The 115,037-nt window shown below is 32.0% G+C and overlaps 5 protein-coding genes and 1 non-coding gene across 9 annotated transcripts; 3 read left to right on the forward strand and 3 right to left on the reverse strand.

Moving 5' to 3' along the window:
- Positions 1-10,830: 10,830 nt before the first annotated feature.
- Positions 10,831-15,265, forward strand: LOC124848974 (cold-responsive protein kinase 1-like). The gene is made up of 7 exons (XM_047326805.2): positions 10,831-10,971; positions 11,799-11,953; positions 12,075-12,190; positions 12,306-12,516; positions 12,669-12,909; positions 13,648-13,798; positions 14,668-15,265. Exons 2-7 carry the CDS (start codon positions 11,881-11,883, stop codon positions 15,043-15,045), a joined length of 1,170 nt encoding a protein of 389 aa, XP_047182761.1. The 5' UTR covers positions 10,831-10,971; positions 11,799-11,880; the 3' UTR covers positions 15,046-15,265.
- Positions 15,266-17,646: 2,381 nt separating this feature from the next.
- LOC124848971 (cell division control protein 2 homolog) lies at positions 17,647-20,468 on the forward strand. The gene is made up of 8 exons (XM_047326800.2): positions 17,647-17,740; positions 17,870-18,245; positions 18,664-18,834; positions 19,585-19,748; positions 19,814-19,904; positions 19,992-20,045; positions 20,157-20,237; positions 20,323-20,468. The coding sequence occupies exons 1-8, from the start codon at positions 17,667-17,669 to the stop codon at positions 20,374-20,376; spliced, it is 1,065 nt and encodes a 354-aa protein (XP_047182756.2). The 5' UTR covers positions 17,647-17,666; the 3' UTR covers positions 20,377-20,468.
- A 444-nt stretch (positions 20,469-20,912) lies between these two features.
- Positions 20,913-32,511, reverse strand: AGO6 (Argonaute family protein). 3 transcript variants are annotated; one of them, XM_047326803.2, is made up of 23 exons: positions 32,350-32,511; positions 31,551-31,798; positions 31,271-31,476; positions 30,980-31,192; positions 30,719-30,855; positions 30,537-30,634; positions 30,362-30,459; positions 30,071-30,239; positions 29,832-29,948; positions 29,656-29,763; positions 29,192-29,254; positions 28,968-29,081; positions 28,705-28,870; positions 28,510-28,622; positions 28,273-28,404; positions 27,803-27,933; positions 25,278-25,343; positions 22,112-22,175; positions 21,706-21,817; positions 21,558-21,631; positions 21,370-21,464; positions 21,262-21,293; positions 20,913-21,181 (listed from the first exon to the last, which is right to left on the reverse strand). In XM_047326803.2, exons 2-23 carry the CDS (start codon positions 31,773-31,775, stop codon positions 21,036-21,038), a joined length of 2,679 nt encoding a protein of 892 aa, XP_047182759.2. In that variant the 5' UTR covers positions 31,776-31,798; positions 32,350-32,511; the 3' UTR covers positions 20,913-21,035. The 3 variants fall into 3 exon arrangements, with proteins under 3 accessions (XP_047182759.2, XP_047182760.2, XP_087966379.1); XM_047326804.2 differs by lacking the exon at positions 32,350-32,511 and having other exon boundaries at positions 30,980-31,186; positions 31,551-31,835; XM_088110253.1 differs by lacking the exon at positions 32,350-32,511 and having other exon boundaries at positions 31,551-31,835.
- A 12,975-nt stretch (positions 32,512-45,486) lies between these two features.
- On the reverse strand, positions 45,487-60,368 carry LOC124839228 (putative LRR receptor-like serine/threonine-protein kinase At1g56130). The gene is made up of 24 exons (XM_047314979.2): positions 59,969-60,368; positions 57,903-58,086; positions 57,741-57,812; positions 57,228-57,299; positions 57,063-57,134; positions 56,354-56,425; positions 55,543-55,614; positions 55,396-55,467; positions 54,954-55,025; positions 54,804-54,875; positions 54,650-54,721; positions 54,203-54,274; positions 54,051-54,116; positions 52,868-52,933; positions 51,813-51,860; positions 51,465-51,529; positions 50,661-51,040; positions 49,619-49,817; positions 49,323-49,481; positions 48,815-48,933; positions 47,812-48,022; positions 47,478-47,706; positions 46,981-47,131; positions 45,487-46,162 (listed from the first exon to the last, which is right to left on the reverse strand). Exons 1-24 carry the CDS (start codon positions 60,087-60,089, stop codon positions 45,782-45,784), a joined length of 3,099 nt encoding a protein of 1,032 aa, XP_047170935.1. The 5' UTR covers positions 60,090-60,368; the 3' UTR covers positions 45,487-45,781.
- A 10,810-nt stretch (positions 60,369-71,178) lies between these two features.
- TRNAS-AGA (transfer RNA serine (anticodon AGA)) lies at positions 71,179-71,260 on the reverse strand. The gene has a single exon. It is a non-coding gene; the product is annotated as a tRNA-Ser (tRNA).
- Positions 71,261-97,152: 25,892 nt separating this feature from the next.
- On the forward strand, positions 97,153-99,563 carry LOC124839229 (NAC transcription factor 56-like). Of its 2 annotated transcripts, XR_015785098.1 has the most exons (4): positions 97,153-97,554; positions 97,912-98,213; positions 98,558-99,105; positions 99,240-99,563. XR_015785098.1 is itself a non-coding variant. In XM_047314980.2 (3 exons), exons 1-3 carry the CDS (start codon positions 97,365-97,367, stop codon positions 99,035-99,037), a joined length of 972 nt encoding a protein of 323 aa, XP_047170936.1. In that variant the 5' UTR covers positions 97,153-97,364; the 3' UTR covers positions 99,038-99,563. The 2 variants fall into 2 exon arrangements, 1 of the variants encoding a protein (XP_047170936.1); XM_047314980.2 differs by having other exon boundaries at positions 98,558-99,563.
- The last annotated feature ends 15,474 nt before the right edge of the window (positions 99,564-115,037 follow it).

The raw sequence follows: 115,037 nt of genomic DNA on the forward strand, positions 1-115,037 counted from the left end.
AAAATAAAATATGTCCACTATTAACTAAATTTACATAAAAATCCACTAATATTTCTACGCAAAAATCATTCTTACGTGGAACTAACTAAGCAAGCAAGTTATATACTTAAAGCAATGAATATTATGTGTTACATCATCAAGATGACATAATATTTGAGAAAGGTCAATGATTGCGCTTCTGATGGCTTCCACAATATATATTGCAAATTCTTCATTCACAGCTCATTCAACTTAAACTATTATGAGAATTAAAAAAAAAGCTTAATAGGGTTTTGTTGTTGAAGGTTTATTTAATATTTTTTTATTTTTTCTTCAATTTAGTCTTTATTTTATTTATAAACAGTTAATGAGATTCATTATGTTAAATTGGTGTTTACACCAATTAAAAGATTATCATGTGTTAATAATTTTAGAATTCTTCAACTTTTCACTTTTTTTTTTCTTCTATTTACAGTACCTCCACGATCGTCTTTTATGAAGTAGAAATGGAGAGAAGAAAATATTAGAAATGCCCAAATTTACTAACACGTGATAATCTCCCATTAGTATCAGCACCAATTTAACAAAAAAAATCACATTAAATTTTAAATAAAATAAAAATTAAATTAAGAAAAAAAATTGAAAATCACATTAAACCAAGTCATAAGAAAAAAAAACTATTAAACCTTAAAAAAGTCTATTTGCATAATCATTCACTATTTCTTATTCAAGCCATCAATTATTTTAGGTATGCTTTTAATTACAATATTTTATGGACAAAATTAAAGTTACCTTATTTTATTATAATGTTAAAATGTATTTTGTTATAATTGATTCCTGATTATTACTTTATGTAATCAGTCGATCGCGTTGTTCGATCAGGGTAGTTAATCAAGAATGGTCGGCCATATTGATTTGTTCATATTCGACCAAAAGATGATTGACTAAAGTTTGATCATCATAGAGTAGTTAGCCAATTGATAGTCATTCAAAGGTGATCGACCCAAAATGGTCAGTCAAGAGTAGTTAACCTAGAATGTTCGACTAAGAATGATTGACTTAGAATGATTGACCAAAGTTGGTCGACCCATAATAGTTGACTATAGTGATCAATCCAAAATAGTTGGCTAATAGTGATCAACCCAAAATGATTGGCTTAATATATCAACCCAAAATGGATGGCTAATAGTGATTGATACACATACATTACAATTTTTATCTTGATTTTCATTCAAGAATGTCCACAACATATTTGTTTACGTATAACAACGACAAACATTAATATCTAAACAAAAAATCTTAAATTTTAATTAAAAATAAAATATATTTAATAATATATAAAAATAATGTCATGATAATCTCTACATAACACTATTCAATTGATAATCTAAACTAACGAGAAGTAATAAAAAAACAGAATTAGTGTACTAATGACCGCACACTCAGGTTTATGTGAGAAATTCGACGGCCATCTAACGGGTAAAGACAAAAGTATAGAGCATGAAAAGTAATATATATATATATATATATATATATATATATATATATATATATATATATATATATATATATATATATATATATATATATATATATATAATACATTTTTTTTGTGTGGGGCTATGTACACACCTAATTTAATATTCTTCGTTTTGATTTGAATATCTTTTAATTATGAATCATTTTTATATTCTACACTTTTCTAACATTGTTCACGCAATTTGATTAAAATTAAATTATTAAAATATATTTTTATATTATAAATTTTATTCTTCTTTATTTAACGCAACATATCTCCATTACTTCTTATATTTTTCTTTTTTTGGGGGACAACTATATTACTTACACGGATGTTTTGAATTGTTTGAATGATTTATTAGACGGATATTTCTATTTTCTAAATTTTGAATTGTTTTAAAATTTTCTTACACCGATATTTTTCTCCATCATTTATTAATTCTCATTTTTTTAAACAGGACAACTAAATTATATTGGTAACTTAAAAGTTGTATTATTTCACAATCAATGAGAACTGATCAAAACTCGGTTTTTTTTAAATTCATTTAAAATATTTTAAGATATTTTAAGAACATATTTATTCACGGACATGAAAAGCTTATTTTATTTATCATTATTATTAATTTTCTTATAAAACACATAATTTAGTGTTTATATGTCTATATACTAATTTATTATTTATAGAGATAAAATTTAATAATTTATATTAATTACAAAAAGATATATCTTATTTTATGTAACATCTTACAAAATTATCTTCCCAATAAAGGATTTGTATACAACATAATATTTCAAAGTGTAACTTAAACATGCACAAAAATATAAATATAACTTTTTACAAAAATATATATATTATCATAACATAAACAAGACAACCAAAGAATAAGTTATGGAAATAATTTTTTAACATAAGTAATTATATATAAAAGGGAAATGATACTTTAACAACAACATTTGACAACATTTTGACACGGGTCACGTGTTAAAATGAGATTGGTGCACATGGAAAACAATTTCAGAAATTAGAATGACGTGGAAATTGATATTTGGGAGCATGGGTTTCAAGTTTTGGGGGTTAGTTTTCAGTAATCAGGTTTTGAATCTGAGACTTTGTTAGAGAGAGAACATAAGCTTGGGAGAGAGCGCGAACCCGAGAGAGAGTCTGTCTTCCTCCGACCCAGCCACCCATCTAGGCGTTTTGAGTATGGAATCGTCCCACCCGCTTCCTTCCTCGTAGCGTAGGGGTGCGTTGCTCGTCGGAGTGTCGCCTCTAGAACTATTTGCGAACCCTAAAGAGATTTTTTCTACCTCCGACCCAGCCACCCATCGACGCGTTTTGAGTCTCGAATCCTCCCACCCGCTTCCTTGAGTGTAGCGTAGCGGTGCGTTGCTCGCCAGAGTGTCGCCTCTGGAACTATTCACGAACCCTAGACAGAGTCCGTCTACCTACCACCCATCGACGCGTCTTTCCACCTGGTTGATTACTTGGAGCATCGCGGTGTGTTGTCCGTCGGAGTTCCACCGTTGCCACTATTGTCCGATCCGTTGACCGGCGGCGTTAAAGGCGTTGATTGCAACGTTCTGCTAAAAGGACGCCTTGTGGCCATTCTGGTGTCGTTTGAGCTATCGGTGTTGGTTGTTGGGGTTTGGAGTTTGGCGGAGTGTCGCCGTTAGTTTGAAGCGTGGCAATCCTTTCAGCGTTGGTGTGTTTTATTTGTTTAGTATTTTGAGGCTCGATTTTGGGTTACGTTTTTTAATGCGTGTTATTGATATATTATTTATCGTTGTTTGGTCTTGGTGTAGTGTGATGGAGGAATTTGGTGAACAGAGTAAAGGTCCTCATACGAGGAAGAAGGTATGTAGGGTTGTATTTGATTTCCATATATTTATTGTTTGAATGTATTAAAGTAGTAAGCATGGCTTTGTATGCAGTTAGTGTTTAGACACTTCTGCAAGACCAAGTTCATAGGTGATTTGAACGAACGGTTGACTTCTGAACAAAAAGGGTTACATTAAGAAGATTGTTTTTTGTTGGTTGTTATACTTGCCAGATTGTACTAAGATAGGTAGGAATTTGTTATCTAGGTTATGTGGTCGATGGGTATATAATATTGGTTGGTTTTATTTTGGTGACAAAGTTATTGAGTTTACTGAATTTGATGTATGTTTGTCCTTAGGATTGCCTATTGTTGGTGAAGTGATAGATTTAAATAAAGTTGGGCATTGTAGTGTTTGTAGGGAGTACTTCCCTGATGGGAAAGTAGATGTGAGCATGGTATATGACTTTTTGTTAGAGGAACATGAAAATTTTCCAACAGAACATTTTTGCAGCTCGTATATATTGGTAGGGATATCAGAGTTCTTGCTTCCCAATCGAAGTGGAGTAATATTTTCAATTCTTTTTTTACCTTGTTTGGGAGTTAGGGTGTGTAGGTAAGTACAATTGGGACAATTTAGTCTTTCAGTACTTTGTTGAAAGTGTGTCTAGTGCTTCAACAACAATGAAGAATCAAACAAGCAAAAGCCATTTTCATGTTCAAGGATGTGCTTACCCGTTGCAGGTAGAAGTTTGTTATGTAATTGTTAATGAAAGACAATGATTTGTTATTGTTTTTCATCATTTTTAATGTCATTGCTGTTGGATTAAAAATTTGTAGGTATGGTTTTGTCACCATTTTGTGACATCAAAGTTAACGTACAGTACCCGGATAACAAAATTCCCAAGGTTGTTGAACTAGATTGATATCAATATTAGGGAAAAGTTTATCAAAACTGCTTTGGCAAAGGGATCAGTGAGTAGTTGTTGATTAGAGAAATGTGTTGGTGCAAAGTAATTTACGTTTTGTGTTTGATGAAATCAAATTTGTTAATGACATTGCAGGTTGTTATTGATGTTGATGTGTCAAAAGAGGAGCTTTGTTATGGTATGGTGAAAGACATTGTTGAGAAATATGGTGTTTCATTTAACAAGAAAAATAGAGGAGATAAGGAGAAATTAATTTCTGCTGTAGAAGATCAAACACGGGTTATTGTGGACATGCAAACTAGTATTGATGATATAAGAAAGTTGGTTGAAGCAAAAAATGAAGATAAGGGAAAAGATTTTGTGGAAGAACCGTTGTGGGGAAGTGAAGATCGTTGTCAAAGTACACCAGTTCAACATTAGCAGCAAACCCAGTGTTCGAAGGTCGTTTTCAAATGAAACAAAGCACAATGTACAATCCTATGAAAGCGCAATCCCGAATACAGATTAAGAGTGTGGTAAAAAGAACTCCTTATACTGCAGATGGTAGAAGAAAATAATGAGTGTTCAATAAGTTGTATTACAATAGGAAATGTAATTATTAGTTAATATTATGATGTTTGGTATCCTGTTGAAAAACTTGATTGATTTTGAAAACATTGAAAAAATATGACCAAGGTCATAATTTTCCTTCAGGTGTATGTTATTGTTGATGATAGAGCAAGGTAGTTTAAATGAAGTTTGTATGGACATGATACATAGTTATTTGAAATGAAGTTTGTATGTTGAGGATGTTGAATTTGAAGGATGTTTTGTTGATGTTGGACCATGGTTGTTGAAATGAATAAATTGTGGAATTAGTACTTAATTTCGTGATAAAGCATGGTTGTTGAAATTGAATGTCTTCTGACATATTACTCAATATTACAATTTGATTACCTTGATGTAGAACTGAGGTTACTGTGTTGAGCATAAGTACTAACGTAAGTCCCCACTTAATTCAACTATGATCCCATTCGTGTGTTTTATAGGTACATGTTTTTTATTTTTTTTAACACAATGTTGGGACTTAGGGTGTCTTTTTCATCATAATTTAGCATCGTTCTTTAAATTGAATATTTGTGGACATGATGTTGAATATTAGAAGTTCATAACCTTTATGAAAAAGGCAGTGTACCGTGGTGTGCATAAGTTATAAGGTAAGTGTCCACTTATATGAACTTTGATCCCAGACTTGTTTGAAACGTACATTTGTTTTCTTCACAAAACTTAAACAAGTTGTGTGTTTTTTGATCATGAATTACCATCGTTGTTCAAATTTAAGGTTTATGGAGATGTTAGTCATTATTAGAAGTTCAAAACGTAGACGTACAAGTCAGTCTACCGTGGTGTGCATAAGTGATAACATAAGTCCCCACTTATTTGAACTATGATTTCAGTGCTGTTTTTTAAAGCTACATTTGCGTTTTTTCTTGATTATTTGGTGACTTTGGGTGTATGTTTCCATGACGAGAATGCATCTGTGTCTTAATTAAATGTTTTGGAACATGAAACTCAAATTTGAGGTTGGAAGTTATATTTGGAATTCAACGAACCCTGGTGTGCAAAAGTTCTAACGTAAGTACTCACTTATAAAACTAAGGTCCCACTTCTGTATACAACATTTATTTGATATCTTTTAAGAAAAATTTGTGACGTACGGAACATTTAATTTATGTCTATCATTTTTATTATATGTTTAATTTGTAAAAAAGACAATTTTTTTTATTTCAATTGATAGAACCTTACAATGATATTAGTATTAAACCTTTTATTTATTATAAAATTTTAATATGTGTTACATATTAATTATTGTTTATTAATCTTTATTGTAATGGTTTTAATAATTTTTTTGTAAAACATACCAAATGAAGTTAAGTTAAAAATAAGTAAAGTCAAGTAGAACAATGGTATGAAGACCTACGTCATTCACACAAAAAAGTAATAATTAGATTTTCATTCAAACATAAATATTGAAGGACATGAACATAAATTGGTGATGTAGTTTGTGGTTTAGACTATGATTGGATGTATAACATTACAAGGACATCCATTAATGTAAACTTCAATTATAATATCATTTCGATGATTGTCAACCTCGAACATCAGGACGTCCCTCTCCTTCAAGCCATATTTGATGGAAAATTCCTTCCATTCTTTTTCGAACTTGGTTGAATTTCGAGTCTTTGAAACTAGAACTTTGCACATTATGCCATCCTTATGTCCAAGGATCAGAACCTCCCTAAATCCTTTGCTCCTGATAAAATTCCCAAATCTAGTTTGCAAGTCCTGTGCAATAACAATTATGAAGTAAATGACATTGTCAATTTTATCATATTTGGATTTAAAAGAATTTGTATTCACCATGTACCAAATGACTTCTCTGTGATTGTGATTTAGTCAACTTGACCGCAAACAATGACATATCAGGATATGTCGTAGAATCATAAATGAATGATTCCCTATTAATCTGGGAGCAAGCACCCAAATATATGGTGATATGGAAATTGCTATTACCCATATATTCAAAGGTTATGTGGGCATCATTCAGCCTTTGAGGGTATATGTTTTTCATTTCACACCAACCATTAGTTATTCTAGGATTCATGGTATCCATGTTATATGTGACGACATGTGTGTGACCAGCATTGTCCACCAACGACCAAGTGGGTCCTAATTCATTTTCAAATGCCACAGCGAAGTTCATATCAACATACCCAAAGTCCTGAAGAAGTTGTAATGTAGTATAAGGTACCATGAAAGTAAATTAATTAACAACAACATGCTTACCAAACCAGTTAAGTGGATGGATCCAAACTTTCACAAGATTATTGATGTTCCTACGCTTGTTGATGAAGCCATTACTTCAAAATGCAAAACCCAAATGTTTGGCTATTTTCATTCACTAGAAGCCTGCATAAAAACATATATAGAACGGAGAGTTGTGATGAAAAGTGCCAAAGGTGCATCGTGAAATGTGTCCATTCAATAGGTGTGAGAAAGTTATGAGAGTGTTGAATGACATTGGAAGAAGGTAGGTCAACTAAGACCACCACACATATTTTTGAGTGCCTAATTTGATTCTCATAATTTTCTCCAATGTGGAACCAATTTTTACTTTATTTATTAACAAATTTGTGGCCAAGAAACCTTTTTTATTACAAATCATGGTGCAGGAAAGAAATTGGTACCAAGGAAAAAATAAGTGGGTACATCAAGCTAAGGTATTGCACAAGAAGGTCAACTAAGACCACCACACACATTTTTGAGTGCCTAATTTGATTCTCATAATTTTTTCCACTTAGAACTGATGTGGAACCAATTTATACTTTATTTATTAACAAATTTGTGACCAAGGAACCTTTTTTATTAAAAATCATGGTGCAGGAAAGAAATTGGTACCAAGGGCAAAATAAGTGGGTACTTCAGGTTAAGGTATTGCACAAGAATGTCAACTATGACCATGACACACATTTTGGAGTGCCTAATTTGTTTCTCATAATTTTTTCCACTTACAAATGATGTGGAACCAATTTTTACTTTATTTATTAACAAATTTGTGGCCGAGGAACTTTTTTATTAAAAATCATGGTGCAGGAAAGAAACTGGTACCAAGGACAAAATAAGTGCGTACTTCAGGTTAAGGTATTGCACAGGAAGGTCAACTATGACCAAGTTTAGAATAATTTAATTCCCTTAATTTAATGTAAAATTTAATTCCCTTAATTCTTGATTGGTTACTATGTTTAATAATTTCACAAATTTAGAAGTTGATGTTAAGAATAATTTAAATATATATACTTTTTAACATTTTAAAATATTTTTTAAAAACAAAATAATAACAAAGTTTTAAATTATAAAATAAATAATATCTCAAATGTAATAATTAATCCGAAATTATCTCAATCGATTTGAAATGGGAATATAGACCAAAATTTACTTTTAAATACATGACTTTTATTTGAATAAAATTATAAGCAAGCATCTCAAATATTCATAAAGTCAAAAAACATTAATAATTGAACAATTAACACAATTATACTTTTAAAGAATACAACTATTCATTTCTTACATAAACAACTATAAGATTTTTTATTTAAACCATGAACGTTGAACGAGGCTCTCAAGATCGGCAGCGGCAAAGAAACCAAAATTTTAAATCAAGATAAACCAAAAGAAATTAAACATATTTTTAGTGATGAACATGTCAACGAATTTCATTTATCGTTTTTAATATTTGTGTTTTTTTAATTATTGATAGTTTCGAAAGTACCATTGATGTCATTTTATTATACAGTTCAAAATGTTATTTAAAATACTACCTGGATAAAAAAAGTAAAATAAAATTATAAAAAAATTAAAAATAATTTTTTTATTACATTTAAATCTTTAAGCCTATTGTTTACATTCTCTTCCTTCAAGTTGTTGATATTTTAATTATAAAAAAAAGGTTGTTGATATTCAATATTGACGACCTGGCTTATGAAGCTTACGACGATTATTTCACCTAACTAAAATCTATGGCACAAGCAAGTTGGAAAATAATTAAACATTTGTTGAAAAAATATTCACGCACTTCAAAAAAAATATTAAATCTGTATTACTGTACTTAGAGAATTGTTAATAATTAAATTATACACACTGATGGTGACTTTGTGAAAAAGTACAAATAGAAAAGTTCAAAACGAAGTAAAATAAACATTTGGTCAATGCTAATACGTAAATAGTGGGTTTATTATAACAATTGTAACAATTTTTATTCATAAATTTTGTATAATAAAATAAGGTTATAGGATTAATATCAAAGTTTTAATTTTGTTTTAATTTCCGTGAATATATTTGATCTTTATAATGATCGATATTTATTAAAAAAAATTAGTTTTAATGTGTAATTAACCTATCTTTACCATTTACTTTATAAATTATATAATAATAATAATAATAAGATCAATAGTGTGTTCAATTGTATAATTAGTACAGTTCAAATAAGATTAATAAAATTAAAATCTTTGTACATGACTTATTAATTACGAAAAAAACAAGTCTGGTAACTAATTATGCATTATCATATTAAATATGATTAAACAATAATTAGACCAGGTCGTGAGTAAAGTAAAAGGCGTATTCAAATACTTATAAATATGATATATAAATAAGACATTTAATATTTTTAAATCCATTTTATTTATTGAGTTATGTTTTAATCCAATATTTAAACAAGTAGTCCACTAGATTAATTAAAGATAAGAAAAAATCATGAAAAAAAAGACAAAAACAAAAAGACAAGTGTGACAGAAACGTGTATTAGTGTATATTTAATCTTACAGTAATAAGAATTACTTCCAAAATATTCTTTTTCAAAGTAAAATAGCAAATGTCTTTAGACTTTTTCTTTCTTAATTATTATAAATGACGATGGATAATTTCTTAAAAGAGATTTGTATGCGATTAAATTAATGTATTATTCTTGCCTAATAATGTATTAATTAATATTTGCAATTAGAGAAAATATTATAGTTTTAATAATTTTAATTCACGCGCTGCTATAATTCTGTTTTATATGTAATAAGAACTCATACTATTTTTTAAGAGTAGTTGCTTAAAATATTCAGCAAGTTGTCGTAGCATTAAAGTTGTTGAAAAGAAGAAAAATAATCATTTCACACTCATCTTTATTTTAAACAATGACTTCACAGCTGTTTTGATAATAAAATATTATATTAAAATAATAATCATAACAATAATAAATATAAATAATGTTTTAAAAATAAAATAATAGTATAAATAGTCGTAATGCATATATAATATATCAACATTATCAACCTATATCAACTCACTGCATGCGTGTACTTTAAATGATAATTTCTAGCTTTGGTATTCACCACTTTATTATTGATAATGTAAATAATAATTAGTAATTTCTAGCTTTTTTAATATTATTAAAATTTACCCTTTTGCATTTGAATATAACGTTTTTGAGCAAAAATATATTTGACCAATTTTGCATGAAATCATTATCAAGCAATTCACTAATTCAAATTACAATTGCACTGTCAACTTGATCAATTAATAGTAAAAGACGGATAAATCTCTTGATTATTTTTTCTAATGAAATTTTTTTTACTTATTGTTTAAGTTTGAAGTTTTTTATTATAGTTTTTTTAGATTTTAGAATTTTGATAAATATTTAAATAAAAGTTAATATATTATATTTTTTTAATAAACCGTCGACATTTCTAAGCATTTATAAGTCAAAATTTCAAACTTGACCGTTGTTGAGACTAGACTGTACACTAAGTATATATGAACACATATTTTGTAATAAAAACATGTAAAACTTTTAACTAATAATTATTAGAAGACTCTAATTATGATTTGACTTTTTTTTTAGAATTATGAAAAATTAGTTTGCTAATTTATCTTCATATAGTCTAAGTCAAGTCAATGCATAGAGAGAACAGATTCACACTGCTGACGCGTCCTCCTCACACCACGTGGTAAGTTTGATAAATAAATGGCACACAGAATAGAAACCCACAACACGACATCATCGTCGTAATTTCGGACACTGTTCTCCTTGTTGACCAAACCCACCCTACTCATCATATTTCTTACCCTTTCTTCTCATCAATCAGAAAAGGCTTCTCTTTTTTGTTTCAATTTTTTCTTTTCTGTTTTCATCATTTTCTAAGGTTCGTTACAGCACTTTTAGTTTCTGGATAATCTTTTGGTTTATTTTTCTTTTACTTGTCTCTAAAATTTATGATTCGGCTCCTTATTTGTCTCTCTTGTAGTTTATTCTAGTTCCTGAGATAACCCAGTTCACATTTTTATTCTCAATGCTCTTTGAGCTGTGAAAAGCAGCTCGAAATGAAGGATTAAGAAGATATTAACACCTACACACACAAAATTGTAGTTTAAAGCAAGAGAACTGTATGAAAAATAGGGTGTAGGTGAAAAAAATGGTTTTTCATTTGAGATTATGCTTTTTCCAGAAACAGGGCATGTGGAAATTATGAATTCAGTGGTTGAGATACTGGTAAATAGTTCGTTTTAGTATAGATGTGAAGAAGGGTGTTAGGAATGGACTTTTTCGGTTAATTTTGGAGAAATAATCATCTTTTCAGAAACCCTCTTGGAAGGCAGCAAAAAGGAATGATTTTGGGAACTAATGATGCAAAATTTGTTTGTTTTAGTTGTATGGCTCTGGGAACTAAAGATGCATCTTTTCAAATTTGACTACTTGAACTGCAATATGATGCTGATATTTGTGCATTGAGTTTAGTTTAATAGAACTGATATCTTTGGAATATTGAAAAAAATGTTGGAGCCTTGACCATGATTCTAGTTATTATTTTTTTGTATGTTTCATCTGATGTAGTAATTGACATACTATGAATGTAGTTTGTTTTCTTTCATGTTTTAAGACCTGAATTTTTAGCATTATGGTTATCATTTTCTGTACATCGTACTTCCACTTTATGATTCTAAGACAGACATTTTTATGTGCTTCTTCCAGGTAACCTTGGAACTGGTTTAATTCAAAGATACTTATTCCATTTGACATTATAGGCCGTGTTCGAATATTCCATCCTCCAGTCATGACTTGCTTCCCATTCTCATTTGGTAGGAAAGTGCCCCCTGTGGCAAGACACAATCCAGATATTGATGAAGGTAATTTAACAATGTTAGATTAATCTTCAAGAATATTGTTGTAGAATTAAGATACCTATGATAAAATGCATGAAAAATCTGTTTGCAGTGCTTGATTTTGACTGAATATGTTTGAAAACAGAACTCTCTGGCGTTCAAAATGTAAGAATCTTTACCTACAAAGAACTAAGAGTTGCATCTGACAATTTCAGTCAGGCCAATAAAATTGGGCAGGGTGGCTTTGGTTTTGTTTATAAGGTAATTAAGTAATTTTAGAATGTTGTTTGCATCATCATATCCATTTGATTGATCACTATTTTTCTGCTCCTTTCCTTATCAGTGAAAACTTAATAATATTGTGGTGGATGATCAGGGATTACTAAAAGATGGGAATCTAGCTGCTATAAAAGTTCTTTCAGCAGAATCAACTCAAGGGGTGAAAGAATTTATGACAGAGATTAATGTGATTTCAGAAATAGAGCATGAAAATTTGGTTAAGCTATATGGATGTTGTGTGGAAGGGAACAATCGAATACTAGTCTACAATTATCTTGAGAACAATAGCCTTGCACAAACCCTTTTAGGTAAATGCTTTGTAATTTTGTCGTAAAGTTTTCTGAGAAAATCTGAGAACAGGACTTCGTATTGTATCATTTAGAATATCACGGAGTTGTTATGGTAATTTAATTTCCTTACCAAATTCTTTCTGAATAACTTATTTTCTGTTCACTTGCAGGTTCAGGTCACAGTAGTAACATCTTTTTTGATTGGAAAACACGATCTAGGATTTGCATTGGGATTGCACGTGGGCTCTCCTATCTGCATGAAGAAATAAGACCACATATTGTTCATAGGGATATAAAAGCAAGCAATATTCTCCTTGACAAAAATCTTATACCTAAGATTTCAGATTTTGGTCTTGCAAAGCTTATTCCATCATACATGACTCATGTCAGCACACGTGTGGCCGGAACAATGTAAGCATTCTAATAAACATCCTTTGCATGAATTGGAAACTTTTATTTTCCTTTTCCATCCCAAAAAGTTAGACTTTATCTCTTCAATATCCTTAGACTAATATTCTTCATGTTTTATATGGCACACAACATGATTATAATGTGGTTATTGGTCAGACTTATATACCATAATGCTGAAAATTTTGAGAATAGTAGAATGCAATTGGCTTTATTGATTCTATTCAATATTTTATATAAACTGATTTTGCTGTAAATTTGTGACTTTGAAATTTATATTCACTTTACTTCAAATTATCTGTTATTATTTTTCTTTAGTAATCCAGACAAGGGATTCCTTTGGTTGACCCTTTGCTCTGCAAGATTTGTAGTCCATTAAATTCAGCACACCACAAAATTCTTGCTTATTGTAAATTCATCATCAACCGGAACACAACAGAGATCATTGAAATTCTTGATAGAGATCAGGAATTCTATTATTCAAATATACATAACCTGGTTAATAAAACTGTTGTAGTAATTCTCTTCCTCCTGTGTTGGAAATCCTACTTTAACTAGAGATATGGTGAAACTATTATACTTTAAAGTTCACTTTCTAAGATGTTGGACCTAGAGATTACTTCATAACCTTTCAATTCTCACATGATATAGAGAAAAGCTTCCCTTGTTCTCTTAGTTTTTGATTCCCTTTACTTACCAATTATTTATGTCAGGAACTTAATGCTGTATCTTTTGTTTCAGAGGTTATTTGGCACCAGAGTATGCATTAAGGGGGCACCTCACACGTAAAGCAGATATTTACAGCTTTGGTGTACTCCTTGTGGAGATAGTGAGTGGAAGATGTCACACTAATACACGGTTACCGATAGGAGAGCAGTTTATTTTAGAAACGGTATGTCATTTTATTTTCCTAGTTGTATTGCTGTACTTTTACTGTTTACAAATACATAGTCAGAGGGAAAAAATAAATTGGTTTATTGTACTCATCTCCCTATTAATAAGCAAAATTCTTCGGGTACAATAAATTGAGTTACTTTCACTGCCAAGTATGTGATAACATAACCTTTGCAGAAGATGGTGACTTTAAACATCAAAATGATTCCAAGCCTCTTCTGAGTTATGTTTCTTTTCGTTTGACAAATGGTTTGTTTGGATTTTCACAAGCAAAATTAGCTTATGAAAATAAAAATTTAGAGAAGCTAGATGGAAAAGCTTCTACAAATTATCTTAATGGGGAAGCTAAGTTTAACTTTGCTTATGGAGAAACTCGTCCAAACAGGTCCAAGTTTTAGTCTCCACTAATTTTATTTTTGTTATATTCGCTCTCTTCTTTCTACTCTTGTTTTCCATCCAAGTTCCATTCAATTGTGATTGATTATGAAAGCTCTAGTTTGATCCTTCAGCATGAAAGACATTGAAATTTTGGAGTCATGCTTTAAATTAAAAACCATGAGTTGTGAGAGTTTACTTCTAGCCTCAAATTACATTTGTTAAACCTATCAAACAATTCTTATGCTAGTATCAGAAGACTGTATCATATCTGAAAGAATCTTTGTTGTTTGAAATCTGAAACATAACACATTTTTTTCAGCCTGACACACTTGACCACTTCATTTTACATTACAGTACACTCATATTCTGACATTAAGATTTTTTTCTACCAAGCTTCTTCTCTTGTTGTCTCTATGTTTTTCTTCATATATGTTGCTTTTTTATCCATTTTTACACAATGTGAGACTCTAACTTATACTTAATCGTCAGACATGGGAGCTTTATCAGCGAAGGGAATTGGTAGCGCTTGTAGATGCATCCCTAGACGGGCATTTTGATGCAGAGGAGGCCTGTAAATTTCTGAAAATTGGACTTCTTTGCACTCAGGACACATCGAAACTCCGGCCACCAATGTCTTCTGTGGTCAAGATGCTCACTGGAGAAATGGACATAGATGAAAGCAAGATAACAAAGCCAGGCCTGATTTCAGATTTTATGGATCTTAAAATCAGAGGAGATAAAAAAGATGGTGATATTGAAACCAAGGGTTCATCTTCTGCTTCAGATAGCCAGGGTAACACCATGGCATTTACTGCAAGTACAAGTACAACCACAACCTTCACTCTTAAATATGATCAAAGCTTGTAACCATTATTTGTCATTGGTTGACACTGTGAATCCAAATTATTTGATTTCATTTTTCTTAGATCTCCCTTTCGCTTGTAAATTTGCTACAGGTCCATAAATTTGTGTGTTAATATTTTATTCTATTGAAGGCTAGGAAGTTTTGGCCAATGTACACTATCTTGTAAATATGGACCATGGTTATAATCAAACGATGAATCTGAAGATCTTTGTTCTTTAGCAATCATGCAGGTGTGTGTGTGTATACACATATATGTATATATATACACATATATGTATGTTTGTAGGGTTCTGAACTGAACTGCATAATACACACTAGCTGGTATTTGTTACCATCATTCTTATATTGAGTATATAATTTGGATTTTCTATGAAAACAAGGTTATGTTTTTGAAAGGTATTTAAATCTGAAAAACAAATAGATACTTTCAAAATTGGATTAGTTATCTAATTAGTATTTACCATTGTAGAATCATTAGGATTTTTGTCTATATTTAAAAATTATATATCTTGCATTTACATGTTATTTTAATTTGTACAGTAATGAAATCCCAGGTAAACTTTAAAAATGGTGAGTTTGAATAGAGTTTAATTTTTTTTTACAATTTAGTGCTAGACGTTGTTTGTAAGGATTAGACGATCTGTAGACAATATTGAACACTTATAAAGCATTTAGAAATAACAAGGAAGAAGACTTATTTTTATACTAGTTTTGTCCAACTAAGTTATGTCCAGTTGTTTTTTAAACACTCTTAAAGGATTTTATTTATCTTTGAAAAGATGAAACAAGTTTAATCACTCTTAGTTTATAACGAGTTTAATCATTCTTGGTATAAAATTCTTTAAGTGACTATAACCTTTAACTCCTCCTGAGTTAAATAACCAAGTATTTTAAATTAATTCTGATTATACAAAAATAACAAAGTGTTTTTATAAAAACAAGTGCAGATAAATTCTTTCTTAGAGAAGATACTTGAGCAGTACAAAGTTTATGTTAAAAATTTGTTACAAAGATTTTTCTTTTTCAACGAGCTAGACGATGCAAATGCAAGAGAGTTTTGACAACGTAGTAGTATGTTTAATAATTGTTATTCGTGATTCTTGTTGTCTTCTCTTTATGCAGTATTCTTTATATAGGCAGATTCAAAAAAAAAAATCTATTACTCATAAGCATTAGCTTTGATGTAGGTGTATAACCTTTTATATAATGTCAATGTCAGATGCTATATTGCTTTTGTAAAGACAATTGTGTTCCTTGTACCGATTGGGTAGACAAAAATGCAATAAGGAAACATCATCAAAATGTTTAATTATCTCTTAGTATTCTTTTAAACCAACGCAAAACTTTTGAATAAAGTATTGTCCTTATATGATCTGCACAAATAAAGAGAAATAACACAAAAGACAAATAAGTATTATTCTTACAATTGAATTTAAACATTAGATGTTCATTACATCGTTTAGCAAGATGCATGTTCTATAGCGTTTATGTTAGTCTTTCTATCAAATAGTTTAAAGTAACATATATAGTTTAGTGCATTATTTTAACGATCTTTTTTATATATACCATTTTGTTAGATACTTTTGTTAAACTTTAAAATGAAGATTCTTAAACCATTTTGTCTTGATTTTATTCTTTACTGATTAAATCTTGGTAAACTAAAAAACAATTGATAATAAAAAAATGTTTTTTTATGTAAATATTAAAAGGCAATATTCAGTGAGACAAAAAAAATTGAATAATTTAAACTAAAGAACTTTTCATTTTGAACTTTATAATTTTCTTTACTGAAGTGGGTGAAAAGGTTTAGGTATATATCCTTTTTCTATACAAATTTTACTTTTTTAATTTTGTTGATAAAATAGTTTCTCTAAACTTCTTTTTTTCAAAAGGTATCAAAATGATAGTTTTTTTCTCGAAGGAACATTGACTTGTTTTCAATATTTATTGTTGAGAGACTTTATTTGTTTTTTCAATCTAAAAGAAGCTTCTTCTTTTTTTAATAAAAGTACTACGGACAAATAAAGAGAGATTAAGTAAAAATTCACTAAATAAAGAACAATGTCTCTAACTTTGTGGGTGAAAATTAAAAAATACTTTACTTCATGGTTTGATCCTAAAAATACTTTGTTTCAATATAATCTTGATATTAATTTTCCTGTCCCAATAAAATTGTAATTCTTTTTACAAAAGTTCATCTCATAAAAAACTATTTATTTTAGTTTTTTTTTTCATTCAAGAATAACTTGATTTCTCTATTAAAGATTAAAACATGAAAATAATAAAGACGACCATAACGACCTATTTAACCGCTCAACTGAATATTTGTTTCACCTCAATACATAATCAACTGTAAAATTCAAATACTGATTAGATTATCACATTACATGATTTGCATTAAACAAATAAAGCATCAATTAGCTAACTAACTAGAAAGTTAAATACATGTCGGTTATGTAACAGTTAGCTAAAGGCAACGAGGTAACGATAAATTCCACGTGGCAGGCCTCTATTGGTTAGCGAAAAGTTCGTTATTCTTTTGCGCGGGGAATCGTAACTCAAAGAAGGATATAAAAATGGAGTGGGTTGAGTGATGAAGAGTACTTTGTTTGTTACAGTTCCTATGGCTCTCTCTATCAGACCCTCTGTGAGAGTGCAGCCTGAACAAAGAGATTGGATCAGCTGCTTCGATTCTCTGTAATTATATTATCACTCATCATCACTTCAAGAACGATGATTTTTGGATTCAATAGCCTAATCGATTATTATCGTTTTATCTGTGCTTTTTTCTCTGAGTGATCAATGGTTATGTCTGTGGTGGAGTAGGTTGGCGAGGTTGGTGTCGTGCGGCATCTGCTCACCGGACAAACACGACACCAGTGACGAGGAGATACCAAACTTGGAGGTAATCGAGGTGGTGGCGGACGGTGGCTACGGGCGAGTCTACCGGTGCCTCGATCCTGCCTCCGGCAACGTCTTCGCCGTGAAACAGATCGCAATAATCGGCGCGTTCCAGGGTGTACCGTCTGCGATCATCCGCGAAGTGTCGCTCCTCAAAGAACTCCACCATAAGAACATTGTGAAGTTGCTTAAAGTCTATGTGAAGGGAGAAAGACATGTCAATCTTGTCTTCGAGCATGTCCAGGGCGACCTTCATGACTATATTAGGCACAAGCGTTATCGCAATTACGCGATTATAAAGGTACAAGGAAGATGAGAGTGCGTTTTTTTTCTGGTGTTTTATGAAATTGATTTTTAATTTGTTCAGAAATGGATTAGGCATTGTTGCATTTGGGTTCCCAAGAATCTTTTGAATTTAAAGAAATTTGCATTAAATGTCAATTCTTAAAGCAAAGCTAGATTTAAATTGATTTTAGTTAAAGAAAGTGGTTTATGTTTGGATATTTCAATGAAAGTCATTTTGTTATATAGTATTTAGGGTAAACTTTTCATCATGACTTTAAATTAAATTGTGGTTTTGAGGTAAAATCAATTTTACTCAGTAGTATCCTGACATTTATCACTGTTAATTAAGAAGGATAAATAATTTTAAGATTGAGGTAGATGAATCTGAAATTCTAAAAATCTTGTAGCTGTGATTAAATTTCTTTTGCTTGCAGAGTTTCATGCAGCAGATACTCGCTGCTCTGGAATTCTGCCATTCGCGTAAGGTTCTGCATAGAGATTTGAAACCCGGCAATGTGCTGGTTGATGAACCCAATTTGCAGATCAAACTTGCCGATTTTGGTTTGGCTAGAGAGTTTAGAGATGACATATCATATACTGACCAGGTATAATTGACTTGAAAGAAACATAATTATTTGTTGTTTCATAACTATTTCTACTGTTTTAGTATTCACATTCATTAAGTTTCACACTAACATTTTGCTGCATTGCTTTCTTCTTAGACACAACTGAATCCTGCACATTGTTTCCTTTTGTGATATTTTGTTCCGACCAAATTTGGATATTATACGAAAACGACAAAACATTCATATCAGGTGCAAATTTAGAACTTATAAACGGGTGATTCTCTCTGGCATATTTGGGTTAATTATATATTATTTTTTCAAGTTTTTAAATTTTGAGGAGTATTATTTTCTTAAGTTTATCCCGTGATTATGAATATCTTAAATCTTGCAGTATTTCTTTATTCCTCTGAATTGTAAATTTTGCTGGCTTTATCATTTTATTTGCATATGTACATAGAGATAGACTATATGTAAATATTTCTGGTAAGAAATCATGGTCCCTCTTTCGTATGTAAAATAAGAAATATCTACTTCTTTCATTTATTTTTAATCATGAGATTTTAAAACGTGTTTGATTTATATGTAATCTTAAGAATTAAAGATAATATTTATTAGTCTTTTATTAACAATATTTTACTTTTATGTAATTTTCCTTAATATTTATTGTAATGCAGAAATGAAAAATAAAATAAAAAACCTTAAAACTATTTTATTTAATTTTTTTTTTTACATAAAATTCTTGAAAGACATTTTAGAATCAAGATAACTGAATACTAATACAGTATTCAGTTAGGAACTGCCTGGTACAGGGCACCTGAAATGTTGTGCGACAACTGTCAATATTCATCTCCAATTGATTTGTGGGCTGCTGGCTGTGTATTTGCTGAGATGCTAATTGGAGGACCTCTATTCATAACTAATAAGAACCGGGATGAGTTGCAGGCAATTTTCAGGTATCCATTTCACTTTTTCCTTCCATTCTTGTTTCTAAAACAAAAAATTAAGATTTTCTGTGAAGACTGTTAGGTACTCCTACAGAGGATACATGGCCAGGAATCACTCAATTAATGCCTAGCCTTCATAATAAGTACCCGAAATATAATCCAGTGGTACTAAATTCTCATTTCTCGATTCTCTTTTTTCGTACAATCTTTCAAAGTTACAACGCATTTATGTGACTCTCTACTGCTATGCAGGGCATGGACAAACTCTTTCCTCAACTGGATGAAAGTGGCCAGAATCTTCTTGCAGTAAGTTTTGTTTTGGTTGTCTTTAAAGAAGCCATTTGGAGATGCTTGTTATTTTAGGAATTCAAGTGTGTGGAGCGTAGGTTACTTCCAAAATTCTGTTGGTTTTTGCAGAGATTGCTTTGCTTGAACCCAATTGAAAGGATTTCTGCATCAGCCGCTCTAAACCATGATTACTTCAAGGATGTTGATTTGGTATATTTTCTGCTTCTTTTTTTCACCGCTCTGATAGTTTTAAATTCTTATTTGAATTGATTAAGGTTGTTATATTTTTATCCAGATTTGGGAAGGAAATCCAAGGGAGCTGTCGTCGAGTTGCATTCCTTTTCGATGACTAGTTTTTTGATGGATTTACGTTCTTCCGTTTATTTCACGTTACTTCCATTTGAATGAAATAAGAGATACAAACATACTTTCTTCTTTTCATTGTATCAATTCTTTTCATCCTTCCCTACATACGAAAATAAAATATAAAAGAATTAATCTCTTAAATTGTAGTTTAAATGCCTATGAAGAACATGGATATTTTAATGACATGTTAGAATCTTTAAATGTTAGTTTTTTTAAAAAAAATTACTTTTTACCATCTTTTCTATTTATATTAATTCTTAAATTATTCAAAAATATTAATTTCATAATAATAAATCTTATTATGGAATGTTTCGAAATAAACAATCTTAGATAGTTAGCATTTAATTCTAGTTTACACGTTTCACTGAGAAGTAGAGAGATGAAAGGTGTAAAAGAAATTTGTCATCGTTTAAGTTGGGACCAAATTAACTAAACATTATTTTTCTCCAAATGATATTAATTCATAAAAATAAATTAATTTTTTTCACTAGTTAACTTATGCATAAATTAAAATCAAACTTTAAAGAAAAAGGAAGCAGAAATAACTATTTCATTGCTAGCATTAAATGAATCCATTTCCCCATGAAAAAAAATTTGGGATTCATGTGTAGAGGTATAGTAAATGTACATTGACACTACATATCAACAGAAGAACATGGAACTCCTGATATTTTTATGCAATCTTGGAAGCTCTGCAGTAGAACTTAAGCCCGTTTCTGATAAATCATTAACATCCAAAAATCGTCCAATCTGAGCTGCCGCATGGTGAGCATAGCATATGGGTGCCACTGAAGAATAAAAAATGAGGATAAATTATTATTAACAAATTATTCACTTTGCTGAAGAAAAACACTATTTGATGAATTACCAACTGAGGTTGCAGTCGTGCTTCTTTGGTTCCTGAAATAAGTATACAAACAAACGAACTAAGTAGGATAATAAGAGTTAACATACAAAGAAAAGGTAGAATGCATACACATAGGACAGCGAATGGATCAAATTTTGTAAGCCATCTGCTGAGAAACCAATCTCATCAAGTAGCACATGATAATGTACAGGCCTAGATGTTCCCTGTTTATATGGTCAGGAAACAAAAAACAAATCGCAATCAAAACCAAATGCTACTAAAATGCTTGTAAAATAAGTATACCTAAAGTTACTTACCATCATCCCCGCATGAGCACACATGTAAAAATCATAATTTCTTGGATGCGTGATTGCTGTGTCCACAACAGTCCCTAAAGAGGAAAATTTATATTACAATGATTTCTGTGAGTTACCTGTATGCAAGTAAATAAAACAAGTAGCACACCTGGAGGAACATTTTCCGGACTATTAGCCTGAAACAGCTTAGTATGATGATTTTTCTGTGCCACTATCACGGTGAACTTGGGAACATCATCCTCACCGAGACGTTGATAGGCCTGAAATTACAAGACTTTCTAGTGATCCTAGAACTAGGAAAACATCAACAAAGGTACATCGTTTGATTGTTTGCATGTTTTAAGTAGCTTTTCTTTATTTATTTTTTTTTCCAGAATTCACTGAAGTCGTGAACAAAAAAACGAGAGGTGCTGTAGAAAATATTAACTTTTCCCCATTTTCTTTAAAGAGAAAAATGTGTAATCTAAGCACGCACTCAGAACAATGTCTACGTAAGATTCTTCCAGCAATCAAACAGATTATCAAACTGAACATGGAAAGAGTTAAGCTGTAACCTTTATTATCTGGTCAAGCTCGACAGTCAAAACTTGTTGAAATTGTGATTCACTTACTCCATCCCTGCACATGAAAACACAGTTCAGATTTTTAACAAGTGATAAAGGAAATTGAGACCACTCGTCAAATACTGATAGAATTGTACTAATTTTATTACATATAATTTGTTCAATATTAGTTTCCTAAAATTAGACACTAAATAAATTTGTCGTTGATTTCAGACAGCTGACTGATTTGCGTTGTAAATAATAAAATATCTTGGGAAATAGTTTAAGATTCAAATTGATGTTGTACGGTATTTCCTTATTCCTTAGATTTCCTTTATTTCCTGTTTTAGGGACGATCAATAATTTGACAGAAATTAATAAAATCATTGTACCCTTTCAACTTGGTATCAGAGTTCCTAATCCTAGGGAACTCAGTTTTTCTTATCTGCTACCAGACAAAAATAGTTGAAGCAATCTTGTCATCAAGGTTGAAATCAAAAAATTGATTACTAACAATAGACATGTCTTGCCGTGTAGCTTCCTCCAGTGACTTATCCTGGTACTAAACTAAAACCTATGGCTGACTCATGCCAACTTTCATCAGTATGCGACTAGCTAAAAATTATGTAGAATGATACCCAACTATTGAACCCTGCAAACCTCTTGGCAACTCCAGTTCAACATTATTATTTCCCAATTCCCTTCCGAAAAGAAACGTGGAAAACTGGATGGATCCTATAAGATACTGCACCTACCAGCTGTAATACTAAATATGGCCCAGAATAAGGAGTTAATAATTTAGGCTAAAGCTTGGAAGGAAATACCAATACCCTGATTGTATATAGGTTTGTTTCTGTTAGAAAAATAAACCATCCTATCCTGAGAGCAAGAAATTTAATACAAAACAAGGTTTCCTTTATATGAGGGTACCATGGAATCCTAAACCAAGTTGAACCCGTGTTAGAGTTTGAAGATGCATAAAGTCCATGCCCCAGCACATGCATAAGTTGTGGAGAAAAGAAGAATCTTCAAATTCTACATGGTATGAACTTGATAAAAATCACATTGGTACAAGCCTTAGGAAAGGAGTAGTTTCCCTCTGTATCTTAATTGTTTTATACTACTTGAGATTAAACAAAAAATATATTTCTAGAGAGCTTAGTTGATCCCTCTCACAATCTTCTAATTATAATAAAGAACTGATACAAGAATACATGGAAGATTAAGGGACTGTCCTAGACACCTAGGTGCAGAACTAGGTACTACTATAGATACAACTCATAAAAGCTAGCACACTACACCCTAAGTAGGCTTAATCATGATACATAGATGTAATTATTCTAACAATACTCAATGAAGAGACTCAGAAATCAGTCATCCTACTGAGTCTAAGTTGTCTAGTTTACATTGGGAGCTGTGTTAGTTAGAAAAACTTACTTGTCATTCCTTTCCTGATAGAGTCAATAAAAGAGTGGCCTCCCCATTCGACTTAATTCATGGGTCCTTCTCGTATTGTGTGTTATTATAGTTTTAAGCACTTTGTAACATTCATTGATGATTTTCTACAATCTACATGATTATATTCAATGAAAAACATGTCTAACATGTTTTCCAATTTTGAAAGATTTTACACTTGAGGAAGAACAAACAATTTTTTAGTAAATCACCTTAATGCATGCAAGATCTTGTACTAAAACAATTTTAGGAACATATGGCATCTAAGGAAATTCTCCATCAAAAATTTTGGTCCTTCTTTCTCTATAATCATGTACCCACATATTTTTGGGAGTATGTTGTTTTAGAACTTATTATCTTTTCAACAGGATGCCCTCAATTGTTGTCTATCCTTTTTCATCCTATTCCCTGCAAATATTTGGGTCAACTTTGTCCACAACTAAGCTCTTAGAATCAGGTGCGTATTCCTAGGTCACAATTGATCACAAAAAGATTATCGTTGTAATTCTCTCCTTTTTTTATGAGACCATCCCTTACTTTGAGTCCTCCACTACACATTCCACTTCCCAAATAAGTACACATTCTCTTATTCCCCTTCCCTCTGTCTCAAGCTAACTCTTTGATACACCAAGACGTTCCACAAGTAGGACCACAGGCAGAGCAACTTCTTTAGACACATCAGCATCAACCACGAACTACACTAATCACTGATTCAAGCAATGAAGATACAGTAGATCCTTGCTAGATTCTTCCATGGTTTTAGACTATTTATCAATTCAAACATACCCCTCGCTCGACCTTCAGTGGTCCATTGCTCCATAAAAGGTATTTGGCCTAGTCCTAACCCGTCTCGTCATTATGTTACAATAGGTTATCATTGTCATTCTCTATGTACTATACCTACCTTTCTTCTTTGACCATTTCCCAACACTTTAGGTGATACATTATCCCATCCCAAGTGGAGACAAGCAATGATTGATGAAATGAGTAGTCTTCAAAACAATTGTACCTAGGAACTGGTCTCATTTCCTCCAAAGTCCACATGAACAATTTTTTATGTGACCTTGACATAAACAACATGCAAGTACCAAAGAATATGGACATAAAAATTTAAAACAAAACAATAGCCACTACAAATAATCCACCCACAAGGTCTACTCCCATAACATCTGGTAGCTCCACCTTCTTGATCCACATGTTCTCTTGGCAACGCTAACACTATGCCTAAACTCATTGTCCAAATAAAACTCAACATGAAATTGAGACAAGATTGAACTACACGGCAAATATGAAACATATAAAATCCTTTTGATCACACAAGCTAACAAGCATACATAAAACCCCAAAAGAACATGTAAACATCATCGTCAAGGCATGGTGAATGTTGCAATCTCTACACTGCATTTATACACAAGGAATAACTTTAGAGAAAAGATGGAAAAAAAATCAAATGACATATCTGAACAATGCAATCCCATACAAATGGTAGGGATACATAACCAAATAGTAGAATGACAAGATACTAAAATGAGAATAATTATCCAAAAATATCTCATAACCAACCCAACAATGCTAATGGACTCAATTGATTAATGATTTTTATATGCTATAATATTTAACATTGGTATATTCTAATTTCTAATGACATTTGACCTAAAAACAAGTTATCCAAAAGAATATCTGACTGGATTATAGATCAAATACAACGGTGATAAAATGACACCTGAAGACAATAAATTGAGTTGGCTTGCGGCTGTTACTTGAATCATAGAAATCTAGCAGCAATTCCCTGTAAGAAAATATTTTAATCATTACAACAGTTTGATGTGCGAGCCATGATAAATATAACAATGTGACCACACTACACCTTGTACAAAAAATCATAAAGCATAAACAGCATATATAAGTTATAATTGTTACATTAGGACAATTTCTTCTTCCACCTCTTATCTTCCAGAAAGCATCATCCCAAAAGTTCTTATTTCTAAATTTTGGTTACGCATTCTGCAAAAGTTCTTATTTCTAAATTTTGGTTACGCATTCTGGAATCTTTATTCTGAAATATACTTTATTTCAAAATGATTCTAGAATGTGTAATCTTACGTTTTTCTAATAAATTCCAAATTGTGTTTTCAGAAAATGTAAGAATTTTAAAATATCATTTTTGTTATTCCACGTTAGTAGGTGTCGGAAGAAATTATGGAGGTGCTAGAAGCATATGTCAATATAGCATTGATACATAGATGACCGCGCTTTTTCTCACACAATTAATTCCTCTAACATCCCCAAGAATCATTTCACTATGTTAACAAACTTCAACCAGCTCAATAGCAGCTCTACCCTCTAAGTCATTTTCTAGATTCTAGAATATATCCTCAAATACATGACTATTGTTGAACAATCGAATAAGTATGATTGTTCCTCCACAGGCCTGCTTAAAAAATATAAGGCCCACTTGTTGAAGTTTCCTTCACTAGATCACTATTAAGAAAATTAACTATTTTATCTTGTGTTTGTTACAACTTTAAAAAAATAAAAAAGCTAAAAGAATAGGAAATTTTATTATAAATCCCAATTGTTTAGCCTTTTCCACTCAAAAATTGTTAGTGTAATCCACATTACTACAATAGTCTCTAAAGTAGGTGATCTTCATGTTTGTAATTGTATCGGTTTGTTACAAGTGTTTTATTAACTTTTATGTCATGTCATATCTATAAACATGTATTTCATTGAATATCTAATTAAAAATATTTCTTTCTATTTGATGTCTCTTTGAATATTAGAAAGTAATACGACTTCAGATTGAAACTGTAAAATATATTTCTAGAGAGCTTAGTTAATCCCTCTCACTATGTTCTATTTATAATAAAGAACTGATACAAAAGTACATGGAAGATTAAGAGACTGCCCTAGACACCTAGGTGCAAAACTATGTATTACTATAGATAAACTCATAAAGACTAGTACACTACACCTTAAGTAGACTTAATGATTATACATAGATGTAATTATTCTAACAATACGATATCAACAACTTTAAAGCTCCTTTTATGGCTTTCGATACTAAGTAACACAGTTTAATATCAAGAAAACAGAAATATCGTCTCAAAGCCAGATTCGTCCATAGCTCGGTACAATATGTATAGAGTTGATTTATCCTTCACACAAGTTTTTTCAATGCCGCAAGTTGCGCAACTAGTTGTGCTTCGTCCTCTATGGGTTCTTCATATCCACTCTCCACTATATTCCATATGTCTTGGGATCCTAAAAAAGCTCTCATTTGCACACTCCAGTTATCATAATTGGATTTCTTTGACAACTTGGGCAAGGACATACTGTTTGCAAGGTTAGCCATCTCTCACTTTCTTTTATTTTCGGACACTCAAGTTCTCACAACTTTGATACCAATTTGTTGGTATCTATAAATATTTTCTTATTTAAAATTGATACAAACACAATACTCTTCACTCCTTTTCTCACAACACTCTCAAAAGCTCACAAAAAAAAAACACTCACGATGTGTTGTTCTCTGGACACAGCACAGATCCTTGCTTTCTTTGTTGAGGTTATCTCTTCCTCTTTCACCTTCGTGGCTTTATAGGAGAACAAAGCACCCATCACACTCATGCAATCAGTATTACCATGCAACAAAGTCTTTGCAAGGTACAAAACATGTCCAATCGTGTGGGACCAATGATAAAAGCTAGAGGGACCCATTTAAAATTTATTCCACATAAACTACCTGTTAGAAGTAGACTTTAAGCCTAACTCAACCCCACAAAACTGGCTTGTAAGGTGAGGTTTGCACCCACTTATATATTATAAATTGACCTTATCTCTAGTCGATGTGGGACTTCCAACACACACCCCTCACGGAGAGGTATATACATCTCGCGCATGAGACTAGACATTAATGGGTGGTCCGATAGTGGGTGGAACAAAGTGCCCAACAAACAACAAATATCGCTAAAATAGGCTTCATCCATGGCTCTGATACCATGTTAGAAGTAGACTTTAAGTCTAACTCAACCCCACAAAACCGGCTTGTAAGGTAAGGTTTGCACCCACTTATATATTATAAATTGACCTTATCTCTAGTCGATGTGGGACTTCCAACACTGTCCCATGACCATTTTCTTTTACAAAATTAATACTTAAGATCCTATCAGGTTACTTCAAAATGAGATGGAGTTCAAGGTATTTTGTAGATTTTCATTATAAAATTCAAAAATACAATTTTACTCTAACCTGATAATACCATCGTCACCCCCATTTTCTAATGGCTTGTATAGAGCATCAATCATCTCTACCTTAGATGCCTGCAATCTCACAGACGCTCTATACCTTGAAATCAATGGCCAACATCGAGATCCAACAACCTACAATTCAACAATATGCACCAGATTAATATGCTGCAGAGATAACAAAAGTGCAAATAGAAAGGTACAAGAAGCTTTTTCAAACACTTGAGATTAAAACAGAAAATATATTTCTAGAGGACTTAGTTGATCCCATTCACAAATTTATAATAATTAACTGATACAAGAGTAGATAGAAGATTAAGGGACTGCCCTAGACACTTAGGTGCAAAACTAGATACTACTCATAAAAGCTAGCTCACTACACATCCTATGTAGGTCTAATGATGATACATAGATGTAATTATTCTAACAAAAACAACGAAGATACGGGAAAACAGAAAACCAAACTAGACTTACAGCTGCAACTGATGGAATATCTAATTGACCTCTGTGAGAGACATCCATCCCCAAAATGATTGTTGGGGTATCTTTAATTAAGGGAAGATGGCTAGAATGCTCCATTGCCAACAGAGAATTTATTCCTCCAAGCTGTATTGAAGTCATAAAAAATTAGTTAAACTGTACATGAAGTTACGGAGTTAAAATAAGTTGAGTTGTTTTTGTACTGATATCAGTCACAAAGTACTCAGTTACCTTAGAATTAATTTTGAGAAGTATGTTATTAAGGTATTGATCAGTGATCTTGACAGGGGAAATGCACTGTGTGGCAACACCGATTTCACTCAGACACTTCTTTTTCCAAGGCCCTAAAGTTGATAAATGATCATAACATGAAAACAAAATATTTTATGTAAAGGAAACCCAAGAAACATTTGCCTAAAGATGTACCATATATATCACAATTTTTCCTCTCTGGTAAGACACAAAGAATCAACTTTGGTTCTCTATTTAGTTTTGATTTTAGCAGGTCAAACATTCTTTCAACCCTTGCAACAGGGTTAGATCTTCTCAACTGTGGTTCCTCCTCTACCAAAGAATGTGGCCGTTCAATGTTCTGCACAAATATTTAAGTACATTTGAAATTACTAATCAAACTAAAAACAGGAGAACAAATAAATATAGCATAGATATTAGAATGCCCAGAGACATACAATGCCCTTGCTCATTCCACATCTGATCAGCTCCCTTGATAAGTAACTAGTATCACATCTTGCAGAAAAGTTGACAACAGCCCAATAATCAATATGCGATGGTTGTAGAAGTGTCTATGAAAAGGAAATATTGCATCATCTTTTCTGAATTAGTCCATATTTTAGACAACTCTAAAAGAAGGAAGCCTTTAACACTTTCAGAATGTGAAAGAATAACAGAATACCTTTTTTTTTAAATTCCACCTTCCATTACATGGGATGCAAACATCATTTTGGCCAACCTTCAACTGTGTCTCAAATAGAATCGTATCAATGTGTGTATTTAGTTCTCAAACAATTGAAGGAAATGACAGAAAATGGAGAAACAAATGAAAGAAAATAGGATTTCTTTATTGATTGAGTGTATCTGTACAAAGAACCCTGAATATTCAAGATATCCAGGTCTGTTCCAAGTCCAATTATATTTCACCAAAAGGCTAGATACCCCCTCTCAACCCCTCTTATTTATTTAAAGGCAACATGCCTTATTTCTTAAACTAACTGACTACCTCACTAGCAGACACCAAATTAACTACAAATGGATATCTATAAGAAAACCACTTGTTTTATGCCAATTTCCCTTTCATCTCTCTACTCAACTTATATATCATGTGCACAAAAAAATGTGAAATATTGAATAACTATGTACCTGTGGTGCCTCAAGAACACGACCTTCAACAAGAGCCAATTGTTTATCAACAGAAATGCCACATGCAGCAAGAACAGGATCATCATCACAGCAATAGTTTCCTACAGCCTATATATTTTAATGAGCTTACATATTAATCATAAAATGGAACAACGTATCAATAAATATAAGTTTACATTTTTCAGAATTTTGATTCTATCTTGAGGCTTTTGGCGTGACTTCTCAACTAAAGATGCTCTTTGCATTGGTAAGAGTGCCTTTGTATACCGTTGGAGGGACACAAGTGAACATAGCTACTCCACCAAAAGTAAAGAAAAAGAGAAGAAAACATCAGTTAGATATAATTGGTCCAAAGGGATAGGCTGTTGAAGAAAAAATAAAAACAAGGTTTAGCCTCTATAAAAAATCAACCAACCTCCAAAGGAAGATAGTTGGGCCGATTTGGTTTTCCAACATCAAGACATGGAAAATAATAAGATGAGGGCAGATCAATGCCACAATGTTTTACAAAATATTCATATACAGTAATCTCCACCGTCTGTCCTTCATTACTGCCGTTGTCATTTTTAACCTTCATACTAAAACTGCAAAAGATATCAGACTCAAGCTTTGTTGTGGTCAAGAGAACCCTAAGATTTTGTTTCCCTTTCTTTCTTATTTCATGTAAATATACTAGAAACTTGACTTTCTAAAGGCAAGAACTTACAGTTGCTGATTGCATGGTTTCTCACTCAAGCCAGAAATTTTAAATTCCAGGTTTCGATGAGTTGCTTGTACCCTTAAATTTTTAAGAACCTTTTTGGCCTACAAATTATCAAGAATTAAAAGAATATCAGGTAACTACTAATTTTTATTCGTGAACCATATGGACAATTTGTCACCTTTTCCCAGTCAATAAAACGGGGTTCCTTCACTTGCTGATTTGATAACAGAAAATCAATTACAGGACCAGGTTTTATGATCACAGTTGTTGACACGTCTAGAAAAACATAAAGTGTTAAGATCGAAAATAATACATTTTTATGAAGATAAGATTCCAAGAAAAGTATGAAAACAGTTCTACCCATATTTAGAGTCAATCCTCGCGGTGTGGAACGAAAACTCGAATGATAACCTGAGACTGCTGTTACACCAGCCCCAACATCAGTGAAATTTCTTGGGTCATCATGAAAAAAGGATTGCCTTACCAAAAGACACCCACTTCACATTCAAAAAAAATGGTTCAACTAAGTTAGACCAAACAGGTTATGATTAAATTTAAATTCCAGTCCAGAAAACATAAAGATATTTCTTTGAATTTTATCTTTAGAAGATGTATAGGTACCAATCAGCTGCACGCTGCCTCAGTACAGTATCAAGCACCCTCAACGCATCTTCAGAATTGGCATCTGAGTCAACCCATTTCGGAACAAAGGCAATGGACTGCATGGGTATTTTGGCTGCAAAACTTATCTCCACCATGAATGTCTTTAGCTGAAAAGAATGTTTTGACCTTTTACTTTCCTCACAAAGGCTTCCATCAGCACCAGCACTACGGCTAGAGTTAGAACAGTATAAGCTTAAAGGGAACAAAAACACAGCACAAATAAATAAAATAGTCATACAAAAGGCATACCGTTTTCTAAATGATTCCTCCAAAAGCACCTTGAACTCATACTTATTTAGCGGCAGAGGACCTGCTGTGTACAAAGTTTTCCCTCCATCATAGGCAAACCTTTTGCCACCAAGTTCAGAAGAGTATATTTGGTAAAGCCTGTTAACCACTTTTCTCCCAATGACCTTGCTTTCAACTGCTCTCTTATCTTCTAAAGTAATAGCAACCTGAAAATGCTTCAATAAGCTAAAGTCTAAGATAAGATACAACAAAATTGCTGAGGCAGAAATACAGAACATACACTATACTGGAAAAACAGTGTGTCCGGAGCATTAACAGAAACTTCAAAGAGATTCACAAGTAAAGATATATGTTTTCCTGCGGTCCCAACCCCATTCCTACTCATAATAGAATACTTTGTAGGAGTTAATTGTTCAGTTTCCATATTATGTTGCACATCAGGAGATGGTTGAGGTGATGCTGGAGGTTCAGCAGCCTCTTCAGTTCCAGGAACTTCCTCTGTCATTCTTTCCTTGGCTACAAATGACACTGAAGAAAACGAATAGACCATGTTAAAATTTGAAGTACCCATATACTCTGTTACAATTTAAGAATTTACAGAGATTCTACCCTGAAGTGTTCCAGCTGTACAATTATCCGAAATATGCTTTCTACTTTTCTGACTGATAGTAAGTCAAATGCTATATAAGACAAACACCACATGATAGATTAAGGGAACCCATTGTTGAAAACCAATTCAAACACACCTTTATTTGGTTTCTTACTATACAGATGAAGTATCTCACTAAAATATGGGTAAGTAATTAAAGAGAAGAACCTCAAATTTAGTATTGACTGATGGGCATACTCTTTATAGATTTTCATTCAAAAATCCAAATTAGGGCATCATAATCCATGTCAATATGAACAGTAAACGAGAAACAAACCATTCATAGTGAATAACCCATTACTGAACTTGAAAAAAAAAATATTAAGAATGTGTCCCAAAACGCACCATAGAAGAACAACAACATAATGCATTTTGCAAAACTAAACCGTGATATACACAAACAAAGATAATGCATGCATTACAAACTTACAAGTTCAAACAGGTGCGATCAACCCAAATGCAGCGAAGACGAACGGTTCGCAGTGGTAGGATAGGGTTTTGGAGGAAAGAGAGAATTTGAAAATTGCACCAAGGAGTGTTGGTTTAGTTTAAAGGTGGAAGTGAGAGAGGAGGGAAACCATGGAGACACTTTCTACTCTCCATTTTCAGCTATTTAATCTCCCAAATTTACCTTTGTTTTATTTTAAGTTTTAAATTTTTAATCCTACCTAATAAAATTTAGAGGAATTTAATACTAAAAATTTAATCAGATCATAAATCTATTTATTTTTACAATAGGTTTGTATTAGATTCGACAGTGTTTCATTCAAAAAGAATATTTAATTTTTTCTCATTACATTAGACGTTTTTAATTTAATTTTTTATTTTATTTTTATTTAGTTCATACCTTAAAATAAACTAATGTATTTTCTTTGTCAAATTAATAATAAGAGTATTACAACATAGGACATGAATAACTAAAATATAAATGAGTAAAATAGAATTAAAAAAATGATCTTAAATAAATAAATAAAAACTAATAAACCTTATATTACAATTCACTATTTTTATTGTATTAAATTTGGCTTTCTTTTTTCTCACGTCTCGGAGCTACTTAGCCAAATAAACATGGGTTTATTTACTATTTATATTGTAATTAAGCATTTAGATAGGGTCAATTTGATGTGTTAATTACGGATGTGAAGTCTTGTGTAGATGTGTAATTGATAAAATTGTTATATCAAACACGACTTTAATGCTAATTCATTAGCACTAATCAAAGTCATGCATTTTTTATGGGATTTTTTCCAAAAAAATTGATAACTTCAATGTTTTTTTATTTGAACAAACCTCCTTAGTTGTCTTGCTTTTTATATTCGCAATATAATAACATGACTTTAGTGTTATTTATGTATCATGCTTTTTAAATAATTTTTAGCATGCATATCCTATGATTTGGAAATTTTTTGGAAATGTAAGAGTATGTTGTGAATGAATTAGAATGATGACTTCACATAATGGGGGTGTCATTGTTAATTCACATTTCAAATCACCTTTTTAACTCACGATATTGTCCGAATTTTAAAGAATTCAGATTCCAGGTTTATCCAAACTTTGATTAGTATTAATTAATTATAGTTGAAGTTGTGATTGACACTAACGATTTCATCATTTATACGTTTATAAGTTGTCTATACCAAACATCACTTTTTTAAAACGCCTTATTTGTAATTTTTAAAAAAGTAAACTTATATTAATAATTAACAAAATAAATTGACCCTTATACATAAAAAAAAGGTTAAATATGTTTTTAGTCCCTAAACTATTGGGCGTTTCTGGTTTTTGTCACTCTTTCAAAATAAGGTATAATTTGGTCTTCATTCTTTTCGAAACTCTAGTTTTAGTCCTCGAAACTTTGGTTTTAGTCCTCGAAAACTACCACATTTTTAACGGTGTTAGTTTTCGAGAACTAAAACCAGAAACGGTCAATAATTTAGGGACTAAAAACATATTTAATCCTAAAAAAAAATCCAACTTTTTGTTTCTCATTCCTGTATTTTAAAAAAATAGACATTGTATTTCTTTCTAAGATTTTAAAGGTTGAATTGCATATTTGATTTGTTATACTATTTTTTTAGGTTCATTTTAGTTTCTTATATTTCTTTTAGTTTAATTTTGTTTTTAACGTTTTAAATTTGAATTAGTTTTACTTTACGTACACTAGGGTTAATGTTGTTCATTTGTTTCTAATAATGAATGAAAATGCCGCAAAACAACATAATTAACACAGAAATAACATAGTGTACCCAGAACTATGTATTCTTTATTTTAAAATAGGTAAGAAGAAGCTATTTTGCCTATAAAATTTAATGGGAGTAGACAAAAAATAAACCTTTATTCACAGATTTTAATAAATGTATTAAGAAAAATTGTGTATGATTAATAATTGAAAACAAATAATATATAGTATTTTATTTTTTTATATTTATGCACAATATAATAGTTTATGTAAGTTTATAATAATTAATGTCTTTACAATTTTATTTTTAATTTTTAGTTATGTGTTACTTAATTTTACCAATTTTTATAAATTGTACAATTGGACGTAATTAAGTTATTTCTCATTATATTATTTAGTGAAGAGATTGAAGGGATTCAGAATGAGCTTAATGAACTTAAGTTTGCTAATTAGACATATTTTCTTGCATTCATTAGTATTATATTTCACTTTGTTGTTTGTTTGTTTACTAAACTTATTTTTGTTATCTCTACAAAGCACTGTTTCATGTGATTGTTTTGGTGAACTTCTTTATTTATCTATGTGTCCAATTTGATAAAACTAAAAAAGGGAGAAAAATATTATATTTGTGTTTGCACATTGCTATATATTGTTGTATCACACCATTATTATATCAAATTGTAAACGGTCATATGACATCCGACTAGATGAGATTGCTAGAAGAATCTGATCCGCCAAGCAATCCACCAGTTACAAGTTAAAGATAAGCAGTCCATCAATCGAGAAGGAGAGGAAGTCAAGCGGACATGCCTTAGCATCAGTTATCCTTAAATATCATGTCAAATTGAGATTACGGGTAAGCGTCGTTTAGTAGGTTTTGGGTCATGATTGAGTCATGATTAAAGTTTTACTAATTTCAAGTTCATCTCTAAACCTATAAAGAGATGTCAAAGGTAAGAAGGTATGTGAATTTCTTTATTGTGAATTTAAGACTTTCCTCTGACTCCGATTGAACCAATTACATCCAAACGATTTAGAGCGTAAACAAGGAAAGATTTGGGACTAAGATAGGTAGCTTTACCTAAGCTTATTTGGAGTAAAAGTGTGAATGTGTGTTTTATAGAGATTTTCGACCCTCTACCTAAAACACTAACCAATATTATATTACACAATTGTCTTCCTTGCATTACATGGTTGTCCTGGTTAAATAATGGAATTTGTCGGAGATATGGAGTATTCGATAAATTCAATTATTCTATTGAACAAATTGAAGATTGCATATGTTCATCAAGACTTACATGTGTGTTTAGGATGTGTTATGGTGATTATAATCAATTGAGTTTTTTTTTAAGAAACTGTAAAAAAATTTAATTTAGTAGAATAATAAATAAAGTTTAATTTTTAGAATTAGTAAAATGATTAAATTACATATATAATTGTTTTAATTAGAGTATTTGAATAATACATGAGAAGTATTGAGTTTAACTCCTATTAGTAACATGTTATTGAATTTGAATTTATTCTTTGGGCTAAAAGAAAAGTGGTAAAATGGAATAAGGCTTGAAATATTGATTAAGGTTTATTTTAGTGCAAAATGAGATAGTTTATATATTTTTAGATAATGTCGTTTGAGAGTTGGGAGGATAAAAGGAAAAGGGAAAAATATTGAGTTTTTTTTAGTTAAACGCAACACTGGTTAATAGAATAATGAAGTAATTGCATGTTATTGATTAATTATTTTGAAGTTTTTCTTTTTCTTTGTTTAAGGTTGGAATATATATATATATATATATATATATATATGTTATGTAGTAAGATATTCATTAAAATATCTTAAACGGTTAAGATATTTATCAAGCCACTAACCACATTTTTAGGTAAGGTGGTTATTTTTATTTTGCTTATAAATATAGTGACAGGACAAAAGTCCAGGTACGTTCTCTTTATGCTCTAGAGACTCTAGAATAATATTTCAGAGCCGTACCATAATTACTCTCTGGAGAGCTGAGGCTCCATAATTCACATCTGACTTGAGCGTCGGAGTATCTTTGCAGGTACCTCCCCTTTCTTTGGCAAGTATGAAGAGCAACAATTGGAGAAGAGCAAGCGTCCCAGACAGCGTCCAAGACAGCCAGGAGCAATAAAGACACACCGGACAAATGTACACCGAAACATTTTGGCACCCACCGTGGGGCCGAGTGTCATCTCACAAAAACCGCAAGAGGAGCACTCGGCCTCGATGAATCACTTTTTCGGAAAGAGCTACTTCCTCAAATCGCTGCATTGCCACCAAGAGTCTCCTCCGCGAGCCATTAACGCCACCGCGAACACCTCTGCGAAGTCGCGCCGGTGAGCACCTTAATTCAGAGGTATCATCAAATCGGGAAATGTAAAAAATCTACTGGGAGCGAAAAACACTTGTATCTTTTTGTCCCATCGAAGTGCAACGGTGAATCCATTTCCATGAAATCGTGAACGCACATCGAATCTCTCTTGCCGTTATGTTTGACGACATCGTTCCTTGCTTATCCACTCAATAACACCCTTCCATTTCTTGTATCGTCCCTATTGGACGAGAGATCTTCCATGAGCGCATCCAATAAATGGAGAGCAATGCCACCGCACCACCACCAGCAGCCTCTCTGCACTCGCACGCGCCAGATCAAAACCACAATCCCTAATTTCCCAATTTCCACAAACCCCAATTCCCAAAATCGGAGAAGAACAGGAACCCCAAATCGTGCAGCCATGAAACCCTCAGACGCGAGTTCTCCATCGCGCATCTTCGCAACACATGACTATCGTCAATTTTCCTACACGCGCAATAAAAACCAACCCTAATTCGTAAGGAGACAGGAACCGAAATCTGGTGGATGAACAAACACTCTGTGATCAGAGCATGATTAACGGATAGATGATATTCTCTTCCGTCTGGTGAAATCCCTAGCTGCAGAGGATCATTTCTCAACAGGCGCAGGGAAAAGTGGAACCCTAAATCCCCAAATTGAACTCAGTTCCAGCCACATCAGCAGACTCGCCGTTTGCGCGGAAGATTCCCACACGAAAGATCGCCAAACTGATCGCAGAACCATTCTCCACGTCTTCCGCAACACTCGCGCCATCCACGCGTGATTCGGTTCTGCCTCCACGTCATTCAACCCGAATTCTATTCCCCAAAATTCAACCGTTCGGCAATTCGACGCCACAGCGTTCGGTTATCCGACCAAACTGACGCTCAGTTACGGAATCACCATAACATTCGGCCACTATTCTCTCTAATGGCCGTTCTGCCTAGAGCGTTCGGTTCACGGACATTCGACCCTATTGATGGTCTGCCATTCGGTGCAATTAACGTTTGACCTTAGTGACGATCGGCCATTCCACTTAACTTGCTCGACCATTGATCCCGACGTTCGCCCTTTGGTTTCGAACGTTCAAACCGTCCCCAACGTTCGTCCACTCGGTCCCCAATGACGTTCGTCCACTCCGTCCTCAACGTTTGGGTATCCATGGCCTCAACCATTCGACCATTCGTTTCAACAACGTTTGTCCAATGATCAGCCATCCGGAGTCAACGACGTTCGTCCTAAAACGTCCCGCACACAGCCTCGCGAACGTTCGGCCTCGACGTTCGAAATCGCACGCTCGACAATCAGTGTGTACGAGCGTCCAAACAGCCAACGTTCGGCCTCGACTTTCGTGCTCGAACGCTCGACAATCAGTGTGTACGAGCGTCCAAACAGCCAACGTTCGGCCTCGACGTTCAGGGAGTCGAACGCTCGACAATCCCTGTGGACGAGCGTTCAAGTAATCAGCCGTTCGTCCTCGCCCTTTGGATTCGAACGCTCGACACTCAATGTGGACGAGAGTTCAAACGGTAGATCGTTCGTCCTCGCCTTCGGATTCGAACGCTCGACAATCATTGTGTACGAGCGTCGTTGCTGTCGGACGTTCGGCCTCCAAGGTGTTCGACCTTTTGTTCAAACGCTCAACAGTCCACGGCTACGAACACTCCGCGACGCAAGTGACGTTCTTTCTGTCGGCCTCAACGTTCGGTAATCCATGGCCTCAACCATTCGGCCACCAGTCTCAACAAGGCCATCTTTGGCCTCGACCTTTCGGCCACCCGTCTCCATTACGTTCGGCAACTCGGTCTGAACCGTTCTTCCACTCGAGTCCACAAGCGTTCGCCCATTCGACTAAACCTAATGTTCGCACACGCGCGCTTATACTCGTGATCGACCTCTTGACGTTCAACACTTAACCGTTCGACACCTCGGTCTCAGTGGCGTTCGGCAGCGTCCAGCGTTCAGTCTCCTTGATCTCAAACGTTCCAGCATACGGTCGTCCATGACCGATCGCCATATTGTCGACCACTAATGATAGACGGCCTACGATCATCAAACCGATCGTCCACTTTATCGACAACTGTTCGACCACCCGTCGCATCGACATTCGGCAACTCGGTCTCAACCGTTCGTCCATTCGGTCCCCTACGTTCAACCATCTGTGACCTCAACAATTCGCCCACCAGTCTCAATAGCGTTCCCCCAATAATTCTCTCTCGTGGACGTTCAGCCTAGAACGTTCAGCATTTCGCTCATCATTGACGTTCAGTTCCTAGCGCTCGGCCTCGCGTGCCACTTGGCCAAAGCGACAACTTATATGTCGAGCGTTCAACAAGTTCTGATGTTCAGCCTCGCGTTCGGCCTCACATGTCACTCGGCCTCTACCACCCGAACGCTCGACAGTCAGTGTGAACGAGCGTCCGAACAGCCAGCCGTTCGGCATCCCTTCGGTTTCAACCGCTCAGCCTCGCATTCGTCCTCTACTACTCGAACATACCTCCAAACGAACGCTCTATCATTCGAGCGCCACGGTCATTCGACCCAACCGATGTCAATGACGTTCGTCCTGAAACGTCCTGCATTCACCATCGCGTACGTTCTTCCTATCGTCTTCGAGGACGCTCGACAATCCACGGCAACGAACGCTCCAACATTCGGCTACTTCACGCCAATGACGTTCGTTCTCTTGGCATCAACGTACGGTCATTAAATCTCTCGGATGCTCGTCACTTCGCTCATCATTGACGATTCGGTCTCTACCTCAGGAAGCGTTCGGTCATTCGGACTCACTGGCGTCCAGCATTCGGCCTAATGGACGTTCGGCCACCAGGTTTGCAACTTGACCAAACGGTCTCCCCTATATGCTTAATATTATTTCTTACAGTGCAGATAAGCATATCTTGTACGTAAAAGCGGACACCTGGGAGCCGTTCTTCCTGAAGCACTCCTAGACCCGGTAGATGTTCGCCCTAGAACACCCAAGTGCATTGAATAAAGGGATACACTCCCGCTGGTAGATGTTCGCCCTAGAACACCCAAGTGCATTGAATAAAGGGATACACTCCCGCTGGTAGATGTTCGCCCTAGAACACCCAGGTGCATTGAACAAAGGGACACACTCCCACTGGTAGATGTTCGCCCTAGAACACCCAGACCATCAAACCTAGGGGACCATCCTCTAGCCTAGCTTATGTTCGCCCAAGAACATCAAATTTTTAAAGATTCTGTCGTTCGACATCTAAAGCATTCGTCATTCGGCCTCAACGCTCGACAATCAAATGTCAACGAGCGTCCACTCAGTCAGTCGTTCGGCCTTAACGCTCGACAATCAAATGTCAACGAGCGTCCACTCAGTCAGTCGTTCGGCCTTAACGCTCGACAATCAAATGTCAACGAGCGTCCACTCAGTCAGTCGTTCGGCCTTAACGCTCGACAATCAAATGTCAACGAGCGTCCACTCAGTCAGTCGTTCGGCCTGAACGCTCGACAATCAAATGTCAACGAGCGTCCACTCAGTCAGTCGTTCGGCCTCAACGCTCGACAATCAAATGTCAACGAGCGTCCACCCAGTCAGTCGTTCGGCCTTAACGCTCGACAATCAAATGTCAATGAGCGTCCACTCAGTCAGTCGTTCGGCCTCAACGCTCGACAATCAAATGTCAACGAGCGTCCACTCACCGCTCGACGATCCATTTCCACGAGCGTTCAAGAACCGCTCGTCAATCCACATCAACGAGCGCTCGTCAATCCATGTTTTCGAGCGTTCATGAAGTTGGCCGTTCGGCCTCAAATTTGTTCGACCTTTTGTTTTTTACACGCTCGACAACCCAGGTGCACGAGCGTTCGACTTCCCTTTGGTTTCAACCTCGGTCACACGTATCCTCACGTTCGGCCTCACTTGTTCCAGCTTTTTTGCCGTTCGTTTTCGCTTCTTTTTGGACCATCAAACTCCACTGCTCGTTCATCCTTGATTTAAAACATTCAATTCACACATGAGCGACAACCAGAAACACGCTCCCCAACACAGCGAATACAGCCTCCCTCAAACTCATAAGTCCTATAGTTACCACGTCCGTAAAACGGAACCATTAACTCGGACTTGGGGGGCATGTTATGTAGTAAGATATTCATTAAAATATCTTAAACGGTTAAGATATTTATCAAGCCACTAACCACATTTTTAGGTAAGGTGGTTATTTTTATTTTGCTTATAAATATAGTGACAGGACAAAAGTCCAGGTACGTTCTCTTTATGCTCTAGAGACTCTAGAATAATATTTCAGAGCAGTACCATAATTACTCTCTGGAGAGCTGAGGCTCCATAATTCACATCTGACTTGAGCGTCGGAGTATCTTTGCAGGTACCTCCCCTTCCTTTGGCAAGTATGAAGAGCAACAATTGGAGAAGAGCAAGCGTCCCAGACAGCGTCCCAGACAGCGTCCCAGACAGCCAGGAGCAATAAAGACACACCAGACAAATGTACACCGAAACAATATATATATATATATATATATATATATATATATATATATATATATATATATATATATATATATATATATATATATATATATATATATATATATATATATATACATTGTCAGCAGATATGTTTATGTGTAGTAATTACAAAGCTAATTTCGCGTGAAAGATTTCGGTAATTGCATATACTTTCTCGTAAGGACAGCTTTAGTTTGAAATTACGGTGTTAATTTTTTTTAACATGTTTTTAGTATTTTGATGTGAAATTAAATTCGTTTTAAATATAAATTTTAGTTTTAAACTTTAAAAATAATTAATATAATTATTTTAACTCGTTAAATATTTTTTATATGTCAAAATATGTATTTTTAGTTAATATTAAAACAATAACGTGTCAAATGTAAAAAAATTTAGTGTTTGTCATATAAAAAAATTAATGTAATTAAGTTATAAAAATTATATCAATTTATTTTTAAACTTTGGAGATTTTAAAATTTAAGAATTAAAAATATATTTAATTTTTATTTTTTAGTTATAATAATAAAAATAATAATAATAGTAAGAATAATAAAAATAATAATAACAATAAAAATATTAATAATAATAATAATAATAACTCATCTAATTACTAAAAGGTTATATCTTTAAATAATAATCAATATTAAAAGACAAAAAGTAATTGTTTTAAAAGTTATTCAATTTGGTACTTGTACTTTATATATAATGTTAAAAGTTGCACATGTCAATTTGTGTTTTATTTTTTGGATTTTTTTACATGTCACTTCAAAATTATGTTACGTAACATTGTTAGTCTGATGAGCAGTTCCACACACTGAGTATTAATTTAGTTTTTATATTTATTTTTTTCATAATTATTGATTTGGTCCTCTAATTTATTAAGTTGGTTCATTTTAGTTTTATTATTAATTTCTGACTCAATTTAATCCTTCTATTTTTTAAAGTGTTTAATTTAGTCCCTTTTATTATGTTTGAGTAACACATTGATGATTCGTCACGATGAAACGTAAACATGACTACAATTGGTTGATATGAATTTATAGTGAAATTTTTTTATTTACATTTAACATGAATAGGTATAGAGATTAGAAACCAAAAAAATACTAAGTTTTTCACTTTGATCCAAAGTTAGGCATATTTCACCATCTCAACCTACCATAAACTCGGCAACAACAGACATGGACTAACTTGACAAGAGACAAGCTCGATAGGAGACAAATTAGTAAGAGACAATCCTAGACACTTGTTTTTCTACTTAGAGACCCTCTTGAATAAAATGTTTTTTGAAGACTTTGAAACTATAAGGTTCAGAAGAGCGCTGCAACATGGTGTTGAACTCGGTAGAATAGTACGAGAGGAGTTTCAGTGCTTCAACATGCTTTAGAGGTTGACATAGGAGGTGCTAAGCAAGGGAACAAGGCACTTAAAGGGTTCAAGAGGTTCTATAATAGAAAAATGAGTATGATTGTTGTGATGTTGGGGTTAGAACCATGCCTAGTCTGTCAAAATAATAATAAAAAAAATTCTTTTCTTCTCGAGCTTGTTTCCATGCCTACCTCTTAGCCATTTAGCCTTATCGAGCTTGTACCTTGTTGAGTTTGTATCCTATCGAGTTTGTCTTAACGTTTCTCCTATTGAGCTTGTCTCCTTTCGAGCTTGCTGAACTTGTATGTTGTCTAATTTGTCTTCATATTTCTCCTACCAAGCTTGTCTCGTGTCGAGCTTGTTGAGCTTGCTTATGTCGAGCTTGTCTTCATATTTCTCCTACCAAATTTGGGTTATGTTGAACTTGTTTTTTGCCAAGCTTATTTATGGTTAAGCTTGTCTCTTGCTGAGTTAGTCAATGTCTATTACTATCGAGTTTGTGATAGGTTGGGATGATGGAATATGTATATTTTTAGGTCAAAGCGAAAAACCAAACATCTTTTGGTTTTCAATCTTTAAATCTCTTTTTCATTCATGTTAAACATAAATAAAAATTTTGTCCACATTAGCAAATTATAGTCACATTTACGTTCCATAATAAACTAAATTGAACATTATTAAATACTAAAAATTAAAGTTATATATATATATATATATATATATATATATATATATATATATATATTTAAAGTGAGTAAATAAAAAAATATTTTATTTGTGAAATAAAAGTGATATATTTATTGAAATTGAAGTAAAGCAATGATAAATTTTTGGGACTAAAATTAAAATATTTATAGGGGCTGAAAGAAAAATAACATATAAACAAGAATAAGAAAACAATACATTTACGAAGGAGTGAAAAAAAAAAATGCATAGCAAAACATATTTAAGTGTTATACTAAAAATTTGATTGATAATTCTTGGACTTAAACATATTCAGGATGAGTTCAATAATTCGTTTGAAAATTGCTAAATTAATTATCTTTAACATAGATATAATTTATTATTTTTATCTTTAATAGTGATAATGCATATTATTAATAAACATTTACAATATTCAACTAAATATAAATTCTACTTCAAAATTTTTTAATTATTAATCTTTATTAATGTTTTTTTTAATTGTTAGATATAAAAGTATAAAAAAAAGTTCGATGAACATATTAGCTAGTGAAGCTCATACAAAATTACCTAAAATTATTGAAAATATTTAAAAATGTTACATCCTTCTGCATCGCGAAAAGTTATAACAATATTTGTAGTAATGAATTTTTTACTACAATCAATAATTCAAATAGAATGACTTAAAACAGTTTAAATATTTATTACTTTTTTTTTAAATTTTTTTAAAACTTTTAAAAGAGAAAATCATGATATAACTGTTAGCATTATTTTAAATATAAAATAAATATTATAACATTTTCGGTTCCTATTTTTAAGAAACATAAAGTGGTCCCATTATTTTTATCCTTTTAACTGGAGCAATTATTAATTTTTAAACGTAAAGCATTTTGAAACCTATGATGGCCAGACTTTATATAAGGGAATAGGTTATTCTCAGTTTTGATCACTAATTCTACTCTTCTATTCAGAAAAACACACCATCAAGTTTGAGTGAGTTAAGGTTTAGAAAATAAAGCTGTCTGTGTTTAGATTTACAAAATTGCAATGGCAGGAGGTACGCACATTATTATTTCATTTTTCTTCCGCTGTTTTTAATCTGAATGTGTTACTGTGATGTTAATATAACATGTTTAGGTCAATTTCATACTCTGCTATTTTATCAATAACTTCAATCTTTAAAACGATGTCATTAGTCAAACTTAAACTCAGAACAGAAATAAAAATAAATAGGATTAGCATGTTTCACTGTTCAGAATTTGGTATGCAAGATGGAGAATGATTAGAATTGACGAAGTAGATCAAAGTTGATGTTACATGATTATCTAAAGTAACATTGTTGAGACTCTTTCAAATCAACGATATCATTCTTCATTTTATTTTATTTCAATTATTATAATTTAACTATATTTTTCAATCTTATTTTATTATGCATTTCTATGTGTAATATGATCTATCACCACCGAATTCTTACACCAATTTCATATTTTTTTTTAAGTTTATCAAATATTTTCAATTCCTCAATGTATACTTTTATAATTATTGCAATTTAGATTACAATTTATTTTATGAAAATCCACGATTAACATTTTATTTAACATTAATTACATATATTAAAACATTTTATTTGAGTAATCACTCATTTTTATTCAATGGAAATTTTAACAAATCACATTTTAAAATTATTTTAATCCATATTTTTTTATTTCATTATATTAATTTCCCTTATAAACAATTTCATTTAAATTATTTTCATCAATCAAACATATTCTTTTAACAAATTACTCACATTTTAATTTAAATTAACTTAAAAATAAATTACATTTAATTTAAAATAATTTCATCAACTAAAATTAATTTTTTTATTTACTCACCATTTCTTTCAACTTAATATATGTCAATCACATTTTAATTTAAATTAATTTCATCAATTAGTTTTTTTTAAATAATAAGTCACATTTTATTTTAACATAATTTAAACTAATTAGGTTTTATTTAAATTAATTTTAAATACATAGATAAAATTATAATTTTATAGTTTTATTAATTAAAACATTTTGTTAATCTATCACACTTATCAAATCACTCATAAGTTTCCTCTTCATTTCTCTTCACTTTCAACTATCTTTAATCCAAACATCTCAACTTTTCACCTTTTTTTTCTTGTCGAATCCATTTCATTTTCTCAAAAACATCCTCATTTTGGTTACACGTGATAAAGTTAATAATAATAATAATAAGATTGATAAAAGAATTAAGCAGAGAGATAAAAACAACAAAAAAAGTTAAAAAGGAAAAAGCAAACAAATAAAATAAAATTAAAAGTACCTTTGATTAAGGAAACTATAAATTTAATAAAGTACCTGATGTTTATTTTCTGGTTTCAACTTTTCGTGCTTGATCTCCTAGAATTTGGTGTTACAATTTGAAGACTTACGGAATTTGGTTTCCAAAATCATGAAAATTTTATCACATTCTAAATTCCAAAAAATCTATCAATTACAACAAATAATTTATTCCATAATTTAATTACTGTTCTAAAAAAATTACAATAACGAAGAAAGCAGTGTGTATAAAAAAAATACCCTATAAACATTCCTGGTTGAGGCCTACTGTCTCACATTCTTGCACATTCTAGGGTAACTCAGAGGGCTATTTACATTACAAAATTAAGTAAAAAATAGAACAAATGGCTAAAGCAAATGCAAAACAAAGAAGAAGAAAACAATTTTTGGATCACAGTAAAATGATCATTGTTCTACACATGATCTGAACAGTACACCAATTCTTACCTACCCTCATTAAGAGCATCCTTAAGGATCGGTTTAGAAACACTTACGGGTGAATAGTCTGCACCACCCACCATGCTGGTACTTCCCGACGACTGGTAACTTGTATTGAATCCTTTGACCGCGTTTTCAGTCATGAAGCTGCTAACATCATCAAATTTCCAGTCACTAAGGTATCCAGGCTTTGAAGTAACAGTGTTCACTTCAATATCTCCTGAAAGCATTGCCACCACTCGTGACATCGATGGCCTTAATGATGGTGATGTCTGAGTGCACAGAAGTGCTATTCCCACAATACGTTTTACTTCTTCCTCATTGAATTCTGAAAGTCTAGGGTCCACCAGATCCATTATGAGGTTGCTTTCATGAAGCTGCCAAGCCTAAGAAACAGAAAACCAATGACAGTAAGGTAAAATTATAGGCATGTTTTTGAATGTTCAATGCACAAATTGTTTGTCAAAGAGGAGGGGAACATAATAAATCCATTTCACTAGCATTAACATGAGTTAACTGGTATTAGCATACAACCATTTCCAACTAATCTTCAGATGAAAGTTACTTCATCTTATGGCAGTGGGATATTTGCCTTGATGATTAAAAAGCAAAGGCAATTGTTAATGTTCCCATTATAAGGTGGGAATCCAAGTGTGAGTCTAAGTCCCACGTTAAATAGAAATGAGAAAATAGAACACTATATAAAGATGAAAGACCCATTAACCTATTGCCATAACGGTTTTGGATAGAGAGTATTATTAATCCCTTATATGGTTGGACTCAAATGTCATTGGTGTTTTTATCTTCCTGGTTAATCTTCTCTTCGATGGACTCAACAAAATCATCCCACAAATTGAAAACATGTAGTTTATCACATGACATATTTTTAGTAAAAAGAAAAGGAAACTAAGCACTTGAAGAATTCGTAATCATGTGAGAAGAGACTCATTTATTGTGCTATTAAGTGAAATATCAATATTATTTAAAAGTTGCCCTGTAAACCAAATGGTACTTTCCTTGGTTATTAGTTAATGAGATTAGATCTGAACTCGGTGCGATCCCAATATCGAGATGAAAAGGTATTAACCTTTGGATTATAATTCTTCACCAATAATATAGGTATAATTAAGATAAAAGCCACAGATTTAACATCAACCAATATTAGGAAGATAACATTCATAGGAAATAGAGGCAGCGTGCATACCCATTCAAGAAGATAGACCTTGTCTCCTTCCAAACTTGAATCAGCATTTGGTCTCCCACTTACTAACTCAAGAGCAACAACACCAAATGAAAATATATCTGCTTTCTCTGTAAGGTGTCCACGCATGGCATACTCCGGTGCAAGATATCCACTTTATCACAAGAATTAAAAATATCAACAGTTTAGAATTATTTAAAACAAAATGAACTCCAACCATAAATAGTTAATTATCTTTTCATGGATCCAATGAAAGATGATTAAGGATTTATTTGGACGAACTTCTCCATAAGGGCTTTTAAAAAAATACGAAAGAAAAATGAAATTGACTTCTCCATATATTCATCTTGGCTTATGCATAATCTAAAAGTAAAAGTTCATAGAAACTGAGATTTTTATCAAATTATCTTGTAATTTTAACTTATGAACAAGTCAATTTCCATTTTCTTTTTCTTCCAAGAGAAGTTTGTACCGATATGTCTGAAGTACCGATGACTCACATTGTTCCAGCCACACGGGTGCTTATGTGGGTCTTTTTATCATCGTACAATTTGGCCAATCCAAAATCAGATATTTTGGGTACAAGCTCGTAGTCAAGCAAAATATTACTAGCCTTCACATCACGGTGTACAATACGGAGACGAGACTCTTCGTGTAAATATGCTAAACCTCTGGCAATACCCGTGCAAATATCATAGCGTGTGGACCAATTGAGGGTTAAAGAATTTCCTGCCCAAACAGACCACATTTGTCCTTAGTCATTCGTACACATGAAAATGAGAAAACAAATAATTTACGTGCAGATAGACAAAACTTATTTATTCTTTTTCATACCAAATAATCCTTGATCAAGACTCTTGTTCTCTAGGTACTCGTACACAAGAAGTTTCTTATTTCCCTCAATGCAACATCCATATAGTTTAACCAGATTACGATGTTGTACAGCCGATATAGTAGCAATCTCAGTTATGAACTGGCTCTTTCCTTGATGAGAGGCTACTGACAGTTGTTTCACAGCAATAACTCTTCCATCATTAAGTGTCCCCTACGAGAACAAAAAAGAAAAATGATATTCTCTCGAAGAAAGCATTAAGAACCTGTTTGGTACAACTTGTTTTTTAAGAAAATTCGCTTTTAGATTTTCATGCATTTGGTTCATCTTTTAAAAGTAATCAGAAACTTTAAAGAATCTAAATCATTACATTGGAAGCTATTTTTGAATAAGTTTCCATGGAACCATCTACTACTTTTGGAGAAAGAAGAGTGATTTTATGAATACAAATACACATAAATTAGCTTCTGTTTTTATAAAATATCTAAAAGTAATCACCAAAATATTTTACACTAGAATCACTTTATTTTTACTTTGTAACAAAATATCTTTTACTTCTAATATTTTCCAAAAAAAATGAATATTAGGATACAAATTTACTTTCATATTAAACGTATAACTATAAGTAGAGGCTGAGTTATACTGTGCCTAGGGAACCACAACAAAATCTCCATTTATCTTTTGAGGACTAAAACGTAATTATCAATTAAATAGTTATATTAAACAAGCCAAAGGCATATCCAAAGATATCAAGAACCACAAGCACTACAGTCATATAAAGTCTTACGATAACTCGGAAGCAGGTAAGATCTATGGAGGCATAAAGGCCTATTTGTTTAATTAAACCAATTCAGGGTAAATAAAATAATCAAAGGAGAGTTTAAGCTCCTCTAGAATGATTGCGGGCTTAACATTGACTAGCCAAGAAAATTATTAGAACCAGTATTCACAATGATAACTTTTCAAGTAGAATATAACCTTCATCTTAAAGGGACAGAATATTACCTTATAAACAGGTCCAAAACCTCCCTCTCCAAGCTTATTTTCGACATTAAAGTCATTTGTAGCATTCTTCAACTCAGAATAACTGAAAGTGTATGGCTTTGTATCAATTCCTAAAAGCTCTGCAAAATCATACATGAATAGGGTTCAAAGTTAGGCAACCAGAGAGTTATTTTAATGAAAGTTGGGATGATGCCAACTTTTCTTGCTTTACAAGTTTAGAGACACCCCCTTTATCTAAATTGGATCTGATTGGACAAAATTCTCTATACAAAATTTTTAAAGAGAAAAATAAGAACAAAAAGAAAATAAGTTTCTAGATTAAGTTAAAATATAAAAATTTAGAGAAGCTATACAAAAAGAGTTTCAAAAAATTAACTTGTGCATACATTAATTTTAATATGTGAAGAAACTTATTTTATTTTTTTTCTTCTTAATTTTCTCTCGTAGAAGTTGTTACAGCTTAAATATCATGAGAGCATTACTAAACAAAAATCTGCAGAGTATTTACCTTCATCTTCATGCTGACGTTTTCTTCTCCGAATGATACAGAAAATCACAAAAACTGATAGGAAGCTTACAACTCCAATTCCAACAACAATTCCAACAATAAGGCCGGTTCTATTATTTGAATTGCTTGGAGGTTCGTTACTGACAGTAGGTATAAAATCTGTACAATACAGGCACACCCTATTAAAACAAAATTTTTCTTTTGAATATTTTTCTGACAAGAGATTATACATTATTGTTAAAGGTTAGTAGTTAAACAATTGCATTGCCTACTTTTTTTTTCTTTTGTAGTTTTACCTGGGATAGCATGGATGGCTTGAATCAAGGGCCCATAAGTACCTTGAGCTGGTATGCAACAAGTCCCCTTTCCAGCCCAAAAGAGATGGATGTCAATATAGTTTTCAGTCACTTCAAACCTAAATTGCCTTTGGACAGCTCTGAATGAGATGCCCCCAGCTTCCTTTTTTATGTCGAAATCTTTCAAAACAAGATTCCCCTAGAATATTCGAATGGAAAAATAAAAACGAGAGTATAATAAAATACAAGAAAATAGAGGGTCAAACAATAATTTTCTTTCTGTACCAAACCAACGACACAACATGGATTCAAAATATTTAACATAAAACATAACCTGGTTCTACAAATTTGATTTGGACAATAGACGAAATATGCTCAGTGGAGATGAAATACTATTTAATTGGACAATTAAGGAAAAAAGAAGAAAACTTTCCTTTCCTACCAATTCTCATTCGACCAATGTAAGCTAAGAATAATGCACACGTGACCTTAAATCATTATCAACAACGGCCAAATCCTCATATTTTAACAATACTTAGTAGAAATTTCAAGGTGATGGCATCTTTAAATACTTAATGAACAATTTTCTCTTCACCAGAACAGAACACCGAGATGAATATAAGAAGTTACAGAGACGCCGTACTTCTATAAACACTTGGTCTTATGTGAGATGTTGGATTGTAACATGTGTACAAATACTCTAATATTCGCCGTACTTCTATAAACACTTGGTCTTATGTGAGATGTTGGATTGTAACATGTGTACAAATACTCTAATATTATAAAAATAGTTGAAAGATGCTTTTAGTATTTGCAAATTGAAAAATATTTAGTTGTAGTTACTCATATAAATCATCCCCCTTTTGATACATCGTTATGGAAATGTGGTACTGTTGTACTAATTTCCATAAATGAGAAAATAAAAGCACATGATAATTTAACAAACTAGGTAGATGTACAAGTTCTTAAGGTTGATACTTATTGTCATTGTTGTTGCACTATCATCTATGATTTCCAAGCATTTTGATAAGTACAAAAGTACCTGGATATATATATCAAAGACTCGTCTCCCAAGACTTTCCCATCTTCCAGCAGAATCCAGAATAGCTGTTTCTGCAAATTGAAGGGTGATGTTGTAAAAGCCATTTTCCAGCCCCAAGCCATAATATCTTAATGATGAAGGAGAGACCCGTGCTGTTTGGAAGAGCTCCGTATTCATAGTGTTAGTGAATTGATTAGACACAAATTTTGTGTATTCTGGATTACTATTGCCCGTAAACAATCCAACATTACTAACAGCCCATCTACTTGTATCAGTAACAAAGTATGTAGCAGAACCAAGTGTCTCATTCTCCCTTTCATATGTGATTCCTTCTGTGGACGTAATTTGGGGTCCGCCACACTTGATAGCAAAGTCAGAATCTGCCAGAATCATAGATAACTGATCAATGAGTGGCAAGGAGTATTACATAACAAGATTAACTTCATAGAGCCTCCTATTTCTCAGTAAAGTGTGATTTAGGTTCGATAAGATATGGTCAAAATGGTTTTGGACCTTAGTTCCTACATTTTAAAAACAATAGTTTTGGATCCAATATTTATGAAATATGATGATTTTTTCGTCTTTAGTCCCATAATTCATTTTAGTTTGACCAAGGACAAGATTCATCATATGTTAGAAAATGAAAGGATTACACCACAATTTTTAAATGGTACGTACTAAATCCAATTTTAACTAAATATTGAGTTACCTAACCTATTTTATCCTATTTGTTTTCCATGTAATGAAAAAGGAAGGCATAGAAATCCTTCAGTCACAGTAAAATTATGTTAAAGTCAAACTTACATCTTCCAACACCTCGATTGCAAGGAAAGTTTTTCTGGAGACAGTTGAGCCCAAATGGCAAGCCACTGCAAAGGAAAAGTTACCAAATAAAAAGATTGGTCCACAAATGAATGGCAAACAAAATACAGTACACTTTGTATGGAAACGAAAATGTTTCAAATGGATTGAAAGATTGTCAAAATAATAAATAATGGATGCACTAGCATATGAATCTAGATAGACTAAACTCTGAGGAACAAAAACCAAGCAGGATCGTAATTCATATTATAGCCAAAAATAGGTGATACGGGGTATGGTTTAAAAGAACTTTTAAAACAATCATCATTAAAGAAATTGTGTAATAATCACCTGGAATCTGAACCATCATCTATCGACAAGTTGTTAGCAACTAAATTCCTGCATCTCAAACCCAAAAAGTATTGCAATGAGTTTCAGAATATATAATCCCTCTCTCTCACACACATATATAAGGGAAGGGTTACTCCATGTCATCACCTTTTATTTTCTTGAAATCTAATAGTTTATAATTAGTTACTCATTAACACCAATGATGATGAAGATTAACTCTCATAGTGTTACTCTTAAAGAACAAACAAGTGTACGCACACATGTAATTCAATTATAATGTTAAAATTTGAACTAAAATTTAGTTCAACATTTAAAGGTGAGAGGAGACATGAAATTTTTTACTATTTTAGTATAATAAATAATAGGAAGATAGCTGTTACCATAATCATGATATAAATGAGTAAAAAAAATTGTTATTAACTTGAATTGTATTTATATTTATTTTCACCTCTTTCAAATGCAGATCACTTTAGAAAACATTTAGTCACTAAAGTAAATTTTAAATTAGCATTTGCTTACTCTTGCTATCCATTTAATCATTTTAATGTTCGAGATTGCGTTTTTGACTAGTAGTATAGTCAAACAAAATCATAGGAAATATGATGTATAAAAGGATTGGAATGTTGGATATGTATAGCATTCCATAATACTACAGTATGATTCACTTCTCACAATATTGGATTCGTATAACATACAAAAATGTAACAATATTGTAGGAATTGTAAAAGAAGTGGAACATAAGAAGTGGATCATAGTGTAGAAAGAGAACGATTTGTTGAAAAAGCCCTCTATCTTTGGATTCGTGTATATATGTTATACAATAAACAAAAATGAATTCAAGAATGAAATGCCTGTTTTCTAAAAGTACTTAACTACTTATCTAAGCTTCCTCTGTTTATTACTCATTACAATCCTCTTAATAGCCTGGTAGACCTGTTACGTCATCCAATCCAAAACTAGTCCATCTCTATTTGTCTAACTTAGACCCATTTTATTGGGCCCTTACTAACAAATTGATATGTAAAAGGAGACAAAAAAATAATCACAGTACTTACAGTTGTAAATTTGCTTCGTTTACCCAAGAGGGGAGGCTTCCTGATAGATCATTGTATGACAAGTCTCTGCAAGCATGTTAAGTCAAACCAAATCAAGGAAAATACTTGGGGAATGATGGTTTGAAAAGAGTGCAGACAAAATAAGCTAAGTCTAATATTCATATTTGTTGACAAACTATGTGTGTTGCAAGTTCATTATTGAACCTGTACAAATTCATGTTACACAAATACATACATACAAGTGTGGATAGAAGTGTCAGATAAGACACCCGTAGGAAAACTTACATATGAATAAGTATGATAAGATAAAGTAAAACACTAACAAACATTTATGTAAGTTGTAAATCATCGAAATAAAACATCATATAAACAAATAAAGCCGCTGCAAGCAATTCCACTAGTGAGAAAAGTTGAGAAAGTCAAATAAACATCAATTTGTTGCCTTTTCTTTTTCAGCATTAGTATTTAGTCATTATAGACTTGATATATGACTACGATTTAGCTAGTACATATTATTACCAACATATATCATCAAACAGTTTCAAAAATAAATAAAATTACATGATGTGTACTTATAGTTTCCTATGGTGTCCTAGGAATACAGATACATATACCTAATAACAACACATACACATATAACATCAATTTTAAAGCATCCAAGTTGTATTAAAACAATTACGACATGTGGACACATACTTAATCAAAATAAATACAAACAGAAAATTGACAAGTAACAACATGGAAAAGCACACACTCTTTCCTCTCAGTAAGATAATACATTTTTTGTTCATTTTAATCTTTAAACTAGCAGGACAAAGTTCCAATTAATCTCTTTTGTATTCAGATGGTGCAATTTTTCAAAATTTAAAATAGCAATTAAGTGTAAGGCTGGGCAGAACACTAGGACTTTCATCGAACTATGGGTCATATGCAGACAATGTCAGGTGATTTAGAAATCACCAACTAAACTTCTTGAATTCATCAAATTATCCTCGATTTCAAGTAAACAAAAAAGCCTTATTGATCAACAACTGGAGTTTGGCGAGTTTAAGGAATCGTGTTTGTGAGGTTCGAAGCATATGCACCCGATAGTTTAGGGGCACCTTGGATTTTGCCCTAGTATTTTGAATCAGAAAGTAATGAATTTCATTCTCCATAATTCAAATAAGTCAATCTTACTCACATATTCTGAAGTGATGAACGTTTCTGTGTTGGAAGGGTGCCATTTAGTTTATTATTTCCAAGAAACCTGAAATTTGATGAAAACATCCTTTAAAATATGGACTTAAGCATATCAACAAATGAATTTTCAATTTCTTAGAAATGTATTATTACAAGGTATTGAGCGAGCTCAAATTGAAAATTGAACCCGGAATTTGTCCTTCGATGCTATTGAAACTTAAATCCCTGCAATAACCAACATAAATATATAACTCTCTTGAGTTGGAAAAGGATAAAACTATAAGACAAGATACATGTTTTCTCTTTATCAAATAAAAGAAAGAAAATGTCCAATTATGTTATCCGTATGATAAATTAGTGGAAAAGTCGTATCTTTCTACCACAACAATGAAAATTAAGAAGTAAAAATATAATTGAACACAAATCAGTAATGAACATGTTGAGTACTACTTATTAAGATATGCCTCGTATAACCAGCCAGTAATCAGATTGGACACATTTGGAATAGCAACAAAGAGTTAACTAATTTGTTGCTTTCTAGTAAACAACTTTTACATTATTTCATTTGAATATACTTTGAGACAAACAGGTGATACTCACAGTTGGGTCAAATTGTGAAACTCTCCAATGAAGGACGGAATTGAACCAGAAATATTGTTATTCCTCAATTCTCTGCAACAATTGTAACAAATAAGTAAAAAAATTAAGTCTGAAAGCAGAGTGAGTCATGGACATTAGCAAAGCGGAGCCTTACAAGGTAGTCAAAGATTTCATATTCTGTAGAAATTCCAGTGAGGAGCTCCCATTAGATAAACCACTTATTCTCCTACATTTATATCATACTTAATATATTAGGTTTCATCAATCAATAATACCCATACAAAAAACTAGTGGTGGTACTCACAATTCTGTTAAAGAAGTCAAGTTGGAAAGTGACGAGGGTATTGAGCCATTAAAAGAATTGCCTTGAAGCCTCCTATCAAAACATACAGTAATTCACCAAAACTGTCAGCACACATTTGGAATAGAATACGAAAGTAACCATAGCAAGAAAATTTTCTGGTAACAGAATACTCAGAAGGATAATAATTCACAAGAATTGTTAGTAAGCACTTCTGGAAAAGAAAATGAAAGTGGCCATAAAAAGAAATACTTCTGGAATAGAATACCAAAACACAACCATTCACGAAAAATTTCAGTACATACTTTTGTAATAGAATATGAAAGTAACCATAAAAAGAAAATTTTAATTCCACATCCAATATAATATATTTTATCAAAAAGTGTTCCACCTACTAAATTCAAATTAAGGAGGAAAACATAGTTGACTGGTAATGTTGTCTTACAAGACTTGAAGCCTAGTCCAATTCCCTATGAAGTTTGGTATATTGCCTGTGAGTTCCACGTCTGAAGCCCATCTGAAATGAAAAGAAAAAACTTTATTGATGTATAAGTTTTCTTTCTTTAGGCACGTCAAAGGAGGAATATCTTACACTGTTGCCAAACTCGTAAGGTCTGCAAATGAGGATGGAATTGGACCACTATTTCCAGAACTATCAATGTAGCTGCAAGGAAATATCGTGAAGTTAATATTTTCTTCTGCTCACAAGGGTAAGCAACTGCATAACAAAGTGTAATTTTGAAAAATATCCCATACTTTGCATTATTGGGAACCGACCAACTCATTATTGACGACAATTATGCTTATGACGATTCTAATTGATGACTGTGGACAATAATAAATAGTTGTTTGTTACATGCATTTAGTAACCAAAACACTATAATATTGTAGTTCCCCAATGATATTGTAGTTCCCCAATGATATTGTTGCTGTTTGCAGACACAAACCATATTTGAAAGAGTGGTATATGCGTCCATCTCTATGACTATATTCTACACAAAGATATGGAAACTTACACAGGGGTACGACTTCAACGTAGAGATAGGATTCACTATCATTAGAAAAAGAAAGAATTTACTAATGTTGGACAATAACTATTTGAGATGCAACATGCAAGGATGGCTGCATTGGGGCATGTGTGGCTTTGATTTTTCAACTATTCCAGAGTTTAAACTGGCTGCGCATATATAACATGCAGAAATTTCACTTTTGCTACTAAACTTCTACTATAAGAAAACATTTTGCTAGTTGATAATATTTTAGCATACAAAAGGAAACAATAAATGAGTAAAGTCAGTGGATATGTATGTGCGTAAAATATGTAAAATAACAACTCCATAGGACCCAAGCTTGATTAAAAAAATAATAATACAAATAGAAGCTAAGACTGCAGAAATACTTACAGTTGTTCTAACTTTGTGAGTTTCCCAAGTTCGGATGGGAGAGATCCTGAGAAATTGTTTGACGAAATACTCCTACAAATTTAACAAATAATAAATCTCATTAGTACCATCAAGAGAAATTTCTCATGCACACCATCAGGTATCCACAACAAAACAACATTGGATTAATTAAAGAGAATAATGTTTTCGTGCGAGCAAATTCTTATGTAAAACAGTGAATTTCCCTTTTATCGATTTAAATAGTCATAACTAATCTAAAGGAAAAAAAAACATTTCGAAACAAAATTTTCCATGTGGATTTCTATCAATTCATGACTCATATTTTGTACAATGTCCAGGTCACTTTCACACCATTAATTAAACTTTAAACTAGCACTCAAGACTGAGATGTGAAAAGTGTAAGTTATTCAAAGTATTTTCAACTTAGATGCGTATTATGGATCCGCATTTGAATTGATCCGACACGAAATCAAACATGCACTCGTATTACAAGAGACAATATTATAACTTTGGCACAAGGAGCGAAGTTAACCCAAAATACTAATTCATTATGTGAGTTAACCCCATCGATTAAATACCACTTCATTTTCTATCAAATGTAAGACTCATAACTGACCCCAAATATTTTTGGTGACTACTTGATCCTGAAAAACAACCCATGTGCAATTTCATAACCGGAGGAAGAAAAGTTCAAAAATAAACAACATACAGTATTATTAACTCTGTAAGATTTCCCAATTCCTTTGGAAGCTCCCCTGATAAATTATTGATTCCAAGGCTCCTAACAAAGAGAAAACTTAACTGTTAGAAGTTATGCGTCACAACATTAAATTCGTAGAACATTATGAAATGAAATTGGGTTGAATTGTCTTACAAGTACTGCATACGAGTTAGATTTCCAATAGCTGGAGGCAGAGAACCCGTCAAGTAATTTTGCCCAATATTTCTGCTTGCAATTTGATGGAACTTAGTACAACAAAAAACTTGTAATTCTTTCTAAAGAACAATAAATCAAAAGCTAAAAATGCACCAAAATAATTTTAGATTCTCAATCAATCATAACTTTAATAAATTTGTTAACTTATATAATAACTACCCTAAAAATCACAGACGAAATTACTTTTAATTGGTTGGCAGATGCATTAATATGTGCACAAAAATTAAAATAGTAAGCTAAATCAATATACCAATTTTGATATACAAATTTTCTTTTTACAATTTTATTATTATCATGACAACAGTTTTTATACTGTGATAAGTGTTATCAATGTAGTAGTAACCACTTATTGTGGAACAAAATGTGAACCCCCTTGAATGAATGTCTGAGTATCCTCTGGTAATAATAATAAAGCAGGTGCTGAACTTATTAATGAGGAAGAAAACATACAAATTGGTGAGATAGGTGAGAGTCCATAGTTCTTCCGGAATTTCACCAAACACGTTCAGTGCATAGACCCTCCTGTGCCATTCAAAACATAAGTTAGCTTACAAATTCAATGTACAGCGACAGAGAAATTTGATCTGAAATTTGAGAGAGCGAGAGAGATACAATGCTGTGATGTGGCAAGTAGTTCGATTGTCAAATGAACAGTCACATCTGATGAATGGATTGTAACTTTCAGGGGTGGAAGTACTATCAATGGCATTTCCACTGCACAGTTCACCGCTTATATTCCACACATTTGTGAGTGCAGAGATACCCCATGTACTGAAGATTGAATTTAAAACTCTTGCTGCATTCAGAAATTCATTTTTTCAGGGAAATGCACTCACTTTAATATTACAAAGAAGCCAACTAAAAAAAAATAAAAATAATTTGATCGACTTATATATAATAGAAAAAATCCATATAGAAATGGAAAATGACACTTGAACAACCATTTTTGACAACATTTAGACACGCGCACACGTGTCAAAATCTGAGTGGTCCAGTTGGAAAAATTAAATAAAAATGGACCACTCAGATTTTGACACGTGTGCGCGTGTCTAAATGTTGTCAAAAATGGTTGTTCAAGTGTCATTTTCCGAAATAGGACGTGAACAAATCAAAATATAGAAGTGAGGTGCAAAATCCAGGTTAAAGTTTAGTTCATAATCCATTTTCTAAAATCTATGTTTTACAAATTTAGTTTGGTAGATTTTAAGGTTTGGGATTTAGTTTATATCAGCAAATTAAAGAAAAAAGAAATAAAATTATTTAAAGTTGATAAATTTTTAGTTTTTTTTTTAAATTACTTAACCAGGTCAAAAATAGACTTAAACAAAACCTAACATTGCTCCAGGACGATTAGATTTGTGTCAAATTTCGTTCCTTTTCTTTTTCTAATTTTCAATTAGATTTTTTTCGAAAAATCGTGACCTTTAAAATATAAACTTAAATAATATTATTATTGTTAAATAATGATAAAATTAATTTATTGCTTATATTTTAATGAAATTTGATTGTTTTAATAAATGTAAATAATTAAATGAAATAATATTTTCAAATTAGGAATGAAATTATAGAATTACTTTTTGATAAGATATTATCTGTATCTCTCGTGTATTTGAAATTGATATATTATATCAAAATAATAAAAATATGAAAAATAAGAAACGAGAGCTATTAAAATAGTAGAAATTAAGTTACGTGACTCGTTGAAAAAAGTAAACTTATAAGAAAATCTCCAAAATATCGTTATTAAGTATGAATTAAAAATGAAGGTGAAAAGTCAAAGTATATATAAAATAAGGTTTGAGAATAAGACAGTGACAGGGACTCTATCTGGTTTTTCAAAGGTACAACTACCAATTCAAAAGTTGATAAATAAAAAACATATAAATATTAAATACTGCAAATTGCTTAACAGAAAAATAATCAAGTGTTGCAGAACATGCAAACATACTGATATGTACTGTAATATAAAATTTCCTTTTTCTCTGTTATCTTATCCATTAAACAAAAACAAAAATATATTTTTACACACATAAGTTTTTTATACTTATCTTTTTAAAAATACAATTTTTTATGATTATTTTATTTTATAATATATGTCAAATAAATATAAATTTGTATACCTATCATTACTTTAAACAAAATAACACAAATCCTTCCTAAAATCTCTTTTCACCCTTAAAGTTTTTCTTTAATATATAACTTTGTTTCAAAAACAAAGGTTAACCTGTTCAGATTCAGAGATCAGGTGAGATTTTCAATAAAGATTTTATACAGAGGGAGAAAAACTGTGTAATGAAAGAAAAATAAGAAAATATTTCATAAAAAATATAAAAATGAAACAAAAAGAAATGTATATCAGTGGCATGGGTTATGTTTATACTGTAACTGTATCAGTATAATGTGTTTGTTCCATCTAATTTTCACATCACAACAATATTAATAATTAACAATTTAATTATTTTTAACCCATCAACCTAGTTTTTCCAAAGAGATTAATATTTGACATCATCTTAATTCAATACTGTTGATGGATCATGAACAAGTTTGAGTAAAAAAGTTAAGAGTTTTCCTTTTCTGATAATTTCTCTGCTGAATTTCCCAACAAGAAAAGCATTGATAGAAAGTATGTGTGCAGAGGCTGTCACAGAAAGGAAAAAAGAAAGAAGATAGTTAGTTACCTTCAGAAGGGTCAGTGGTGGCGTTTGCAGATTGAGCTTGAGAAAAGCTAACGAAGCAACTGAAGTGACAGAAGAACACGGCAACGAGAGCAAAAGCCAAACCATGTGACATCCATCCCATGATATGAAGAACACGACCACCCCACAATAACAATCTTTGAAAAAATTTGTCGAGTGCTTTCAAACTTGGCCGATCGACTTTCAGGTTAATGAGAAATTTAGTATTTGGTGAGCAATCGCAGTGTTAGGGAGAAAGATTGGAACGTTGGTTTGCTTTTATAAGACTCTACTTGCAAAAGAGAGGCAAAAATGGCGTCTCTGACCACAATGTTCAACGTGTGTAACTATTATGAATCGCCTGAGCTCTGTCAAAGCTTACGTCATGTTCCACCATAGCACACCAGATGGCCCGCGTGTAGCTCAAAGGTCAACATGATCAACTAGGTTATATACCAATAAATAATTTTAGTGGCCATTTTTATGTGGTTAGCTAACATGCAAATTGTGGACACACCAACCATGGAATGTTCCCCTACCTTTTTTACTTTAATCCTAAAAAAAAATCTCTTGGACAATTTTTCACGTTGGTTATGCATTAATTATATATATATATATATATATATATATATATATATATAACAACTTTTCTTTTGACTATTCGTACCATATCTAGTACTAGACAATCTTGTCTAGATTTTTTTTAATTCGAGCTCAGTTTAGTTGTAAGTGTTTTAATTCTCGTAAGAAATGTAATCAACGATGATTTACAAGTCGTTTAGATTATTACTCTTGCAGAGAAGATATGATTATAATACAAAGTAGTATAATATTCTCTTTTTTCTCTTTCTCTCTGTTTTTTAATCAGTAAACAATATTACAATGAAGGTTGGAAGTATTTCTTTTCTTTTCTTCTCTTTTCTCTTCTTCTCTTCTCTTTTCTCTTTTTTTCTTCTCTTTTTGATGCTTCTAAGAATATATATTTTGTTGTAAGCTTTTCTCTTGCTATCCTCTTGATTTTTCTTTCAAAAGCTCTTCAATTTAAAGGATTTTTGAATAAATGTTCGCTAGACTAAGCGTTCGCCTTGATTCTTGTGTTTTCTCTTTCTTCATGTGCATCAGCCGTTGGATAAGTCAATTTATCAGAGCATACATGTTTTTTCAATACTTTGCTTGAAGTAGGTAATACGTCCTTTTAGGCATGGTTTTCATTAATGATAATCGATTCAATCAACGCAAATTCAAAAATATAGTCGTTACAACGATAAAAAACGGCTAGTTTTTCAATTCTCTCTATAAATACTCATTCATAATCGATTAATAACCTCCCATTGCATCCAAACTCTACCAGAATCAAGATTAATCAAGCTTTTACTCTCTTTCTCATACTTTTCTTCTACACCTTCTTTGATCTTCATTGTTGATTCAAGGTGCAAGATGCCTACACACAGACGTACTGGTGGTGCATCCTCTTCACGTCCTCAAGCTCCAAGACCTGCCACTCTTGAAGGATGGCTCTGTGATCCGGAGAAACAAGCTGAGTTCGGTCGTTTTTGGCAGGAGAGACAGATCATGGGTGTGAAGTATGTTCGCTTAGAGTACTACAAATCTTATGGGTTCCAATTTCCTAATTTATTTTCAAACCAAGGCTTAACCAATCTCGTTGAACAAAAGGAATGTATTTATTCCGACCTCATTCGGGTATTCTACCACAAACTCTGTTATCGTGATGGTGTTGTTACTACTAAAGTAAAAGGGTTACGCATCATTCTTGATGACGACATCTGAACCAATGTAGCTATGCTCACCATCTGGGATGATGCAGTGAAAATTCATCTTGGAGTTCCAAAGTTCAATCGTCTTCTTGCCTTCCAGTCGTTTTTGAGAAACCCTCAACAACAATTAAATCGACAACAACTACTGGTGGGCGGTTTCAAAGTGGAGGAGAGGATGATCCATTACCTGAAAGTTTGGATCATATGCTCTCGTGCCACCAATCATGCTCAATACTCTAAGCAAGATCTTCTCCTTATCTATGGTATTTTGAATCATGTCCACATTGATTGGCCTTCTCTCATCACTGACACTATGCTAAAGGCACAATAATTTTTAGCCTATCATCTCCCTTTATGCTCTCCTTATTTCTCGTATCCTTGAATTTAAATGAGTCAATGTTGAAGGTGAACATACTCAAGCTATTCAGTCGATTGGCACAAAAATTGGTGAAACTACTTTACTCCAAATGGGCTTTGTAGCACATGGAAATGTATTTCTTCATAGTTGATTTTCCATGGAAGAGTATTTTGCAAACCTCTCAAAGCAAATGGAAGATATGAGTTTGACTCATCAAGTAAGATTTGATGAACTAATGGAAATGCATCAAACTCATCATGACTATGTATGTGAGAGATTTGAAGATTTTAACACTAGGCTGGGCAACATTAAGGATCGCCTAAACCTTCAACCTCCTAATTATCCTCCATTCCCTGCTTTCTAAATGTTTATTGTATTTCTTGGTTAAAGTTGAATTTCTGTTTTTCTTGTATTTCATGATGCATTTTGTTATTTCATTTTATGAAAATTCACTTTTATTTCTGAATTACATATATTCTTTTGCAGAGGGGGAGAACCATTTAACGGGGAGCCTTTATTCTTGAGAACTTTTTGTTTATGATAAAAAGGGGGAGAAAACTTTTAATTAATGCAATTATTACTAGCATGTTTGTGTTGTTTGTAAGTCTGGATCTTTACAGGAAATTAGAAATGCTTTTAAACAAGAGATTTTTTATCATCATAAAAAAGGAGGAGATTGTTACCAATAAGGAGCATTGGTATCTTGAAGCTACTATGAAGTTTTGATGATGTTAAAAGCTAAAGAATTGAAGAATATTAGTGTATTTATATTAAAAACATTTTGTAGAAACAATTGTATAGGAATAACTTTGATGATGTAAAAATACTTAGATGTTTTCCTTTGTAGGGAATCATTGCGCAGATAATTGATTATCACAAGCCAAAATAGAAAGAGAATGCTCGCGCAAATAATCGATTATCCCTCAGGATAATCGATTATCACTTTTTGGAAACCTCATAACAGCCACAAATAATCGATTATCACTTAAGATAATCGATTATCCCTAGCAGTTAGGAGTTGGCTTTTCAGTTTCTGACCCTTGGGCTATATATACACATTCCTAAACCTCTTATAGGTTTAACTAAGCCATTTAAGAATATGAGAAGCTTGCACGTGAATTTAGTAATTACAGGAGTGTGTTAGAAATTTCGTTTTATTGGACAAGGGTGTGAATTTAGTAATTACAGGGGATGCGTCAAAAATTATATTTTTAGTGGACAGGGGGTGTATTTAGTAATTAGAGGTGATGCGTTCAAAATTTTGTTTTATTGGACAGTGGTTGAACTTAGTAATTTCAGGGGGTGCGTCAGAAATTCTGTTTTGGTAGACAAGGGGTGTGACAACGAAATACAAGGAAACAACATTGTTTTGTGAATTGTCTGATTGTGATATTATCTTCTGCATCGAGATAAGATGTTATGACTTGTTATAGTATGTGTTTAATGTGTTCATATTGTGTGATATACTATGATATCTCTGGTTGCTCACCCTTGCATGTTGTGGTTGTGGTTCCATCTACAATGATCGTACATGTACGGGAGTAGATGGAGAATAAAACTTGTCGGGTTTTTATATTGTTTTTTTTATTTACATTTGTTTGGTTTTGGTATTTTAAGGAACAAGTAAGTTTTGGTTTGTTGTAATGTATGGACTTAAGGTATTATGATATTTGTATGGTTTGCTTCCACAATGTTATTTTAAAAAAAATTGGACGAGAACGTTTCATACAATTCGTACTCTAAGATTATTTTTTTAGGGTTAAATATGTTTTTAGTCCCTCAATTATCACGCGATTTTGTTTTTTGTCCCTCTTTCAAACTTTGGTACACTTTGATCTTTCTCCTTAAGGAAACTATAATTTTTCGTCCTCAAAAACCAACGGCGTTAAAAATAAGCTGAGGTGGCTAACGATGGTCTGACACATCATTTTTTTTTACACTCTCAATCTTTCACAATTTTCTCCCTCCCTCTCCCTTTGTCTCCTTCCTTGCATCTTCCACTCCCTCCATCATCTTCACCCAATCCTCCAAACAAAGAAACCCATCACCGTCAGAATCCACTGTCGCAATCACCATCTCAGCCTCTATCAACCCAACCTCCCCACCCAACATCCCTATTTTGTTCCTCAACTCACAAGTTGAAATCTTTCCATCACCGTCTTCGTCCAAGTACCTCAGCACCCGCTCGTATTCACTACCCTTAATCATCATTCCTCTCAACAAAGAATCATCATCCTCCAAGTATAAACTATTGCATCGAGGACAATGCAGAACCTTGTCTGGTTTCTTGAAGATTTTATCTTGATTTGTAGGGCTACTCTCTGTATTATTTTCCATTGTTTTGGAATTTACTTTTGACTCATTTTACTACCGATTATTATGTAGGGTCTCTTGTTTGCTATCTGTTGAATCAGAATAATTCTCTGGTTGCTCAGAGTTTTCAGTACAAAGCATTTCAACTTCTTTTTTCTTTAAGCCATTGTAAGCATTCTGAAATTTAAGTTTAATCAATGACAAGTTAAGTAGAACAATGTTGTGGGAAAATTAAGAATAGATGAGAAGCAAAATCAATATTTATTTCCTATGAAAAATATAAAATACCACACAAGAGGAACAATTGGAACTTAGCGATTTCTCAGTAATAACAAATAGTAGTTTCTCAAGGAATAACATATTGGTTCATACATGAAACCATGTTCATCTCCTATTTCTAATGTGCCTCAACTTCAATTTGTCTCTCCCATCAAACTGTCATATTCATGAAAGTGAATCATACTAGAACTGGTAACTTATAAACAACAACAATTGCATAAATTTACTGAAAAAAGACCACACAGAGCACCTAGAAACTTTTGGACTTGATTGTTGCAAATTTTTGTTCTTCAAAAGGGAACCAGGTTTTTTTTTATGCAAACTACATAAGTGATGATAAGGAAAAATGAATAAGTAACTAAATGAAAGATTCTAGTACAATGAAGCCACAATAATCCAAAGAAAATATTCATCGCATATATCAACATTTCTGTATAAAGATGAAAAGGAACTGATTCATAGATAATCAACGACATTGCTCCAATGAAGATGAAATAAGTTACGTTATATTTATGGTTGAGAGAGGCTGAGATGGTGATTGCAGCGATGGATTCTGACGGTGATGGGTTTCTTTATTTGGAGGATTTGGTGAAGATGATGGAGGGAATGGAAGATGCAAGGAAGGAAACGGAGGAAGAGGGAGGGAGAAAAGCTGAGAAAGATTGGCCGTGTCAGAAAAAAAATGACGTGTCACACCACCGTTAGCCACCTCAGCTTATTTTTAATGTCGTTGGTTTTGGACGACGAAAAATTATAGTTTTCTTAAAGAGAAGGATCAAAGTGTACCAAAGTTTGAAAGAGAGACAAAAAATAAAATCGCGTAATAGTTGGGGACTAAAAACATATTTAACCCTTTTTTCATACATGACATCCTATTAGGGGTGTTATACATGCCTGGTGGAATTATCCCTTTGCCAAACTCCTTAAAGACAAGTGTTGGCTAGATGACGCATGATTTCCTCTAGATGCATATGTGTTGGAAAAAATTGCTTGTTGCCAGTAGAGGTAAGCATCTGATTCGTTGACGTTGGTTGAAACATCAGAATTCCATGTCTTTTTGGGATTGGCCAAGACTGGGCATGTGGAAGTAGGGCACACATCCTTAATTAGTTCAACCCTAGTCATCTTTATGGACCTTCAGTCAATAGCAGTGAATCAAGGTGCAATCACATCAAGTAGTAAGAGAAGTTCTTTTATTTCTTTAATCATGGCCACCATGAAGAACTGCTTGAAAACATCCAGAGGTAGCTTAAGACTCAAATGAGTGGTTGGCACAGGCGAGACCTTGGATAGGGGTCATAGAAGCTAACACTACCCTATTGGTAAAGTCCAATAGTGATTGAACGTTGTGCTTCCTTCTGAGATTCTTGAAGAACAAGACGAAGTTCTTCATTTTCTTACTTATATGCCTTTTCATCAAGAAATGGTGGAGGGTATGAGGTGGAGGCTTTTTGGGTGTTTCTAGGCTTTGGAATGGGTCGTTCAATGATGGTGGTTCCAATGAGAATTATTTGTGGTGTCATGCACATTAACTAGAGATAAAACAAGTTTACAGTGTATACATTATTGTAAACCCTACCTTACAAATTAGTTTTATGAAAATAAGTTAGACTTAAATTCTCTTTCTAATGTAATATTAAAATCTATCTAGTGAACTGTTACACTTATTATGTGAATTATTATCAGATTACTGATAAATATCTAATTTCATGCATGAATACATGTGTCTTAACATGAGATAGGTGTATTGAAGATCAATTTATACTTATAAATGAGTTTTAATTTAAAAAAAAAGAGGTTAAACTCAATTTCTAAAAGCTATTAAAATACATTATAAAATAAGAATAATATATTTAAAGGTTTAAACCCTCGTTTGGTCTTCGTATTTGTGTGTCAATCTCAAGTGGATCCTCATTTTTTTTCCGGTCTCAATCAGGTCCATAAACTTGTAAAAATGAGTCAATTAAGCCCTCTCCATTAAGTTTTCATTGACGCCGTCTGCAGATGCTGAGTTGTAATTTTTTTTAGTTGAGGTGGCAATGTGTATTAAAATGAAATGTGTATTAAAATGAAATGTGTATTAAAATGAAATGTGTATTAAAATGAAATGTGTATTAAAATGAAATGTGTATTAAATTGAATGAGTGTTCTGTTGTTCAGTGACTCTCATGTCATTCATCACCTTACCCTCCTCCACCCAACTCAAACCAGTTTCTTTCTTTATTCCCTGATCCCTCAGCATTTTTCTCGCTCTCGCCACCTCCTTCCATCTCCCAGTAGCAGCATAAGCATTAGAAAGCAAGACATTAATCCCAGAACTTACAACACCCATCTCTAAAATCCTATCAGCCACAAATGAAGCCCATTCAGTGTTCCTTTTTTAAATTATTGTCCAGATGAATCATTTTCATTATTTTAGAGATATTTTTAGCTTGATAAGAGTTTTTGGAGTCTGAATTTTTTGGCACTTGCTTTAACCTTATCAATTGGGGTCTTGGTCCAAACTCTTTTTAGATGACATCGATACTAAATATGGTATATTTTTTTAGAAATGAGGCCTCGTTTTCTCTTTGAATTCCTCTGTTCCTGGCTAGATTCGAAAAAAGAAAAAGCCATTCATTCATTTCAAATTACTTTGATCAACACCTTTCATTGACTCAACAACCGCCAACCCTTCTACTAAAAAATCACAACTTTCAACAAAGTATAAATTTGGCCAGAAAAATTGCAGAAGCGGTTATAAGTGATGGAGCATAACAAAGCATATTGTACTCCAAGAGAGACAATTCCACAATATAGTTTGTCAAGCACTCAAGTTGTAGCGAAGAGAGATAATTTTTGGGCCAGTGGGCGTCTTAGCGGCAATGTCTCTACTGCGACGAAGGTTTTCGTCCTCCAACGTATCACGGTGCGAGACTCTTAGTTTTGATTGGGGATTTTTGGGATTGTTCATCTGAGCTTCTCTGCAGGTTAGGGGTCTGATATTGGGTGGTCCGCGACGGTGGTTGAAGAGGATCTAGTCGTGATAGTGAAAATGGTGACTGCGGCGGTGGCGGTGATGATGGGCCACTAAAACCCTTTGTCATGTCACATTGTCTTAAATTAAATAAAAATTCCACATAATCAAACACTTTGACATCATCGTGCACCACGTCAGTCGCTATTAATGCCGTCAGTGAAGATTTAACGGACACGACTTAATTGACTCAATTTTTCAAATATTTGGACCCAATTGGCTCAATTTTACAAATAATATGACCCAATTGAGATTGTTTAAAATACGAGGACCCACTTGAGATTTCTCAACAAACTTGAGGACCAACCGATGGTTTAAACCTATATTTAAATGCCATAAAAAGAAGAAAAAAAAAGATAAAAGAATTGCAATATATATCAAAAGTTTAAATACCGAAAATACAAATCACCTTGCTTAAAACAACATACCCTACTCTTAACTTCAGATTCATTTAATAATTTCTTTGGAGAATGAAATAACATTTGTCTTAACTATGTATCGTTTTAGGTTTTGTGAAAACCTCTCGTTGAAAACATTATCTTTTGCAACGATTATCCATAAAAGCGTACGTAGTAATAGTTGTTCCTTAATGCGACACTAGAAAGATAAATAAAAGAGTAGTCATATATATTTTTCAATAAAATGTAATATAATTAAAATTTAAAGCATTTGCATTATTAACGTTGTCCAATCACTAAGAACAAGGTTCTTCTTCTATTTGTAGTTGGAGTCTTGTCTTGTGACCTGGTCTTGGTCTTTTGTTGCTCTTTAGTGCTTTCCGTATTACGCGAAAGTTAAGACATTAATCAAATTGATAATAATTATAATTTGACAGAAAAAAAGAGAGTAAGTTATTGATATTATCATTTGAATGCAACAACGGGTGTTTTTTAATCCAATATGCTGTTTGGTCACGGATGAAAGATTTTAAAAAAAATTGGTAAAAATAAAAATATATATACATAAACATTACTTTTCAACATGTACGATTTTACCTGATCTATGACCTACTAACACTTCATGTAATATTTATCTTTTCTTATTAAATTGAATTAATATAATTTAGTTAATATCATATTTATTTTATTTTTTATTAAACTAATAGAAATAGAATTTACTACTATAATTAATTCTACACTCCATTATCAGAACAGGGACACCCAAAATACGAAGGAATCCTTGGGAGAAGAAGAAATGGACAGCGCCGGCGAAGTGTAACCATTGGTGGTTTTACGATGAGAGAGAAAGTGGAGCCCTAGGTGGTTCGAGAGTTACGTGGAGAAAAGATGGATGAAGAAAATTAATACAGAAAATTATTTCAGTTATAATAACTATATAATTATATTATAAGTTGATTTGGTTGGTAGGAAAAAATAAGAGAGTAAGGAAAATTATTTGAATTATAATTATATGTTTTATTTTTCTATATATAAATTATCTATTATTAACTATTTGGGTTTAGTGAGTTAATAGTAGAATAAGAGAAATTAACTTGTCTAATTTAACTAATATTTACACTAAATAATTTCATGAAGACTATATAGATATTGGATGAAGATTTAATGATGGGGAATTGTAAGAGGTGTGGGTGCAATTTATTGAGAAAAACGTGACCCACATAAATAATAATACTCTTCAATTTATTGGGGTTACTTTTCATTGAACATTGACAACCTTTAAATTTGGTACATGTACAAATAATAAAAACTAATAATAGAATATCAACTAACTTAAAATAAAATCTACTTAATCTATCTCTATCTTATATCAATAAAATAATACTCTCCTAAATAAGTGGAAAATCAAAACTATCTATATCTATTTTATATCTATCAAAATCAAATCAAATATTACTAAACCCAAAACTAATAAAATAAGATTTAAACAAAATTATTAATAAAACCCTAAAATTTAAGTTTATCCCAACACAATTATTGGAAATTGTTTATTTATTTTAAATTAATGAAATTAATTTGATAGTATGGTTATTAGATTATTTTGTGGTTAAACTTTTGAGAAGGTTGTGAAAATGATACTAATAAGGGAAGTTATTCTAATTATTATAATTGTTTAGCTTTTAAGTTGATAAATTTATTTTTAGATTATAAAATTGGAATCATAATGGGAGTAGTTCAAACTTTAGAGTTATGAGAAAAACTATTTTTAAAGCAAGGAAAATTTTTGATCAATTGGCATGAAGTGCATGATTATGATTTAATTACTTATGATATAAGAAACATGTTCACTATTTTATGTTACAAGATTAATAAAGAAAATAATTGTCTTCATAATAATTATAACTCAAAGATAATAATTTAGTTTATATACAATTTTATTTTATGATTTTAATCTCAATAATTGATTAATTCAAATAAAAAACCTGCAATAAATGATTTCATACCTTTTTAATTTTGACTATAAGGCCGTTTCTTTTAGACTATTCAAATGAAAACAGATAATCTCAAAATTGGGTACTTTTAATCTTAGTATAAGAATATGTTTCTATTGTACTTTTCATCTAAATATTGTTTCATACGATTTATTGGTGCTTGTTTTTCTTAACCTTGAAAAATAAAACCCAGTTCGACTTCTGAAAGAAACGTTAGAAGTCAATGAGAGGCATCTTTATAAGAAAAAAATGGAATGTAATATTTAATACCATAACCTAAATCACCAATAGTATTCAAGAAAATGGTGTTTGTTTCATGGAAAAATAGAGAGATAAACAAAGGAGAGAATGGGCACAACAAAACTATAATCATGATATTGGTATAATCATAGAATTTCTTTTCAGTTTTACTACTTTAGTGTATATAGATGATCACTTTCTACTCATTAACCTCAACATGAATAGTAGGTTAGTAAAACTGAAAATCAAGGTAAAATCATATGAATTTCCAACTTCTTTTAGAATGAGAAGAAAAATCAAACAACATTACAGTACAATTGAACTTGCATGAGTTAGTCCAATCATTTCATAACTCAGTTTTGTCTTACCTCACTTGACCTACCATTTCATAACTTGAACTAACTCATATTCAACTTGATTTAGAATTTTTAAAAATCTAAAACATTCACCCGTTTATACCCAATTCAAATTCAATTAAAAAATTAAACTTGAAATTTGAAAATATATTGAATTTGATACAAATCCATTAAAGGAAACTTAAAGTAATTATATCATTATGAATTCAATTTTTTGCCATCCTTAAATATGGCTGTAATATTTGATTTTGTGTAAACCCTAAACCAATATAAATTTGTATTGAATTAGTTATTTATTAGAAGGTAAAGAAAAAAAAAACTAATTTTGCAAGCAATAAAACTTGTAACCAATAAAAATAAAACTTTATAACTAATATTGCAAAATAAACCCTCAAAATTTCTTTGATATATTACAAAAGAGTAATGAAGAATTTCTGAATATAGAAAAACACAGAATTAATTATATTTAGAAGAAAAAACCAAAAACCGTGAACGGCAGGATTCGAACCTGCGCGGGCAGAGCCCACATGATTTCTAGTCATGCCCGATAACCACTCCGGCACGTCCACTTGATGACGTCAAAACAGTAAGAAAATAAATATATTAAAAACAAACATAGTACAAAAAAATAAGATAATAACATATAATATAATAAAAGTAACATAAATTATAATTATATTCCCTATTTAGTATGACAAATTAAAGAACTATAGGATATAAATTATCTAGTGTTTTAAAGAATTTTCAATAAAATCAGATATGTGTAATAATGAAAAATGTAGGGAATAATTTTTTTTATCGAGATATGTTAGTAGTGAGTATTATATTAGTTGAGCTGGTGATAGGATCCACTACAGATTTTACATCCGTTTTGGTGGGTGTTGATGACCCTTCAACACTGTGAGACATTATGGATATTGAGATAACATATTAATTCAACAATTTTTTTTTAATTTTTATTATATATCATAAGTTTGCATATGATGATGAAATTTAGTGGATGCTATCACAGAATTAGAAATCTTTTTAATAGAAAAAAAAATCTATCTAATAGGGACCATGTTAATTTTGCATTTATTAACAGTTAAAAACTTATATTTTTTTATATAAATAATCATTTATAATAATAGATAGAATGTAATAACATGAAAAATAGAGTAATAAAGTAGATAAGTGGATTAAAATAATGAGACGAGCTTTTTAGTTTTAAGAAAAATAATCATTTAATATAAATATAACTTACTAAAGCTTAGTTCATTATCTAAATCACTTCATCTCTCTAAAAACTCCGTTCTCTACTCGTTCTCTGCCTTCTTTCTAGAATTCCTTCACATTGAGCTGTCAGATTGACGATCAGGAGGTGCCCAGACGTCCACGGCGTTTAAGGCTTCGTAACTGACCGATCAATTTCTCGATTCCAGCGGGTAAGCTGTTCTTCTATTTCTCTCCTCTGTTTTCAAACCTGGACTAGACAATCTCTACTGATTGCATGTGTTTTGGGTGTTCTTCTGTCCATTCTCTGTCAAATTTTAGCTCTAAGAGTTATTCTTGGTCACCAATTGGTGATTTGTAGGGTCCTGTTGAGTTTTCTTGCGGTACAAGATACTGTAGAGGTAATCCGATGAGCTAGGCTGTGAATCTTTGAGGTAAGGGGGGTTAGATTTACAATTGAATTGATGGTTGGATAGGTGTGTGTATTTGATCTCTGCATATACTTGTTGTTTGAGCTTAAGTGTAGTTTTTGTGTAAGTAAATTATGTATGATTTGATTGTAAAATGATGAAACTGTGAAATGTGGTTTGTGGGCTGATTTAGATGTGATGTAACTCTGTAATTGAGTAAGTTAGAAGCTTTTATTCTGTTGTAATAGCTATTAGAGATAAAGTTCAGTGTATTGGTGGTGGTTTTAGGTCATTTTAGAGGAAGTGAGATGGTAAAATTGGGAATTAGAGGTCAGTGGATCTTTTGATATATTTAGGCATTATAGGTAAGTCATTTGTGACTTGTATGAGTCTTCTAAATGGTCAGAAACATGTGCAAAGTGATAGATTTTGATTTGGGTCCTTAAGTGGTGAAATTGAGTGTTTTAGAGTAGAAAGTGATTCATAATCTTTCTAGATTGGTGGTAGGAATGTTAGAATCACTTAGAAGAGTCTAATTAGGTGTATAATACAATCTAGGAGTGTTAGAAGTTGAGAAAAATAGTTAGAATAGGTATTTGGTGCTTGAGCTGCATAAATCTACAGAATTCCGTTCTGCAGATTATGTAGACTCGCTGTGCGAGTAGTTTCGCATAGCGAGTCGCTATGATAGGGTGCTCTCTGTCAAGGGTATTCGCACAGAAAGTTGGTGCGCTGTGCGGATGAAGTGAGATGTTGCTCTCTGTTTGTTTATTCGAATAACAAACTTGGGCGTTGTACGAATGGTTGGAGTGGGTTGCTCTCTGTCCAGTGATTCGCATGGCGAATCAAGACGCTATGCGCCTGCTAGTGGTTTGAGAGGGTTGATCTCTGTTTGGGGTTCTCACATAGCGACCTGGGTTTGCTATGCAAAAGATTGAGGTCTGGTACCTCTGCGAGTTAATTCGCATAGCGAGACAAATCGCTATGCGAGTGACTCCCGGTCTCGCCTTGTGAATTGGGTACGCAGAGCGAATGATGGTAAGTAGATTTCTCTCTTTTGCTATTTTATGGGATGAAATTCTATTAAATGTTGATATATCTGGTGAAGTGTGTTTAAGGTGTATAGCAGTATATAAATATGTATGATTATGATTGAAATTATAAGTAAAAGTATGTGATTCAAGGGGATGATTGTAAGATCAGTATAGAATCTCTTGGTGAGATTCCAGGTTGTTTAGAGTAATTGCAGGAAGCTCAGTCTTGGGGGTTTTCCTGAATCTCCAATGGTCTTTCATTCTCAAGTAGAGAGGATTGTACCATGTGGTGAGGAGTAGCAGGATGTCTTAGTCTTGAGGGCTTCCAGTATGCCTCAAGGCCCGAAACAGACTAATCTCATGAGGATGGCAGGGTGAAATCCTTTGGCAATGACTTTGCAAAGCAGTAGAGGCCACCACGAGTGCATAACCCGCCATAGCTCGGCAATTATTCTAAGTCCGGACGAGTCAAGTTTAGAAGTTAGCATGTTAGGATGTTTGACCAGTATGATGTGCTTGATTGAACTCTACATGTCTTATGTTATTATAATTATATGATCTTTATTTACCTAGCTCACCTTACTCTTGTATTTGTATGTGGTACATGTGATGTTTTCCTTTTGCAATGATCATCCATTTGGATGTGAGCAGAGGTGGATGAGGTTCCTCTGGAGCAGGCATTGGAGGGCGATGACGCTGCTGCCTAGTTTAGATTTGATCTTTTAGTCGTCTGTTATCTTTTTTTGGAATACTCTATTGTAGATAAAGTTTTAAATTTTATAGCCATTTTGATGACTGTAAGATTAATTCCTTATTTGCAAGTCTTTAACTGTTCTATCATATTATGATATTGACTACTATTTATATAATTTTTACTATATATTTTGGGTTGTTACAAAGATGACCAAATCATCTAACAATTTTGACAAACAAGGTATGACATAATTAGCAACTTAAATTATATTAATGTTTTACTATATAGCAACATAATATATCAATCTATTAATCTATTGTATATCTTCGGTCTTGTGTTGCATGGCTGCAAGGATGGTATGAACAATATCATCGCTCTATTTCTATACGAAATTCTACAATGTTTCATGTAACGAGATTTGGAAAAAGTCATTACTCACTTTTTAATCACTCGTCTAGATTAATTAACACACAAAATCAATTTTCTGTTGCAAAAAATTCAATAATTGCATAAATTCTTCTAATATCCAGCTACCTAAAACAACCATATATGATCATTTTTAAAATATAAAAATAATTATAAACTTTTCATTTTAGTCCAACAAATAAAATACCATTTTTTATTTTATTGTTTAGACATGTAGTTAGTGTTTGGATTGGTATGAGAATTTGAGAAGGAGAGAGTTGATGAATTTGAAAGAATAAGAGTGGATTATGGAATTGTTTGGATTAAGAGATTTGAAGGAATGAATAAAAAGATTCTGACATTTTTTTTTATCAGTATATGTAGGTTGTAATATGTATGATAAATTAAAAAAATGGTTTAATAAATAAAATTAAATAATTACTATTTTACTTTTAAAAATAAATATGATATAAAATTAAATATAAATAAGAAAAATTATGTTAAAATAAAACTAAAATTTTCATTCAAAAATTATGTTTTTGTACATGATGACATCATATATTCATGAATACTTCTAACAATATTTTTGACATGTGGTAATGTTATTATGACATTATTATTATTATTATTATGAAGTTTGATGAAGAAAATTAAATGGGAAGACCAACAACAACAAAAATTTGAAAAGGACATAAATAAACAATAAAGTAAAATAGGAACTAAAATTAAAATCATTTTTGTAAGGAAACTATAAATATAATCAAGTTTTCAAATGTTTAATTTCTGGTTTCAACTTTTCGTGCTTGTTCTTTCTTTACTTTCAATTCTAGAATTTGGTGTTACAATTTTCAAGGAATATAGTTTCCAAAATCATGAAAATTTGAACACTTTGAAGGTTAATCTCCAGAATGGATTAATTACATCTCACACTCTAAATTCCAGAAAATCTATGAATTACAACAAATAATTAATGGTCTGGTGATGTTTGAGTGCACAGAAGTGCTATTCCCAGAACACGATTTACTTCTTTCTCATTGAATTCTGAAAGTCTAGGGTCCACCAGATCCATTAAGAGGTTGTTTTCTAAAATGATAAACATGTTTTTGAATGTTGAATGCACAAATTGTTGGTGTCAAAGAGGAGGGAATCCTAAATTCATTTTGCTACCATTAACACGACTCAATTACTATCAGCATACGTCTTCAGAAGAAAAGTACTTCATATTATGCTTGTCGGATATTTGTCTTGCTAATACAAATTTTGAATATTTTACTGACAAGAGATTAAACATTATTGTTAAAGGTTAGTAGTTAAACAACTGAATTGCTTACTTTTTTTTTTCTTCTGTAGTTTTACCTGGGATAGCATGGATGGCTTGAATCAAGAGTCCCCTTTCAGCCCAAAAGAGATGGATTTCAATATAGTTTTCTGTCACTTCAAACCTAAATTGCCTTTGGAAAGCTCTGAATGACATGCCCCCAGCTTCCTTTTTTTATGTCAAAATCTTTCAAAACAAGATTCCCCTAGAATATTCAAATGGAAAACCAAAATGAAAGTAGAATAAAAGGAAAGAAAAGAGAGGGTCAAAGGATAATTTGTTTTTGTCCAAATAGTACGATTAAAATAGGTTGGAACCCGTGATCTAACCTAATCCATCACAAGTTTGAGTTGGATTGAGTTTAATTTTTTTTTTGAAATTTCAATATAGACTAATTTTGATCTTGACTCACTAAGAATCTGATTCATCCGGGTTGAACCGTGGTGAGCTGGGTTACCTCACCAATTCACCTAATTTTTCTAATAAATATTTTTTGTTAAATTAGTCATTTTACAAAATATTGAAATGGAAGGTCGAGTAAAATTATGTTTGTATGGAATAATTATACAACATGAAAAATTCACAAATCTATATTTAGTAACTCAATTTTTATACAAAATCAAATTTGAATAGCTATGAAGTTATTAAATATTTTGTTGAAGAAATTTTATGATATTTTTGTGTGAATAAAATCTTATGTTGGATTGATCATAAATCTAATTTAAGAATATTCCTCATTATTTATATTTGAATTAGAAATTTTTTATTATTTTTTAATAAAAAAAGAAAAACTTGTAGTTAAATGAGCTAGTCAACCAACTAGTTTAATTCACCAACCTACGGGTTGAGTTGGATTCAAATTTTTCGACTCGCTAATAAGTAAATCTGATTGAGTTAACCCACTAAGTGACCAAACGATGGTGAGTCGAACCAGATTGGGTTTGATAACCTGTTTTGAGAGTTTCGAACTACACAACATGGATTCAAAATATTTAACATAAAACATAACTTCGTTCTACAAATTTTATTTGTACAAAAGAGGAAATAGGCTCAGTGAAGATGAAATATTATTTAATTAGATAATTAAAAAAATCAGCAGAAAAAACTTTCCTTTCCTACCATTTCTCATCCAGCCAATGTAACCTAAGAACAATGCACATGACCTTAAATCATTATCAATAACGGCCAAATCCTAATATTCTTTAGTAGAAATTTCAAGGTGATCGATGGCATCTTAAATACTTAATCCGAAAAAAAATCTATGTTACAGAGACGCGATACTTTATAAACACTTGGTCTTAAGTGAGAGTTGGATTGTAACTTGTTAGACAAAATTAGCTATTTGTCCATTAGGAAGTTTCTCCATACATGTGTACAAATACACTAATATTGTAAGAAAATTGTTAAATATTAGCTATTAGTACTTGCAAATAGAAAAAATATTTAGTTTTAGACTCTCAAATATAAATCATCTCCTTTTTGATACCTGGTTTATGGAATGTGTTATTATTGTACTAATTTCCATAAATGAGAGAACACAAGCAGATGGTATTAACTCACTGGGTAGATTTACAAGCAAATGATACTCATTGTCATTATTGTTGCACTATCATCTATGATTTTCCAAGCATTTTGTTAAGTACAAAACTACCTGAATGTATATATCAAAGACTCGTCTCCCAAGACTTTCCCATGTTGTAGCAGAATCCTCAATAGCTGTTTCTGCAAATTGAAGGGTGATGTTGTAGAAGCCATTTTCCAGCCCCAAGCCATAATATCTTAATGATGAAGGAGAAATTCGTGCGGTTTGGAAGAGCTCGGGATTCATAGTGTTACTAAATTGATTAGACAGAAATCTTGCGAGTATACCCGATTAGTACGATTGAGAATCTAAGTACGAGTTCAAGTCCCATATTAGATAAAAATATGAAAGTAGAACAATATATAAAAGTGAAAGACTCGTTAACATATTGTTTTAAGGTTTTGAACAAAGTAGTGGTAAAAATCATTTATGTGGTTGAACTCAGATTTCATTGGTATTTTTATCTGTGGAGTAAATCTTTTTCTCGATAGACCAATAATTACTGCCCATAAATAATCGAACATTACTAACAGCCTTTCTACTCGTATCAATAACAAAGTGTGTAAAAGGACCAAGTGTCTCATTCTTCCTTTCATATGTGATTGCAAAGTCAGAATATGCATAAAATCATAGATAAGAAACTGATGAATGAGTGAAAAGAAGCATTAAATAACAATATTGACTTCAGATAGAGCCTCATTTCTTTGAGTTAAGTGTAATTTAGGTTGGTTTAGATATGGCAAAAAATGGTGTCAGACTATACATTTTAAAGTTTTGGATCCTGTATTTATGGAAATATAATGAATTTCGTCTTTAATCCCGTAATGCATTCTAATTTGAGCAAGGACAGATTCACCATATGTTAGAAGATGAACGGATCAAAGCACCTTTTTTAAATGGTAAGGACTAAAACCAATCTTAACCAAATATTGAGTGACCTAAAACACATTTTATCTTATTTCTTTTTTAAGTAATGAAAAAGGAAGGTATAGAAATCCTTCAGTCACAGTAAAATTAGGTTAAAGTCAAACTTACATCTTCCAACACCTCCATTGCAAGGAAAATTTTTCTGGAGACAGTTGAGCCCATTTGGCAAGCCACTGCAAAGGAAAAGTTACCAAATAAAAGATTGGTCCACAACTGAATTTTCCAAGTAATATAAATAGAAATCAGAGACTTTTAATCTCTTAAGGTTTGAATGCTTTTATTTAGACCTCAATACAAATGAAACTACAACTTCGGGATTCTTGTGAAAATATCTTTTAAGTTTAGGCATGTGTTAACAACATTTGAAGAGTGGTCACAATTTTGTATTTACTGAACAGTTGTTTGGGTGAAGTGTTACCAAATGAGAATTAGTTTTAGCATAAATCCCTAAGTTGGTAGATCTACGAAACAAAAAGAAGTGCAGCCTTAGTTTATTCTGTTTAGTCACAAAAGGTCTTTATATTTAGTCTAAAATCATAAAGATTGAATCCTTGCTTTGACTATCCAAATAATAAAAGAATTTTGAAATAGAAACTCTTGCAACAATAGTTCTTCACTTTTATCATCTGGCATTCACAATCTACTTTGGAAACAAAACATAAATAATGTAAATAATGAACATGATATCAAATAAATGATTTAATCATTGTATCAAATATACATTAGACAAGTTAACTTGGACCTTAGAAAGCAATTAATAAAAAAAAATATTAAATAAGTGTGGCAAAAGATATTAGTGACACTACTTGAGTCATTATCAACCCAAGCAATGTGGACCTTCTTTTTATTGTGAAATTTCTTGATAATTGGACAAACGACTTTTATATGGCCTCTTTCACCACATCCATAACATTTAAAGCTTGATGAGGAGCCTTGATTGTCCTTCTTTTTCTTCAAGAGTTGACTTTTAGATGATTCATTGCTGGCCATTAAGCATAGATTTTCTTGCTTATTTGAATTGTTTGAGCTTAAGGAGCTTGAATCAGACAACGTCAACTTAACAACATCTGTGACTTTATCATGAGTAACTCTTAAAAATTCCCACATTTCCTGAGCACTTTCATAAACAGAAACTTTGAAAAAATCATTAAGGGTTAGTGCAGATAAAATTACGTTCCTAGCCCTAACATCATATTGTGCCATTCTATTTTCATCCATAGTCCACTGTAAAAAAGGTTTTTCTACCTGCATATCATTTACTAAAATAGTGGGAACAATTGGTCCATTCATAACAACTTCCCAAATACCCCTGTCAATAGACTCCAAAAATATTTGCATTCTTATTTTTTAAAACGCATAATTTTCCCCCGTAAACAAAGGAGGTCTATCAATAGAAGTACCCTCAGCATAAACTTGGTTATGACCGCCCATTTTCGAAAAATTTGAAAAACTATCAAAGCAAGCTCTGATACCAATTGTAGGAACAATCGGTACCGTTATAGAGCCGCGCAGCGGAATAAATTATAGATAGCGGAAAGCGTGTAACGGTCACAACTCAAGTTAAAATAGTCGGTTTCAAAAATTGATTTTCTTAGTGAACTTTTATCAAACGGTTGATGTGCATAAAACAATAAAGAGAGTAGGGAGTAGAAAAATTGACACACTGGATTTTTATCTTGGTTCAAATCAAAAGATTCTACGTCCAGTCGTTAATCACTATGAATAGTGATTAACCTTTTTTTCACTAAAATATGGTTTGCAGATTACAATCAGATAATCAAAATAAGCAAAGAATAGAAAACACCTTCCTTCGACAAACGAACGGAAGAACCTGCTAAGCCAACTTGAAGAGAACCGCTCCGACCTTTGACACACAAAACGCGAGCTTCTCCTATTCACAAGACCAGGCAAGAGCACTCTATCACTTTGAGAACTTCCTCAGACAAACTGTATTATCAAAATGGCATAGATCCTTTTCGCTCACAGAGAGCTTCCCTTAGGCACAAAGCTCTAATACTCTCAATTGAATTAATTTTCTAAGAGCTGTGAAGACCTCTATTTATAAGCCTAGTTTCGTGCAGGACAAAAACTGAAAAGACATCTTCCAACTGCCACTGATAATCGATTATCATAAGTGATAATCGATTATTTGTGTCCGTTATGGGGTTTTCAAAATGTGATAATCGATTATCCTGAGGAATAATCGATTATTCCAAAGACTTGGACAATATTGAATGAAACAGTGATAATCGATTATTCTATGTAATAATCGATTATTTGCGTGAGCAACTCTTTTCTAAAAATGGCTCATGATAATCTATTATTCCTCTTGATAATCGATTATTTGCACAATGACTCACTAAATACGAAAACTTCTAAGAGTTTTTACATCATTACAATTTATCCTATACATTTGTTTCTACAAAATGCGTTTAACAAAGATGTACTTAGAGTCTTCAATTCTTTAGCTTTTATCATCATCAAAACATCACAATAGCTTCAAGATACCAATGCTCCTCATTGGTAACATTTTTAGATGCATTGTCTGTCAATAGACAACGTTCACATAAATAACACTTGTCTATGATAAAAAAAGTTGTCTATGAACTTTTTTGTGAATGCAATTTAGCCTTATTAAAAATACAAGTATTATTTGTATATCAATCATTTCTTGTTAAAAGTCTTAAGTATATTTTGAAACGTAATTATTCCTATAACTAAAAACTAACTAATATTTGAACCTTAATGAATCCTAACTAACCCACTAAATATTGTTTAGACTATAATCACTCTTAATTAGACACTAACCAAACAAAAAATATTCTTTTGAAAACATCTATTTTTCACTAACCAGTAAATATTCTTTAGATAATTATCACTAATTAAGACAGATTTTTTAGAATTTTGTCTAACTAATAGAGCTTATATGAAAGTGGTGCTGAGATATAAGGAGTTTGTATGAAAGTGTGTTTGCTTATGCTTGGCAAAATATATTATAAAATAACAATTTATATGGTAAATTATAAGAGCAAAATGTGAGTACCAGGAACATCATTAAATGAACATTAATTAGGCGAGCAGGGTTGTGTATACCATCGTTACCATTCACAGACAAAGCTCGGTGTAAACTTTTGTACTTTGAAAATATCAATGGTTATATATTTTTTTCTTTTAATTTTTGTTTAAGTTATGTTTTACAATTTCCCCAAAAAATCAAGCACGCTAGTACTTTATAGCAATTGAAACTAATCAATTTCAAATTTAAATATTGTATATGCAAAAGAAACTCTTATCAAGAAAATTAATCTTATCTTCTTATCATACCTTAGATATTGCGGATTTCAATAAATTACTTTGCGTATATACCTGGTTCTTGGAAAAAGAATACGAATACGATACGGTAAGCAAAACTCTCTTTTAACACTCCGTTTTTAGATACATTTCATTTTATTAGTTAAGATTTATGAACTTATGAAATAGACAATGAAAGATTTATGAACCTATGAAATAGATGATGAGTTTTACTTATTTAGTAATGAGACTTACATAAATTTTACTTAATAAATAAATTTGTTAAAAACTATTAATTAGAGTATATTATTAGTTGTTTCTTAACAGGGTAATAGTTCGAAAGAGTTAAAGTGATGTGACATAATCTTTTGATAAGTATATCATTTAAGTATATGAGAAATTTGATTTTCATATTTTCATGCTTTTGAGTAAATTATCATGTCACTTCATCATAAGTGAAAAATTAATTTCTTGAAATACTGAAACTGCTATTTTGATCCTTTTAATTTATGGTTTGCCATTTTGGTTTCTATACTTTTTTTTTTGTATATTTTTAGGATTTTAGAAAGCTTATAATTTTGATTCAATTCTTAGTTTTACATATTTTTTTTATCCACTTAAGTCATAGGTCTAACACATTCATTTAAAGTACCATCAAAAAATGATTTAGTAAAATATATGAAAATACTGATTCTTTTCAATAAAATCTATTTTTCTTATCTCAAATATATTGGGATAATATTGTTAAGAGAAATGTTTCGATTTCGAATTCATTTATATAATATCATTAAGGTTAATCATATTTAAGGTATTTTTAACTTTAAAATTTAAACTCTATCACATTCTTATTACCAATATATAAGGATATTGAATATATCAACATATATGATAACCTTAAACATACAAAATATATGTAATTTTCTTAATACTTTTTTTTTGCATTTATGTAAGGTTACGAATTCTAAAATATTTCGTTAAAAGATGAGTGTTTAATGTATTTATATGTATAAAATAGAAAAAAGAATATTTAAGATGAATCACAATATCTTCAAAGATTAATGAAATATAAGAAAAAGGTGTTTATTGAGATTATTTTGAATCAATGCATAGGAAGAGAGTTGAAAACTAATATACACAAAGAGTAGTTTGAACAATGTTTAGGGTTTGATTGTTGAAATTTGGATAGCTCCACCTGGTGTGAAGCATGGCAAGTGTAGGTGATGGGTGGTGGGGCCCTTTGTTGCATGACTAATCAGCATTTGGGGCCACCTACGAGAGTTGTTTTAGGGATTTACACTGTCGAAGATTTATGTAGGCTTCGTCGGTTTTGATTTGATATGGGTCATGTGGGGTAGGGTTTGGTTTGATCTCCACATGCATCTTGGCATGTGTGGCCATCTACTCATGCACGTCTCTTTCAACCCCTCTTTCGGTCAAATGCATGGGAGGAATCTCAAACAATGTCCAATGACAACAAAAACAAAAAGTAGTGTATCATTCATAAAATGACATTATAGCTACCTTTGCTAAAAATTCCTAGGGATTTTATGCTATAATTCTTTATCTTTAACAATAAAGATTAAAAGGTTTTAAGTTGGGGAATGAGTTTATGGACTTAAATATTTAACCAAATAAAACAAGTTTAAAACTATAAATTAACAATAAAATTATTCTTAAAAAAAATTCTATCAAAGTGATAATATCAACGTATACATAGATATTTGAATAACAAGATTGATTTTAGAAACTTATTTGAAATTCTATAAATTTTGTTAACATTTTATTTTAATTTGAGAAATTGGTATAGTTGTACTACATGGTCGTATGGTTATTCTCACGTGTTAGATCGAGTGACTATCATTTGACCAACTGAACGGTCATGTCCTTGTGGCATTAACACAAATATTAATTAGTTTAGAACAAAGCAAAATTACCAGCAATTGAATCGTGATTAGGTCATCGTTAATCCAAGATCCATTCCGAAAATTATAAATACGAGGAAGAGAGAGAGAGAGAGAGAATTGATATTAAAAATTAATGGCTTGATTGACACGCAACAAGTGATGAGAGGATTGATGATAAAATTGAGATTTTGAATTGTGATGATCTGTCATTTGGAGTTATTGGAAATCTTAGACAACTTCTAGAGATGGGCTCAGTATTAGACACAACTTATGCATTATGCAGTTGTCTTGTAGATGATTTGTCTTAGACGATGTTATATATGACGTCACTTAGACGATGAGTCTTTGACATTTGTCTCTAGACGCTATATGAGCACACTAAACATGTTGACTCAAATTCATTCAACGATTCTCATAGCAAGAATGGTGATTAGACGATAAAGTTTATCGTCAACTAGTGGTTTAATGAAGATGTCAGCTAGCTGATCCTCTGTGTTTACATATTGTAAATCCACAATATCCTTGTTAACATGATCACGTATGAAATGATGCTTGACCTCAATATGCTTTGCGTGTGAGTGCAATGTAGGGTTCTTAGATAAATTAATAACAACATTATTATCATAATAGATAGGGCTCTTACCTTCGAAGTAGTTATAATCTTCTAGTTGATTCGTGATGCAAAGTTGTTGTGAGCATTAATGAGCGGTAGATATATATTATGCTTTTACAGTTGATAGTGCAATTGTGTTCTGCTTCTTGCTTAACCACGTGAGCATATAATGTTGGGTATGATCGTATAACGGGTTATACGTGAGCAGATGATGTTGTAGATGGTGTTGAGGCATGATAGATTCGAGAGATAACAAGGGACAAACTTGGGGTTTTTATTCAAAGTTATTGCATTTGAATCTTTATAGAATGTAATTGAAGTTGTTTTATTTCCTTTGTTATTTTTATTGGACAAATGTTTTTAAAACTATTATGTTTGGAATAAATTATGTCGTTAAATATTGAGATTTTTGAAAATACGTTTACGTGATAAGTTAAATTTTAAAATTTTACTGTTGTTTGACTAACCCGTGACACCCTGGAAATTGAGGCGTTACAGGAAACTGCAAAGAGTAGAGTAGATATGCATGCAGACATATATGTCCTTTTTCTTATCACTTTTTGTTGTTTTGAGACATTGTACATTTAATGCTCTTTAATGTGTGCTCAGAACCTTTAATGTGTGCTCAGAACAACTATGTGCTTTTCAAATTTTCTATCTTTCAAACAAGATTTGATCGTTTAAGCATTTCAAAGAATAAACTAAGTAGTTCATAAAGGTTTCATCGTTTGATGAAGATATAACTTGGTACAAGGTATCGTTTAGGCTTCAGGAGGTGTTTACTAACAACGCATCTTTTAGTGATTTTTGTTAAGTTTCAAGAGCGTGTTTTAGCAGGATGTCTTTCAACACATGTTTTTAGACCAATGTCTATATGATGGAAACAAATTTAGGGAACTAAATAAATATCAAGCCAAGGAGTCAACTTAAGCTAAGGCTAGAAGATTGGAAGTAGAAGAAGGACTTTAAAGTTGAGTCTTGTCTTCGTTCAAGCCTTAGAAGACATTAGAAGATGGAAGGAAAAGATGGAACTTCAAGAGGATCACATATTAAGACTTCTTTTATCTTTAAACATTTTTGTAAATATGTACATAAGTCTTTGTTTTTGTCCTTGTATTTTGGCCAAGTTATCTTCCTTTTTCTAGACTTGATTTCACGCAACCCATTTTTGGTATTGTAGTTGCACCTAGCTCAAAGGTCCAAATGATACGTGCTTATAGTTATTGAAAAGCTCTTGGAGTCTAGTTTTCAACAAAGTAAGGTCAGAACTGACAAGATGATGTCTTGAACGAGTTTTGGCATTTTTTCTTGAGTTGGGCTTTCATGGGACGTGATCTAGCTTGTTTTTAACCTTAAGGTACTTGAAGGAAGACTCCTTGCATGTGATTAGATGAAGTAAATGCAAGATATGATTGGATGAAAAAGAGGAAAGAGGCTCTCATTCATCCCCCTTGACCAAAGAAGTTTCTAGGCTCTTTTAGGATTCAATGTAATCTAGCTCTCTCTTTCACCTATAAAAGGAGAGGCACCCCTTTGTAAAATGTTAGAACTAGTTGAATGTAGAGTTACTTTGCCAAAATTGCAAGTCTTTCTTTAGACTTCTTCTTACCTTCTCCTTCATGGTTGGCCTCACCTCCTAGAAGGACTTCTACAAAGACCATCCAACAGCATTAACAACATCTCTTCATCTTTATTTGCTTCCGCTACTATCATTGTTCATATGGAGTCCACCCTTTGAAGAAGCTTCATCAACCCACTTGGAAGATCATCTTACATTGAAGGAGTCTCCTTAAAGCAATCTCCATCACTATAGCTTTAGCGCATTTTCGAAAAACATCATTTAGCACATTATTTTGCAAGGTATAGTGAGAGCATGTTTAGCATTGCTTAGTAATAGCAAAAGCGTGTTTAGAGAAACTCATAAAATATTCACGCGTTTACTAAAGTATCACTTGATAGTGCGTTTGCTAAGATATCAGTGTGTTTACTAAATTTTTCCTCTAACTATTTAGATTTCACAATGCTTTTTCATAAGAAATTGTTTTATTCAACGATACTAATTTAACAAAGATAATATTTTTTCAAACACTCATTTCGTTTATTGTTATTTGTTAAACTTCAAAACATGAAAGTGTTATACTGTCTTGTCTTATAGACGATATTTTCTTATAACAAAGGCAATAATGATGACATAATTAAATGAATCTCTCAAGAACATCCAAAATGTGTAAAAATAAAATTGTACAATTGGATCAAGGATCAAATAACTAGGGACCTAAAGTTAAACTTTTGCTCAAAAAGGTCAACATAATTGTTGACATCATTAAAAACTTTTCATTGTCATGTTAATGCACAAACATCTCATCCATGCAAGGCAATAATGATCACATAATTAACCAAATATGTCAATAATATACACAATTGGGTATGGACCAAGGATAAAAAAACTAGGGACCCAAAGCTAAAACTATGCACAAAAAGGTCAACACACCTGTTGATGCACAAAAGACTCATCTATGAATGCAACAATCACCACATATTTAACCAAATATGTCAACAACATCCAAAATCTATAATAATCAAACTTCATAGTTAGGTGGGAACCAAGGATAAAATAAGTGGGAACCTACAAATATGCTTCTGTACATAAAGGTCTACACAGTTCTTGACATCAATTTTTAATAGGAAAAGAATATTCATTGTCATGATAATACACAAACAACTCATTTATGCATGCAATAATGACCACATATTTAACCAAATCAATCAAAACATCCAAAATCTGTAAAAATCAGACTGAATAATTAGGTGAAGAAAAAAGATCAAATAAGTGGGAACCTACAATTATGTTTTTGCACAGGAAATTCTACACAGTTCTTGACATCAATTTTTAATAGGAAAAAATATTCGTTGTCATGTTAATACACAAGAAACTCATCTATGTAGGCAATAATGATAACATATTTAACCAAATCTGTCAACACATTCAAAATTTGTAAAAATCAAACTACACAATTGGGTGGGGACAAAAGATCAAATAAGTGGAGACCTATACCTAAACTTCTGCACAAGAAGGTCTACACATTATTTTTATTAGGAAAAAACAATCATTGTCATATTAATGCAAAAAAATAACTCATCTATGATGACAATAATGAACCACATAATTAACTAAAATTGTCAACATCATCGAAAAAATCAGTAAAAAAATCCTAAATTTTGAAGACCTAAATATAAATTTCTGCACAGGAATGTCAACTTAATTGTTCACATAATTTTTATTAAGAAAATATATTCATTCGCAAGTATTCACATAAAATACTCATCAATGTGTATATAATGAACATCAACAAAACATCCAAAATCAATAATAAAAAATTGCATAATTAGGTAGGGACCAAAGTGCAATTAATTAGGGACCTATGTTTGAACTTTTGCACATGCATGATCACAAAATTATGGACATAATATTTAATCCAAAAGTGATTATTTGTCATGTCAATGCACTAAAAAAAGTCATGCATCATTATGGTGATAATCACCACATGATGAACAAAATTTGTCAAGAACACATCCAACCTCAGTAAACAAATAAGTGGTGCCAATTATGATCACATAATTATCCAAATGAATAGAAAATCCAAAACCAACAAAATAAACCTATAGAATTTGTAGGGACTACAACAAAAATAAGTGGGGACCAGACCCACAACTACAACTATGTTATTAACAATTGTTTAAAACATAAAATGCTCATTATCATCTTCAAACGCATGGATCACATTCAAAGAAACACAAGATTTGTAGAGCAAATTGCAATTTTATTATCATTAAATGTAATTAATACATTTCTTATAAGATCTGTAACAATAATTGTGTACATCAAAGGTAAATAATACCTTATCTAACTTGTAACTGTAAACATGTAATATATTATGAAAAAAATCCACAAACTACAATGTACAATTACATCTACAGTAGTCCTAATCGTTGCAGCACTTCTTCTTTGCGGACATTGTCATTATCTAGAATCCAATCACAAACATACTTCTCCCTAAAGTGTTGGAGTTCCTCCTTAAAAGCAATCAAATGTTGACAAAATTATGAAAATGTCAAATATTTTATCAAAGGTTTAAACTAAAACAAGTTTGGTTATTTACACTTGTGTAATTGAGCATAGGTTTCTCCATAAACATACCTACATCAAACAAAGTCCAAAATAAAAATAAACTCAAAGTACGCCAATGAAAGAAACATATATTTCAATCATAATAATGAATGCTAAAAAGTTACATGTTGGGTTGTATTGGAGTGTGCAAGTATTGCACTCGGAATTATGGTTTGTTGTCTTCATTATGGTTCAACAACATTCCAAAAAATAATTCAAGATTATGAACCTCCAAATCAAGAAAGTCAATTTTAGTACCTCAACAAGTGAATCAAATTACAAAAACAAAGTCAATGGATAAATAAAAAACACTTACAATCAGATTGTCAATTCTTTTATGATCCCTTCTATTATGCCCGAGAGAATCAAGTGCAAATGGAGGAATCTTAACGGCGTAGCACCACCAATGTCCATAATTGAGAATTGGGACAAACAACTACAAAAAATTATGGGTGTCAAAAGTTTTACAATAAACATACTACATTGTGTGAAAATTCAACTCACAAAACCAGCATTAATTATGTCGTCATACCCAATGATCTGGGAATGAGAGTAGTTGAGGTACTCACCCAATGCCTAGATTTTTCTTCCGTGAGTTATATAGGACATGGGTCTGCAATGAAAAGGCAAATTCATCTTTCAAATGTCATGTTATACGAAAATTACAAAATAAAATATAACAAACTGTTTGTACCACATATAATAGACTAAAAGTTATCCTTTTGACAACCCTGATTGACCTTCGTTCAAAGTACATGAAGATGCTTGTTGCAAACAACACCCCTTGTAAAATCTATTACATAATTTAACATCAATGGACTAACATAAAAAGGGTTACAAAAAATAGCACACATAAATTCATTATTACCATGTTTTCCATCTGCCTCATAGGTCCTAAACAATAACATTCTAGCATCCCAAGGATTTGACCGTAAATTTTAGCAACAACCCTTCAAAAATACATTCAAAATGAAGTCTCATCATGTCACTGCAAAATATCAAAGAAAATTTTATCAATTACAAAATTCATTACCTCCAAGGAGGGTCAAATGGAATCACTAAGTTGTACAACTTTTTGGCATCCACAGCCAATGAAGGACCATCCTCCTATGGGTCCATCGATGGAAGGATAGCTAAGAAAGGTTGAACATCCTCAACATCTATGTTGACATCGTCCTTCTCTTCCTCAAAACAACCTGTCACATCAGTATATGCACCACCTACATAAAAAAAAGGTTGCCTCATCCAGTTCATCTTCTACATCAATGGTAGAGGGACCGCCATGCTGGAAAAAAGGGGTCTCTTGTAGTTCTGGTCTAGATCTCACAGCAACAACCTTCTTAATCAAACTCCTCAACTGGATATTCATTTCTTCACATTTCCTTTGGTTATCTTTTACTTTCTTCATCAACAATTCTTCCCAACTCACCCCCACCTCATATGCACCTTCTTGCGGTATTGCCACTTCATCCAAATGAAGGGCACCATGAATGATTGGGTTCCCATGGTCCTTCTCGCGAAGGACCCACTCTTAAAATATCTATCAACATAAAAAATATTTAATTCTTTCAATAACCATATGATCTGAAACATAATGCATCTAAAAGATATTTAGTCCCAAAGTTAATGCATTCAAAGATATCAAGTAACTTACATTCTTTTTCTGGAATAACAACTATATTTTCTTTGATCTCAAGTTCAATGAAAGTCACCTTAGGATTCTAAGGAACACAACATCATGATCAGGAACCGCTAAACGTAGACGTTTAATGACCTAAAACTACAAAAATAATTTAAACCAACATCAACAACAACTCTTACAATTTAAACATACCAAACTAAGACGATAATATTCTTACCTACAACACTACAACATTGCCACTAATGTCAAGGGAGTCCAAAATCTGACTCTCCCGTATGATCATAGATCCCTTATTTAAACTTTTAACCAAACAATTATGGACAACACTTGCCTAATCATAATCAAACAACCCATCTATATCATATAATATTGTACATGGCATGTTACTAACTACGTTAGATTTTCTAGGAAAATAAAATATAATAAAGCAAACTCAAATATACAAACGATATACACAATCTACATTGTTCTCATTATTTCCTATTATTAATTTCATCCTATTTACAATGTCTCTTAGAGTTATTAAGTTTGAACTAAATTGTTCACCAACAAGACCACAAACATTCTCATCAAATTTTACCTCCAAACCACCCACACCTAATCCTAAACACATGCAAACATCAAGCACGGTAAATGGTACCATTTTTTGCTTGACAAGGAAGGATTCATTATGCCCAACCCATCGGGTGACCATTTCCTTGAACAAGGACGAACATATGTCAATGTGCATCTACATATGTGGACACCACATGAATGGAGTATCGCCGATATATGATCACAGTCCCTTAATATAGCATTTAACTCCACTATAACTTTCGTGTCACACCACAATCATAAATGAAACTACCAAAATTTTTAAAAACAATCAATGATTACTAAACATTATTCAAAGAAAATAAAAAAAATTCCACTATTACACATTTACTTACCTTGTTTTCACCATCTTGTGAAATGGATTCCACTGTTATGAAAAGAAACAGGGTAAAAAAAAGAAACAGGGTCACAAAAATGAAATTGGACACCTAACAACAAACTCTAAAATATACAATCACAACAGAACAAAACTATCCTAGACAACAATGTAGAAAGAACAAAGAACAAAAACATAATCTTCGACAAAAATAGTTTACAAAAATGAAAAAACTGCAAATACTCGAACACCCTTAACGTTGTAGAATGCGGATCGAAAACCTGAACTACGAAACATGAAAACCCTCGTCAAACAAAGCACGAAAGTTTAGAAGTTCATCACGTTAAATGGTGAAATGTTGGTTTGATGAACAAAACTTCTCTAGTAAGAATCGTATGAGAACGAAGCACGTTGAAAGAAAATTTGATCATAATAAACCAAACCACGAAAGTGAATCCTTAAAATTAAGTTTTCTACGTCATAAAAAAATATTTGAGCCATGAACCAATATTTTCTACGTCTGTGTCAATGTATCATTATTCATATGATATTTTATACTACACTTATAAAAGTATATAGGAATTTTCTTATTTAGTGTACACAATTTTCCTTTTAAAAGTTTCTCTCATAATGTAACATCCTAAAAATATATATAGTATGAAAAGAGACATCACATAATAATAAGATAGAACAATTATTGTAAAGAAAATTAACTTACAATTACTCTAAAATAACCAGAAGATTAAAACTTTACAAAATTCCTATGCTGATACGAAACGATGTACAAGACCGAACGGTCTTATGCTAAACAGATGGATCCTCACCTTCCAACGTCTGGTCTAGACAAAAACTCCTCTCCCTCTGCTCACATCCATAGGATGATCATTGCAAAGGAAAAACCGAACGGACAAACATGACAAACAGAAAAGAAGGGTAAGCTAGAGTAATTTAATTGATTACACTAATCATGCAAATTAAAAAAATACATAAGCATGTGTCAACCGAGCATTTCAAGCATACAATGACCGACCATACATTACAGGCAATGACCAAACACTTGACTTGACCATCCGGATTGTATGAATATGTAGCTTGAGGTCGTTCGTGCACCCGGGGGTGTAGTAATTGGAAAACCATCAGCTTCCACCCGTGGTTAATCTGTTATAACTCACTTAAGACCCTATAGGTTAGGACCTCCTAACATTCTCACACAATGCATTACCCATCTCTACTTGAGAATTGGTAATCATTAGAATTTCAGGATGAACGTCGTGGATTTCGCTGTCCATATTCATACTTTACCACCTTGATAACCAGCATCGAGATATCCCTCCTTGGAATTCTCTTTCATACCAATTGGAACATAAAACATTAATAAAATAACCACACCATCACTTATGCACAAAATATTCATATAACTAAATTTATTAAGTTCTCAAACCACAATGGAAAATCTCATGTAAGACCGAACCTCATGTGAATGTTGGAGACCGACTGGTCAATACTAGGTACAGCTGAAGAGAGGGTCGAGCATTATCAGTGACCGACAACTAGAGAATTCTGAGTACCACAATATGACCGAGTACTACCACCAAGTCAAGTACTACGTTAGACTGAACGCTTATGACTTAGGCCGAACACCTATAGCTTAGGCCGAACAGTTAGAGTTGATATCGAATACTAATATAAGATCGATTACTAAAATATCACAAAACGATCATTAACAGATAAGGCCCATCAGAGACCGAACACAGTTAAGACCGAATACTATTACGAGACCAAACAATGGTGCAAGATTGAATACTACTGTAAGACCAAGGACTAAGGTTAGACCGAATCCTATAACAAGACCGAGCACTACTAAGAGACCGAGTGCTAGTACAAGACTAAGAGCACTACTAAGAGATCGAGTGCTAGTACAAGACTGAGCATTACTAAGAGACCGAGTGCTAGTACAAGATCAAGCACTACTAAGAGAGACCACCTACCTAAGACCGAACGTTCATGAACGGGTAAGACTAAAGAGACCGAACCCAGTTAATGATTGAGTACCTGAACATGACCGAGCGGTCAACAGCGAACGCTCAGCTTTTTGCATAATTCTGCAGAACTTCTACAAAATTATGAACAAGCTAAATTTTACCAAAACTAAACATTTTTTCCAACTTCTAATCCTCCAAACATGAATCATACATATCTTTACATTTAACTAAGAGTACCTAAACCTTTCTAACATCATTTAGAGAGTTTCATCTCATATTTGAGATTCAATTCTACAGAATCATGAACTCAAGGATCGAAAACCAGATTTCTCTATTTTAGTACAGTTTTGAGTGACTTAAGGATCTCAACGAGTCATAAATAACTTGCCTAGATTCTCTATGCAGACCAAACTCACACCGAACACAAATTTCCCAATTTCACCATCACACTTCCTCACAAATCACTCGACCATTGAACAAAAATTCTGCAGAAATCCAACCCTCGTGAACATAGCATCTAACAGTCCACACAAGCATCACCGAACATCAAATCATTCAATTTCACACATATGCAGAATCATCAACAACATTTTCATACATCATCAACCAAACAATTAAATTAACTAGCTTTCCTTACCTCAAAGCAACTTGACAGATTTAAACCTCTCCATAGTTTTGCTAAACCGTAAGTGATTCTAGGACAACCTACAGACTTTGGATTGGTGAAAGGAAACCAACCACCAAACCAGAAACAGAATCAGAACCCAAATGAACACATGCAAAACCAAACAATGCTTGCATGTACCAGAAATTGCAGAAATTTCAAGAATCAAAGAGAGACAAACTTACCGGTTCTAAACACGAAATTGATTGGTGGAAAAGGAAGCCCTTGATCTCAGGATCGCCTAGGGAGGTTCTGATCACCGATCAGATGAACCAATAATGAGTAATTTTAGAGAGAAGGAGGAGAAAAGGTAGAAGATAGTGTTCTTAGAGATAAAACATACAGATATAATGAGCTGAATGTTTTAAAACTTCTATTTATACTGTTAGCTTATTTTAACACTAAGTGTTCAATCTCATTATTTTAATACATCTATCTACTCTTATAATTTATGGCGTTTAGAATTCATCTTTTTATAATTTAAATAAAGAATAAATCAAGAAAAAAAATTAAAATGTATTTTTGAAAAATATTTTATTTTATTACTTTATAATTATAATATTTAATAATGATTTTTTTAAAAAGTTTCAAGAATGCGAACACAAACAGTATTTTTTTTTGGCATCTATGTTTGCTAGTAGATAATTTAAATTATAGTATAAAATTATTAGTTATTAATAGCTTTATGAAAACAGAAATATTCGAATTTATAAATCATGTTTTTCTGTTTCTATATTTTATTTTTCAATAAAAGTTATATGTTATGTCAGTGATGTCTTATATGATGAGCTATCTCAGGTTAATAAAGAATGAAGATAAAAAAAATAGTAATATGTAAATATCCTTTTCAATCTATTAAAATGCATCTTGTGGCTAAAACAAGGTTTCAATAATTAAAATAGATAATATTTAAAACATATGCCTAACGGAAAAATGCTTAGGCCGGGGTGCACGTGTAGTCGCGAAAAAAAAAATTAAGAAAAATAATTGAGAGGAAAATGTTACTAAATACTCTCTAATATATATTATTCTATACTATTATTAGATAGAAAATAATGAAAATAAAATCAAGAAAAAGACCCATTTATTATAATTGAGAGTCAAATTTGTGATTTACAACCAATTCCAATGCCTTGAGAGAATAAAAGAAATGAAAGTCTCACTCTTAGTCTTTATTGTATATTGTTAATTGTATAATATCATATTTATTCTCCCTCTTATAAATAACCGTGCATTATAATTATTTGCCTTAATTAATAGTTTCAAGCCTTTAGGAACTTATTCAATGAAACAAAAGAAATAGATAGGCATCTTAAAGCATGAATAAAAACATTAAATAATCGCCAAAATACTAAAAAAATTCTCACTATACGTACATGATTTAATTTAATATATAATCAGAAATTATTATGGTCAAAAAAATTTGACGTTTTATCTAAAACAAATAAAAAATAATGGTTAATCTTAAACAACGTAGTATAATGATTAATCTTATAATGATGCTTATTGCAACTTGAGTTACCGCTTTCATATATTTCTTTTACTAGTTTATGTTTTATTATTGGTAATTTATTTTTCTACATTTATGTTTTTTGCATTCCTGTTGAAGGCATTGAGGAAATAATCTAATCGAAGAAATAACTACGTAAATGGTCATACTCATAAGGGTGGAAAAAAGACGTGTCAAGACATGTATTATCTAAAACACAAAAATATTCTATGTTTATCTAAAACACAAAAATATGATCATTGAGAAAAAAATGTATAAATTTCTAATTGATATTCATATAAAAGACAATTCGATAAGTTAAATGTGTTTGTAAAATCGATCTACAATATAAACAATTTATACATCAACTTTGTATTAATTATGGAATTTATAATTTAAATTGAAAACTATTATTTACTACCATGGATTCACATTGAGTTTATTAGATTTATAAAAATAGATTAAATAACTATCGAACCAAAATTCTTAAGCAACTATTTTAAAAAAGCAACATATTTTTTAGGCTTAATACCTTATTTTGTTATTGTTATTAATTGTTATTGTTTATATTTATTTATTTATTTATTTATTTTTGTGTGGATCAACCATATGTTTAATACCATCGGTATAAGTGGGGTCCACACGAGATCAAGAAAAAAGAAAAGAGAAAAAAAAAAAAAAGTGAAGGTTGAGTTAATGGCTTGTGGGACCATTGATTTAGCACTTGTCATGGTAAAATTTCTTAATCCATTGGCTGATGTTGGCATTGGTTGTCTAATATGTCCAACAAAAGCAGAAAGTGTGGAAAACCTTTGTCCCCACACTTATCTTTCCTCCGATCTATACTTTTTTATTTTTTTTATTTTTTTATCACATAAAACAAATTAAAATTAATATCAATCACCATCCAACTTAGATATCTAGACTCACTTTTCAATACCACCACATCTCCACCATTCAATATTTCTCATATCGCAAATTTCATTTTCGACAGATGTACGTAATAAATAAATCGTGTGGCTGCGCCATGAACTGCACACCCTATAGCATTTATTTTCGAAACTGTAGGGGCTTCCAACTTCACATCACAATCATGTTTTCATCAGATTCTCTACAGTTCTAATGCCTCGCTGCAGTTTATAATTAAGATTAATCTTAGTTTCCGGTATGTTTTTACGGTCGAGATTAATCACAGTTTCGTAATAATGTAAAACAGTGAAAATAAAAATAGAAAATAATATTGTTGTGTGGTCCCACTCACGTGTCAACATTACATGCTTCGGAATCTTACGTGTCGTTCTCTCAACGGCCGAACTTCTTGTTGGTGTATTCGTGTGTTATTCCACCCAACTCTTTCTTTTGCAACCGCACTCCTTTTCCTTCATCAAGTCCATAACTTTATTTTCTTTTTCTTTTGAAGAACATTAGGTCAATAACTTAAATCCTATCATATTAATATTTGAATAATTCTTTATTAAATACTCTGATCTCACAATTTATTTTTGAATTGATGTTTTTTCATTATATAAACACGTTTATTAAAAAATATTGGTTAATTGAGTTTTTAATTGTGCAAATAAGAGTATTATAGTATATTTGTTAATAGTGTGCTTTTTGGCATTATTATTTTATTATAAATTGAAATAGATAGGTCGACGGTAATGGAAAACTATTTTATACATTTATCTTATCATGTATAATTTTTATTTTTGGAAATGAATGCAGTAAATTTTCAGAAGCTGAGCTGCTGACCGAAAAAAATCTATTCATAAGAGATTCTTTAATAATAAACTCAGTAAAAAATTTAAAAGTATTAATTAATGTTTTAACTTCTAACAGGTAATTTTATCTGTTCTCTTAATTAATACACAATACTTTTTAAAATTTATGTAGTTTAATGTGATTCTTTTTTCACAAAAAAGATAATATTTAATTTAATTATTTTGATCAATTCTCTTGAGATTTTGTTTTCATGCACAATACTTAAATCCAAAATCACATTAAAAGTAAATCACGCATAAGATTAAATGTATATCTAAATATATGTACCCTCAAAACTGTATTGTTTTAATTTCTATTATATATATTCTCTTAAATTCGTCAATGAGATTCTACCTCAAACACTCTCAAAAGACGCATATGCCCCTCCCATGAGTAATGGAATCATTCACACACCCACATTCATGTATTAAGTGCAACATTGGAGGCGTTCGTAGGCGATCATTTCCATTTCCCACAGCCACATAAGATCATGGCCTTCACCTTGACTTTGGATGGTAAATAAAGCTACATACATATCATCATCATCATCATCATCATCCAGTGAAAGATGTGTGTTTTCTTCTTGTGTGAAGCCAAACCCATAACAACAACAAGCAAAACAACCATTGGAACCCAACATAGTGCTGAACAACCTCGGTAAATAACCATGGACAGCACCGAAGACTCATCAACCAGTTCACAACAACAACCAAACCTCCCACCCGGCTTTCGGTTCCACCCCACAGACGAAGAGCTCGTGGTTCACTACCTCAAGAAGAAAGTTGATTCTGTTCCTCTCCCTGTTTCCATCATCGCTGATGTTGATCTCTACAAGTTTGATCCATGGGAATTACCAGGTTTCTCTCCAATTTTACCCTTATAACAAATATGTTGCAAATCGCAATCTTTAAACTCTATTTATTGCTCACAATATCATGATTTTCGAGGTTTACGCTCATCAACCGTGATTTCTACATAACTTTTCATATTCTATTAAGATTTTGGATTTTAATATATTAAACTTCATGATCCACCCTTTTGATTTTTATCTGGGTCTCACTGTATACAGTGGTAACCTCAGCAAGTGGAATAAAAATATCTTTTGTATTATAATTTAATATGGATGAAAAATGAAACGGATGTTATTAGTTTTTCATTTTTGTATTTTTGTTCGGTTTTTGCTCATACTTTTTTGTTTGCATTTGGTTATGCAGCTAAGGCATCGTTTGGGGAGGAAGAGTGGTACTTTTTCAGTCCAAGAGATAGGAAGTACCCAAATGGCGCGAGGCCAAACAGGGCTGCAACTTCAGGGTACTGGAAGGCGACGGGGACAGATAAACCCATATGCAGTGGAACTCAAAAGGTTGGGGTGAAGAAATCTTTGGTTTTCTACGGCGGAAAGCCACCAAAAGGGGTGAAAACCGATTGGATCATGCATGAGTATCGTCTCGCTGAAACCAAGCCTAACAACAGACCACCTGGCTGTGACTTGGGCCACAAGAAAAACTCCCTAAGGGTAAACCCTTTTTTCATGTAAAAGTTAGCTTTGTTCTGCTTCACTTTTGACCACATCATGCACATCACTTTTTCCCCCACTAGACCACCCTTCTCATTCACCAATTCTTTCGCAATATGTGTAAAAGTTAGGATATATTAAAATAATGTATAAAACACATTGCTGAAGCATAAATCACACTTTCTTCTTTCTTTTTTCACTTTGTGTTTCTTTCTTTCTTTCTTTCTGAGTGAAGTGTTTATAAGAAAGTTAAAGTTTGGGTGAGAAAAGTATTTAATATTTAACATATTTTATGATTACTATGGAAGAATAATATATAATATGAATTGTGCATGGATTTGTAGCTGGATGATTGGGTGTTGTGCCGGATCTACAAGAAGGGCAACACACAAAGGTCAGCCATGGAGCAGGAGAGGGATGATTCCATGGATGACATGATTGGAGAAGTACCTTCTTCCATGAACGTGGGCCACATGAATGCGAGATTTCACCTTTCAAAGATGTGTACGAGCTACAGTGGTGCATTGTTGGAAAATGACAGAAACACGTTAGAAGGGGTGGTTATAGGCAATGGTGTGAATGGGATGAGCACTACTGCCACAAGTGCCATGCCATCTCAGTTTGGCACTTCAGCCTCCAAAAGAACACTCTCAACACTCTATAACTGGAACGATGACAGTGATGAAAAACACTTCAATTTGGACACTAATGGTAATGTCAGTGTTGTGAGGACTGAAGAGAACAATGCTTCTCCTGGCTCCTTTGCTACTCTGCTTAACCAGCTCCCACAATACCAAATACAAGGGACCAATTGGTACGGCTAACTCCTCTTTGGGATATCATACGATATGTGATAATTATAATGCACAAGGAGAGGAAGTACTGAACTAAGGTGTGACAAGCAATCCTCAATAGTGCTAGATTGCAAAGATTTTTAAGGGTTATTGAGCTTGTGGTTTGATTGTCTTAGGAAAATGGAAGCACGTTAGAGTACTCTAATCAATGTTTTCCTTCAACTATTTGCAGGTAGCACCAGGTAATTAATATCACATGAGGTGAGGGAGTGAGCCACATGGTACTTAGTTTTATTTATAGATTCATATAGAACGATAGGATAGAGATATAGACATAGATATAGAGACATATTTGCTTGTTTTATATTGGTGTGTAAAGAAACAAAAGAAGGGTGCTCTTTGTGTACAAAATCTCAAGAGGGTAAGAAAAAAGAGTTAGCCATTTATATTTCAATATATGTATACTTTGCTTTACAAACTGAAGAATGTACAACATATACTTCAGAATGAAATATATTGATGCAAGAGTTTAAATATATTTATATTTGTAGTGTTATTCGTTGTGTTGATTCGTGTTTCTTTATCTGTTTCATGCTTTCTGTTTATCTAATTTTTATTTGTTTATTATGACTGATTAAACTGAAAGAGATTTTGTGTCACGTCTTTGCATGTAACCTAGGTATAACCTAGATGGCTGTTGATTAGCATTGTAAATATCTCTATCATTTGGACTGAATGATTTTGGTATCTAAAGCAGGTTAGGTAGAATGTGTATCCATACACAAAGAAACAAAAAAGTATGCAATATTATTTTGTTAATAAACAATAATTTTCACTGCTTCTGTCTTCTTGTATGATATAGGGGCCCGTCTTGTACCAGAACAAATATATATATATATATATATATATATATATATATATATATATATATATATATATATATATATATATATATATTTTAAATAATGGTGCAATTGCAATCTTGTGTTTGAGACTTTTTAGATTGATACCCCAGTCATGAAAAGAGGGTTCTGAATTTTGTCCCAGATGATCACACTCTTTGAAAACGAAATGTTTGTCATGACTTGTATTCTATCTCATGATATTAACCTTTTCTATATCTGATTTTCTGGTTGGTAAAAGTAGTATATCATAGTAATAAAAAAAACGGTCTGGAAGATTCATAAGTTATTGTGACAACAACTATGCTACTTCATATTTATTTAATACTCGTGATGGTATTATTGGTGGATCATATGTCATCCATGCTTATGATTTAAGTCGATAATGTTGATGCACATTGTCAAATTCAATCTTTTTTATATTCTTAATGTTTATAAAGATCCATCGCATTGTGATGCTATGATTACACGTGATCATTAATAGAAATTGGCTCTTATGCTATATAACTTTCTTCCCCATATTTTATTCTTTCTAAATCTGGCATTGGCATCGTGCAGCGCTGATGCCGTAGATTGTATAAATTATATATATAATATAATAATAATAATAATTTGATGAGGTTGATGTAATATACGAAAACCCTGTAAACTTGAATAGAGTTTTAAAACTTTTCACAAATGTTTAATTTCCTTTGTAGGGTTAGATGGCTTTAGATGGTATGTAACAATAATTAAATACTTGAGTTTATAAAATAACTTTCACGGAAAACTTTTGAAAAAGAATAGCAATAAAGCACATATGATTTTATTGTGGTTCACTTTAAACTGAGTTATGTCTAGTTCTCTTTTAGACACTCTTAAAGGATTTTACTAATATTTCAAAAAGGTTACGAGTTTAACCACTCTTAGTGTACAACTAAACTACTAGTTATATGAGTATAACCACTTCTGTTATCACTAGTCTTTCTAATTAGACGGTCTAACTCCACTAAGTTAACTTTACAATTTTTTACTTCACTTTTGAATAAAAACACAAAGTGTTATGAAAGAATACAAGAACATAATATATGACTCTCTTAGAGAAGATTTCAAATCAATACAATGATATTCTGAAAACTTGTAAAAGAACTTTTTTTTCAATGACAAGTCTAAGAGACAAAGCTTAAAGAGAGAAGCAATGTGAGCGTATTGCAAGAAGATAATTCTTGTTGTTATCTTCTCTTATGCAACCCTCTTTATATAGTATGTTTTCGAAAAAGATTCGTTACTCAAAGCTTTGACTTTCTTCTAGGTGTGTAGCCTTTATGGTAGAGAGTCAAAAGCTATGTTGCATCTTGGTAAAGCACTTGTGTTGTGTATACAAAAAGGAAAGACAGAAAGCATGAGTGAAACATTCCTTGATTATCTATCAATCTCTTAACGTTATTCTAATCCTGAACAAGGTTTTGAATAAAGGTAGTGATATGCACAAAAAAAAAGATAACAACACAACAGACAAAGAAGTACTAGAACGTACATGCTTTAAAGCGATATATGATCCTAATGAAATACAGGGAAACACTAGAAGGGGGGGGGGGTTGAATAGTGTTTCAAAACTTTTCGCAAAAATAACTTTTAATAACTATTGCCAGTGTTAGTTAAATTACAATAGTTGTTAAGCACCTGTGTTTTCAAGCAACCGTTTAGGAAAATGTTTTAAACAGGAAAAAACAATAACACAAATGTTTTTATATTGGTTCACTCAACCTAAGCTATGTCCAGTCTTCCTTAAGACTTCTTAAGGAGTTCCAATAATCCTTTTCAAAGATTACAAACAAGTATAAGCCACTATTGATGTACAAGTATTATTAATCACTTATGGTTCCATTAGTCAACCTGACTAATCTGAGTTTAACCACTTTGAGTATCAACCCTAAATAACTTGTCTAGAATGTTTAACTCAACTAAATCAAACAATATAAGTATTTTAATTCAATTATGAATATCCAAACATAATCAGTGTTTGATTACAAATACAAATTTAGATAACTCTCAGAGAGAGGATAAATATAATACAATGAAATATGGTAAGTTGAAAGTTTTGTCTTGCTCTAAGAAAAAACTCAAATGATGTAAGCTTTTAGAGAGAATAACAATGTAATGATACAATGATAGCAAAAGTTCTTCTATTGTTTTTGTATGAGTCATCCTTAATATATTTCTTCGAGAGATGACCGTTAATCAGAAAGAGTTGACATTCTTTTCGAGTAGGTGGCTTTTCGTACGAAGATTTTTACTTTTCTATGTCTTAGGAAGAGCAACATTGCTTTCTGATCCATGTGCAGTGCTTTTGAGTAAATCTTAGTATTGTCAAGATCTACATAGATGAAGAGAGAAAAAGCAAAGCAAACAAAAAAATAGTACGTTCATGATTCATAATATAAGCGTTTAACGCGAGTCTATGCTATTCAAAGTATATCACACTTGATAAATTATATAGCATTTACTGCTCCTTTCTTTAGACGTGTTTTTGTCAAATATTGTTTATCCTTTTATTATTGACATGTCATTGTTTAACTTACAAGCATTTAATAAGGATATTCTGATATGTACTTAACTTAAATCCTATACTCCACTAAACGATATTTCATTAAGTGTTTTATGTTAAACTTCAAAACTCGAGTTGTTAGACAATCTAGTCTCTGTAGACAATCTTGTCTTAAAAATCTCCTTATTTTTTTAACAAAATACACATGATAAACTAAATATGTTTATCAGAGTTTCAAAAATATTTGAATGATATCGATCAAGGTTTATGAATCTCAAAATTTTTTGACACGGTTCTTCAGAGAATAATTATATCTTTTTATATTGTTTGCTGAATTTACAGTTTAAAGGATATACATTCATAGCTTTTCCATATATATTCGAGCTATCAAAGTAAATGAGTTTAGACTATATGTTTCTCATAGCGTTTATATATCATAGCTATTGAATCAAAGATAAGTCTAAGCATTATCTTATGGCATTTTTATATTAGAGCTACAAGAATAAGTTTAAACGATTGTTGATAGGGGGAGCTATACCTACCCTATATATATCTCTGTTTTTGATGATGAACAAAAGAATGATTTTATGGATTCTCGCACAACAAATATCATAACAATTGCTTTATCTTTATTGTGTTTGTGCTTGATGTATGAAATCATATTGGTAAATGAATCATGAGTTAAACACTAGAGAAATATATGTGATGGGTGTCGCACCCCATACAAATTTGATGTGCAAATAAGAATGCAGTATAGACTAGGAAGTGACTCCTAGGTCGTCTCTCAAGGACCAAATATGGTTCGAGACTTAGGTCAAACACGTAGTCGGGGCGGGGGGGGGGGGGGGGGTGGTTTGAAAGTGTTTTTGAATGCAATTGAACTTGAACTTAAAGTATGAAATTAAATATAACTAAACAAAATTGAAAGCATTGAATTAAATGTGGAAAACATGAAGACCGAACGGTTCTACTAACCAGGCCGGTCGGCTCTAACAACAAGCGTGTTGGAGACCGAACGGTTTTGTTCATAGATCGAACGGTTCTGGAGAGGAGACCGATCGGTATTAAAACAGTGAAATGCAAATGCAGACTAAAGTCGAACGGTAAAAGTAAAATTGAACAGCACAAATAAAAGTCGAACGGTCATAAAGATGGACCGAACGGTAAACATAAGCAAGGACGAAGGAGCCATTCGGTCATGACAGACCGAACGGTAGCAATGAAAAACCAACGGTATGCAGTAAAGGCATAAACAGTAAACGTGCAAAATCAAAACGCAGCAGAAACGAAGTTGTAGAAATAAAATGGTGGAACAGTAAAAGCGCAGGCATAAACGAAATTGCAGTGAATTAAAATGCACCAATTGAACTTAAGCATAAAACGCAAATCCAGAGACAGAAACGCAAAACGTGAATGGAAATAGCGATTGAAAACGAACATGAACAATAAACATGAAACCAGAACGTAGAACATTAAAAACGAAGAAGATGAATAGTAAAATGTAGAGAACATAAATGAACAAGAAACTTGAGTGCAACAACAAATTAAACCATGAAATTGTAAAGAGAATGAGTTCAATACATGAAAAAGAAAAGAAAGCCAAAACCTAAATCTCCCCCAAGGGGGGAGGAAGAAGAAGACGCTCCAAAGAAATGGAAAATGTGAGTGGCGGCTAAGAGCTTAGGTCAAGTGAAAGTGATTTTGGGGTATATAGACCCAAAAAGACCAAACTGCCCTTCTAATGGGCTTGTCCTACAAAATGACCTAAAATTGGGCCCAAACTCCTAAGGTTTGACCCAATGGCATTCTAAAACGAAATTACACTCTAACACTAACGTGACCACCCTCTTGAAGTCCCAGAATGTGCTTCCAACACTGCTGTTGAGTTCCTCTGGTCACCTCATCTGACCGATCGGTCATGAAAGGCTCACACCGTTCGGTCAGCAATGCTCAACAGGCTCAGGAACTGGTGCGGTACAGTCTCTACAAGACCGTTCGGTCATGCAACACTGCTGAGACCGTTCGACTCTATCATTGTGCTCAGCCATTAAGTGCAACCTTTCACAAACTGTTTGGTGTGGGCTTCCACAGACTGCTCAGTTTGTGCTTCTTTGTCGTTCGGTTCTTCCATTGTGTGCAATAAGTTCTCTACCTTCCAAACAATGATTGTCCTGCAAAATAATAATTGAAAGAATTAAGCCCAATTAATTCAAATTAATTAAAATAAGAATTAGTCTTGAAATTAAGCCCAAATAGTGAAAATGAGACAATAATTGAGAATTAAGCACAATTCACTAATACAATTGGGTGCGAAAAGCTAAGTGAATAGTAGAAAATAATGACTCATCAATACGCCTTCTTTTTCTTGAAGAATTTCTTTTGGTCTTTTTCTTCACCCTTCTTTGGGTTTGGGCAATCTGCCTTCATATGTCTATTCTCTCGACAATCATAACAACGGTAGTTTGAGGAGGATTCTGGATTCTCCTTCTTTCCACTTGTAAATCTTTTTCTTCCCTTAGACTTCATGAACTTGATAAAATTTTTAATGGAGAGACCTATATTTTCTTCTTCCTCTTTAGAGTCTTCTTCTTCCTTAATGTTCTAACCTTTTTCAATCTCAGATTTGAATGCAAGTGTCTTTTTCTTTCCTTTCTCTTCGTCTTCGTTCAATCTTCCGAGACCTAGTTCATGTTCTCTCAACTTACCAAACAATGCAACCATTAGCATGGTATTGAGATTTTGTGATTCAATTATAGCGATCACCTTTGGTTGCCAAGTCCTATTCAACGATTTAAGAATTTTAATATTTAATTCATCATTTTCGAAAGACTTACCTAACCCAATGAGACGATTCACAATATGGATGAAGCGTTTCTGAACATATATGATAGTTTCTCCTTGCTTCATACGGAACATCTCATACTCTTGGATTAGAGTATTCCTTCTTGCTCTCCTAGTACCATTTGTTCCTTTGTGAGTGACCCTCAACATGTCTCACATCTCTTAAGGATTCTTACAGGTAGAGACCCTATAAAACTCATCAACAGTTAAAGCAAATGGTATTTGATGAGTGCATATTTATCCCACATTTATGTTTTAAAATTCAAATTTTGATGAGATTCTTGTGCTCAAATGATTGATTTAAAGTGAATTTGTGACTATTGAATTTATCGGGTTTGGGAATTAAAGAGGCTTAAAATGTTATTTTTGTTGCATAAATTATTTTGGATAGTCTAATGTTTATTGATGCAGCTGGAATTAATGTTTGAATTGCAATTCTGAAAAGAAAGAAAAGGCTAAAAGTCCAATTAGAGCAAATTTCTGGACTTCTGTGCAATTTTGAATAAAATAAAAAGGGTTGAAATGTAATTTTGAGCAAGTTTATTTTAAAAGATAATTTGGAGAAAATATATCTTAAGATATTTTATTTGATATTGTTAAATAATTTCCTTATTTAACTATATTAATAAAAATCAATAGATAATATTTGCCAAATCTTTTTGAATCTAGAAAAGATATTATCAAATATTCTCAAAAACTGATTAAATCTATTGAATATTTGAAAGATATTTGATATAAGATAAAAGATCTTATCAACAGAAGATTCAGAGTCCAAGCCCAATCAAGCCTATATAAAGAGACCCAAGGGAGGCAGAACTCATTCATTCTCGGACTCCACTGGAAGGATTCATCCACCACTCCTCTCACTTTTATTTTTCCATGTATTTTACTCCATCCATGGAGGTCTAAGCTTCTAGGGCTATTCCACTGTGATTTCATTATATATTCTAAGGTTAAGTTGAATTAATGCAATTATTTCTTTTGATTATTGATTTGAGTTGCTCTCTTTCTATGTCTTTCATCTCTCAATCATATTAAAAGCAATGATTTTTCCATCATAACGTGTTTAAATCTACATGCATATTAATCATATGCGTTCAAGGGTTTCTAGGTTTGGTTGAGAATCTACTTTGATTGGTTGAGAATCTACTTTGATTAAATTTAGGAACTTTCATATGATTAAACGAGTTTTTGCTATTAATTGAGAATGTACTTTGATTGGTGGTAATAATTTCAACTAATTAATTGAGAATTTACTTTGATTAATTAGTTTTTAATTTGGTTAGGAGATTTAAGAATAGACATGATTAAACACAATAGAATTTGATTGAGAATGTACTTTGGTTGAATTCATTGTGAATAATCTAGAAAGGTCTTGCATTTGATTGAGAATCTACTTTGGTTAACTGCATGATCACCCTCAAATTAATTAAGAATGTACTTTAATTAATTTTAAACTCGAACAACAATCAATTGAACAATGATCTGTTGATAACCGATGATGAATCTATCTTGGAAAAGTAGTGGAATTAGCCTATTTCATTATAATTGTTTCTAGGTTTCCTGTTTGTTCTTCAAACATTAACCTCATTAGCATAGTTTCTCACTTTTATTCTTAAGAATTGCATAACATTCATAAGAGTCAAATATTGAAAAGCAATTCCATATTCGTTGGGAGACGACTCAAGGTTACTTTAACCCTATCTACTTTATTGAATACTACTTGGCAATACTGAAGTTGCCTTGAAAAGTAGTATTAATTTGGTAGCTTCAACGACAGCGTATCAGTATTATATTACGAGCCTTTACATCCTGTTGGGATCTCCATCTATCGTTAGCATTCAATTGGTCACGAGGTTTAAGTTCCTGCAAATTGTTAATAAAAACAATAGGAACAAAAGGACCATTTGTGATAGTTTCAGAATCTCACCATCAACATATTCCATAAAAAATTACATTCTAACTTTCCAAAAAGCATAGTTTTATCCAGTAAACAATGGAGGTCTATTGATAGATGCACCCATAGCAAAGCTTTGATGTTGCCCCGTCATTTTGAATTGCTATCAAAGAAATTTCTGATACCAATTGTTAGAGCGATGCAACAGAATGGTTAGCGTGAACAACAAACCAAGAGGACGAGTGAATTGGTTTCTAATCGCAAATCGTGCCTTTAAATATTTTCTCTTTTAATTTAAATTCCTTAACGATAAATTAAAAAAAAATAAGAGCATAAGAAAGAGAGAAAATTGCACAAGTGATTTTATACTGATTCAGATCACAAAGATCCTACATCCAGTTGTTAATCTCAAATGAGAATTAATGATCCACTATCACAAACCAACAAACTATTACAATCACAAGGAAAATAAACAAGTTTAGGTTAGAACACTTCTCTTGTTACCCCCAAGATATGAAACTTACTTTCCCTGAAACCCACAAGGGATGAACACCTCCTTCGAATGCTTCACGAAGGATGAGCACCTCCTTTGAATCTTCACAAAGGATTACAAGCTTTAACTCACTAATAACAACAACACTCAATCACAACTCTAGTGAAAGTTCTCACTCTATGCTAATACCAAGTTCTAAAAGCCACAAGCACAAGGGTTACACAAGCCCTAGAATATACATTTACCACAACACATAGAAAAATAGATAAGCTTTTTCGAAATCTATGTATTTCATATTTTAGAATGAAAATCCCAATCCAATATATAGAGATCTCACTCAAGGATACTTCTAAATATTCGTTGTCAGCTATTTAACGTGTGCTAATCGATTATCTAAATGAGGTAATCGATTATGCATTTAATGTATGCACAATTGTAAAAAAATTGCTTGAAAAGTCTCATAATTGCTCGTGATAATCGATTATCATAAGTTGCTAATCAATTATTCCAAGGCAAAATTTTTTAGAAAAGTTTTAAGCACACAATACATGTAATCAAGGATAAATAATACCCTATACATAAAAGTATTGAACTACAAAAAGCTTTAACATAAAACAAGTTTTCATGAAGGTTTTCTTGCAGCATGAGCACTTGAGACTTGACTTTGAGATATCATTAAAACTTCTAAGTTTCATCTTTATGCTAACATTTACTTCTGCTCTACCGCAAATGAAAATAAAAGAAACCTAAATGCTATGTCAATACATTGCACAAAACAATAACCAAATGTTTTTTTTATGAAATCAGAATGCACAAATCCATTTAAAGTACATATCATTGCATGCCAATACATAAGTTTTTGCTCTTCATCAATAAAAACACAAACTTACCTCCACGATAGACCTCGAAAATAGCTTCCCTCGCAATAATGGAGGACTTATCACACAACGACACTAGCCACTATCACATCGACCACCACCTTGCTCACGACACCGACGTTCCAAGACGGACGTGCAATTGAGAAAGGGGAAAAGTAAGGACCGAATCGCAATGAAGGTTGGGGAATGGCGGGCTTCAACGACAATGGAGGTTGGGGAATGGCGGACTTCAACGAAAATGGAGGTTGGGGTAGACCAAATTGCAGTGGTGGTTGGGGGAAGAGGGAGGACCAATGAGCCAAAGGGTGAGATTGTGAAGAAGAGAAGCAGGGGGCATTGGAGATGAAGAGTTTTGGAGAAAATGAAATTGGGGGAAGGGAAACACAATTTCTGATTTCATAAACTCGAAGCACATATCGACGGTCGTAATCCCTTGATAATGTCTCATTTCATTTATCGACGATATTACTAACACCATTACCGACGACCATAAATCGTGGTTAAGTAGTAACCACTCCCTATTTCGTTGATAATGATTTTCCTTCGATAATATTCTATCATAAATACACATTTTTGTTGCAGTGAACATTGAAAAAAAAAATCATAACTCCTTTATTAAAGCAAAAACTTAAAGAACGTTACCAAATTTAGAAATAACAGGCAAAATATAATAGTTAAAAAATGATGGTTAAAACTGTTATATTTTACATGTACAATATGAAGATTCAAAATTGTGTAAAAAAGATTATTTTAAATAACCATCATAATTTATACGAAAATGTTATATTAATTAGTTTGAAAAATTAAAAGTGAACCAAATCTAATATTAATTCTTTCATTTTTCTCAAAAGTTTATGCATATTTCTTCATTTATATACAACTTGTTTTACATCATGAAAGCATGCATTCTTAACTTTTATTGGATATATAACATGGTATACTTTCGTATATTAAACCAACTTTTTTCAAAGGAAGAAGTCAAAAGAGGCTTCATGTTATAATCCAGGACATATTTACACAATAGATAGTTTGCATTCATTTTGTTCAATGCAAGGTTGAAGAACATATGAATAATACGGCAGGACTGGATCAAGGAAAAAGAAAGAGGGGTTAAGATGAATTAATTAATTAGGTAGAATATTAATTATTGTTTAATTAATCAGGTTTAATAAAAAAAAGGGTATGAAGATATGTGAGCATGGGTGTGATGATAAGACATAGTGGAAGTATATTCCAGCGGCCAAGGTGACAGAAATGGACATGAAAGTCGATTTCATCACTCTAAGGGACCATTTCTTGTTATCATCTAAAGGAATCATTATTATCCAAATTTCTCTTTAATTGCTTTCCTTTTGAGGGAAAGAAAACCAACCATCCCTTCTGCCTCCTTTTGGCATAGCTATCATGACCATCTATTCAACGCTTAATTCTATTGCTCTTCTTCTCTTCTTCATCATCATGCTTTCAAACTCTTTCATCTCTCTCAATTAATAAACATATCTTATGTGTTGCATAGTATATATATCCACTTTCCCTTTCTTTTTTATTCTTCCTATTCTTTATCCTATTACTTCAAACATTTATTCCTCTTACTATAATCCCATTCTCATTCATCCGACAAACCTTTTCACATGGACCGACTTCAAAATAAGATTCTCTATGCTTATTCTCATAACATATCATTATGTCTAACCACCATATAAATTTATGGACTATTTTTTTTTTTTTTAATCTATTCTTCTAAACATATTTAATAATGTTTTCTCTCAAAAGGGTAAGGGTTACTTTTTTCTAGGATAATTTTTTTAACAAATACCAAAACTTATAAAAAAAATAAAAGATTGAACAATTAATTGATATCATTTTATTTTATTACTTTTTATCTTATACATAATTGTAACCTATCTTGCTAATTTTTACCTATGATGAAATTTGATTATATAAAACCCCTTTTAAATAGATTTGTCTGTGAGCAGAAAGTACTCAATCGTTTTTACGAACCCATTATAAATTATACCCACGTAATTAAATCATAAGTGTGCGTTGAATTAGACTAATTATGATAATTTTGTTTTAAGGAAATCGATGGAAATGTTTTGTAAATAAAAAACTCGATTGATATGCGAAACATCCATGATTATTTAAATTAATAATTAACATATTAATATAGAATATATTAATTGCTTGCAACTATTTTTAAACCAAATAAATTATTTTCTACCAATTTCTAAAACACCTCTTGCTTATAAGTTCTTAAATTTTTTAATTTGTAAATTGGTATCTAAATATTATATATTAATTACAATTTGAACCTTAATTATTTTTTATTATTTTCAACTTAGGCCCTAAATACTTTTAGTAAATCACATGATATAGTTTTTTAAATAACACTTAATATTTACAATTAGGTCCTTCTCAACTAATTAGCTTGATTTTGAGAAGCACCCTAAAATTTCAATATTTATTCTACAACTACTAAATTTGTAATGTCCTCTTCATTTCATACTTGATTATACGATAATTAAGTTTTTGTCACTGCTTTTAAATTTTGTTGCTAAATTTGTCAATGCAATTATGAAATTTTTATATTCTAATATTTTAGAAAATTGAGAATTGATATAAAGCAATACTAATTCATATAAATAGACGGTAGAATAAATTAAAAACCATTTGAACATACATTATTTTTGCCTTAAAAGAAGGTTGTGTACACTCAGCATAGTTTAAATGTAATTGTAACCATAAAATGTTTGCATGGCCACAATATGTTAACAAAATTTTGTATAATATGTTTGTAAAGTCAAGTGTTTGAATCTAATTATAACCATAGAAACAAATGGGCCCATATATTTTAGGTAGTTTCTTACTACACCTCAATGATTTCAACCAGCACTTCTTCTATAAGTTTTTTTAATTTAAATTCTACCATCTGAAAATATAACATCTGTATTTTAAATTATATAATTCAAAATATATTTTTTATTTTGTATTTTATATTTTATAATGTATAATTTATAATATAAAAATTGTATTTTCAATACAATTTTCAAAACAATTTTCAATATATTTATATTTTAAATTGTATAATTCAAAATGTATTTTTTATTTTGTGTTGTGAAATGTACAATAAAGAATATACAAAATTATATTTTATATTATAATTCTAGAATACAAAATTTGAGTGCAAATCGAAATTGTGAAAGTGTAGGAAGAAAGGTTCCATATTTTAGTCATCTTGTTAGAAAAAATAATAAATATTTTTTTCCGTTTGGTTAATAATCATAATAAAATGACATCTATAATGCAAATGATAAGTATGTCTTTATTTGATCGTCCCTTCTAGTTTTTCCTATTCTATATATAAATGTAATTGTAGTTTTGCAATTAAATGTAATTTTGTAATTCTAAGTCAATGAATGAATTTATTAGATATGAAAACCTAAGGTTAGATTAAGAAATTGCCTACAAATACTCAAATTATATAAACCTATGCAATCAAATAATATAATAGTATTATGTGATAAAATAATGCAATAAAGCAACCTTATAATTGGAGTATTTATTAAATATATAGGAATAATTGAACAATGGCAAATATTCAGCCACAATTCATATATTTTAATTGTTTTTTATATCTCATATAGATTTTAGTTTAGGCCTCATAAAACTTAAAAATAAATACAAAGTAATTACATGCAGGGAATACTCGTTTAATATTCATACTAACTTTTATATTCAGTTTTTTTTTTTACTTATAGTTGATGAATAGATTTTTACTCGGTCTTCTCTAACAACTTCCCAATCAGTCTTCTAGCATCCAAGTTTTCTTCATTTCCCATGCATCGTGTTGCTCTATTGCGGAGGATCAGCATAAAGTGTATCTAGAATTTTCCTGGTGGAAGACCCACTAAGAGTGAGTGCATGGCCACAGTGGGATGGAGATTGGGTATACGAAGTGTTATAAGAAGTGTTAGTATTTTGAGGTTGTAAAAAGAATAGTTGAAGTAGAGAAAATGTAGAGATAGTAGAATGTAGAGAAAATGTGAAAGTAGTAGTTGGAAGAATTGTTGTAGTTGTCTTTGTTGTGGTAGATGTTGGCTTTCACAAATGGTAGAATATATGGGTATTTATAGACCCATAAGTTATTCTAGAACATGTTAGCGACATCTTATGTGAAATATTCTAGATTTCTACCTATGTAGAATGTTCTTAATTTATTTCTACCTATCTTAGGTTTTTCTACAACATTCTAGAACTTTTATTACATTTTAGTACTTCTATGTTAGGATTTTTTTATATTCTTCTAGAATTTGCATTACACATTAATACTCCTCCTTAATGCAAATGCAGTAACTCCAAGTATAGTGCGTAGTAATTCAAATCTTGGTTAATGACTTTGTAAAAATATCTCCAATGTGGTTTTCTGTTTGGTAGTACTCAAGTCGAATTTGTTTAATTGTCTCTTTGTCTCGAATGAAGTTATATTTAATGGCACAATTCAATATGTGTTTTGTTCTTTTATGATGGACTGGATTTTTTGCTATTTCTATGGTCGATTTGTTGTCGCAATAGATAATAGTCGGTTCATCTTGTGATTCACTCATTTCTTCAAGTATTCTTCGTAGTCATATTGCTTGACTCATGGTTTCAACAGTTGCTACATACTATGGTTCTGATGTTGATTGTGCCACGGTTGCTTGCTTCTTTGATGGCCCAAGATAAAATAGATGATCCTAGTGAGAAAATGTATCCTTACGTACTCTTCATGTCATCCATTGATCCTACCCAATCACTACCTGATGACATACCCCTAGCCATGACCTAGCACATTCATGAAGAGTTGGAGACATCTATGGAAGATAGGTCTAGACTCTTTCTCTTGGGCCATCTTAAGTCATCATAAATATTTAGTAGAGTAAAGAATAATTTTGGGCATTGTATTTTGGGTCAAGTAGTCTAGATTTTATTTAGGCTTTGTATTATGGGCCAAGTAATCTAGATTTTATTTGCTCTTTGTATTATGGGCCTAGTAGTGTAAGATTTCAATTAGGCCTTGTATTTTATGTCAAGTAGAATAGGATTTTGACCAAACAAGTCAACAAAGGGCCAAAACCCAAAATTGACTATGCTTGGACATCCAAAATAGGTGTGTTGATCAAGGGGTCAACATTTTGGCTAAGTTTGGAGAACAAGGGAGAAGAATTTCGTCCTAGACATGTGGAAGCTTCCCATTAGAGAGTTTTCCTCCTAGTTAGTGGCGATGTGTCACTCTAGGAATGTAGAGTTTTTCCATAGGAAGTGGTCACTTGTTACTCTCTCATTTGAGAGGATTTTTGCCACTTGTCTCCCTCCTATTGGAGAGGACTTTTGCCTATTCTACAGATGGTGTTTCTGAACATTTTGCTACTATAACTGTTGGTTTAGTGATTCCCACGATTAACGAGGTAAAAATTTAGTAGTTTATTTATGAAATTACATATAGGTTTATTATATTATTGTCTTCATTTATTTTAATAAACATTCAAGTTGAATAACTTATGTGTTCTTTTTTTATTCCGAAAATCGAATGTTGGAAGTGGTTCTCAAACACCAAATGACATATATGGGGATCAGGGGAGACAAAACTTATTACGAACATAAATATGAAATTTAAGAACATGTGTTATACTAACATAAGATCTTATTATGGTTTTGTTTTGAACATGTAAACCTTTGGTGGTGTATTGGATAATATGAACTTTTTTAAGTGTCGTCATTGACCTAGTTTGCGCTCGTCATTCGCCTAGATCATGGTTGCGTTGCGTTCGCCTGACTCATGGTCATGCTTCATTTGCCTGGTTCGTCATGTCGCTGCCACTCCTGCTTGGCTTCCTTTGAGTTCTGTGGTGAGTGAAGCTTTTTTATTTTAACGTTATAGTACTAAATGGAACTGTTTGTGTTTTTATTAAAGAAATGAAATCGACTTAAAGAAATGAAATCGACTACGTCGTACATTTATATTTAGTGTTTGTATTTTTTAATTTAGCATGTAAATATTTAATACTAAAGTTATTTTATGTCATTCATGCTAAACTTTTGGACCATTATTAAGTTTAACAACTTGTTTTTTTTTACGTGAAGTATAAACTATAATCAATTAAAATTATAATTAAAAATAATAATATTAAAAGAAATTAAAAATATATAATATGATAAACTAATAATTATAATACTGTAAAAAATAAAAAAAATATTTATAACATTATAAATATTAAATTATTATGTTATTTACAAATATTTTAAAATATTTTTATACAAAGTTAACTTTTATGAATTTCTTATTCAAGTTTACCATCCGAATTTACAAAACTCCTATAAATTTACGTAAATTTTTTAATTTAACAATCTTGTAAAATTATTTGAAAAATAAAAAAATTCCATCACGGTTAAAAAATTATAATTATCTCTAATGTGTCATTAATATTTAAAGAGAAGTTATGTGCTTGTAACCAC

Source organism: Vigna umbellata, chromosome 3 (assembly GCF_029865625.1).
Source record: "Vigna umbellata cultivar VRB3 chromosome 3, Vumbellata_1.0, whole genome shotgun sequence".
Lineage (NCBI taxonomy): Eukaryota > Viridiplantae > Streptophyta > Magnoliopsida > Fabales > Fabaceae > Vigna > Vigna umbellata.

Bases quoted from the DNA above. Each gene is read 5' to 3' on its own strand.
- LOC124848974 (XM_047326805.2), top strand. From the start codon at position 11,881: ATGACTTGCTTCCCATTCTCATTTGGTAGGAAAGTGCCCCCTGTGGCA. The intron at 12,910-13,647 runs GTAAGCATTCTA...CTTTTGTTTCAG, and splicing joins ACACGTGTGGCCGGAACAAT to AGGTTATTTGGCACCAGAGT. The intron at 13,799-14,667 runs GTATGTCATTTT...CTTAATCGTCAG, and splicing joins AGCAGTTTATTTTAGAAACG to ACATGGGAGCTTTATCAGCG.
- LOC124848971 (XM_047326800.2), top strand. From the start codon at position 17,667: ATGGCTCTCTCTATCAGACCCTCTGTGAGAGTGCAGCCTGAACAAAGA. The intron at 19,905-19,991 runs GTACTAAATTCT...ACTGCTATGCAG, and splicing joins ACCCGAAATATAATCCAGTG to GGCATGGACAAACTCTTTCC. The intron at 20,238-20,322 runs GTATATTTTCTG...ATTTTTATCCAG, and splicing joins ACTTCAAGGATGTTGATTTG to ATTTGGGAAGGAAATCCAAG.
- AGO6 (XM_088110253.1), bottom strand. From the start codon at position 31,820: ATGGTCTATTCGTTTTCTTCAGTGTCATTTGTAGCCAAGGAAAGAATG. The intron at 31,193-31,270 runs GTATGCCTTTTG...TTCTAACTCTAG, and splicing joins GAGGAATCATTTAGAAAACG to CCGTAGTGCTGGTGCTGATG. The intron at 29,949-30,070 runs GTTGGTTGATTT...TTGGTGGAGTAG, and splicing joins CCAACTATCTTCCTTTGGAG to CTATGTTCACTTGTGTCCCT.
- LOC124839228 (XM_047314979.2), bottom strand. From the start codon at position 60,089: ATGGGATGGATGTCACATGGTTTGGCTTTTGCTCTCGTTGCCGTGTTC. The intron at 57,813-57,902 runs GTATCTCTCTCG...TGAATGGCACAG, and splicing joins ACTTGCCACATCACAGCATT to GAGGGTCTATGCACTGAACG. The intron at 54,722-54,803 runs GTAAGGCTCCGC...CAATTGTTGCAG, and splicing joins ATGAAATCTTTGACTACCTT to AGAATTGAGGAATAACAATA.
- LOC124839229 (XM_047314980.2), top strand. From the start codon at position 97,365: ATGGACAGCACCGAAGACTCATCAACCAGTTCACAACAACAACCAAAC. The intron at 97,555-97,911 runs GTTTCTCTCCAA...TTGGTTATGCAG, and splicing joins TGATCCATGGGAATTACCAG to CTAAGGCATCGTTTGGGGAG. The intron at 98,214-98,557 runs GTAAACCCTTTT...ATGGATTTGTAG, and splicing joins ACAAGAAAAACTCCCTAAGG to CTGGATGATTGGGTGTTGTG.